We start from the raw sequence: 144179 nt of genomic DNA, 5'->3' as shown, positions 1-144179 counted from the left end.
CTGACCATTACATTTCATCAAACATGTTTACCAGAAAATCATTGAAGTGGTGGAGGAAAGTTTTTTTCTGGTTGTTAGAAACTGGTATTATGAATGCGTTTCTACTTTACAATTTGAATCAAGGCAAAAGAAATTTGCGACAACGTATATTTAGAAAAGAATTAATAAAACAAGTGATTGGTAATTTCAGAAATTTTAACAAACGAGAGCGACCATCAGATGACAATCAGACGATGAAAGGTTAGAACTTTCGACATGTAAGTTGGCACAAAAAACTACTAGCATTCAGCAAACATTTGGCATGTACTAAGCCGACTGTTAACACTGTCAACCAAAAATTTACATACGATGCTATTTAATTAAAACTAGCTAGTGTCCCAATTAATATTATTATTTTAAAGTACTTAAATAATTTTTTCTTCTCACTTTATTGTTGTAGCTCGCAAATTCCAAAGTTGCCGTCGGTAGATTATAAAGAGCTCTTGTCCGATTCTGAATTCACATTTATCACAGAATTGTCGACAAGCACATCATATAAATGTTCATCTTTTTTTCTACGTTGAGAATATGCTCGCAGACATTGGTCCACTCAGCTTCAGACACTTTATGAAATTCCTCTTCAGCTAACTTAAGAACATCCGACATGTTAAAAATTGTATTTATTTTAGCTAGTTGCCCTTTCACTTAACTGCTTCGGCAAGAAACCCCTCACACCCAGTAGTACGGGCTGCTGGGTGTCTGGTTACAGATTTTCCCTCCTCCGACGTAAAAAAAAAAAAAAGCTTAAACTAAACGCACCAGTGGCAAGATGAAGAAAAGAGTGGTGTACAGCATCCAGTATTTTAAGCACATTAAATGATCAACGAGCAGGTAATAGACTGTTTAATACATACAAACTGTGAACATGGTGAAATTTTATGCAATTGTGTGTACTGCGGGAATATCGACCAACAGTGGTGGTTTACACAATGATGTAAACCAGCCAGGTTTATATGACAAGCACATAAAGAATAATAACGCACTGAAGAGTAGGTGATACAACCATAATTCAAACGTGACCAAACTAAAGAATAATAAAAACGTAACATATATGATCGGTTGCTCTCCACTTGGTGTTGCTAAGGATTCGTAGCATATTTAGAATTTTTAACCATCTCGCGTTTAGTTGTTTTATGTGTTGAACCACGTAAGACAACTGTTGAATCTAAAAATTTAACGTCAGGAGAGATAGTAATTGGCTCTCTCAATGGAGAAGGACTGTGGAGTGAAAGGGTCTCCTAGACGAGAAAAGACTATTCATTTTGTTTTCTCGGATGAAACGCTCGTCAAGGAGATAGGTCGGTAGTCTGAAGAGCACGCTTTGTTTCTACCACGTATAAGTATTGGTACGACAATTGCTTCCGACCAGATTGATGGGGTGACTTGCACGAAGAAAAAATCATTATATATACGCAATAGATGACGAAGGGCCGAATTGTGAAGGTTTGAAATTATGCTGAAAATAATGTTATCCGGACCAGGGGAACTGTCATGGGAGTTTTTTTTAATGCGTGCGACAATTAGTTGAATGTAAAGGGTATATTTATTTCGTCGACCGACTCACCAATTTTTAACGCTAATATTTCCATTCGTATCTTATAGCTCTAAAATTCGTTAGTATATGATTAGGGACACCTACCGAAAACAATCAGCCTGGTTAGTTGCGAATGCAGATGACGTAGAGTTCTCCTTCATGAATAAGGCCGAGGATAGACTGTTTGTGAGGTCCGCAAATTTTTTTTTTTTTTTTTTGACTCTCCTCCCCTGGGCCGGTCCGACTGGTTGGTATTGCGCCACCCAGGGGAGTGCCTGTTGTACTCAAATGGGCCTTCCCACCTACCGGCTGTATGTCCGGCATGGCAGGTCGACCCACCGGTCAGTTCTTTTGAGTCTATTGATATGCCCATCTATATATATCGCCACGCCATACCGTGATTGTCTTGACGTGACGATTGGGTCTTTTCTTTGATCTTTCCAATCAAGAAAACCCTTGGAGTCCCCAGTGGCTCATCGAAACTGGCACACCTCAGCATGCCAGTCCTCACCACTGGGGCTATCCGCCCTTCCCTATACTAAGATCAGAACCCCAATCTCCTCTCATCCTCATTTTTCTGCGTTAATATTTTCTTAATAGCTGAATCAACCCTCTTCCATCTTCATTCTGCAACATGTGATTAATTAATCTGCCGTTACCATCAGATGATAGATCGATGTCTACTAATTCTTCTCTCCATTTATGGCAGTCAGTAAATGTGTGCTCAACATCATCTTCGCGATTGCAATACATACATTCCGTCGATGCTCTTCTACCGATTCTGTGCAAGTAAAAATTAAAGTTGCCATGCCCTGTAAAGTATTGTGACAGGTGAAAATTCACTTCCCCATGCTTCCTATATATCCAGCTTTTAATATCGGGGATGAGTCTCTTTGTTCTACCTCCAGGGTCATTCTCATTCCACCTGTCCTGCCACTTCACGAATCAAGGCAGCGGCTAATGGCCGCTGCCTTTCAACTCCCTGGTCTCTTTCAACTCTTAAAAGTGCCAATAAATCAATTGGTGGGACTCCAGCGAGCACACACAAATGAAATTGAACAACTGTTCACAACAATTAATCAGGATCTCTAAAAAAAATTGAAACTATTGGAACAGTGTAAGGAATATATATCACAAAATACAATCATATTTTTAAAAAAAATTATTGAGCAATAAAGATTCATAAAAAAAAAATTATGTTCATTTTAAATGAACTACTTGTCAAGTGAAGTTGAAAATGGTAAGTGGTCCTCATTGACCATATAAATGAATTTAAAAATGTTTCTGTTAACCTAATTTTGGGTAAAGCAATTGTACCTGCACGTAATAAAAATAAAATATTAAAAACAAATTAAAAATTTGCATGTGGGCACTGTAAAATTTAAGCTTAAGGAGTGCATACAAACATTATTTTTAACATAAAAAAAAATTTGTTTTGAACTCTTAAAATATGAGAGAATAATATTCAAAAATTGATAGAAATCAAAAATGGTCATTCAACTATTTAATTTTAGATGGGTGATTGATTTGGAATGACCTGAACAAAAGAAATGGTTCAAGAAGTTAATTTAGCTGCTTGTGAATATTTGCTTTTATATCCAGCTTCTAAAATATGAAAGTTAAATAAGACATCACCTCATTCAGAGTTAAACAAGAAAACAGAAACATTTATTACAATAAAATGAAAATTATAATCCTTTTTGAACTATACAAAATGAAAAAAATTAAATCGCTTAAAAAATATTATCTGTTGAATGTGAAAAAAATTGAATTCTGTTGGAAACGTGTGTGATAGCTAGCAAAGAAGAGATCAAAATCATTGTCGTTGCCTAACTCTTGATCTAAAAAGAAAATCTGTTAAGTGTTTAACAGAATACTTAGTAAAATTAACTAGAGAAGCGATGAAAACACAAAACATATTTCCAGACCTAGTAAATGATCAAACTGAATCATCAGCTTTAAATTACCTACGTGAATTTTATCATAATGTCAATTAAAAAAGTAGATTATGCCCTTGTAAAAAAGTCTGCTTATCAGTGTTTGGAAAAGTACAGATAAAAGAGACTTATTATGTTCATTTTAAATGGACTATTTGTCAACTTATAACAGAAACAACCTGACAATAAGATTGGTAGGTCAGCTTTCTGTGCTAAGACCTAATTGGTGTATGCATTCTGATACAATTAGAACTCAGTGTATCTGTTTGCAAAACTGATCAGAAAGTGAAATTAATGATTGAGGGATAAAAGCTTAATGCTGATTATTAAGAATTTACTAGATATATTTGTTTGTGACTGAAAGTAATAAATATATGTTTGATAAATGTCGGTCCTGCTTGGGAAAAGACTTCCAACCTAAAATTTTACACATTGAAAGTGACATTCCAGAAGAAATAACTTTCAAACAATGGGTTACCACTGACCAACTCATAGAGAGTTTGTACTGTGATGAATTTTTTCAGGATTTGGTTGAAAAAATTTTAATTTCATCGTCATTGATGAGTTTTTCGATCAAGTTTTAAAACTAGAAAAGAAATAAGATACTTGTAAGAAAATTACACTAATTAGGTCTTACTGATTCATCCTCATATCCCAACAGAGATTTGGTGATACATGTATTCAAAGTCTACGGTGTTAACTGATTACAGTACTTCATTTGTTCTTGTGTCTGATACATTTTCATTTCAAAACAATTAAGTCATAAACTGTATTTGTAATGGCAAATAGTGGATTGAGAAAATAAAGGATAGAAATTAAAAAAACAGAGACTTGGGATGAACTTTTTTCATCCCAAGTACCTTATTCCAGACCAATCCACTGGGTTGGTCTGGAATCTTGTAGAGCTGCATAGAACCAGTCTCCCTCTCTCTCTCTCTCACACACTCTCTCTCTCTCTCTCTATATATATATATATATAGAGAGAGAGAGAGAGAGAGAGAGATTTACAAGATTTCTTCTTTTTTTTTAATTTTTTTTTGAGAGAGACAGCTCTACAAGATTCACTATCTAGTGTAAATTGTTTCATTTTAGTAAACAGCTTACATTGTAGATCCCTAACAATTTGTTTTACATAGTCTAAAAGTGCCCTACTTGCCTAATATGTTATTTAAGTCCATTGACTGGTTCTATGCAGCTCTACAAGATTCACTATCTAGTGTCAATTGTTTCCTTTTAGTAAACAGCTGACATTGTAGATCCCTAACAATTTGTTTTACATAGTCTAAAAGCGCCCTACTTGCCTAATATGTTATTTAAGTCCATTGACTGGTTCTATGCAGCTCTACAAGATTCACTATCTACTGTCAATTGTTTCATTTTAGTAAACAGCTTACATTGTAGATCCCTAACAATTTGTTTTACATAGTCTAAAAGTGCCCTACTTGCCTAATAAGTTATTTAAGTCCATTGACTGGTTCTATGCAGCTCTTATATATATATATATATATATATATATATATAGAGAGAGAGAGAGAGAGAGAGAGTGTGAGAGAGAGAGAGAGAGAGAGAGAGAGAGGGAGACTGGTTCTATGCAGCTCTACAAGATTCACTATCTAGTGTCAATTGTTTCATTTTAGTAAACAGCTTACATTTTAGATCCCTAACAATTTGTTTTACATAGTCTAAAAGTGCCCTACTTGCCTAATATGTTATTTAAGTCCATTGACTGGTTCTATGCAGCTCTACAAGATTCACTATCTAGTGTCAATTGTTTCATTTTAGTAAACAGCTTACATTGTAGATCCCTAAGAATTTGTTTTACATAGTCTAAAAGTGCCCTACTTGCCTAATATGTTATTTAAGTCCATTGACTGGTTCTATGCAGCTCTACAAGATTCACTATCTAGCGTCAATTGTTTCATTTTAGTAAACAGCTGACATTGTTTCAAATGTTTATTGGGTGAAATAATGTTGTGTCCTGGGTCAGAAATGGAATGAAACGCCTATAAACGAAACGATTTTGACTGGCGAAAAATTTTTTTTTGGGGGGTTTTGGGTTTTCTGGATTCAGGAACAGAAGACATCGGATGCCCGGATCAGTGGAGATCCGCAGCGGTTTTACTCAAAATCGAAAAGGAGAAAAACTGTTGTTTACTGTTTAACACTGTTAGTACTTCAAGTTTGATTGTCAACTGTTGTTCAAGATGGTTAGGCGCCAGGCAGAGCGTTAGCATGTTGTCTTTCACGTGAGTTATGAACCTTTTTATGGTCCAATCTGCGGCCAGGTTGTTTACTGATTACTCTTCATGCGAGGCCATACAATATGTAGATATTTTCGTTGTAACAAGTGCTCCAAATTTGGACGCGCAGCTGAACTTGTTAAACATCTGGTGGTAATGTGCTTCCATGTTGGGGATGAAAGACATAATCTGGAGGATAATACAGTAAATTTGACTTATGTTAACTGCAGATGTCTCGAAAGGACCAAAATTTCTCTGTAAATAGTAAGTATTGAGGGTGTTTGGGCGATTCGGCGTATCGATGTCTCGAAAAAGAAAAATACACCAAGTACTGACACAGACACCTTACAGAGCAACCTCAGGTTCATCACTGATGAGCAACCTTAGCTGCAGAGGTAAATCAAATTCCTGCACTAACAATAACTGACTAACAAGTTAAATCTGTGGAATGTGTGTGTATGTGTGTATTTGTGTATGTTGATTATATTTTGCTTAATGGTATTGCATGATGTTGTGGAAATAATTGAAATAAAATATTGCCACTCAAAATGTTTTAAGATGTAAATGCTCAATATTGTGCTAGCATTCGTATTTCCATACTGCTAAGTTATAGTTTTATAACTGTAGCCTAGGAGATATAAATTATTATTACAACTTAGGAAACAGAACACAAAATAAAAGTTAAAATTAAAGGAATTTGATCCCAAAGATTGTCCTCAATAAATAAATTGTAGTTTTAAGATATCTTAATTTATCTTTTTATTATTAGCTTTTAATTTAATTTTTTTTTTTTGTAAATGTATGTACAATTTTTTATGATGTTAACCCTAAAACTGGAAACTATTATGTAATCTCAGAAACCAAGTGCCTGCTCCATAAGTGGACATGACATATTAATGTTCAATGGTTGCTTATTCATTCTCATATTTTGAACTGGTGTGTTTTTCAGTTCTTTTTTTGGCCCAATGTACCTGATATGTGGCCAAATATATGCAACCACATTTTTGGTTCACTTATGTAAGCCTGACATGGAATGCTTGTTGTACATAAACACAAAGTAATTTTTGGTAGACCCAAATCAGTAGTTACAGCACTATGTAGTGCTTCACATGTAGTGAAGTTATCAGACTAAATTTCTTCATAACACATGTATACAGAAATATCCTTTTTATTAACAAATTAATGAACTTTTTAAAATGTTATTTCTGTTTTGTTTCTGATACTATTTTATACAGGTTATCATAATAATATTTTTCCACCTCGTTCTTTGATTTTGAAACTGAAGGTAAATTTAGAAGAGACTATAGAATTAAACATGTCAAGCTTATCATGTGACTTTTTTTAATATCTTTTTATTTATAGTTGCATCAACAATAGCGGCTGGAATGTAACATTAAGTGTACCGGTAAACATGTATTCTAGAACAGACCCAGGTTGAACATACCTGAGATGTATGGTTAATTGAATCCCAACCACCAATGAACAACGGTATCAACGATATAGTATTCAAATCCTAATAAAAAGAACTACTTTTACTAGGATTTGAACCTAAGAACCCTTGACTTTGACATCAGCTGATTTACAATTTTTAGTTTTACCATTAGACCAACCCAAAGGTTTAGCATGTGTCTTATTTTATGACTTTTAACAATTTTCTTCTTGGTAAATAATGATTGCACCTACTATTTTAAAAATAAAACTGACGGTTTTTATCATAATATTCCCTTATGTTGTTAAAGAACACATCAAAGAAATCATTCAGATATATTTTTATATTGCATCAACTAAATGGCATATTTATTTATTGCACCAAATAATATGAAAAGAATTTCAAATTTACTAAAATGATCAAGCTGTATAATTAAATAACTAAATGTTATACTTATTACAACAAAAAATTCCATTTGTAAATTGTTTTCTTTTGGATTTCAGTTTAACATTTGTTAGTTGTAATAACAGAGTTATTTTAAATAAAGCAATTTACTGGAATTTTTAAAGGCAATTTTGATATGCGGTTAGGAATTTATGGAGAGTTGGTATAATAAAACTTTACAAATAGACTATCAGTTGGTGCTGCTGTCTTAACATTGAATATGAGCTTAAAATACAGTAATTATTACTGTGACAAATGTGGAAGGAGCAATACAAATTGTAGTTTACATGTACTTTGTTACAGGCCACTTGACATAAAATACATTTTACATCTGAAAATGATAATCATTTTCATGAATAACAAGATCCCATTTCAGAATGCTTAGTAAAGGAAGTGAAGAGTAAAGAGGTTATCTTTTACATCAAGTTCAATACACTGTGGCATATCATCATACTAGTCTGTCAGAAAGCTGTTGATATCCAGTCCTACAATACTCTCACTCTATTCACTATAAGAACTGACTGTGCAATAAGTATCAGTACTTGAAGGAAAAGCAACTCTGTTTATTGTCGCCTGTAGCTCAGATGATTTACAAGCATCTAATCATAAAAAAAGACTGAAACAAATACTGTAATTGGCAAATCAATGTACCTCTTTCTATAAAAAAAAAAAACAAATTATTCACACTGCTTTGACTCAGAATAGAAAATTTTTACTTCATTAAAAGGTAAATATAAAAATATATTGTGTTATAGTATATACAAACAGTCTTACCTTCATATTACCAAGCCTCTGTTCTATCGATCCTGAACTAGAAGTATTTTAATGAGATATTTAGCTACTGGGTCAAGATGTCTTGGCCATTCTATTTTACCAGCTAATATTTTTTCATAAATGTCAAATCGATTATCATCAAAAAATGGTGGATATCCAGCAAGTAGTCATATATTAACACCCCCTGCAAAGTAAATAAGAAAAAAAAACAAACAAAAATATCTATTATAAAAATAATTTTTAATTTCATGCAATTAAGGCAAAAAACAGGTACTTTTATATACCACATACTTATCATTTAAATATTACTCTGAATTCTTACTGAATAATTATTATTTGAAATAAAAGATAATTCAAGCAACAATTATTCTGACCACGCAAAAAATATTGTTTTTTAAAATCTAATTTTATTAAATAATTACAGTGAAACTTTGAATATGTTTAGTACTGGAGTCAGAAAAAAACATCCAATATTTTAAGCAGCATACGATCAATTTATTACAGCTTTAAAAAGTGAAACACCTTCGATCCTTATCATATCTATCATTAAACCACACACATCTCATTATTTTTTTATGATTAGATGCTTGTGAATCATGTGAGCTACAGGAGACAATAAACAGAGTTGCTTTCCCTCCAAATACTGATACTTATTACACAGTCAGTACCTATAGTGAATAGAGTGAGGATATTGTAGGACTGAATATCAACTGCTTTCTGACAGAATTGTATGATGATATGCCACAGTGTATTGAACTTGATATAGAAGACCTCCTTACTCAACACTTCTTTTACTAAGTTTTCTGAAATAGAATCTTGCATTCTTGAATATGGTTATCATTTTCAGAAGTAAGTTGTACTTTATGTCAAGAAGCCTCTAACAAAGTATGATGCAAAATACAATCTGTGATTGCCCCTTCAACATTTGTCACAGTAATTATTAATGTTTTTTAAGCTCGTATTCAATGTTAAGTAAGCAGCACCAACTGGTAGTCTACTTGTAAAATTTTATTATACCAACTCTCCACAAATGCCTAATTGCATATCAAAATTACCTTTTGGAGATGCGAGAATTCACCAGAAAATGCAGGAATGTCACTGTTAAATAAATCTTTTATTTCACCGAATCACACTACCTGTATGTCCGAGACAACAACCCTCCAGGATTCCCATCGATCCGAGCCTACGCTAGCTTCTGACCCAAAATCAAAAAACCCAAAATTTCCGCACCGCAAAAAATCTTCGCCAGGCCAAATCATTTCGTTTCTAGATGTTTCAAATGTTTATTGGGTGAAATAATGTTGTGTCTTGGGTCAGAAATGGAATGAAACGCCTATAAACGAAACGATTTTGACTGGCGAAAAATTTTTTTTGGGGGTTTTGGGTTTTCTGGATTCAGGAACAGAAGAAATCGGATGCCCGGATCAGTGGAGATCCGCAGCGGTTTTACTCAAAATCGAAAAGGAGAAAAACTGTTGTTTACTGTTTAACACTGTTAGTACTTCAAGTTTGATTTTCAACTGTTGTTCAAGATGGTTAGGCGCCAGGCAGAGCGTTAGCATGTTGTCTTTCACGTGAGTTATGAACCTTTTTATGGTTCCAATCTGCGGCCAGGTTGTTTACTGATTACTCTTCATGCGAGGCCATACAATATGTAGATATTTTCGTTGTAACAAGTGCTCCAAATTTGGACGCGCAGCTGAACTTGTTAAACATCTGGTGGTAATGTGCTTCCACGTTGGGGATGAAAGACATAATCGGAAGGATAATACAGTGAATTTGACTTGTGTTAACTGCAGATGTCTCGAAAGGACCAAAATTTCTCTGTAAATAGTAAGTATTGAGGGGGTTTGGGCAATTCAGCATGTCGATGTCTCGAACAAGAAAAATACACCAAGTACTGACACAGACACCTTACAGAGCAACCTCAGGTTCATCACTGATGAGCAACCTTAGCTGCAGAGGTAAATCAAATTCCTGCACTAACAATAACTGACTAACAAGTTAAATCTGTGGAATGTGTGTGTATGTGTGTATTTGTGTGTGTTGATTATATTTTGCTTAATGGTATTGCATGATGTTGTGGAAATAATTGAAATAAAATATTGCCACTCAAAATGTTTTAAGATGTAAATGCTCAATATTGTGCTAGCATTCGTATTTCCATACTGCTAAGTTATAGTTTTATAACTGTAGCCTAGGAGATATAAATTATTATTACAACTTAGGAAACAGAACACAAAATAAAAGTTAAAATTAAGGGAATTTGATCCCAAAGATTGTACTTAATAAATAATTTGTAATTTTAAGATATCTTAATTTATCTTTTTATTAGTAGCTTTTAATTTTTTTGTAAATGTATGTTTTTTGTAAATTATAATAAATGTTTATATATATATAATGCACCTGTTAATATGGGCCAAAAAATAATTGATTATAAATGATTGTTATAAACTGAAGCTGGCAGTAGTGAGATAAGGGTATACTAACATAAAAAAATCATCAGATTATTAAAAAACTACATAATAATAGATTACTCACATTAATATGTGCATACAATGGTGAAAAAAAAAAAAATGGTATGATACTTACCATATATTAAACATAATAATATAATATAATATAATAATAATGATATTAATAATAATATAATTCTAAACTATTTAAAATGTACACAAAAATATTACTTTATATTCAATGATCAAGATTTTTTAATGAAATATTGTACTTTTGAAAATGCTTTTGGGAAAATTTAAGATAATAACAAAACGTTGCTCACGCTATTTATGTTAGGTTTATTTGTTTAATTTATAGTTCATAATAAAGAATTATATATATATATATTTTAAAAACATATATAATATATATGGAGATTTATATAGGAGATTTAACTTGAGGAGGACATCGCAAGAGGTCTGAGTAAAAAAGATAAGGTAGAAAATGTAGAAGAAGAATGGGAGAATGTTAAAAAGGAAATTCTTAAATCAGCAGAAGCAAACTTAGGCGGAATAAAGAGAACTGGTAGAAAACCTTGGGTTTCAGACGATATATTGCAGCTGATAGATGAACGTAGAAAATATAAGAATGCTAGTGATGAAGAAAGTAAAAGGAACTATCGGCAATTAAGAAATGCTATAAACAGGAAGTGCAAACTGGCGAAAGAAGAGTGGATTAAAGAAAAGTGTTCAGAAGTGGAAAGAGAAATGAACATTGGTAAAATAGACGGAGCATACAGGAAAGTTAAGGAAAATTTTGAGGTACATAAATTAAAATCTAATAATGTGTTAAACAAAGATGGTACACCAATATATAATACGAAAGGTAAAGTCGATAGATGGGTGGAATATATTGAAGAGTTATACGGAGGAAATGAATTAGAAAATGGTGTTATAGAGGAAGAAGAGGAAGTTGAGGAGGATGAAATGGGAGAAACAATACTGAGATCTGAATTTAAGAGAGCATTAAAAGATTTAAATGGCAGAAAGGCTCCTGGAATAGACGGAATACCTGTAGAATTACTGCGCAGTGCAGGTGAGGAAGCGATTGATAGATTATACAAACTGGTGTGTAATATTTATGAAAATGGGGAATTTCCATCAGACTTCAAAAAAAGTGTTATAGTTATGATACCAAAGAAAGCAGGGACAGATAAATGTGAAGAATACAGAACAATTAGTTTAACTAGTCATGCATCAAAAATCTTAACTAGAATTTTATACAGAAGAATTGAGAGGAGAGTGGAAGAAGTGTTAGGAGAAGACCAATTTGGTTTCAGGAAAAGTATAGGGACAAGGGAAGCAATTTTAGGCCTCAGATTAATAGTGGAAGGAAGATTAAAGAAAAACAAACCAACATACTTGGCGTTTATAGACCTAGAAAAGGCTTTCGATAACGTAGACTGGAATAAAATGTTGAGCATTTTAAAAAAATTAGGGTTCAAATACAGAGATAGAAGAACAATTGCTAACATGTACAGGAACCAAACAGCAACAATAACAATTGAAGAACATAAGAAAGAAGCCCTAATAAGAAAGGGAGTCCGACAAGGATGTTCCCTATCGCCGTTACTTTTTAATCTTTACATAGAACTAGCAGTTAATGATGTTAAAGAACAATTTAGATTCGGAGTAACAGTACAAGGTGAAAAGATAAAGATGCTACGATTTGCTGATGATATAGTGATTCTAGCCGAGAGTAAAAAGGATTTAGAAGAAACAATGAACGGCATAGATGAAGTCCTACGCAAAAACTATCGCATGAAAATAAACAAGAACAAAACAAAAGTAATGAAATGTAGTAGAAATAACAAAGATGGACCACTGAATGTGAAAATAGGAGGAGAAAAGATTATGGGGGTAGAAGAATTTTGTTATTTGGGAAGTAAAATTACTAAAGACGGACGAAGCAGGAGCGATATAAAATGCCGAATAGCACAAGCTAAACGAGCCTTCAGTAAGAAATATAATTTGTTTACATCAAAAATGAATTTAAATGTCAGGAAAAGATTTTTGAAAGTGTATGTTTGGAGTGTCGCTTTATATGGAAGTGAAACTTGGACAATCGGAGTATCTGAGAAGAAAAGATTAGAAGCTTTTGAAATGTGGTGCTATAGGAGAATGTTAAAAATCAGATGGGTGGATAAAGTGACAAATGAAGAGGTATTGCGGCAAATAGATGAAGAAAGTAGCATTTGGAAAAATATAGTTAAAAGAAGAAACAGACTTATAGGCCACATACTAAGGCATCCTGGAATAGTCGCTTTAATATTGGAAGGACAGGTAGAAGGGAAAAATTGTGTAGGCAGGCCACGTTTGGAGTATGTAAAACAAATTGTTGGGGATGTAGGATGTAGAGGGTATACTGAAATGAAACGACTAGCACTAGATAGGGAATCTTGGAGAGCTGCATCAAACCAGTCAAATGACTGAAGACAAAAAAAAATATTTTATATATATATATATAAAAATATAGTGTTTATGTCATTATATGATCCTAACCAAGATAATACTATAAATTTTATTTTACATATTATTTTTCTTTTCATTCATTTAGATAGTTTTAACATAAATTACATAGGACTTTCAAATTTATTGCATTCCTACTCAAAAAACCTTTAGTTGAGCATTTCACCATATTTTTACATTAATTTTCAAGCAGATTTTAATGTTCCATTGACTTATAATATAAAACTTATTTCCTATAACACCTCAAGAAGCGTAATGTGTTAATTATACCTCATGACTATATTTGGGTATCCTTTTGTACCCATGAGACTTCCCTCTATAACCATTTTAATGAAAAAAATTACTTTTCTCAATCAAGTGAATGATAGCGGGTATTTATGAGACAAAATGAGATGGCAGACAGTTGACATCATTTGCTATAAGTTGAAAAATCAAAATTATTTTTAAACTCATAGAAGGTGAAACTCATCGTTATGTTATCTAATAAAATTAATCCCAAAATCCATTTCATACTTACTGCTGATTTTAAGTTTTTCACCATGGAATCTCATGAAAAAAAAAGCTACAAAGAAATTTAAATCTTCCCCTTGATTTTACAGTCCATTAAAAATAATGGGATATTTGAAATCCCTGTCAGGCATTTTCTTAAAAATAATAACCCCCAATTTTTATAGGATTTTCAGATACAGTAGCGGAAAGTCTTGCACCTTGGGTCGATTTTTATTTATTTTTTTTATCAAAATAATAATATAGAAGTAATAATACAGAGTTATCATAAAAGAATGGTGCGGTTTCAGTAATTCAGAGGAAGATTGTAGGGAAATTTCTAGATGTTATATTGGTATCCCTGAAAGCCTCCAACCCAAAAGTTTGTTTATCAGCAGTTGTAACCACAACGTCAGTTCTTGTATTGTTGCGGTGAGTTTAATGAGTTACTATGTTCTCGGATAAAGACAAAGCAAAGTGTGTTTTATTGATGGCTGAATTAAAATCCGTAATTTTTGTTCAACGTGCGTTTCGACGTGAATTCGGAAGAGATCCACCACACAAAAATAACATAACACGTTGGTTCAAACAATTCGAAGAAACTGAATCGGTTAAGAAACAGAAACAGCCGGTAGACCAAGTGTACCAGACGGAACGGTTGAACTAATTAGACAATCGGCAATTAGAAGTCCTGGGAAGTCCATACCCCGTCGAAGCGTCGAATTAGGTATTCCAAAATCAACAGTTCACAAAGTTTTACATAAAAAACTGAAATTACACGCTTATAAAATCCAGATACTGCAGGAATTGAAACCCGATGATGGTGTAAAACGTTACAATTTCGCTGTTGAAATGTTGGATAGAATAAGTGAAAACGAATCATTTTTAGACGATATCATTTTTACAGACGAAGCTACATTCCATGTGAATGGATGTGTTAACAGACACAATTCACGAATATGGGGCTCTGAAAACCCACACGCAATTATTGAGAAACAACGCGATTCGCCTAAAGTTAATATTTGGTGTGGTGTGATGAAAAATCGTGCAATAGAGCCTTTCTTCTTTGCTGAAAAAACAATTAATGGAGTTCTGTATCTTGACATGTTAACCAATTATTACTTCATTTCCAACAAGATGGTGCTCCCCCGCACTTCAATGCATTGGTCACGGACGCTTTGAACGAAAGATTTGGAGATCGATGGATAGGACGGCAAGGACCTATACTTGCCGGCCTATATTTGTCTGGACTCCAAGGAGTCCAGACCTGACACCTTGGGATTTTTTCTTGTGGGGGTACATCAAAAGCGTTGTTTATACACAAAAAATTCGCGACCTAAACCACTTAAAAAACAGGATTAATGAAGCAATGACAACTATTAAGGAAGGTTAACTAATGTTTGGAGAGAAGTTGAGTATCGTTTGGACATTTGTCGAGCGACTAAGGGCGCACATATTGAAATTTATTAATTGTGTAAAAAAATGTTTGAGACGACAAATTTGAAAAATAAAAAACACAAACTGTAAGTAATTCTGTTTTAATTTAAACCACGTTCAAAACCGCACAATTCTTTTATGATAACTCTGTATAGAATAATGTATAATAATAATAATAATAATGAAATTAAGTCAGAATTTTGGTTGTTGATTTAGTGTTGTAAAACTTTTAAGACAAAAAAAAAGATTAGTTTTTAAAAGTTAACCAAAATAATAAAACATAATATAGAACAAATTAGAATATATAATTTCATAATAAACACAATAATAAAAGAATAAAATTATAATACAGTGTATTCGGTTCAATTTATATATATAGGATACATGTTGTCGATAAGTACAACTGGTATGTAGGTATAAAACTGTTGTGATTAGGGGAAAATATTCAAGAATAAAAATGTCTTAAAATTATACAATGTTTACGAAAATCTTTCAATATTTGAAAGATTACTGTGATTCAATCATGCCAGTAAGGGTATTAAGTATTTTTAATACGCCAAAAATCGTGGGAGTTCCCTGTTTAAAGTTTCTCATATTTACTTGTGTATTAGATCCCAGTAGTAGCATACATATAATGAACATTTTTTACACACACATATATATATATATATATATATAGTCTGTGTTTGTGTATCTGTATGTTACGCAGTAAAAATGTTATATTATGCTGGAATAAATTTATAAAACTTATTATTATGAATCTAACATATTCATAATTTATTAGAAATAGTTATTAAAATTAATCAAAATTATTAGAATTAATTTCAAGATCACTAAATAATTATGCAAATATAAATAAGTAATTATTTAAAAATTTAAATTGGATTACCGGAAAGTCTTCATTTAAATAATATGAATATAATACCGCAAAACAAATAATTCATGTAAAATAATTAGAAAAATCAAACCGAATGTTATTCATTAATAAACATAGTCTGAATATTACATTTTTAACTTTCTTAACTATTTTAATTTTCATTAATAAGGTATCAAACTTTCGTCTAACTTATGATTGACAATGCAATTAAAAAATTGTAAAAATAAAAAAATCGTATAGCTTATGTAGAGAAAGGAATCCCACTATCAGAAATGTTCTTTGCTTGTCTTTTATAATAAAAAAAATATAAAACCAAAACTACCAAAAAATCAACCAAGAATATTTTGGAATATTTTTAAATTTTGTTTCAAGAAGCAACCAAAAATATTAATTAAAAAGAATTAAAAAACTCACAACAAAACTAAAAGATCCAGTAAAACACACTGCTCCAATCCAACCAAGAGCCAAGCATCGGTGGTGGAATAAAGACTGTGACATCGCAGTAGAGAAAAGGCACCAAAGTTGGACACACACCAATGTGACCAATCAGAGGGGTCTTACTTGAATCTAACAAAACAAAGAAAAGAAAACCACAAAACAATAAGATACAGTAAGAAATAATTCCAAAAAGACCTACTAAAACAAATCAAAACGATTCATATAATACAAGGGAACACTATAGAATGTTTAAAACATTAAGACAAAAATATGAACCACCAATTCTAAACCTAAGAGATGAAGATGGCAAACCCTCACATGTCTACGATCTTTTACAGTAAATGAAAAACTGCGCGTTATAGAAGAGGCTGGAAAAATTGGAAATCGGGCGGCAGGAAGAAAATTTGACGTAGATGAAAGCTTCATTCGAGACTGGCGTAAGAAGAAACAACTTCTGGTGAAAGGCACTGGCATTGGTAATAAAAGGGCTTTTCGTGGCTTAAAACCAAAATACACAGACGTAGAAAAAAAATTGTATGACTTTGTTATGGAAAAAAGGAAATGCGGTTATGCTGTCACGACAGAAATGTGTTAATCATATGCTCGTGAAATCGCTAAATCAATGAATAAAGTTGATTTTAAAGCAAGCCGTGGATGGATAACACGATTGTTTGCACGAAATTGTCAATAAGACGAAAGACGACCATTTCTCAACGACTTCCAGAACAAAAAATATTACATTTTCACAAATACATAATAAATCTTAGAAAAGATAAAGGCTATTTGCCTTCTCAAATAGGAAATGCTGATCAAACCCCCATGTATTTTGAAATGCCATTAACAAAACCGTAAACAAAAAAGGTGAAAAAAGTATTAAGATTCGCACTGGTGGTAATGAAAAACAAAGGTGTAATGTTATGCTTTTGCATTACTTCTGATGGATCAAAATTACCTCCGTACATTGTTTTTAAAAGAAAAACACTTCCTGCCGTACAGGTAAATGGAGTTTATATCAGATTGGATGGATGAAACCTTAATTTTAGATTGGATCAGGTGTGTATGGCAAAAGCGATCAGGAGATTTACTTAATAAAAAAAATACCGGTATGCTAGTAATGGATAGTTATCGGGGGCATACGACTGATAAAGTGAAAGACATTTTAAAAAAGGGTATGACAGACCAAGTAATAATTCCAGGCGGATTGACATCTCTATTGCAACCACTAGATGCCTGCATTAATAAACCGTTCAAATTTGCATTAAAACAACTGTAAAGTAAATGGATGGCTGATGAAAATTTCTTTCTCACGCCTACAGGAAGAATCAAACGCTCATATTTTAGCCATATTTGTGTTTGGATAAAAGATGCTTGGGAAGGTATTTCCACGGAATTAGTAAGGAAAAGTTTAAAAAAATGCGGAATATCTAATGAACTTGATGGTAGTGAAGACGATCACCTGTGGCAGAGCGACGTGGAGACTACCGGTAACTCTTCTACAGACATTGACAGTGACAGTGTTTAATTAAAAATAAAATCCCATATTAAAAAGTGTATTGAAATGATCCTTTTCAACATGATACTTTCTTTTCATTTTACTGGCCTACTGATTCTGAACTAAACTAGTACTTACGGAAATTAATTATTAATGTAATATTAAAACTGTAATTTAAATGAACGAATTAAATGCTTTACTTTCTGAATATTTTCGTATTTACGTATTTTTTAATCATATCTGTTGCACTTTAAAATACCGGTATATACTCGATTTTTTTTATTTTCGGTCCGGAAAATCGAGGTGCGGGGCTTATTCGGGGGCGGGGGTACTCGAATAAATACGGTAACTTATATAATGTACAACAAAATACCATACAATAAACAATATAATTATATAAAAACACTAAGAGGAATAAAACCAAAAATACAGAAATTAAATTATTTAATAAACACTGTTAGAATCACAGTCATCATTTACAGAAAAATCCTTCAAGTATCTCATTAGAATAGAAACAAAGTTACCCAAATCCTTATCAAGCATTAACAATAATCGACTAGTTGTATTATATAGACCTCTCCTAAAGAGAACTCTATTAGCAAGAATTAATTTGAAATTTAAATATTACTCATCAAAGAATGTCTAGTTATATAGGAATGATTATAATAGAATATAAATAAAGCTGCAATTTTATAAACAAATAATAACGCATTTTTAACATATAAATTTTTAAGGCTATCAACTTTAAACAAAGAGAGCCAGGTACCTCGGTGTCTAGCTCGACAGAACGAGGGGGTTCATGGCACACGTGGAAGAGGTGTGCAAGAAGGCTCGAAGGGTCACTTCGGCGGTAACTAGATTGATGACGAATTTCGGGGACCTAGAACCTTTAAGAGGAAAGTTATAGCGGCCACAGTGACCTCCGTCATGATGTACGCGGCACCGGTATGGTACGGAGCCCTTACGATTTAGCGCAACAGGCAAAGTATGTACAGTACATATCGGAGACTGGCTCTGAGGGTAATTCAAGCGTACAGGTCGGTGTCCCTCGAGGCGGTCCTGGTGATCGCAGGAATGGGGAACCTATGGATCTCCTGGTGGAAGAACGGTTAGCTATACACGAAGGCTGGGATTCCACGGAAGCTAGGAGGGACTTGGTGGATAAATGGCAAGAGAGGTGGGACGATGAGGAGATTGGAAGGTGGTCGAATCGTCTAATACCATCCATAAGGACATGGATTAACAGGTGACATGGGGAGGTAGATTTCTGGACAGTCCAGTGGTTTCGGACCATGGATCGTTTGGGGATTACCTCTATGCTAAAGGACGACGTGCATCGACGATGTGCAGGTATTGTGAGGGTACGGACGATACTGAGCATACCTTTCTGCAGTGTCCAAGATGGGAGGCAGAAAGGCCATTCGATGAGAACGTATCACCTGAGGAGGTGATAGCAATGATGATGGAGTCGAAGAATGATTGAAGTAGATGTTCAACTTGATTTTGAAGAGTACTCTCGAAGAAGTTTGAGGAGGAAGAAGAATAAAATTGGTTTGCTTGGCATTTCTCCCGCCACCAAACCATTCAGTTGCTCTAAAGCATAAGATCGAATATCTGTACAACAAACGACTACTGAGCCTCGGACAGTTTAGCGACCAGTGTCCTAAACAGCTCCTAGAGATTACCTAACAGCCTGAGCGGAATAAGCGCGGTTCCATACACCACCGGCTTACGTGTCCCAACCGCTCACTTATCATATATTTGCTAAAATGGTAGGCGCACCCCGTCAACTACTAAAAATATATATGACAAACAGAAATTAAAATTTATTTCGTCTAGAGCGAAATTTGCTGCCACGCCTAGGTCGCTGAATGCTAGCAAGTACCTATCCAACATATTAAAGCGCTTGGAGCCTTATTTGGCTTCCCATAGCAGTGCGGTAGGATTCTTTTCCCTTAGGTAAACTACTGACGTCAGTTGAACAGAGCAACCGCATCAAGAAATTCCCACACGATCCAACAATTCGGCTCTCCCGCTTATGAATGGCCAATTTTCCCCTTGACCTCTAAGTTTCAGGTGGCCCGGTGTCTGCTCCCCCCCCCCCCGAGAGCAGGGCAGACAAACATCAGGTGTTCATCTGACTGGGCCTCCCCGCAGACGCAAAGCTCATCAGCTGCCAGGCGGAACCAAAACAGATATTGGTTTAAATTAACATGGTTGATGAGCACCTGGGCATCCGTTGCCCTTAAAAACGTGTTCGAGGCATACCATCCCCCCAGACTGTACAAATAAATTTATACAAATTTAATTTATTTATTAAATTTATCCTTGTATAAATTTATACAAGGATCTTCCCTTAGTCGTGGTGTGCCATTCCAGCTTCCATGCATCCATTGCGAGGCTCTGAAGCCTCTTCCGCAAGGGGGAAATGGGAAACTGAACGGAATTTAGACCCGGTGCATTGTTATCACCGTTCCGCTCCGGTATTGGCCCAGCTCGAAACCGCATCCCAAATACCTCGGTCTTCTGACCTCTTCGCAATTTCTACATGGCTGCCCGAACTTTCACCGCTAAATCGATTGGGAGAGCCTTTCCCAATACGGTGGTAGCCTCGTAGGAGGTTGTTTTCAAAGCACCAGTGCATAGAATTAAGGGTCTGCGCTGGGCACTCCTTAAATTTTAAAGAAGTGCTCTATTCATATCCAAGCTATGCGCCCAAACGGGCACCGCGTAAGAGGTCATGCTTTCAAAGACACCTCGGTACACCATGTACAGTTGACGTCACTGAGTGCCTCTGGAGGGACGCTGGATGCCCTCATGGAAAGTGCCCGTAGACACGAGCGGTGGAGACGTATACCTGAGGATAGTACCGTTGCCACGTCGTGGGTGGGGGAGGGTTTTTAGTAGGTCCCTGTTGCGGCAGGAAACCCCGCAACCCCAGCAGTACGGACTGCTGGGCGTCTGGTTGCAGATTTTCCTTCCTTCTATGTAAAACAAAAAAAAATACATAGATTTAAGTTAGAGATACAGATGAGACAAAACCTCTCCTAGTTCAAGGCTAGGAGCTCTATAAATAATTGTTAAGTCTACGATATTACCAGGTTAATTAAAATTAATAAATACATAATTACAACCTTGAATAACGTTCGTCTGTTTGTATGAAACGATAAAACATGTAAATCGTTTCTAATATAAACACTTAACGTTTATTCATAACGTTTATATCCATAACGTTTATTCAGACTTGTCTGAAATATATCAGAATCGGACAACACAATGATTCATTCCATGTCACAACAAAAATTATAATATCAAATCTAATTTTAATATCGTCTGCAAAAAACAGAAACCGGTCTAAATGACAATCTATGCTTTTGACATTACAACAAATAAATTTCCAGATCACCCAACCCAAAGCAATTGTCCTTAATCTGGATAGTCTCAGTGTTATAATTAGGTTCGTGTGGTGTCGCTGAGACCCTCATATGGGGAAACACAGCGTGCGACTGTCCTGCTACCCCCGGGAGACGCTAAAAGTTTGCTTGGAATGGGAAGATTAAAATTTTGTTGGCATCTTGCTGGATAGAGGGACGAGGGAGGAACACAAGGTGCTTCCGGTGCTGAGAAACGGGGAATGTCGCCAACAAATGCAAAGGCCCGGACCGCAGAGGACTCTGCTTTAATGGCCGAGGAGAGGGATACAGAATAGAATGATGCACGAATGCAGAATGTCTCTTCTGCAAGGCGGTTGGACACCGGACCGGAGGCCGGAACTGCACACATCATACATGCAGTATGGAGATGCCACATCTCCATCGGCTGATGGACACCGATGGAGATGTGGCGATCGGGAATTACTCGAACCGCTTCGCGGTGACCTTCATAGCATGGAATAAAGGCCTCGTCTCACTCGTCCTAACAGACTGCGCTCTAATAGTCGGATACATCTCCACGAACTGCGACTTCGACAGATACTTAGAGACGCTGGAAGGATCGATTCGTAGAACTGATAAACCAGTCGTAGTGGCAAGGGACTTCAACGCTGAGTGCTGCGAACTAGGAGGGAACCGATCAACAAGCAGAGGATACCGTCTGGCGGCGCTACTGAACTCAAACGGGCTAATAGTACTAATAGTACACCCAAGGCGCCCACACTTTCACCGGGCGCGACCTGGGCTCCGTTCTGGATATAACAGCTATGACAGACACGCTGAAACGACACGGTCCAACATGTAAGATCCTAGAACATGAATTTCTCAGTGATCATCTTGCGATACTCTTTACACTAAACCTTTGGGCAAGTCGACAACCACCATAAAAAAAAGAGCGATCCAGACGATACGGGTCGGCCCGTATTGTCTGGATTGCTCCTTTCTGGTAAAGCTCATTGAGAGTTTTTCAACGATATATCATTTGTGGTACTTATTTTCATTGGTTCCAGAGTTACAGCCAAATAAATTTTAATTAATGAAAAATATTTGGAGCTTACAAGGGGAAGGCACATCGGTTCGAATCTGACTTCATTTCTTTTTCTTTTTTTTAATTTAAATATATATATATATATATATATATATATATATATATATATATATATATATATATATTGATTTATTAATAATTATTAACCTCGGATTTAAAAAAAATTACAATAAATAATAATTCAATAAATCTACTTCAATAGATCTACGGATCTACTTTAAAAACACGCCTCATTTTTTATGATCACTATTGTTTAGTATTGGATTATTACACTGTAATGACACTTGACGAAATTACAGTTAGATTTTCAAAATATTTTCTCTTGAAAATTTATAAAATATTAATGATATATATATATATATATATATATATATATATATATATATATATATATATATATATATATATATATATAATAGTTTATACTCAAAAGCATTTTCTTACATAAGTTTTTTATATTTATTACGATTTCCCGTCTTAAATTTCTTGAAATTCATAAAGACAGAATTTTTGTAGGCCTATCTATATTTTTAATAAAAATAAAAGTATAATAAAAATTTGTTGATCTTAAAAACCAATTACAAAAAAAAATTATTTTTCAGTTTTCTTTCGATTTTTACTTTTGTTAAAATCGGCGTCAAATTAAAGATAAGTAAATTGCAATTTATTTTTTAATTTGATATCTATCGACTTCTAATAATTAAAATTTTAATAACTGAAAAAATTAATTAATTCGGATTTATTATTTTTAAGTTAATTTTATTATCAATAACATTATTAAAAGAATGAGTTTCTAATCTTTTTTCATCAGTGTCAGTATATTCACCTTAAAATAACTTTAATCTTGGTTTATTACACGACATACGTTGTTTGTGAGAGAAAGTAAATTTAATATATTAAGAGAAAGATAATTCGGTATTACTAATTTAACAGAGCCGATGAAAGTAGTAAAATCTTGTCAGTCTTAAGTAAAAGAAGGGGGAAAATAGATTTAGTGGAGGGAGAAATAAGAGAGAAAGATGTGGGGAGTTTTATAAAGTAATAGTAATATGTTAAACAGGCCTATCTGAGCAGCCTTTTGCTTATTAGAAGACTAGTGGCAGAAAAAAAAGTTCTAGTAAAGGTGGCCTATACAGAGGAAAGGAAATAGTTTACTATATCCAACACAGGATGTTGTCGTTGTTACTACTACAACGATTGAATAAGAGAGAGTTTGTGTTTTATTATTACAGACAGCAGCAGTCACTTACTAACGCCACCTGAGATTGAACATAGCATTTCGTTACAATTCTAAAAAGAGAGAAACATAAATTTATCGCTTAGCATCATTAATTTTTTTTCATTCATAATTTTAGTGAATTGTAGTGTACGTGATTAAACCTGGATTCCGGAATATTAATGTGATAAATATCTGCTATTCTAAGGGTAAGATTTTTTTTTTTTATTAAATTATTTTATTAATTATACTTTTTATACTATTAAATAAACTGTAGATTTAGAATTTTTATTTAATACATAACATTTTATTTCATTAATTTTTATTTTTGTTATTACTTACATGAATTGGTTTTAACTCGCTTTCTATTATTTACTGTTGTATTCAAATTTTTCAATCCTCTGCATACTTTTTTCATGGCTATTATTATTTAATAAAAATAAATTAAATATACGCTAAACAAAAAATAATATAAATAAGATATTCTGCAATAAAAAAAGAATTCTTACGCAGTTCTATGCAAAAAGATAGACGATAGTTATATTTTGTTTGAAAAGGTATCAATCTTTATAATTAATTTTTTTTTTTTATATACTAAAATATACTTTCTGTTTATAACAGAATTAAATTATTATAACCGTAATTTAATGAAATAATTATTTTTTTTTTAATTTTATAAAATAAATACGATGTTTGAAACGATTTATCCAAATAATTGTTTATAAATTTGTTTTAATAAATTAACAGTAATTTGCAATTATCTATTGGAAATACTTTAACATTTATAAAAAAATTTCAATATTCGGATTTGCAGCATCATAACGAACCACGCTCTTAACTTGCACCACTCGAATTTTTTCGACATTAAATAAAGCGTAAATCAGGAATAACTCAACCAATCTTCATCAATGTTTCATATGCACAACTTGAGATACACTACCACAGCATACCTAAAGTTTTAAGAAAATTGATCTTGTAGTTTTGGAGATTTTCGAGCCACATTTTATACACAGGCATATGTGTAAATATATATATATATATATATATATATATATATATATATATATTTATTTATTATTATTATATAAAGACGAAGAGGATTTTTGTTTGTTCGGGATAAACAAAATAACTACTCGACTAATCCCAACCAAATTTTCCCATGCTTCTCGGCATAACTGAAAAGATTTTTAGATATATTTTGTCTTGAAAAATCTCGAAGAACCAACTGATTGAAATTTTATGACACATTCGTATTATACCAAGGAAGGTTTTAAGCCACTGACCGAGGCCCTAGCTTCCTTGAAGGTTAAAATATTAAAAATATTCGTTTTTTCCTCACTCCCAAGGAGGGTGAAGTTAAGTTTAAGATATTAATTAAGGAAAAAAATTAATCCGTTTACTTCATTATTATATTCCCGTCTCCATGGCAAAGAAATAAGTTATGAATTTTTTGTCGTCTAAAGTTTGTGTACTTTAGTTATCGTAGCTAATATTATTCTACCTTTTGTAATTTAGTTTCTTTTTCAGGTTTTTATAAAGCCTAAATATTTTAATTGTTATTTATCAGCATTATTCTCACAATCATGAGGATAACGAACAGTGCGGGTGTCGAGGGGCGGAGCCCTCTTGGTAGACGGGAATGGCGACCGAAGCGAGCTCTGCGGGTATCCATGGCGCCTCCCCCTACAACAGGGAATGACGAGCGAAGCAAGCTCTGTGGCCCTGGGCTAGGCCCCGAGTTGGCTGCGGGATTCGTCTGAACCGACCTGGGCCAGGTTCTGGCTAGACGAACCGGCTAGTATATATATTTAGAAATATATAGAAATTCCAGTTTAAGGGAATGGTATTTTCGTAATCCCCATCCCTCAAAACGTAAAAAAAAAATCATTTTCAACCCCCACTACCACCAGGCGACCGGAAGTAATACCGTACTTTTCTTCGAAAAGAAAGTAATACTTTCTTTTCTTAGAAAAGTCGGTAAAATTCAATATTATTTTCAATCACAAATAATATATAGTTTTACATCATTCTTTGCCTACGTGTAATGTAACAAAAAGATACAAAATGTATAAATTAAAAAAAATAATAATAATAATTTGACTTTGAAAACACCTCTTAATTAATTTATTTAAATTTTAAAGTCCTTACTTCTCATTTATAAAAAACAAATAAATGCTTAATTGCATTTTTCAGTTAAAATTAAATTTATATTATTATAAATACCCAAATAAAACAGCTATTTATTTATTGTAATTCACTAATAGTGATACTAATAATATTACTCAAGAGGAAACGAAAATAATTTCGTTACTGAAATCGTAGTTTTTTTTACTAACCTGATGGATATACGCGTTGACGACAGAAATTTGGATGTATAATTATTAATTAATAACGGATTTAAAAGTTTAAAAGACTAAGATTTAAAAAAATAACCAAATCAGTATCCAATCAATATACTCTAGATACACCTCCATCTCTTCACTAAATTATAAAAAATGTAAAGAATTTTCTTTAATATGTTTATAATGATAATTTTAGCATCCATCTGTTAATAATATACAATTGTTACAATCAAAATTAAACATTTAAACAATTAAAATCAAACAACAATTAAATAATTAAAATCGACAATACGTTTTAATTTACAACCAATAAACTACTTATTTTGCTTTATTGTAATATTTAATAATTAGGCTACTTTATATATAAATAAAAGAAAGTTCGTTTACATAGCTTGTCAAAGTTTGAAAAAAAAAAAAAGGCTGGGTACCTTGCATCGTTATCCTGTTTAAAACAGCATACACATAAATTTCAGAATAGTTGAAACAATTAGATCGATTCTTTAACCTCTACATTTATTAAAATTTAGGTGTAAATTTTATTTGGATATTTCCGTTAATGGAAGAGGTTAAATTATTTTTTATTTACTTGCAGATGGGTGCAGACGAAAAATATCTTCCACGGATATATCCGTGGCCATAATAGCCGATTTCGGTTGCGGGGTAGTGTCTCGGCCTTTAATCTGGTGGTTCCGGTTCGAATCCCAGTCAGGGATAGCATTTTTCGTACGCTACAAATTTCCATTTTCACATTCCCACGGAAAATTTTCTTTGTAAGCTTCTACGGTGAATTAATTCACAAGTAAAAGAAATAAAATTGGAAAAATTTCTGTAGAAGGCAATTTTAAAAAGGGGGGGCCCTTCTTTAAACATAATAAGTTTTTGTTGTATTTAATTTAAGCGCAGGGGATGCATTGTTTTTTTTGTTAATTTTTGAATTGAAAATTTTTTTTTAAAAGGATTTCTCACATATCATAGAGAACAATCTAGAAAAAATCTTCAAAGAATGAACATTATATAAAGTAAAATTTCAACTAAATTTCATGGGAAATATTTTGAAAATGATTCTCGATTTACGGAAACAGAATTTTCTCCGATTTACACGCTGAGAATAGATTTTTAGTAAAAAATATTTTTGCTGGCAAGAATTAAAGAATTAAAACTTTTGCTGGATATTTTTAACCTGTAGTTCCTTTTCAAATAATATATAATAACTAATGTATGATGGAGTGACTCGTACGTAATTCGACTAGTACAAAATAAATTTTTATTTTATTTCGTATTTTTCAGAATCCATTCTTCCCATATTATTTCCTAAATAAAAAATACATTAAATAAGACTGCTAAGTCACTCGTGTTTTTTTAATATTACACTTTGTAAAGGCTGAAACTTACTTTTTCAAACTTGTAGGATGAATTACTTTATACGTACGTCGTAACACTGATCAAACGCTAATCTTAATCTTCCATCGTTCACAGGATTATTGCTCAACTACTGATGAATAGTTTTTTGGCTATAATTGATCAGGATAAATTATCCAAAAAAAAATTATATATATATATAAACGGTTAAATTCCGTCATATGTCCGTACATTTAATAGTTTTTTTATACATTTATTATCATTGTAAATATTATATCTATATTTAGGATTAGATAAAAACTGCTAAATACAAGTTATTTCACATCGTTATAACTAGTTTGAACAGAAATTAACATTTTATGTAATTATTAAACCAAAAAACTTACACACATATCATTGTGGCGATCGGGTAAGTCCTGGTGTCTTAAAATATATACTTAAATGGATTGGTGTCTACCGAACCAGAAGGCTTTTCCCCTCTCATAAATTCACACAGATAACCGTCTAACATTTGTAAGTGACTCCCGTAATTTTGCCTAAAAAAAAATTTCGCAACGCCCCACGTTCTTTCAACTGTATTAATGTATGCGCCTAATACGTGATATGAACCGTTTGATATGGCTGACAGTACAATGACGTATAATTTTTATTCATGTTCCTTACACCATTGTATGATAACCATTGGTCTTAAATTATATGAGTTTCAGATGCAATGTGATTAACAGTAATAAGCAGCAAACAATCCCCTGTTCTATTTTTCTACAGCAAACAAAAAACACTCACCCGTTTCAAAGTAAATGTCTCCAAAACTCCATCGTTGTTTGGGAACCCAGCCAACATTACATTTACGTTTTGCAAACAAGGATTGATCTATTTTGACAGTTAATCTATTCCATTACTTTGGGTTTTTCTAAAATTTTAACAGCACACATTTATCGCAAATAGTTACACCAATCCACAACTGTGTTTTTGTTTAATCAAGACATAGAGGTAAAAAGCGTGCAACTGTTCACGTTTGCAATACATAATATTCACCATCTCGTAGCTCCAACTGTAAATAAACAATACTTTTCCATAAGGTAATCTTGAGTGATTTAACAAGGAATTAGATCGTAATTGAATATCTTGCCTCAACTCACTTTTATTGCAACGCCACCTTTCTCGACTTTCAGCTAAACTTAATGTCATGCTGTGGCCATTATTACATGATTTCTCCGTCTGAAATAAATAAATACACCATTCTTTACATTTATGCAAATCGTTCAAGTACCAGGAACCTCGATAGATTTAAAAAAAATCACAAACTGAACACTATAGTTCAATGAAGCTAATGAACTGACCGACGATAATAGACCCCGTTTAACTAACCAGCATACTTAAGCTGGTTATTATTATTATTATACACATTTGCATCGATATAAATGTATAGATAACATTTTAAAAGATTTCCGAGCTTATAACTGAATTTGATCTAACAAAAAAAAAACATTTTAAAGATTTAAAAAAAAATTAAGTAAGACATTTATTTTAATTTTTTTAATTTTTAATGTCTGTTCCAAATTTCTTTTCAGTAGAAATAATTTTATGAGTGAGAAAATGGAAGGAAAATAACCAGGAGAAAAATAGAGCCCTGATTTCGAAATTTAAAAGTCACTTGATTTGGATAAAAGGTGTTTAAAATGAAATTTTCTTAAAATTTATTTCTGTTAATGTTTTGATATAGCAAAATTACCAAAAAGGAGTCTTATGATTTTAAAATGAAAGAGCACCTCTCCCACAAGCGCTTTTTATACGCTACGTAACCCACCATTTTTCTGATAATCATACATTTAAACCGTGACGATTCAATTCAAATCGGAGCCATAGTTCTTAAATTATAGAGTAGTAAAACGGCTATAAAAATTTTGAAAAATAATATAATTTATTACAGTATACATTTTACATATATTACACATTGGTAATATATATGATATAATTATTTCACCTTTATTAAATAAGATTAATAGTTAAACATTTAATTTAACAGACTTATACCACTTAATTCAATTAATCGTAATTAATACGCGCACGTACACACACACATACTGAGAGAGAGAGAGAGAGAGGCACGCACGTTTGTAAAAAGGTAATGCAACTAAGTTATATTATTTACATATATACGATGACAGTTTACATCAAGGACTATTCTTCATTATTAACCATTAAATAACTGCTATAAAAGGACTAATCGCTATTTTTTTTGGAAGGGGAAATACGACTGTAGAAATTAAAATAAAAGTGCTAGGGAAAAATTAAGGAAGAGAATAACTAAAAATGTGTACTATATTAAAACTTCCATTACATATATACTAGTATTAACTGACACCAGTTTGCTCGTATATTGTATCTCTACTATACTGTATACTATATCGTATACTGTATCTTGCTCGTATCAACATTTTATCATCAATTTTTTAAATTTTCTATTATACTTGTTAAAATATTAAAATAAGAATAAGAAAAATTATGATTTATAAACTATTTTTATTTCCTTGAACGAAATAAAGGAAGTATTGTGATCACGAAAAATTTCGGTTTCCATATTTCAAAGGAAATATCCATTTTGACCATTCCTGATCCATTTTGACTAGTTTCGGCGTGACATCTGTACGTACGTTTATACGAGTATGTATGTACGTAGATATATTTCGTATATATCACACGTAACTCAAAAACGATTAGCCGTAGGTTGTTAAAATTTTGGATTTGTAACATCTAGTTGTGCACATCCCCTTTTGACTGCGATCGACTGAATAAAACGTGCCCAAAAAAACCAAAAACCCAAAAAATTTTGAACATTTCTTAACTGCAGTAATAAGCCCTCATTGAGAAATTTTCAACTATATATCATAAGTGATACTTTTCATTGTTTCCAAAGTTATAGCCAAATAAAATTTTAATTAATGAAATTTGGATCTTAGCGGAAGGCACATCGGTTCGAATCAGAGTTCGCTTTCATTTTTTTTATTTAAATATATTGATTTATTAAAAATTATTAAATTCTCATTGCAAGAAAAAAATTATGATGGATAATATTCAATAACAAAAAAAAATATCAAAAGTTTTAATGAAATAAAATTTTATGTACTTTTCATTTTAAAAAAAATAATAAATGTAATTTAATAGGCGTACAAGGAAGTCATGTGTTGTTCATATCAAATTTTTATTAATGATTTAACTTTAATTGTGATAATTAAATTTTAAAAACTTTAAAAAAAATTATTAAAAACTTTCATTATATACATAGTAATAAGCTCGCTTGCTTCGCCTAAAGATTTAAGCTTTGATTCTCAGCTGGGGTTAGGAAAACTTATAATTAATCCAAACCAACATAGTAGTCATTAATGATGCAGTAATCCATGAAATTAAGAAAAATGTCTAGTATGAACCCAATGGTTAAAAATTCCGAATGATATTTTGTATAAGAACAGGCTCAAAACATTTCTTTGCTCCTAAAATTTCACTTACCTAAATTTATTGTGCTTAATATAGAGTTTTATATTATTCAAATTTGTATCTTGCATTTCTTTAAAAGAAAGAATAAAAAATTGGAGAATAAACCAAAAAATAACTATTTTAAGAAAGGAAATGAAATCCCCGTACCAAATAAAAAATCATTTTTTGTTTAACTTAATTTGTACGACCAATCTATAAGCATGTTAATAAGTCCATAAGAATTAACAAGTCCATAAGAGATTGCGATATTTTCTATCATAAAAAACTCTTGAAAAAATAACTAATTTTAAAAAGAAAGTAACTTCAAGTGATACAAACCTTTTATGGTCTCTTTACAGAGTGTCAATGTGTATAAGAATATGTATTCATTCGTAGAGAAATTCTGTTTTAGAAATTCTGATAATCTTTCTTGAATAGGCCTACTCAGTGTTACAATATTATGAGGTCTTTACAATCAAGATTTCTAAAATGGCAGTCGACGATGAAAATTTCTTTAATCGAGAAGTGATTTTATTCAAAGCTGTGGTGGCTAGTAGCTAAAATTAGTCGAGGTGCTGCTTCAGAAAACTTTTTCTGGGCCTTTTCAAGACTATGGTTAAAGTTTTCTGTAAAATAAATGAACCGAAAAAGAAATGAATCAAGTAGAATAGCTGGAAGCAGGATAATAATTCAATTCTACATCTTATCGCATTCAAGAATATGGTACACGGTTTTTAAGCAAAAAACGGTTTATGCTTAAAAACCGTATTCGGTTTAACCGAATAAATAATAAAATGTCAATACAGATAATATTTTTTAGAATTATTAGATAGTAACTTAATAAAATGTCCGCTTAAAAACACTATAGTCCAATGGTGCTTAATTTAAATTTCTATGTAAATAGAATATCGAAAACTCAGAAACAGGGCGAAATCATTCGCATTTCGACACTCGCTAACGAAGCGTTTCTGAACCTATGTTTATTACGATTTTTCTTCTAAATTTTCCCCAGCAGAACATGTCCTGAAAGTCTGTTACATTCTTTGTGATTCATTCTGTATATAACATTAATAATCCCCACCTGCTGAGTTGAAACAGCATATAAATCAGTTAATCTGTTGTTTAGACTATTTGACTTTGTTCTTTTTATCGGTGTGGTTTATGTAGAGCGAAGTATACGCAGCACAAATCAAAGTTGCTTTCTTTAAGACTGATAATGTTCAATATATAATCAATCCCTGTTTTGAACAGAATAAAGCAATATGACTCAATAATACCTGCATTTTGTTGGACTTGGTATTCTGATACGCAACCATTGGCTCAATAAAGAAATAAATCGGAACCCACGCCGTCCTCACTTTTTTTTAGAAGTGACTCGTGATTCTTCTCAGATCACCTAAACTGTTACGGTTATGGCACTTAACAAGCATACGTAATAATATAACAATACTCAAGAAAATTACAGCATTATATATATCGTTTAGATTTACTTTAGTAATAATGTAATTCAGTAATTAATGATAGCTACATCTACGATTAAAAATTGATAAATTTGTATTAATTATTATTAAATCGTGTAAACAGTATTATAGTAAAGGAATAATAATAATTGATCATTATTCATAATAATTTTAAACTTCCTTTGAATATTTACTCCCGAATTTAATACGCAATTTGATTAGAAGACAAAGTTTTACGTGATGAGTTTCTGAGGATGTGTGCATAGGCAATGTTCATTACCGGTCCATCGCTAGAGGTCTTTAGATTTGTCTTTCACTGTAATTATCATGTCGGAGCCTATTGTTATTTTTAAAAAAAACACTATAATAAAAAAACAAATGATCAGTGACGGCTCGTAGATAAAATTAGTGAGGATGCTGCTCCAGAATTTTTTTTTCTGGGCCTTTTCAAGGCCATGGTTAAAGTTTCCTGTAAACTAAACAGTATAACTGTACACGGTATAACCGTAAACCATACGTACGGTACAACCGTATATGGTACTCGGTTTCACCGAATAAATAATAAAATTTCAATACAGATAATATTTTTTAGTATTATTACATAGCCGGCCTCCGTGGCACAAGTGGTAGCATCTCGGCCTTTCATCTAGAAATCCGGGGTCCAAACCCCGTCAGGCATGGCATTTTCACACACGCTATAAATCATTTATCTCATCCTCTGAAGCAATGCCTAACGTTGGTCCCGGAGGTTAAAAAAAAAGTATTACTAGATAATAACTTAATAAAATATCCGCTTAAAAACACTATAGTCCAATGGTGCTTAATTTATATTTCTATGTGCACAGAAACAAATCCATAATCAATTTTTACTAATTACTTTCTATTTCGCCTTTCCAGCGTGTTTTTGGACAGATTTAGCAATCAAAGAGCCCTTGCTGTCCGCCATCTTCTGATCACTACTGAAAAAACAACTAAACCACTTTCATATTCCTTCCACCGACTAAAATATAAAAGGGAACGAACAAGGAACGTTCCGTACACACGAGGAGTAAAAAAAAAACCGGAGGAGTAAATCTTCCACCGGTAAGCCAGGGTAAACACTGCGGGAGTGACAGTTCTCTCTCTCTCTCTCTCCCACGCGGCCTTGCGTGCAGCTTCCTATATGTGCATGCGCACAACAGCCAAACACCACGCCGCTGGAACTGTGAGGCGCACAGTGCCATATAAAGATTTTTGTATCTTTTCCATAAACTGGGGGATGGCTACTAACATTAAGATTAAGGATATATATTGTACAAATATAAAGAAAGAATTAAATAAAAAAAGGTTCATTATATTAAATGTTATCGATAATATTGAGTGAAAATAGGGAGTGCTGCAGTTCCATAGTGACTATACGCGAGACGCCACTGATTCAAAGTGAAAATTACTGCCAGCTACAAATGTGTACAGAAATTTAATACTCGACAAAACTTATTAAAAATGCATATTACAATTTTGAGTACGATCAAAATCGAATTCTTAATTCTTTTTTAAAAATTTGATTTTAAAATTTATAAAGAAATATTATTTTTCCAAAAATTTTCGACAAATTAGTAAAGATTCAGTTAATAAAAATTTTGAATTGATTAAAATTATTTGAACTCTAGAATTAGCAATTAAAATTCCGAAAACGTCAATTTTATTTTTCCGGTTTTGTACCACAAGGAGAACCTTAATGAATTAATTAATTGCAATTTAACAAAGAATAAATTTATTTAATATAAAACTATACGATGACAAATAAAATCAGTTGAAAAATAAAATAATATCATAATCAATACGTGACAATATTTGAATAAACTTATATTTATGGAAAATTTTTATTACACCATATTAATTATTAAAATGTTTAACAAAACATTAGCTTATAACAATATCCACTCCAACGAAATACAACATTTATTTATGTATTATTTATCAATCTTGTTTATGTTTTTCATAAAATACTGCACATTTTTATTTTCTCGAAACATACAACAACCAACAATACATTTTACTAGATTTAATTGTCATACAGATATTCAATTTTCATATTTCAAAAGTCGTTTAAAAAACATTGAATTTTTTTTAGATAAATATTTTCCAAAAATATTGACATTTATTTAACTAATTATAATATCAACACCTAAAAGATGGGAATCTATACTGTATTCATTCAGTTAGTCTGCAAAGTGATAAACAAACGTTGCGTTTGTGTGAGAGATCGTCATGATTCTGCTCGATCACGTCCCGTGTATCAGTGCCGATTCACAACGCGGCCATATCTACGTATAACATTTGTTGCTATATAATTAACCATTTAGTATTGATGTAATCAAACGTTTATGTCTTCTCAGTTCTATTAAAACCCTTGATCTTTTCATACAATCATTATTTTGTTATCGTGTTCAATTTTTGTGTTTCTGTTATTAATTCTAATGTTACTTAAAGTTAATAAAATGCAATCTTTTTAAGTTTATTGGAACGTGAGTGTATAGCATTTCTAGATTTGTGTCCGTACGATTTGAGTTATACCATTATTGACATCGTGTCTGATACCGATTCAGCTGATAAATAGTGTACAATTATTGATATCCCCATCCAAATAAAAGGCCGCGAAAAAGGCCCTTCAGTTGTACTGAAAAATAAATAATTTTAAATGCTTACAAAAGCGAATTACAGAGTAATCCAACGGCGTTGATTTCGGATGTGCTTAATAAAAATGCTAACATAAGTGGAAGTTGTGCTGCTTCATTGTACAAAGTGATTCGCGAGTATTAATCTAATGAATTGTGATTTCCCTTATCATTCAAGTAAAAAGAAAAAAATTTCAGCCTTGTCTTGCAAAAAGAAAATGATATCAAAATGTGGCTTAGTTCAAAAGAAGTGATTTTTGAAGAGGATGAACTTAAGGCACAATCATTGCAAAGGATTTCGCGTATTAAAAGTAATTTTAATCTGCGTAAAATTGATGAGCTTTGATTACCTCCCTGTGAACTCAATTCAGTTGAGTTAATTTGGGGAAAATAAAAATTTACGTAGAGTTAGAAAATACTACTTTTAAAATATCTGATGTTAAAAATTTATGCCTAAAAGCCATTAATAAAACGGGCCAACAGTAAAATAAAACATATAACGGATATTGTTGAACCAAATTATTGAGATTTGGATAACATAATAGAAAACAAAATTGAGCCTGTTATTGTATTCCTTAATACGACAGCAATACGGATTTGTCGCAAACAGATGACGATAACTGAAGTGAATTTATTATTTATTATCAAAGAAATTTTATCTAAAATATTAGCTATTAAAATATTATTATAACTCTTAAAAAACTCAAGGAAACTATGTAACAAAGAATTTTAATGAATAAAATACTCATGAGTTATCAAATTTGCCGAACAAGGTAAGAAAGACTTTACCGATCATTTAACATGTCTTAATTTATTTAAATTTAAAATGTATGTATAATTTTTATAAAATATAAAAGCGCGTGGTTACTGAATATTAACGTCGCGTAGTTTCTTTCACATGAATTTACACCAGATGTGTGTGAATCGGCCGCTTGAACACTCGTACACGCAGTTTGTTTACTTCAACTCTATAACGTAACTCAGTGGTTTCCAAACTTTTCCGAGTCGCGGGGCCCTTTTTTCAATTAAAATTGTTCTATGGCTCCCTAAACAAATAAAAGTATGACTACTCGTAAGTAACAGATAAAAAGTAAAATTCGTACAATTTCATTATTTTTTTACTTTATTAACATTAAACTAATAATTATAAATGTCTTGGTTCAATTAATTATAAGCTTTTACAATATTTCGCGGTGCCCCTGTGAAGAGGCTGTGGCTCCCGGGGGCGCCGCAGCGCACAGTTTGGGAATCACTGAGCTAACTGAATTAGGTATAGGAAAAGTGTCCCTTATTAGTAAGTGATTTTCTTACTGAAAATCGGTGAAACATTTCTTGAAGTTTATACATTATAATAAAAAAAATCTAAGAAAATAAAATTTGAAATAAATATTTTTGGTAACAACTACTGGAATTCTGATCGCAGTTCTCATGCCGATTTCTTTTTTGATCATAGTTTATATGACTAGTTTAAAGCATGTATTTATGCGATTCTATTTTCTACTAATAAATAAATAAAACATTTATTTTAAGGGATTATAAAAACACATTATAAAGATATCAGGAATGGATAGATACGTTTCACCGCAGATAAAAAAAGAAATTATCTCAGCATTTGCCCGGAAAAATCAAGGAAAACCATTGTAAAAAACCTTGATCAAATCAGCGTCACAAAATATTCAATTAATTATAAAATAAAAAAATTATGTGTTTAACTACAAAATAAATTAGAATTCAAAAGACGTGATGCAAATTATTTGAGTATATACTTATCTAAACTTTGAACTGGATGCCAGAAAATTCAGGAAAAATTGATTTTTAAAAAAAGTTTAATTAGTATTATTTAAAATTCATAACAGAATAATTATGTTTCTTTTACAAGAAGATATTTTAAGTGCATTTTAAAAACAAATTAGTGGAAAGATTTACCTTAAATTTTACTACCGAATTAACTAATGTTGGATTCGATAATATGTGATCCAGAAAACTTCTTTTTATAAGATTTTTCCTCAAAACATCTTGTACTATAATTCGTCTTCAGATTTTTTTTATCAATCCGCCTAATTTTCAATACTATTCTCCTGTAATATTATAATTTTAAACCCTGCTTTCTCTTTTGTTTTCTTATTATTTATTTTCACTGCCATAAAGCACAGTAATACATAAAAAGATAGAAAGGGATAATATATTAAAGATAGAAAGGGATTACAGAATTAAAGATACAGATTAAAAAGAAAGGGATATTATATTTTGTAACACAAATAATTTAATTGATTATAATAAAAATAGAATGAAGAAAAACGTTTCAAGTTATTAACTATGTGAAAAAAATCTGCCGTTTTCCGTAGCACAGTGGTAACGTATCGGCCATTCATCTAGATATTCCCGGGTTCGATATCCCGGTCAAACAAGACATTTTTTAAACGCTTCAAAATTTCCATTTTCATATTCCCACGTACAAGCTTCATTTTATAAAAGTTAGATGAAACCATAATTCATGATTACATCAAAACAAGACAAGCAAAAATGTCTTAGCTTATAAATGTGGCTGTAAATGTTAACGAACGCCAGTAACCTACATCAAGTTGCCAACGCCATCTATTAAATTATTTACTGAAATCAGCATTACGAGTACAAGTTAGCTCATATTAACACATATCAGCTTTTTTTTGCATTCTCAGATGTTTTGGAACTATTAGACTATAATTAAATATTTTACAATCTAACCCAGAATCAAAATGTTTTTAAAATTAAGAAAATAAAAATTAAACAGAAAATAACTGATTTAAAAAAACTAATACGAATTGCCATTGATTTTACTAAACATTTTTCAATCTAAAATATAATAATTATTTTGCTGAATAATAAAAAACAAATATTATATATTAATTATAATTATATAATAAAATTTCTATATATATATAAATGGTAAGTTCGTTTGTGTACGGCTTCAAAAACTCAAAATGTTCTGCACCGATTGAGTTCAAATTTTAGCACGATATATAACCCGCATCAAAGATTTCATCTATTTTTAATTTGGAAATTAAAAATTAATCCAAGTTTAGGAAAACCAATCAGATCAATGCAAGATGGCCGCTATCAAACACAACGACCAAATTTCTTTGAATTATATTTAACAGCTAAAACATCTGTATTTTATTAAAAAAAATAAAACACCAAAACAAAAAGAAAAGCCACCAAGAAGGATGACTTACAGTAAATAAATTAAAACACCCAACTTTCTTATAGCCCAGATAGACTTAAGACTATGCAAACAAAAAAAGTCGAAATAACCAAATACACAGAAAATAATATCCCTACATAATGACCAAAAAATCCCTTATTTTTTACGTATATATGACCAAACAATCGTTTTTTGGTCATTTAGCGTTCTTTGCTATGTAAAAGCAAAGAAAAAAATTCACAAATAGTAACACTGAAACCACACAACTAAGTATTCGTTTTTTTTTTGTTTTTTCTAACCTCCGAAACCACCGTTATGCATTGCTTCAGATGATGATATGAATGATTTATAGCGTATGAAAATGCCATGCCTGACCGGGATTCCAACTCGGAACCACCGGATTAAAGTCCGAGACGTTACCACTCGCGCCACGGAGGCCGGCAAACATATTCGTTAGGAGCCGAATAAAAACACGACTTACCAATATGGCGTTGTGTGTCAAACCAATTTTATACGGACTATAATTACTTTTAATACGCGAAACCCTTTGCAATGATTGAACATTAACTTAAACCTCTTCAAAAATTATTCCTTTTGAACTAAAATACATTTTGATATCATTGTTTTTCTATAACACGGCTGGAATTCTTTTCGTTTAATGATAAGAAGCGTTGTCGAAGACAATAACCGAATTCTCTTCCAAAGGACATAATACACCGCTTAACTATTTCTAAAGAATTCAAATTCGTGTAATTTTTTTACGAATCGTGTTTTTATCAAAATCTCACCTTTTTCTCAATTGACCTGCGGGGTTTTGTTTTCTTTGGAGACCGTAATTCATTAGTAGATTCATACTCGAGAATCACGTTGTACACTGAAGCAGCACAACTTCTACTTACGTTAGCAGTTTATTAACATCTGAAATCAACGCCGTTTGATTATTCTGTAATTTGTAAGCATTACTCTCCTTTTGTAAGCATTTAGAATGATGTGTTTTTTCGCAGCACACAAATCTTTATATATAAAAATGTTAAGTTCGTTTGTGTACGCTTCAAAAACCCAAAATTTTCTGCTCCGATTCTTTATATATAAAAATGTTAAGTTCGTTTGTGTACGCTTCAAAAACTCAAAATGTTTTGCACCGATTGAGCTCAAATTTTAGCACGTTATATAAACCGCATCAAAGATTGTTTTCATCTATTTTTCGCATCAGTCACATACCTGCGACCGCGAGAAAACAGTTTTTTTAACGGTCAGCTGTGTACCAGTGACCGCGCTATCTACCGGAAGCGAGGGGAACACTCGCCGATAAAACGCCCGCTTGCAGAACATGTCCGGAGATATAATGCTCCAACTATAGACGAAGTAGCAATTGTCATAGTCGGAGATCAGTTCCAACCTAGAGATATTGTTCTCCATCGAAGAAACGATCAATTGATAAACGTCGCAGAAACTTCGCTGTGCCACAGCGAAGCGTGGCAGGGCAGTTAGTATATATATACTAACTAGTATATTTATATAAAATTCATATTTTTATTTTGTAACATACTGAGTACACAAATAATTTTTGTTTTAAAAGAATAAATAAAATTTTGATAAAGAGAGAAACATTATAAAATATCTTAAAAACTAATTAGTTAGTACTTTTGATTTTAAAAAATCATCAGTAGATAGATATAAAATATATAGATATAGATATATTACAAAATAACAGAAAAAAGGTGATTTTTTTTTTTTTTTTAATTGGAAATTGAAAAGTATAAACCAGTCCACATATGAACAATTCCGGGTTTAAACTTAATTTTATAAATTCAAGTAGATATTGTTTTCTAGTATCCTGTAAGTGTGTTGTTTAATTTATTTATGACCTGTTTTTTTATTTATTTATCTGTATTAATTATTACGCCACATAATCGTAGAAAAGTGGTAGCATCTCAGTTCATCATCCGGTTTCGGGTTCGTGTCTCGGTCAAGCATGGAGAATTTCACACATTGCAAAATTCGCTAACATCCTTCATAATAACTATTATTTGGCATCAGATTGTTGTGTTTTTATAAAAAACTATCTAGCTATTAAACAAAATATCATTTTTTTACAAGATCCTTGAGTTTTTTCTTTGCCAATTATTTCAATAATTGTTTAGTATTCCTTATCCTTTTTATGTGTGAAAGAATAAAACCATATGATTACTGACGTTAATATGTGAACAGGAAAAACTTAAGAAGTACTAAATAACGTTTTAATTGGTTTTTTTAAATTTATACAATAAAATACGTAACTATAATCTGTTCCCTCGAAACAATGAATAGATGGGTTGAATGTTTATAATTGAACTGAAATGAAGAACGCCCAACAGCAATTAAGTTCTGTATGTTCTGTTTTATTCTGGTTCTAACCTTAACGCTATCAATGTTGATAGTGAAATTAATTTTTATGTAGCGTGTAAAAGAATGCAATGCCTGATCGGAACTTGAACTCAGAACCTTCAGATGATAGGCAGAGACGCTACCATTCTACCACAGAGATCGGCAATTTTAAAAGTCATTTTGTTTTGATTTTTTTCACTTATATTAATTTAAATAACTTATTAGGATATAATTAAATAAAAAAGCAACTTTCAATAATTTTTTTTTTTTATAAAAATAAGGATAATTCTTAGCTAATTGTAAAATATTACATAGTAAAAAAAAAAAATGATATATTCTATGGAATGAAATTTTATTTGATAAAGAACAATACTTTTTTATTATACATCAGCGATTTAGCAGTAGATGTAATAACGATAGCAAATCCCGATAAAAATAAATTTTTTTTTTTAATCGGTTGAAAAATAAACATTTCTTTAAGACTTTTAAGAATCATTTACGAATAAATATAGCTACTATTTTCCTTTCTTCTCTACTACTGGACAAATCTTCACAAGCTTTATTACTGGATCCTCTAAATACTGTAACCGAATAGAGAACCGGCGTCTGCAGCATTAGGATCGGAGACAGCTCCAGCAACAAAACTTCCATCAACAATGCCGCCACGTTTGATTAGCACACATAAAAATAAGATAAAGTCAAAAAAAAAAAATAATTGAAACTATATTAATTACATAAAATAATTAGGCAATAAATTTTTTTATGTGTCCCTGAGCAAAATATTTTTTCTCTTTTAATCCTTCGGTGTATTTTAAAGTATAAAAGTTTCTAGAAAAAATATATGTACGCATAATTGGTTACATTAAAGCAAGAATGCAAAGATTAAAAATAACGTAAATTAAACGAACATATTTATTGAAGAATGGTTATGAGTCCATTGAAATAAGTTTTTTTTGGGAGGGGGAGGGTCATAAGTTACTATTTGAGTGGATTGATGCAATTCTCTGTCCTGTTTTTATCTTTTAATTTCAGCATATTTTCATATTATTTTCTATTATTACGTGGATTAGCCCTATGTATTTCATTTTTTGTCTTCCAGTAATCTACAATTTTTAATCATCTACACACTCCTCAATTATCAAAATAAATAAGTTTGGGGGTCTTAATAAACGGCTAATTAACACAGTTCATCGCTATAAAATTCTGCCACTAATTTCTACACTTTCCCATTTGTCTTCTTTGTTACCACTTAATCAATCCATCTAATTTTCAACATTGTCCTGTTACATCTCATTTAAAGAGATTAATCTTTTTATTTTTGCTTTTCTTACTGTTTATTATTCGTTAGTATTTAGGACTATATTTCACATAAATATTTTCAAGAATTTCTTGAAATTTCCCTTGTTTGTTCCAATCTGCTTTTGAAGTTTTCCTTGCTTCCGCCCGAATAAAATAAATCTATAACTTCTGCTATGTTAAAAAAATCTGTTAGATAAAATAGACCAAACCTCATAAGTATCTCGTTTTATCTATTGCGCTGAGGAAAAGTTTTATTGATAGTTATGAGTGACCTTTTTCTTTTCGTTCATTTATTTTTGCTATGACAACTGTAATAGCTTTTATTTAGTTATCCTAAAAGTATAATAATTTATTCTTTTCGTTGTTATTCAAGTATAAAACAAAGGAAAAACGATATCTCCGGATAGCTTCATTGATCAGATCAATGAAAATGAAAATTTACAATCACGTGCGTGTGTACCTCTTAAGTTTCAAATTTCCATATCCATATCCAGTAAGCGTTTAATCAAAATCCTAATTTATCTCCGGGAAGGAAGCGCTCAAAGTAAAAGAAATGAATAAGAAAGGGACAATTAGCTGCAAAAAGGCCGTGGTCGAGATACGTCTAAGAAATGTTTTGAGGCACTGTTCATGCAGTGACATTCATTCAACATACATAATCCATTATTAACCGATTAATGCTGGATGTTACCTTTACATACTAATACGGTAGTTTGCATATAACTTATAACAGTTCAAATATACGCCGAAAAAAACTACTTTTTCTCTAGATATATAAAGAGCCAGGTGAAAACAGGTTCAGGTTTCCTTAATGAAAGTCTTGTCCATCTTCACAATTATGGTACCAATGTTAATCTAGTTGATCAACAAATCGTTAATCATAGGATCCTATACCTGAAGAATTTGAGCAATAATAAAATAAGTCGCTTTGCAAACCTGGTGAAATTGGAAGATTAAATTTAAGAAATCTTTTTATCTTTCAGAATATCTCAAAATCAAAATTGTATGGTAATCCAAGACTTAAAAGAATGAACTTAAATGGAGATAAAAATAAAAACGACGCTAAGTTGAAGAATGCAACAAAGCATTTTCTCTGTTACGGATTACCAATTCCGTCTTTACAAAGTGTTCCCTTTTATTTTAATATGAATCAAGGCAATTAATATTAAAATTGAATCGGTGACTACAAATTGAAAAGAAAGGATGCAATAAATATTAAAAATTTATCTTTAAATGGTTTTTTCTCAATATTTCAGTAAATAAATGAATTTTAAACATTGTTATTTTTATTCACATCGATTTGCACAAGGATGAATTGCAATTTTTTTCCCATTTGTTATGGTTGTAAATTAAAGAAAATTACGTATAAGCTTCTCATGATCAAAAAACTTACCTTATTAACGCATGTAAGAAATACATATTACAGGGTTACGTAACAATATTATCAATGAAAAACGTTGTAAAACCTAGTTATTAACAAAAATAATTAAAATAAATTAAAAAATCGTTAAAAATAAAGTTAAATATAGCCAAAATCATTTAAAAATAACAGAAGGCAAAAGAACGGAAGACTTCAGTAATAATTTGGATAAAGTAACTATTTTTCGTTTATTTTTCTCAACATTTAAATTCGTTATAATCGAACAAACAATCAAACTAATTTAATAATTTGTTACTATTTTGTGGTAACTATGCTGAGAGCATAATTCCAGTATAATATATCTAACACCGTTACACAACGGTTAATATACATGCCTAAGAATTAAAAAAAAAGAAAATTTTCCGATACATGAATATTGATTAATTTAGCACAAAGCTATTTTGATAGGCTTTTTCATGGACTTCTTTTAATTTTCAATGTTTTCGTATCAAAACATTTATATATTCAGGGTGATCAACTCAAGATGGCACGACATCTCAGGAACTAAAAGTATTATGAGATTTAAATAGGGAACGTTCCCTAGATTTTCCCTACATTAAAAATACAGCATTACCATTCTTGAAATCTTCCTTTTTCCAATAAGACAGCTTTATTATATCAGATGGGATCTTCATTTTTGGCTAGAAAATAATATTTTAACACATTTTTATTACTGGATATTTTTCTCTAAACTCAGCCGTTACAGACCTCTAGTTTTATTTATTTGGAAGGGAAAATTACTACAGAATTCCAGTGTCAATTATAACAAATTTTCAAAACGGCCAACATAATTTAAAATGCAGGAAGTTGCTCTCCTGCAAAAAAAACAATAACAGCTTTTGGCAATGTGTTGTGGTGATTTTTGTACAAACTTTTGACTACCTCAACTGTTATTTCTTCCACAGAAGCACACCGAAATGTGTACAACCGGTTTTTCACGTATCCCCACATCCCAACCCCGTAGGGGGAAGACACCCACCTTGTGACGTTACCGGTCGCCACATTACCCCCTCCGTTACAAGCTCTGAGGAGCTTTACCGGAGGTCGTCTTTAGATCCTCTAACTTATTACATCTCACAGTCATCAGCCAGGCCTCGGTCAGGATGCCATCGATATAAATGCCTCGGCAGACATTTGATCAGTAAAATACACATCAAATTTCGCCATCACGTAGGTCTCAAACGGACATCTTCACATCTAACCTAACATGACGTATCCCTACAAAAAGTAATCTTAGGGGCAAAGGTCTGGGATTTCTCGCTACTCTATTAATAATTCTTTAGTTAGCAATCCATCTGCTTTGGAAATGAGTATTTAAAAATTCTTTTATCTCGCCATAGTTGCGTGCTGGAGCACCGTCTTAGGGAAATACATTTGCATTTGCAAATATAAAGGTAAGTTATCAATAGATGGCAGTAAAACATCTACCAGCAATTGACGGTATCGAACTCCCATGAGTAGATTTCCCTCGTAGAAATGTACAGCCAAAATTTGATTTCTGATGAAGGCGCACCAGAAATTTATGGAAAATCTAACTTGATTATGCTTTCTTTGACGATGAATGAATTTTCTTTTGACCAGTATGGTATTTTTTTGATTGTGCACTCCCATTATTAGAGAAATTCAACATACCAAATAATATTAGACAAAAAAAATTAGGACAATTTACAACCTGTTCTGCAATCTAGCTCCTGAATTCAAGCCTTCCTCTTTCATCTCCACGCATTATAGTGTGAAGAACCATACATCTATATGCATATTCGGAAGCAACTATGCTTCCGAAACACACTTTTTATTAAGCCATAAGATACAGATAATAATTGCCCTACTTCCCTTATAGAAGATATATAATATGCTTCAAAGAAGGCAAGAATATCGGTCTCAAGATTTTCAGTAACAACTTTGACAATGTTGTTTTTATTTTTTTTTAAATGTCCGATTACTTCGTAGATTTCCAACTAAACTTTCAAATATTTTACAGGTGGATGTCTTATCATGATATTCTGTACGTATGTTTTTTTCGCTAATGTTGAATTCCTGTTGATTAAAAAATAAATTTCCAGCATGTCAACTTTTTCGTTTATATTAAAATATAACTGCATTATTAAAATAAAAATTATACCGAGAACTGATAAATAAACATTTGAAAGAAATAACTAACTCAAAGAGTATTAGTAACTATTTAAATATTAACAAGTATTAAAAACTAAGAGTACTTTGTTAAAAACTTTGCTATCACAAAATAAAGAGTATTGAACTTGAGAATTCAAACAACTAATAAAGACAACACTTTAACCATCAATGAGTGTACTGTTAAATTTGAAAAATGTTTCAACAATGTAAAAAAATCTGATGTGGACACCACATGATTTCCTTGTATGTCTATTAAATTACATATATTTTTTATGTTATTACTGAAATATTATCCATCGTAAATTTTTTTAACAATGAGAGGTTAATAATTATTAAAAAATCAATATATTTAAATAAAAAAAAGTTAAAAAAAAAAAGAGATGAAGTCTGATTTGGAGCCGATGTGCCTTCCCTTAAGATCCAAATATTTCATTAATTAAAATTTTATTTGGCTATAACTTTGGAACCAATTAAAATAAGTACCTATTATGAGATATATCGTTGAAAAGCTGTCAATGAAGGCTTATTACTGCAGTGTCCTAAATCCAACATTTTTGGATTTGGGTTTTTTTTGGATACATTTGGTTCAGTCGATTGCAATCAAAAGGGAAGGTGCACAACTAGATGTTACAACAGTTCTAAATCAAAAATTTCAACATTCTACGGCAAATCGTTTTTGAGTTGTGCGAGATACATACGTACGTACAGACGTCACGCTGAAACTAGTCAAAATGGATTTAAGGATGGTCAAAATGGATATTTCCGTTGAAATCTAAAAATCGAAACTTTTCGCGATAACAATATTTCCTTGTATTTAAAAACAACTCATAATTATTTACTACTAAAATTATATTATTTTTGCTAGTTTACAATAGTCATCGCCAGCATCTCCGTAACGGTTGCATTTAGAGAAAAATACCCAAGAATAAAAACGTATTAAAATACTATTTTCTAGCCAAAAATGAAATAAAGCCATGAAGTTTTTACATTTGAAATAATGAAGCTACCATGCTGAAAAAAAGGCGAAGATTTCATAAATGGTAATACTGTATTTTTAATGTAGGGAGAAATCTGGGAAAGCTTCGCATTCAAAGTTTCTCATAAAAGTGAAATGTTGTTTCTAAGATACCAATGGTGGCCATCTTGAGTTGATCACCACACTGTATATAATATAGTAAAATAAATGTATTAATATTTTGACAGCAGTTACAAGATGATAACCTATAAAAATAATTCAAAATCACAGAAAAAAAAAACAAAAAAATCAATCACTAGAAGAAAAAAAAAAAAAACAAATTCAAAATCAAGCACTGGTTTTATTTATTAACGAGATCGTTTGATTGAATTCTGTATATTTGACTAACCATCAAACAACAACGTAAACTCATTGTGTATGTTTGCATTGTATAATTAATCAAATGTGCCTTCAATTACTTTAAAGATAAATTGTAACATAATTCTATTACAAGAAAGACTTACTAAATCGATAAAATATTCCAATACATTGTAAGTTTATTATAGAAGTACAAGTAAATAGCTATTGCATTGTTTCATTCATTTACAGCGCAAGATTTTGACACCGCTACTGAATAATTCACATCTTACATAATGCGACTACCTTCGCATATAAAATGATATATTTTAATAACAGGATAGTTAAATCACACGTAGTCCATTTTAGTATATATATATATACACTCATACGAATCCTGGAGAGTGCGATTATCGATATCTATTAACTAATTTGTAAACTGTTTATAAGACTAATTTTATTTGAAAAACCATTATTTTGTGTAATTTTAGTCAATAAAAAATTTAAAAAAATAATAATACAAAAAATAAAACGTTTTACTAAATAATTAAATAAAAACAAGTCAGAGATCAACTAATTCCGCTGAAAAAAACCTTTCAAAAGTAAACGGAATGTTTCTTGGGGAGGTAGGAACCCTCCCCAAAATAAATTCCTGGGGGATTATTGGTTATACGGTTATTATTTTTAAATACTGATAATTTTTTTTTAAATTTAAGTTAAGAATTTTTCTTATTTTATTATCAACAAAGTGTAAAAAGTTGTATAAATTTTCACAACTCTAGTAAAAAAATATATTTTATATATTACAATCGTGAAACACAATTGACCCCTTTACTAAATTAAGTAAAGATTGGAAGATAGAGTTTCAGTATTTTGAAAGTGAATCGGGAAAAGTTTATTTTTATGTTTTTAATACGAAAGAGGAATACTAAGAAAAATCATTTAATTCCTCATGATCGTAAATCTAGGCAAAGGATTTCACAAATGCTGAATAAACTTAAAATCAATAATTATTTTATAATTTATTAGTTCCAAATGTATTTGGAAGCTAAGTGACAAATAAATTTGACAAGAAAAGAAACCGGGATTCAAAGTATTCCATCATATAATAATATGAATTAAATTATGAATATGAATTATTAATAATTGTTGAATTCTCTCCAAGTTTTATACGAGATTACGATGACTTTTACTGTTTATTACCTCAAAAGATATCTAGTCTATCTTTTCATAATTTTCATTACAGGAAAGTATGTTAGGATGTTTAATGAATGTAAAAGTCTAACGAAACAGTTTCTATGACGTCCTGTTTGCAGTGAAATCGTTTGTAATAACATTTGATTATGTTGATTACGTGCGGTATTTGTAAGGCGTGTGCAGTATATCGTTGCGTATTCACTACCGTAAACTAGTAAGGCAATACTAACAATCTTAGAATGACTCGCCTGCGATGAGCTACGTTACAAAGTTTTTGCCGAATCATATTAAAAATTATAATAGCTAGTTTGAGCATTTAAGTCTTTTACGAAAAATAAATATAGAAATTTACAACCTCATAAAAACTGTTTAAATTAAACAATTTTTAAATTTAATTTCGGAATAAAATTATAATTATTAATTTTCAATTAATGATCTTTTCAATACTTTCAACACAGATTTAATTTTTCATATGAATTTCCAATTAGATTTACATAGAAAATTCAAATTAAATTTAAATTATCAGTTCACATTTAATAGTTTATTATTATGTAATTTTTTCTCTCTATCAAACATGATTATTTCTGATAAATTATGGATGTATGTTAAGTGGAATATGCAAATATTTGTAAGCAATGGTACACCTGAAATCGATGTTACGTTTGTAGAAATAAAAAACATTTTTTAAAATGTCAGGGAAAGTGAGGTGTGAAATGGTTTTTCATTATCTTCTATAATCAGCCGAATATACTGTTGCATAGTAACATGGAAAGCCTACTGAAATGTAGCTGTTAACAAGTAATTCAGCTCTAAATATAACGGACCGGAATAAAAGGATAACGGATCTCTAATCATTGCAGAACCTGGACTACAATTCCTTGCTGTTGGATCTTTGTTACTACTGGGCGAGCGGTTATTTGATTATTTAGTGTCGGTTATAAATCTATTTTCTTTATATAAGGAATTGTGGTTTGCATTCCGATCCTTGCAAATCATTTTGAGATATTATTACTTGGGCTATCCTTGGGAGCAATGTAATTGCGTCTATCTCCCAGCGCAGTTTCTTTTCAGCCCGTCCACTTAAGACCTGTCGGTGCGAGTTCCTTTCGTTCTAGCAGGAATGCACCTAATGGGGCCCTAGTTATTGGAGGATGTAATGCATTTTCTTTGCTGGAGAGAGTCGCATGTGCTAACGAAAGACCAAAGTTATAACTTGGAGGAAAGAAGTATGGTTGGTGAATTTAGGTTTTGTAGATGCGTCTTCGTTTTCGCCGTCTTCTTTAACTTGTATCGGTCGAATCAGGGCTGGGTCGGGTTCGATATCGCGGTGTGCAGTTCCTTCTTCTTTAGTTTGCCGTATCTTCGGTTGTATATTATTATAGACAGTAACCTTAGAAAGATCTCTGACACCTGAAAAGGCCAACACTGGAGAAAATGTAGGATTCTTCGCTCTTCCGTCGGGCGACTGATTGGCTACTTCTTCCATCGTCTTCTCCATCTTCTAACGGTTCTTCATCATCTTTACTAAATACGATAAAGAATTTTTTAGTGACTTACAATTCATAAAGCAGGACATTCGTGAAAGTGAGGGTGGATCGATCACCTTGCGTGCGGTATATATAACGAGAAGCAAGAAACAACAATCACTCATTTTCTTCTAGACACACCTAGGTTAAATATGATACGTTAATTCTAAAATCGTAGGAATTGACTCTATAAATAAATAAAATTAGTCTCACGAAAAGAAAAGTACTACTTGAATCTCATTTTATATGAGTAACAGTCATTAAATGGCTGTTTTTGTCCGAGACAAATAGTTTGAAGTTACAAATTATCGCCTTTCTAAGAAAGGGAGGCAATTTATACTTCCTTATCAACACTACAATATGTATAACTTCTTTCAAATTCACTTATTATTTACACTTTTATTAATGTTGTCATATAATAAATCATCACAAAGTGAGAAAAATTGTTTTATAAAAATCACTGGGCCAAAATTAGTTTAAAAAAAACTGATTTAACTGGTTAAAAAAAATTATGGATTAAAATACTATTTAGGAAATAATATTGATTTGCTTTAAGATATATGTTTTAAATTTTGAATTATTTTACTTAGAATTGTTAATTAATTAAAAAACTAAAGAAAATTAAAATTAGGACACTCATAATTAAGTAATAAAGATTGATTTTTTTTTAAACCGATAATATTATAACAGTTAACAGTGTTATTACAAATATTAAACTGGCAAATAGATTAATCTATAACTGTATTCTTTTAATGAATAGGATGAATAATTCAATTGATGATTGATAACATTGTTATAACTATACTGAGAAACAAAAATTAAATAGTGAAGCATCAAAACACTTGTAAGTAAGTGAGCATGATAAACTACAAACTTAATATTTTGCAATTGTACAAATCCCAATCTATCTTTTCACTTTCCAAATGTTTAATAAAGAACTGAAAATTTGAATAGTTTTGTACAAAAATTTTACATTTATAATTTATTTGCTTAAATTACTTTATGATATAGATTAAAATTAATTTCTCTTACTGGGTAACAAAAGTACTGAATTATCAAAATACACTATTTTTATACTTGCTAAAATTTATTTTGTATTCAAGATCCCTTTAAAATCCTTTTTGTATAATTTTTGACAACAATTATAATTTTTATGTTAAAAACTTTTAAACAAGAAAATCTTTGTGATCTTTATTGATCCTGGGCATAATTTGTCAAGAAATCTAAATTGAACCAAAAGAGAAATGTAGAAATTTTTTTATATACAAGATCATTACAATGTCTGCACAACAGTATTATTACCAAACAAACTGCACAATAGTAGTACCAAACAAACATGCACTGATACACCTGTATGATGTGTTAACCTACAGTAGATTAATAATTATTTCCGTTAACCTTCTTTTTATTCTACTTAAACATTTTAAAAATCTTTTCTTTTACTGTTCATATTTCCTAAGGAATTTGTAAAAAATGTCATAATTAAGTGAACATAAATAAATTTTATTGAAATTTTTAACTATCAGATCTGGAGTTCCATAAACTAAGCAAGCAATAAATTATTGTAGAAAAGATGTATAATCTATTATTATTTTAAACTGTTTACATGTCGTATTTTATTTACAGTAATAATAGGTCTACTTTTATAATCAGATATTTACCTTAATCTTTTCCTCAAAAGACAGATTGATAACAGTCTTCACTTCATAAATGTTCAAACAAGTCTTATCTCTCTACTTTTCTGAACACACTCGCAAAACACATTTCATAATCCAAAATACTTCTTCAAAAGTTTGGTGAATCAGTCAACTATTGAAATCAAAATCTCTAGTGACATATCTTTTTGAGTTTGGACATGCCTACACCATTTCAATTGAGTTGAATACAAAATAATTTGGTAAAAACATAAAACAGAATGATTGCTTTCAATACAGAGTCTACTTTTTAATGGGAAAGTAGATTGGTGTTGTAATTTTATGAGTGGATCAGCCTTCTTTGGAACATAGGGTGAGGAAGTAATAATGCAATATTATTTTCTTACATCATTTTTCATTAACTACTGTAGCTGAAGGTGCAAGTGATAAAATTTGATGTCAAGTAAAACAACATGCTTAACCTACTGAATTTCTTGCTAATATTTAAGAGACGCCAATATTTAAATAGCCACTTGTCAAAAAGATCAATGTTCGTGCCATGATAAGTGGCCAAAGAATTTTGATGACCTTCGCAAAAATAAAAAGTCAATCAGTCAGTCAGTTTTAGCTGGAAGTTGATTATGAATCACTCACGATATATTGTCTTCAGCAGTCTTCTCAACCATAGAACATTATAATTTGTATTTTGTGAGCAACAGGTGAAATTTAAGCAGGTCCTTCTCCATGATCACGATTATTAATGTCATGCTTTGTTAAGATAACAACTTAGATATTAAGCCTACACTTACGAATTGCTCATTTATGTAGATACAGTATTGTTGGTGGATTCGTGATATTTCACTGACCCTACAAAAGCATAATACAGCAATTTCAGAACTCTAACAGGGCAATATTTTTTAAATAATAGAATTTATTTATACAAACACGTAATTGCTTTTTGAAATGGTAATATGGACATTCCAGGACAGTCTACTGTCCAAAGTAATGCCAGGTATATCACAGATATAGCATGTGAAATGTTCTCACATGATCAACCAGAATTCACATTACATCCCCACAAGTGATATTTAATACTTCCAACATTTTCTGTCATACTTTGCAAACTGATGTTCAAGTAATTTGTCTTATTTACATTTATTCAAAGAAATTAAATTACATTCATCACAAGCCAACATCTTATGACCCTTAGGTCAGCCTCCATGTCATTTTTAATTCCAGACTGAGAGGATGACACATAACAAAGTGCTGTACCATCTGCAAAGGTGGTCATGTGTCCTTGAAAGAAGCCTCAACATAAATCTTTAATATATACAAGAAACAGCACCGGCCCAAGTACAGAACCTTGGAGAACCCCATAAATTGCCTCGCCCACTTCACTAAGTACATTATTGATTCTAATTTTCTGGTATCGACCAACAAAAATAGGAAAGAAAATAAGAATTTACAAAATGAAAAATTTTAAAACCAACAAAAAAGGCTTAATAGTTTGAAAAATAACTTATGTCCCAAGCAGTTCAAATGGACTACTTTTAGTTTCTATACAAATTATAAATAATATCTTCAAACATATAAGATATAAGTGAATGAGGAGGAAGTACAAACAAAAACCATTTTTATTAAATCAGGTGTGTTGTATACAATTCAAATATTAAACACTGTTACATAAATTTAATATTACAACTGTAACAATTGTAAGCAACCTGAAATGAATCATTAGTTACTAACAGAAAATTATGATTACTTTTAAGAACAAAAAAAGAACATGATTACTAGGAGTAAAATGGTTTGCCTTCTTCTGCTGTGGTATTATTATAACGTCATATATCAGCAAGCCAAGCCCATACAAACATGTGATATTCGGGTCTACAGTTAAGTAGCTGCTTTATTCTATCCATCAGAACATGGATATATTTTTACTGTTGAAATTAAGGAATTATAACAGAAAAAAAGTAAAAACTTGAAAAATGAAGAAGAAATTACGAAATCATTATACTTGAATTTTCATTAAAAAAAAAAAACTAAATAATATTAAACAAAAGCTGTTTTTAGTCTCCATATACTTTAAATAATTTTAGAAAAAATAAAATATTTATATATTCTTTTATATACATTTACAGAATTAAATAAGTAAAGACAACTGATCACAGTTTTTGAGGAAGTATTATGTAAAATATTATAACAGTAAAAAAAGGTGAATTTCAAGTTTTGTTTTTTGGTTGAATAATACTAAATAATTAAAAGCAGATATGTAATCAGGCGAAAGTTGTAGTTTAAAATGTTTTCAATTTAGTTTTTTTAATTTTAAAATTTTAGTTGTTGATTTGTTTTAATAGAATTACAATATAATGAATTACATTTTAAATTTAATTATGTAATTATTTTTTAATCTTATTTTAAATGTAAGTTTTTTTATCTAGTCAGATTTATCATATAATACAATCATTACTTACATAACTTTTATTGGTGTTACAGTATACAATTACATCAGGTTAAATGAGATTAAGTGTCTTCGTTATTATAAACTAGTAAGATCAGTATATTAGGCAATATTCTATTCTGTAATAATTAGGTAAAAGGAAGGATTTTCAAGAAACAACTTGTACTTGAGAAAATAAAACTAACCTTTATGTTGTAGTCCTAATTACATTACTTAGATGGAAATTACCTCACTTGTATAATAATTTACCCACTCTGAAGAAAAAAAAGAGTAAAGCAATAGACAACTGCTAATCCAGAACTCCTTTTGGAGGTAATTCATCAAAGATTTCAGGGAAAGGGGTTCTGTAGTGCCATCTTTTTACAGAAATGATTTTATCATTTGCTTGCCTAATTGTAACAGACATCAGCCACCATCTTTATAAATCTATTTTTTTGAGATTTTCAAATTTTGGCAAGGACTTTGACAAAAGCATTCAAAAGTCAAAAGATAATTTTCGGTTAAAAATATAATATTCTTGGTTTTATTTTTATATCAACAAAATATTTCACAAAAACTCAGTATTTAACTGATCTTTATTGAATTACACTGATTAAATTATAATTTTTTAACTTTTAAAATTATTCCACATACTTATGATTTTACATTATACATGAAGACGTAATATATAATAGTAAGTAGATGTAGAATCCATCAGTAATGGCCTCTGCCTTATGTAACATTCCTCCTGAACAAGTATTAAGTTTTAAATTCTTGGGATGATGATTGTGATTACTCCTAAAAAATAACGAGAATAGAAAAAGTTAAAAGTCAGAAATCTTGAGATATGAATCTATCTCAAGAGATGAGATTTTTCATGAAGTTGTACTCGAATAGCTGGATACAGGGCTAGTTACGAGGATATAGCAATACTAGGAATGACTAATGTAATAAGAGTTCCAAGAAGTATCAAGTTCCACAACTGTATTAATATTTCAAGGGAAAATCATGGGAAACTAAGATCTAGGTAAATGGAAAATTTTTTTGTCTAAGAATTTAAGGGAATGTTTACAGAGACAATGAGTTTTTTCTTTATTCTAGTTATTCGTAAACAAATTCTTCAGGCATTGGCTTCTACATCCTCAGATGTTTGCCAATATTCAGTAATACATGAGGTAAATGAAGAATATTTTGCAAAATGCTATTGTAGGCTGTAAAAATAAATGAAATACATTCAACTTAGAAAATATGTGGGCAGTGTAAATGAAATATTAATAATATTAAATGGGAGATTTCCAGTATATCTGATATTTGCAAACAGACAGATTCAAGAAACAGCCATAATCTTATAAGAATCTTATAAATCTAAAAGAAGCCTTTATTGAATATCTCATGAATGCTAATGGAATAACCATAATATTTACGATGCTGACATATGGTAAAATGATTTTATCAATTAGTTAAAAACATTTTTTCATTCATGTGAGATTAGATCACCTAGTGATATAAGGATAGTTTTGTAAAATTTATGTCAAACAACCTTTGCTGCAATTTCTTTGTGTATAAAAAATAGAAGTCAATTTTGTTTGTTCAACATTAAATAAAATATTAAATTTTATTTTATATATATGTTTATAATAAAGGTTCTGGTGAGCAATGATTAATCCTTTGAATCTGCTAGTGGGTGTATTTTTGTAGAAGAGCATCAAGCATTGTAAATCTTTTACCAATGAGAAACTAAAATTACCAAGTCCAAAATTGCTAATCATTCACTTTCTTTGAAACTGCAGGACTTAGTTCAGATCCAGTTATAAGTAACATTATTTTTAATCAGGTTTAAATATCCAGCTCACCAGGTTGGTCTAGTGGTGAACGCATCTTCCCAAATCAGCTGATTTGGAAGTTGAGAGTTTCAGCATTCAAGTCCTAGTAAAGTCAGTTATTTTTGCACAAATTTGAATACTAGATTGTGGATACCGGTGTTCTTTGGTAGTTGGATTTCAATTAACCACACATCACAGGAATGGTCGAACTGAGACTGTACAAGGCTACACTTCATTTACACTCATACATATCATCCTCATTCATCCTCTGAAGTATTATCTGAATGGTAATTACCAGAGGCTAAACAGGAAAAGAAAGTAAGATTTGAATATCTGCTGGCCTCTGTGGCGCAAGTGGTAGCGTCCCAGCCTTTCATCTGGAGGTCCCGAGTTTGAATCCCAGTCAGGCATAACACATGCTACAAATCATTCCTCTCATCCTCTGAAGCAATACCTAACAGTGGTCCTGGAAGTTAAAAAAAAAATAATGGTTTAAATATTTACATCATTAGTGCATAGGCATAGGATTATAATAATAACACTATATTAGGAAATATCAGTATGAAATTACAAAAACCAAGCTAATAAAAATACAAAACTGTGTAGACACATTTGCGTATATGCAGTTAATTAAAAAAAATTATACCTTATATATCTATAAAAAATAAAGAACAATGATTCATGAAAAATTTAAAAGGAAATTTTATCATTTAAAGACTATTAACTAAAGTAATCTTTAGTTAAGTGTAATGAACAGTTTTTAATTAACTTACAGGAGTTAACACAGTAATGTTATTGCATTATTTTTTATATATAATGTTAATGTTTATTATTAGAGAAATTATTTACAAATTACTTCCTATTAGGGAATGATCTCTAATTTATAACAAAATAATTAGTAATAAAAAGAAACAATGATAAAAAAAATTATTAATTATTAAAAAACTAATCTGTTTTATTATAACGATAATTAATTATTCATTATAATGAAAATTTCCTTTATTTCATAAAATGCAGAAATTCTAAAAAAATGTATAAGTATTTTTTACTATATGCTAATGACTTTAAATTTTTATCCTTCTGTAAATTATTTAAAAAAAATTCTTAGTATTAAATTTTGAATTTAATTCACAGAAGTTCAGGAAGATGGTTAACTGATAACAAAACCAAATGGTTTGGTTCATAACATCAAGAAGATAGAATGTTTAAGAAATTAGTACAATAAGGCTAGGCTCTATCAGTTTTCTCAACTGGTCAATCATAAAATAAATTCTGTAAAATATAGAGATAAAATATTAGGATTAATTACAAAATTTCAATGGATCAATGTATGTAAAAGCAATGTAATTAAAACATCCCAAACCAGCATTAGAGAGCTGGTAATACCCAAAAATGCTACATACACAAGAAACGGTGTATTGGAGAGCTTGCTTATCTGTACTGTTAAGCATCTCAGCTTAGGTCTTTTGTTCAGTCATCAGATAGGAAACAACCCTTGGGCAATCCCATAGATATATTCATCTTCGAAAGTCATTGAAATCCAAAGACACAGTAATACCACATACATACCATTAATCCAGTCAGTTAGCCAAAGGATCAAGATAATAGTGTGTGTAAGAAGTGTGATTATTTAAATAGAATCCTTGAAATGAAACATGCAGTCCATCAAAAGGAATTTTCAAGGCAATGAGTTTCCATCTTATCCACATCTCTCAGATGAAAACTTGTTCTATATTTCTCAGTAAAGTTACATCAGTCGCTCAGAAGATTGATGTAACTTTACTTGGGATAATAGCAGGAGATTCATTACTGACTAATGATTTTGCATTAATCAAGTCAAATGAAAAATAGCTTTTATGGAATTTTAAAATTGCTGCAGAAAGGTTCAAGTTTCCTTATGAAAAACCCTTTCCTTGGAATATGGGGCATATGAACAACTAAAAGTAATAAAAACATAAAATTCTTACCAAAATTAAATGAAATATATTTGAATTTATATTTATATTTTCAAATTTTATTTGAATTTATATATATATATATATATTTTTTTTTTAATATAAGCTTGTGCATGGGATATGGAAATGGAATTTTGTAGTGTACAAAAAGAAAAATTGCATGCTTGACCTGGATGGATCCTGGGTCCTCTGGATAAAAGCCGAGATGCTACCTTAAGCCTTGGAGATGGGCAAATCAGCCCAACTTGACTTCTCTCTTTTGGATATCATTTGTGACCAGCTTTGGATATTAATCATAAAACGTTTATGGTTGTGATAAATTCAGATAACAAATATGAATATTTTTGCATCTTCAATTTTCAAAATATAAAAGAATTACTATGGAATTTTTTCAAAATATTGCAGCATTTTTTTGTTGAGTGATTTTGGGTTACAATCTACCTCGGGTTTTTGAATTTTGTAGTAGCCCTACTTAACACATTTTATATCATTATTTGGCTTTTATGTTTTGTTTCATATGAAATAATGTGGAGAAATGTAATAAACATACTTGCCCACTGAGCTGGTCTAGAAGTAAACTCCTCATCGAAAATCAGTTGTTTAACAGTTGCTTTCTGAATTCAAAGATTCTGAGGTTCAAATCCGGGTAAAAGTTAATTGCTTTTTTCGGGATTTGAATCCCAGTGTGTGGTTCAATTAACCAAACGTAGTTGAACAGATTACAATGCACACTTTAGGAAATAAAAAATGTACAATTAGCCATTCAACATCAATTTTGGGCAGGGTGTTTCTGATTCTCATTTTATGTTAATTTTTTGGTGATACGGGAATAATTAACTGACATAATAATGACATAGACTAATTTTGCAGGAAAACCATCATTATGATTTTTTTTAAATTAAATTTTTCAGGATTTTAAGGAACTATATAAACTCAAAAATAAGTAATAATAAACTTAAAAATAAATAATGTCCTTTGAATAAACTTTGATTGACAAAATAAGTAAGACGCAAATCAATTAAAGCAATGTAATTTCATTTAGTTATATAATTTTTAACTAATTTCTTTAAATGTATTGTTGAACTGGTTTTAGTTATCATTATGAGCAACCTTTATGAATAATTTCTTTTATTATAATGTCAACTAATCAAAAGCAAGAGATATTATTAAGATAATTATAAAGGTAAAAAAATGCCTGCCAGTTGAGAACTGAAGTAAACTAGTTGGTCTTCTATTGTTAATTTTGTTTCATATAGATTTACCAAGATATTACAATAGCATAAATAGTTTGTTTGTACAAAGACACAACATTAACAAGAATATTTTTCAAGAGCATTTATTTTTAGATGCTGGCAGATACCCAATTTAATTATAATTTTTTATGATAATATTAACGATTAAGAATAAGTTTTACTTGATCCATTTTAGCATCTAACACAAAATGTGTTTATAAGAATTACTGAGTGATCAGTTCATATAATAATAATAATGGAGGTAAGATAATTGATGCACTTAATTCTGCCGGGTATCAATAGGATCTCATTAGTGAATTAATCTTTGAAAAGTTAATTTCTAACCATTTGATGGAAAAAAAAAACACTTTTTTATTAAACCCTATACCTTTCTTTGTTATTCTTGAGTTTATAATTTATTTAAAGAAAACCTATAGGAAATACAGCAAATTATCCACAAAGAATATTGTTTACTTGGTTTTCATTTATGTAGTAAAATTTCAACATTCCATAACTTTAAGAGATTAAATAAAAATTAACATGATGGTCAGGTTCAAAAACATATCATTAAAAAAGATGCTATTTTGGCTTTCATGGTAATTCTTTTCAATTAACTGAGTGATTAACAAAACCATTATAGGGTATAAAAATTATCAAAAAGAAGAGAATTATATTAAGATTTCAGTTTATTGTTAGAGAAATATATATTTTACCACCTTAATATTTATTTAATGTTTTGTTTTATTTTATTCTTAATTTCAAATTTAATCATAAACCCAAAACTACTGTAAATTGTATAACGTCATTTATTAATAGATTTCTGTCAAATTATAGTTATTATAGGACAAGCTTAAATAATAGCAATTAAATGAAAGCTATTTAATATTACAACTGAGAATGTAGATGAAGACAACGTATTATATTAATGTTGAATAACCATTATTATAAAGCAAGCTATTACATTTTAAATAGCAAGTAAATAAAACCCATCAATTTAAAAACGTAAGAACCTGGCTAGTGAATGAGATGTAATTTTTTGTAGAGAAATTGTTATGAGTGTTAAATAAATTGATGTTATTATAAAAATATTCTAACATTAGATTCATTATGACTGGTTCTTCAAGTTAACAGTGTATAAATTAACATCAAGAAGTAATAAAACTATCAAGATCTAATAAGAAATGAGGTATTTAACAATGCTTCCTTATCAGATGATTTCTTCATGACAAATCATTTTTTTAAAAGTTCTTGACTTCTTGAATTCAAGAACATTATAGTAATACCACAGTATGGCAATGACAATGAATTGCAATATTATAAAAGGTTAATGACTGAAGTATAAAGGAAGAAATTCATATACAGTGACCTTGAAGGTTTTACCGATTTTAAAGCAGTAATACCGTGTTGGCTATTTTATAAATTAATTAATAAATTCACTAAATAATTCAAATTTTAAGTAAAAGAAAGAAAAAAGTAAAAACTTAAAAATTAGTTTTTACATCAACTTTATTTTTATACATTTGTAAACAAAAAACAGACAATAAATTTGTTTTATGTTTTAATCCAGTAGCAAGCAGTTTTTTAAAAAAAAACCTTATAATAATATTAAAAATTAATGTACACAAAGAAAAATGTTTTAAAATCCTTATGGTGAGGTATTAATTTTTAATATAATTTTTTACTGGTTCATGGAATTGGCCAATATCTCTTAAATTATTTCTAACACCTCTATAATGTTGCCTAGGCTTTTTTTTTTATTGTAGCTGATATTACCATCAGAAATCTAAAACCAGCCTTCAATGTATGAATGTATCAATACAAAAACAACAAATTAACAGTAACAGTAAATAGATAAAATTGAATAATTATAAAAAAAAGTATGCAGAATGGTTGCAGTTCCTAATTAAAGTCTAGCATACACTTCACCATGCCTGTCTGATGGGAGGGGGAACCTCCCCCACTTTAAATGGAGCTCAACACTAAGAGAAAGGTATTTTATCAGCAGGAGACCCGTACAAGACTCACAAATGGTTAATGAAAAGGCCAAACTCTATCCCAGTGGAACCCAATCCCCCACTGTGTGAGTCAGAGTTACTCCGTCGATTATTGTCAACCAACCACACAACTCTGACCCAACCCCATGCTACCCACATGGCATATTACCCAGTCCTGGCTTGTAAAGGCATAAAACAAAGACCAAAAATCACAGTCAGGTTGAAATATTAAACAATAAAATGGTGCAAAGCCCACCACAATTTAAAAGTGCAACCTTCCTACCTTTTGTAAATGATACGAGCCACTAGTATCTCCCAGGATCAAAACCTCAATCAGCTGATACAATGAACATTCTGACACTAATACTATGTCACTAAGGAACCAACAGCCAATAATGGTACCAATACTTACGGGCATGGCTTCACTTACTCTCTGTAAAGTAGAATAACATCAAAGGCCAACAGAAGATGTAAATTATAAAAAATTAAATGCATATCAGTTAAATTACAAATTTAAAACATTCATTCAATAGTTGATAAATAGTTTTAGTAAAAAAAATAATTTTATAACACATAAATGTATAAATGTTTATAGTAGTTTACTGCATGAAATATTTACTAGACTGAAAGGGAATGTATTTTTTATTCTTAATGAAAGGATTAACCACATATAACAGAGAAAGCCCTTGAATTTTGCGTAAAATTTCAACATATAAAAATGATGCAATATTACAACCGGCTTTCTCTTCTATATCTAGATTTAAAAAATTGGTTAGTTGAATCACAACAACATAATAACAGTAATGTAGCTGTTTTATTATTACTACATAATAATAATATGCTGTGCTCATAAAGTGTACTCTTATTCTTTATCTCTATTTTTCTGTGTTAAGTTTTAGATTTATCAATTTATTTTTTTACCAATATCTTAATGTTACATACAAAATTGTGAATTGAATTTGTTTTTTGTGGTTGACTTATCTGTACATTCTCACAACATACAAGAATAACTGAACATTCATGTTAATGAAAGTATGATGAGTTTACACTAACCATAACTGAAAATATGCAGCTATATCACAATAGGTTTTTCTATATTTAACTTGCTGAAGGTGCATTTTCACAAAAATATCAATAAAATTTTCAAAATTTAAAAAAAATATATATATTTTTAAATTTTCTGCATGAGTTCTCACATTCCTCTGGCTAAAAATTGTGTGCCAATTATTTATTCAAGTTGATTTTGGATAATATGTTTATTTTTTTTATTGTAGAACTGGAAATTCAACTAGACATATTTAAGAAGGATATTTTGAGGAGGGGGAATTATTTATTTTAAAATAACTGCTGCAGAGAGGGAAATACAGTAAAAACCAAGAGAAAAGAAGTAGAAAGTTTATACTTAGTTTTATAATTTATTTTTATTTATACGAACTATGATGCTAATTTCACTTGCAGTATTATATAATATTTTTTATAAAAAAATTACCAAATATAGAATGCGTTTTTTAAACAATAAATAAAGAATTTTAAAGAATTTAACAGGATTATATTCCAAATAATCTAGGTATGAGATTTTGTAATATTTAACAATTTATTTCCATATTTATAATTAAATAATGAGATATTAAAATATATCTTGTGATGATAGGATACACAAAATATATTTTGAAAAGATTTTTGGTAATTCCTAAAATCAAAATGTACACTTATTTTATATTCATGCTTAGTTTAACACAGCTACTAGTTAGGATAACCATTTGTTTTGTGAAAAGTTTAACTATTTTTCAATTACTTTTTTATATCACTACACTATTTTATTTTTATATTATTACACACTATTTTTCAACCTGTTTTATTTTATTTATAGATTCTTAAAAACAATAATGAAAACGATCGATGTACTGGTTTGTATGTATTTTACAGCCAATACCTCTATGCGTTCATTGGTGGACCATCCGCAAACTAAAACAACAATTATGGTGAAACACCCGTTACAGCACACAGTAAAAAGTATCGTAACCTTAAAAATAGTAACATCAAAGAGGCGCAAGTAGTGGCAGAAATATGAACTAATGGAGATGGCCAAACCTGGCCATCAATTAAAGTCAATCTCAATTGTCAAACGTTATTTTTATATGAAAAAGACCGCTTTTGGAACAAATGAACAATTTCTAGGATGCACATTAGTAAAGACTTTGTGATTAAATAATAAAACAAGATTATGAAAGATATAAATGAAGATTAGATGACAGCCGGTTTTGGAACTATACAAGTCATCTAAGGAAAAAAATTTACTCGTATAATGCTTTATTATAATTAGCACCATATATCTCTTTGCCGATGAGTTTAAAACTGTCTTCATAATAATACAAATTTGAGGATGGCCTTATTTTATTTCCGTACTAGCAGACCAGGCAATGCTTCGCTATTGCTAGATTTTAAATGAACACAATTGAAAGTTTGATAAAACATTAACAAAGTGAACATAACGGAACTGCACAAAATTTAACCTTTCCTTTTCCCCTTTACCCATTTTTCATTTTTAACATATTTCCGTCCCTTCCCATTTATCATTCCCTTATTTCCCTTTCCATTCCCTTTTCCCCTTCTTTCCTTTTAACTTTTTCGATTTTTCCCCAATTTCCTTTTAAGATTTTTCCCTTTCTCCCTTTTTCCCCGCGCGTAAATCGGTCCAGTAGTTTTTCAGTCTACAGCGGACACACATCTCGGAAACATTGAAATGGAATCGTAAAATATTTAGTATAGCGTGTGTTGCTTTTACGTCCAACAAGTAGCGGCGCGTTTTTTAAAAAAAAAAGCATGTGTCACATCTTAGGTATATAAAAACACGCGTATTCGAATGCAACGTTGTGTCAAAATTTCAAATTAATCGGTGAAGAAGATTTAAGATTTTGAACAAACAAACATTTGTTTGTTTGTTTACTTGTTTATTTATATAGATTATTTTTATTTATTTATAATTAATTTATACTTTTATTTATTTATACTTATATTTAAAACGAAGAAAAACGATTAAAAAAATAAACCTTTAATCTTTTATTATTTTTCAATCTAACTCGAATTTATTCCCGTGTGAAACGCACGAAAAAAATTCTGTAAATATAATTAATATTTTTATGTAATTAGTATTCCTTTCTTACACTATACGCCCATATTAATTGCTGCATAATAACTAAATTTTCTCAATGAGAAAATAAGACCATATTTGGATTAACGATTTTCCAGTTGGCCATTTTTTTCAGTAAATAGCGTTTTTTAATCAGGAATGGATTTTTTTAAAGTATCACACTAGGAATTTAGATTTAAAAATTTAATGGAGTAGGGAATAGTTTTTGAAAAAAAAAAATTGTCCTATGCTATATCAAAGACCACAACTAACTAATCATTATCGTAAATATTACTGAATGTCAATAAAAATAGAGCACTCCAAGTGCAATTCAAATGGAATGGATGCTATTATTTGTATTGTTTTTCCTTTTTAACAAGTGGTAAGTTTTTGTAAATTGCAAAGGAAGCATCATATTTTACCACAGAGTACTAATGGATCAAGCGTTGAGAAGAGAATAATAGTTTACTCAACTGGGATCATACGTCAAATACATGAACAAAATATTATAAATCTTAGCGATATATAAAGGACACAAGAAAAGTTTTGCGATACAATTTTTTATAATTTTTCAAAATAATTTTCACCACACATTATACCTTCATTCTTCGAAAGCAGTCTTAAAAGAAACTGTCACGTGTGTTGGAGATCTGGACACAATCGTCGTCCCAAGCCCCTTAGTTTTACATCATCGCTCGTAAAATGCCTCCCTTTCAGTCAGCGCGAAGTCACATGGGGTGAGGTCAGAATTGGAGACAGGGTGCTCTAACAGTTTTATTTCAGTGCTGGCCAAATACTCAAAATAAACTTTGGAGCGGTGCGCTGGAACGTTATCATGGTAAAGAAGCCATATGTCCATCCTTGAGTTTAGGCGCAGCTTCTTGAGAGCTTCAACAACTTCAGGCAGGCATTCCTCAGTATACCACTTCCCTGTCTTCTGGGTTTCCTACAAAACTTGCTCTAAAACTTCTATCACACTGAAAAATACGGCCACCATTCTATACTTCACTGATCTGGATTTTCGAACAACCACGGGGTATCCTCAACTTCGAACATCCATGCTTTGTTCTGAGCCTTGGTCGGGATACACCATAAAAGTAGAGCCAAGTTTCGTCACTTGTCACAATACTGTTATTGTAACAAGTGACGAAACTTGTGACCATCGTAAACAGTTACGATGGTATTTCATACCACCAAGAAACACGATGTACCACCTAAATGACGTTTAAGTTAAATTTGTACCCTTAGTGTACAAATTTTTCTAACTGGAAGGTGATCTCGCAGAAGAGCAGACCCTCGATGCATTCGTATCCTCATGTTTGCAAGAATATAAAGTATTTTACGTAATATTTAGTATTACGTTTCTAATATTTAATATTAGTATTCATTAAAGAAAAAAATATTACTAATTTTACTTCATAACGTTTTTGCCACCATGGCAAAAAAAATTAAGTAAAAGGATTAAAAGATTAATAATATATATGTATATATATATATATATAATCTAGCATCCCCGTTGCGGCTTCGCTCGCTATATATGTTTGCTTGCCTTTCCCGTCGCAGTCAATTGTTTTTTTATTTTATGTTTTTTAGTTAAGTAACCCAGAGGTTGGTGCAGCCAGTCGTGTCACATATACAGTAATATATGGTAGGGGCTGTATAATATAATATATGGTAGGGGCTGTGTTGGTAGAGTCATTGTCGCACTTCTTAAAAAATTAAAACCCAGTAAAACCCGAACACGGTTTTTTAGATATTTTGTCGCAGAGGTTCATCACGCTGTTCTCGAAATTCTTGTCTACGGATTTCTGCTGTTCTGATTCGCTGAGCTGCGTTTCTTGCTGCAATTTGTTCTTCCGATTCATGAGCTCTCTTAACGCGCATGCGTTGTGCATCTTTGCTACACGCATTGTTAAGGTTAGATTTTTCCGCGGCATTATACTGAATTTGAAAAAAATTCATAATATTTATTATTTAAATAAATAAATTAGATCAAAATTAATTAACAATTAAGAAATAAAAAAATCAAAATAAAATATAAAAAAAAATAAAAAGCAAGCACACGTTTTTGAGGAGGTATTTAGATTAATAGACAAAAAAAGTTATCTATTAAGTTTTATGTTATTATTATTTTTCTGTTAAAAATTATAATAATATCCAAACGATACACTGCACAATTATAACACAATACACAGTACACTTATAAAAATCATTCACGAAAAATTAAAATAGTACAGTTACGTCGTGAACATAAACAAATATGACGTGGAATAGAATGTATTACCTAGAAATCAAAACAATGCCACCTATCGGATGTCTACGCAACCTAGTTGTCAAACGATGTTAGAGAGTTGTATCGATGAATTAATTTACACCGCCATCCATTAGGAATTCTTAGAACTAACCAATAAATACACACTATTGTCGTATAATAAACATTTAATTTGCAATAACAAATATTGAGGTCAATAATTGAGATAAAAATTATACTATCTTTTAAGTTAGACCAAATTACAGGTAGTTACGAAATTTGATCACAATCGGTTCAGTAGTTTCGGAGTTTATCCCGAACATACATCGTGACACGAGATTTTTTATATACCAAAGATCTTATACACACACATATATATATATAATCACGAAGCTTGATGCTTCTATACTTATTTATTATTATAAAAGATTTTTTTTTTTTTTAACTTATGTTTACAATAGATTTTTTTAACAAAATGTAAGTAATTAGTATAATAAATGTTAATGTAAACAACGTACTGTTTATAGAATACAATGCAATTTTATTATATAGTTGTTAGTTTAATTTTTCCCGCTGGATGGTAGCGCTCGACAACGGCTGTGCGTAGCCGCCCGGCGCACTACGTGGTCCGCTTTGCGCCAATAGAAGCTTAAATAAAACTGTGATTACATACTACAAACAAACAAATCAACGCACTACCTGTTTTTATTGCAAACAACTGATGTTTAAAACTAAGAAAAAAGCGGGCCTACAGCCCGCCGCGAAAATGTTACATGATTTATGTTTCACTACACATGATTTTGTTAAATGTTTCTGCCAACTGGAATTAAAGTCCATGAATTTAGCGTACTAACAACAACAAAAGGTTCAAAAGTTCTGAACATTTTTAGCTGTTTTTTGAGTTATGATTTTTTTTAACACAGTTCTAACCTCAACGTTTTCCTTTTTTACCACCAAAATGCAAGTATAATTTTAGATAAATCATTTGTATAAAGAAGTAAAAATCGTTCGAATGAATGAATCGTTCGTGCGCTACGCGCAGCTGCCCGGCGTACCACGTGGTCCGCTCTGCGCCAATAGCAGCTAATATAAAAATGTGAGCACATACATCAGACAAACAAGCAAAGTCATGCACCATCCATTTTTGCAGAGTTATAAGACGCTCTTCTAATGTGAAAAGTTTATCTTACTTTTAAAATGAGTTAAAATTTTATCTTACTTTTGATTGGATGTTAAATATCGTTCAGCTTTTAATAAAATTTTCTTTAAGAAAAATAATTAGTAAAATTAATTTTAAATCAATCAATAACACAATAAATAAAGTACCTGTTTTCACAGAGCAGGAGATGAAATCTGGCAGAAAATTGTCATACATTTTCATTCATAAGTTTATAATTTGTTAACCGATTTTCAAAATTAAAATGTCATTTTGTTCACAATAAAATACTTAACGTTTTGGCAAAAAAATTGATAAAACTGAGGATTATCAAGATATAAAGGAAAAATTTATATGGCCGTAATTTTTAATTTTTTGAACGGGTTTATACTACAATTTTTTATTTATTAGACAACGTTGATATAAATGTGTACGTATTACTGTGATTTATAAACAGAAGGAAAACAAAATGGAAAATCAACACTTTTCATAGGACATTTTTTGTTATTTTGATACGTAGTATCCGAAAATGTTGAGCTGGCTGTACAGCCAGCTCAACATTTACGTACATTCTATTTATATTCGTACGTCACCAGGTTTCTACAAATGGTATATATTACTTAGCAAATCTCATAATTAAGTTACTCATTTGAAATTTTTTTTCATCCTTGAAAATATCAAATTATTAAAATGTACGATTTAAAGAAAAGAAAAAAAAAATGAGTAGAGAAAAGTAAAAAACGAATTTTATAAGGCTGTTTTTAACGACTTTTATTTTTTTGCATCTAATCTTGAATTAAACTATTGCAACTTCTGTATTCGAAAGCAAGCTCTGTATTAAGAGTTATTAATACTCAGTTATTGGTAACTCAGCGCACCAATGTCTAAATAGATTATTTAGGTTATAGTTTTTTTTTTATCGAGATAATGTTGTTTACTTATTATAACAATGCACTACTTCTAACCTAGTTAAAAAAGCACCTTAAACGAATTTTGTCGTAAATTCATAGTTAATTTTATATACCATAAAAGAAAAAAAAAAAGAAAAAGAAATACGTTTCGCTTATTATTTTACACGCATTCATTATTCTATCTGTATTATGCAAATGTACCTTCTTTAATACAAATTCAATGACAAGTTACAACATTAAAAAACATACATAGCATTGCATGTATATACATAAAGTACCAATTTATCTTTTCTACCGCCTTCATCACTCCTTTCACTTAGTTTATATTTCATTCATAATCTTTTAATATATGCATACTTAGCATACAACAAATTACCTATGTACAAATATTTTTACTCGTACAAGAAAAACTGTTATTTCTTTGTAAATTTAAATTCACAATTACAGTCTCTGTTTTATGTTTTTTATGTTTACTCTTAACTAATTTTATTTTATAAAAAGACCTTCATTGATGATAGCTGATATGCAATAGCATCACACTTCATTATTATCGAATTATAATCACGACGATTTGTGATTTGAATATAAATAAATGTTTAACGTTAATAAATAGTTTTTAAACTTTCATTTTAAAGATAATTTAAAATATGAATTTATCTATATTAAGCTTTTAAAGAATATTTTTAATGAATTTTCTGGTGCAAAGGCGCTAAACATAAAGAAAAAAAAACAGTATAGAAATAAAAATATCAATTTTGATCAAGGTATGTTGAAATTCTGTATCGAAATTTTCTTAAAAAAGAAAACAAGCTGACACAACACAGTAGTTGTAAGACTTTCCCGTCACGCGGCTTTTTTCTTATGAACAGCTTACAGACAATTTAATTTAAAATATTTTTTAAAAAACTTAATTCAATGATTCTAACTAAAGCGCCCGCGTATAACGAATTTTACTCGCCCGGGTGTGCGGTATTAGCGGCCACTTTAAATTTTTACGGTTAAAATATTACTCAATTATTTAATTCTACCGCCCACCTGTAACGTCACAACATAGCAGATACTACAGTAGCTGTACGACAGTGCTACACAAGCGCTTTTTGTGGTGAGAGGGGGTACTAATGACGCAGTGTGCCCACTTAGCCAGTAGTTTATTCAGAACATTTTTTTGTGGTGGAGGGGTTGCGATTTTGCAAAACTTTTTCGCAAAATAGTACTATCCATATATATATAAAAACTATCCATATATAAAACTGTGCCAAACAAAAATAAGACCTTATTAAGCGAAATGTCAAGATAATGAGGGTGACCTTGCTCTACAGCCTCACCTCCTTGACTGTTTAAATTGAAAATTTAATGGCATCAATGACCCATATGTAGAAGTAATCTGATCAATTTTGGTCAAAATCGGTCGAGTGGTTCTAGAAATGTAAGGTGATTTCGAGAACAACACCGAACATACATACGTACATCCGGAGAATTTCCATGAGTTTTGGGTTCCTTAGATGGTAAAACGTAACGATCTGATGAAAACTGCGTATGCCCAAATTGGAACAATACTTTCCCTTCTAAAGATATAGCTCTGCTATAGCGCTAGACGGGAAAAATACAAATATGGCATATATTGATCCATATTAAAATAAATAATCGGTGCAGTGTCATTCTATATCATATTTAATATCGTAAGTACATTACAGTATTTACTTTAATACTTTTTCATATGTTTATATTTTTAAGTAATTAACATATACTTTAATTACATGTAGATTTTACTTTACCGGGTAATTGAATATAGCTAGAGTAGCTATATTAAACAGGAAAGTAACCTGGTGATCATGTCAAAAATGGGGTATCGGTTTTTTTTGTGCAAATCTTTACATTTTAGAATCCACTAGTCCATTGAGAATAATATAACATATGTACTATTATGGATACGTGCATATATTACGTATGTGTAACAACCTGGTTTTGCCCTTGTATCTCAGGACTGACAAAACTGACTTTCTTTAAATTTAATTCAAATATTTCTATACATGGGCCACTGATCATATTAAGTTTTTTTTTAATTCGTTAAGGAGGAGTGAGGATATCACGAAAAACCCAATTTTGATTTTGATCAGAGGCATTTTAAAGAAAACTTTATTAAAGCAAATTTGTTACCTAAAATTTATATTATAAATAACACAAAAAACGAGTGCGTCAGTGCGTGGACATGAATACGGAAGCGAGCTTCTTACGCAGTCAGTCACGTAGCTAGGATTTTTTCCGGGGGGGGGGGGTTAAGGGGGCTGATGATGATAAAATAATAACGAAAATCATCTTATAATGAAACAGTTTTTAAAATTTTATTGCGTTTGAAAAATATAAAACATATGGTTAGATTTAGTAAATAATTTACGCAAATAAGAATTATAATGTTAGTATATAATTTTTTTCATAATCCACATTTATACTTCACCCTCACACATTTCTGCAATAAAAGTTATGAATTATTAGAAAGCTAGTCGTCGATTTTTCTTTCTCACTATAATATCTAAAATTTCATCAGGATAAACAGTAATATCTCTATGCACTGACAAAGAAACTAACGAACTTAATCTTCCATCCCCTGACTTGTTATACGCAATCGTTTTCACTCATTTCATTGTGGAGAATGAGTGTTCATTAGCATATATTGTTACCGGAAGAGTCGCTAAAACTTGCAAGAGATAATGGATATTCGAAAAATATTCTTTATTGGAGCGATCCAATACTACTCCGCTTGGAGGACAGTTTCAGAACATTTATTATCATAATACATCGCTAAGATTTTTAGTTCATCCACTTTAACAGGATAACTGAAACTGGCAAAAGAACTTGAACATTTTTTAAGAAAATAGCATTGTCATTGAATTTACTTTCCAAATGCTATTTCAATGAATCGATGCCCGAATAAAACAAGATACTCGGTGGTACAGCTACTTCTGTCGACGTTTTCTCCTACAAGTCGTTTTTACTTCCTTGTATGTAGTAAAGAAAGTATTGTGATAGCGAAAAATTTCGGTTTTCAGATTTCAACGGAAATATCCATTTTGACCATCCCTGAATCCATTTTCATAATTGTGCACCTTCCCTTTTGATTACAATCGCTGGACCAAGTGTCCAAAAAAATCCAAAAAAAATATATTTTGGACTTTTTGTTAACTGCAGTAATAAGCCCTAATTGAAAGCTTTTCGACGATAAATCATAAGTGGTACTTATTTTCTATGGTTCCAGAGCTATAAACAAATAAAATTTTAATTAATGAAATATTTGGATCATACAAGGGGAAGGCACATCGATTCAAATCTTACTTCATCTCCTTTTTTTGTTAATTTAAATATATTGATTTATTAATAATTATTAACCTCTGATTGTAAAAAAAAATTTACGATAAATAATAATTCAATAACAATAAAAAAAGAAAATATGAAAATATATCAGAAGTTATCAATAAAATAAAATTTTATGTACTTTCCATTTTAAAAAAAATGTGTATATGTAATTTAATAGGCGTACAAGGAAGTCATGTGGTGTCCACTCAGATTTTTTTTATTCTCATATGGTCCATACACTCTCACTCTTTTTAGCACATCAATTGCATGAGATTACTGCGAAAAAAGTTATTTTATCAACAAATCTCATACTGTTTATGTTAAACTGTTTTAATGATAAAGTCCAATAATTGTCAGACGATGGGGGCTATAGCCCCCCTGCTCGCTACGTGCGTGACAATATTATATGAATACTAATGGTGCAAAATAACGTATACGCAATATACACAAATAATACATTTCTTTATTAACAAGAAATAGGAACAACAACGAAATACACGTTATAAAAAATATTTATTTACATAAAACATAGAAAAATTTTAACATAACATTGAAGTTTAATCATCGCATTGTATCATAATAATTATTGGTTTGTTTATTATACGCAAAAGCTGTGTATAAGAGTGAGAGAAACAGTGTGTACCTACCGAACACGCGTGTTGGTATCTATATATATATATATAAAACACGCGGTAAGCATAGTGGGGGAAACAGCTAGCGAGAGACGGTGTTACGTGACGCTCGTTTTTCTCAGTTGCCTCCTCATCCCGAAGCCTTCATTAAAACGCTTCGCTTCAGAAATTAACCCTCACCTTTTAAAACTGAAACATACGTTTTCTTGTTACTTTACCCTGTCACCGTTCCATTTAGATATTTTCCAAACATTTTTTGAAAGTTTATACTTAATATATAGACATATCAAGAAGAATCACAATTTTTTTTTACAATTATGGACCTCGGACCTAAAATGCAGCAAAACGTTTTTAAAGCTTTTCGAAAATGTTCTTTTTTTATTTTAGCTTTTATTGTTTAGAGAAAACTCTACTCAAGCAAATTTGATTAAGGTTATCTTATAAAATGTTTTTCTTAAAGTTTACTCTTCACTTCTAAAAAAAAAGCTGACAACACAATTGTAGGACTTTCACGCCACGTGGCTTTTTTTCTGATGCAGGGCTAGGACAAACATAAACATAAAACTTAATTTAAAATGTTTATCATTTATTTAAATGTTATAGTTTTTGTTAATTTAATTCAATGATTCCAACTAAAGCGGGTGTGCCACTCACCTGTGACGTTACAACATGGAAGACGACTACAGCAGCTGTATGTCAGTGCTATACTAGCGCTCCTTGTGGTGAGAGCGGTTACTAATTACACACTATACCCACTACTTTATTTAGAACATTTTTTGGGGTAGGTGCGATTTTGCAAAATCTTTTTTTTGGAAATATAATTTTTTTAATTGTTTACAAATGTGCCTAAAAAAATAAGACCTTAATTAGGAGAAATCTGGAGGTCCTGATGGTGATCTTGCTCTTCAGCCTCACCAACCTGACCTTTCAAGTTGAAAATTTAATGGCATCAATGCCCCACATATGCATATTCTGCTAAGTTTGGTGAAAAGCGATCGAGTAGTTTTGGAGATTTGAGATGATTTAGGGTGCGACATCTAACACCAAACACTCACAGATACATACGAAATTCCATCCGGTTTTTTAGGTTCCTTAGATTACAAAACGTAAAGTTCTGGTAAAATCCACATATGCCCAAATTAGGCTGATTACCATACTCTCCTTAACTAATGTTAGGCAGCAAAGTAAATATATATATATTTTTAGCAAATTTTATTAAGCTTAAACTACATATGAATATTTGTGGAAAAGTTTTCTTAAAATATTCTTCACCTCACAAAAAATATAAATTTTGATTTTTGGCTCTACATCTTAATCATAGCCAGGAAAGTTATGCAATACTTTGCCAGCTTTTTTTAATTCTATAATTAATTGTACCCACTCCTGAGGTGATTTATATAATTTATTATTATTGTATGCCGATCAGAAAAAAAAAAATTTATTTATTTATTCTATAACATAATTGTATGTTGTATAAATGTCGAGTTTTTTTTTTTGAGAACTGATAAAGAAACCGTATAAAATCAAAAAGGATGCAAATATATTAACCACAAAATAACAATTTCATACATAAAATATAATAATAGTTATTGAATTCAACACACTTTAATAATGTTAAATTTACAAAACTTTAAACAGAAAAAAAAGAGGTGCCATAAGTAACAGTGCCACTTTGATCATCACTAACAATGGAGCTAGAAGTTGTATACTTGTAGTTCTTTTAAAAGCAAATTTTCTATAGGATAAATACTTAGAAAGCGAGCAGTTTTCTTCACACTTTTTCTTCATTTATCTATAACCATTTTTCATACAATTTTTATCAATAAATGGTGCAACAATGATGCCTGACACAGGTTTGTAGCCTATATAACAAAAGACTTTAGAAATTACATCTCATCAGATGAAATTTAAAAAAATTTCCTGTGTGACTAATTTTAATCAAACTGTATAAAATACTATTTATAAAAAATGTCTACGGCATTTTACAGTTATTAATAAAGAAAAGAAAAATAACCAATAAAAATCACTCTTCTTAACAGTTAGAGACATATATAGCAGAAGAAATTTAAATAAAAATAATAATTTTCATTTTAGAGGTCACATTTATTTTTCAGTATAGCAACACAGACGGGTATATGCTACATAACCCCATAAAACTTTTTAATTAAACCTATGCGAGGTTTTACTACCCAAAATGTATTGAAAAAATGCTTTATGCTATTAGTTTCCTTTAATTACGATGTAAGATGAAATTGGGCAGTAATTACCTAAATTTTAATTATTTCTATTTTAATATTCTGTCAGCCAAAGCTGCTTTATCTCATTCAAAAACTGAATGGATTGATATTTTCCTGCCTTTTTTGTCAAATAAATGCATATAAAGTAAGTTTCTGTTTGTATTATGTTCTTTCTGATTGCTTAATTTTATTGAGCCCACAAAAACTCAACAATCATAGAAGAATAGCAGCTATTTTATCGATTACTGCTTATAAAAAACATTCTCTTTTCAACAAATCGGCTCAAAAACCTGTTGGATATAAAAGCCCTACATTTTAAAAAGTTTTTGAAAACCCACGATTCTAAATTTCAACTGTTTTGTTTACTCATTTCCTATTATTTTCCTTGAAATTTTAATAAAGGATCACTGAAAACCAATTTCACATACTAACTTAATGAACAACATGACATACACAGCAAAACAAATGTTATTAATAAGAAAAGCAGCAATGCACAAAAGTTTGTAGAAATAAAATTCAATTTATTAACAATTTAAATAAAAAAAAGATAATGAAATTCTAATGAGATAAAAGTAATATTTTATTTTGATATAAAATATTTTTAAAACTTCTCCATTCATATATCAGAAGTTAGAGATTGCATAATGCAAACAAGCAAATAAAACTGTCATAAATAAAAACAAGAATAAATTAAAAAAATATTTCTTTCAACATTTCAATTTTTTTATATTGCAGCTTAAACTTAGGTAAGAGAAAAACCCCCAACTTTTTAATTCAAGGGGTTCAGAAACTCAGCATAAAAAAATAAAATTTCTGTTCCCTATATATAAAAAAAAATAAATTCAAAAGCTTGTAATATTTAATTGCGATAACATTATTTATTGCTGAAAATTAATACATTTATACATCAAGTGTGTCCCAACATTTTTTTTTTTCAATAGGGCTAAAATTTTTTCCTTGTGTCTTGTGTTCTAAATAAATTATTACCAAGTACCCTTTATCAAGCAGAGTGTTTAGATAAGATGGGAAATTTCAGAGATGGAAACCCTCTGACCAACCATTTTCACTGAATTTCCAAACTTTTAACTATCTATTTAAATGAAATGACACAAAACTGAAAAAAAAAAATCTAAAGAACAAGAGAAAAAATTTGATTTGATCATAACATTATTTTTGATTTAACATTATAGTAGTTTTCAAAAAGTAAAAACAAAAATTAATTTTTGGCAGGCAAAACCAAACAATTCCCAATTTCTTCTTGAGTGTAAGAGATCAGTTAGCGAGGTGTTAAAAATGCTGATTCTATTTATTATCAATAAATATGAAAAATATCCATCAACTGCATCCATATTCCTTTATCACACAAATTTTTTTCCAATGATTCTCAAAAGGAGGATAAAATAATCAGGAGATTTAAATGAACATGATCCAAAACAAACAAAAAATTGAATAAAGTAAAAAAAAAAATTATAATACAGAAGTTAAAAATAGAGAATGGTTTAATTTTATCTAATTAAAATTTATTGATAAGATGTAAACAAAGATTAACTATCTTGTAAAACCTATTATAAACTTCATATTTAGTAGTACATTATGTAAATAAAAGCATAAATACAGGTGTGTAAAATGGACTCTTGCTGTGTTTTATTTGTAATTTCTAACAGGTACAGTCTTTCATTTTTATTTAATCAATTATTTTTAACTAGCAATAAAACCTGTTGTAAAAAAAGCTAAAGGGTACTAGATTACACAGTACATTATAGTTTGGCCAATATATACTATTTTCTTTGATAGAAAATGCATAACCTACAAGTGGCATACATAATTTCTAGTATCATTACTTAAATTTAATTTTCAGATAATTAACCTAATAATCCAGTATATGAGAGGAGTTTTTAGTTTTATAATTAAGTTTTAGAAACTGATTTTATCACAATACTAGTGAAGATAATTAAAAAGTCATTTTGCACGGTGAACCAACAGAATTCCAAGTATTGAATTTTAATATCTTAGAATACAACTGACTGAATATGATTCATACGATATGATTCCTGTATATAACTGGAAAGTCATACTTTTAAATTCTTTCTCTCTCTCTCTTTCTCTGTGTGTGTATGTGTATATAATATAAAAATTAGTAATCACAAAAACTAAATCAATAAGTAAATCAAAGAAACTAAGAGTTGATAATTTTTGCTAGCAAATTAATCAGAAGATATTTCTTCCATGTAAAGCCCTGTCTCTTGGTCAAAAAGTAATATTAATTTATTTTTCTAAATTAGAGATTCATGTAAAGGGAAACAAGAAATACAACAGCCACTAACTGAATAGCATTCTTAGAGAGAAAATATGTTCACAATTAAATCAACCAGTCTGTGTGATAAAAAAATTGGAAATGTCACATGTAGGTCTTAATTACCTGAGTTTCAGTGGTATTGACATGCCAATGTGCTATGTTGTGTTTGAAAAGAAATGGCAAACCGTTTCAATCCTTATTTTTTAAAGTAATTGTGGCATGAGATTCTAGTATTCATGATGACTATTTCAATTTTGACAGCAACTTGTGTCTCACCAGCGTTTATAATGTTTTTAGTTATAATAATATATACACATGTACATATTGAAGTTAAGTGACTGGGACAAAATAATAAGAAATGTGGATCTACAAGAAACCAATTAAACAATTGATAATGATAAAAAAAGAAATTCAAGTCTTTGCAAGGATCTGGTATGTTACTTACTGTAAGAAAATATATTTTTTTCATAAATTACTGTTAACATTTCTTAACATTAATTTTCTCATATTACCTTGTGTAGTTTATTTTGATCAACAAATACAAATCAAATTCAAAAGTTTTAACCAAAATGAATAATTTATTCACATCACGTTACAGACAGTGTGTTACTACACAAATATAGAAAGGAACTGTCCCTCTATTTTACTGAAGAAATCAAAGAAAATTGTGGTGAAGATTACATATTACAGTATTATCATAAATATATATTGACTATAAAAATAAAATTCGGTAGCTAAAGTACATACTGAAAAATAAAAATAATAAATGTATAAAATAATTATAAAAAAAGTATTTAATTATTTAAATTTAAAATAAAATTAATTAAAGTAACAAAATTATTTCATTTGTATTAATTTAAAAAAAAATCTGATGTGGACACCACATGACTTCCTTGTACGTCTATTAAATTACATACACACATTTTTGTTGCACTTCATTTAAGCTAATTTTATTTGAAAGTGAGATACAATCCTGTTAATAACAGTAGACAGTTACACAATTGCTAAAATATTAGTTTTTATTAACATCAAATATTTATACAATTATTAATTCAACAATATTATCTGAAATATTGTGTTAAGAGTGAAAGTCCCCTGACTACTCTTTAAATAAATTATTTACCAAATTATCCAATAATAAAAACAGATTATTCTACATCATAAGGTCAAAATTAATTTTTGTAACTAATATACAGGAGTTCACTATACGGATTTAATTATTATTAACTTTTATTTATGACACACCAGAAATCTTTTGCATATTATACACTTAAAATTGAATACAATTGAAAAATGTATTTTATTTTTCTGTCAAATAATTAAATAAAATGATTTTTTAAAAATAAATATAGAATTTTTATAAGAATTTGCTAAGAAAATCCAAAAACAATACGATTCTAAATTATAATTTTCAATTAATATTAAATAATCAGATAATTCACCAAATCGATTTCATATACACATACGTAATGCCTATTAAATTACATTTACACATTTTTTTAAAATACATAAAATTTTATTTCACTAATCATTTTTTTCATTTTTTTTATTACTGAATTATTATTTATTTTAAAAACTTTTTACAATCACGGGTTAATAATTTTTATTAAATCAATATATTTAAATTTAAAAAAAAATAACAAAAGGAGATGAAGTCTGATTCGAACTGATGTGCCTTCCCTTTAAGATCAGAATATTTCATTAATTAAAATTTTTATTTTTGTTTCGATTGCAATCAAAAAGGGAGGTCCACAACTAGATGTTACAACAGTGCTAAATCCAAAATTTCAACAACCTACAGCTAATCGTTTTTGAGTTATGCAAGATACATACGCACATACATACATACAAAAAGTACATACAGACATACTAATTTACCTTTTTATTAAATAAGTGACATTTAGTATACCTCTACCCATTCCTAACATAATCTGTATGATTTTTAATTATGTACAGTTCTAACTGAAATATTTACTTAGTATAAGATGTTAGCTAAATCTAGAACAAAAAAATAAAATTTGTCCTTTAAATCTCATTGATTCTCTTCAGTAAATTTTCCAAGTAAATTATAATCCACTGTTGGTGATACTAATACATTCAGTATTTCTGACCTTGTGCCTTTGATTACTAAAGATTAAATAAAATAAATTAAAATATTTAATTTGAAATTTAAATAAAATCAACTCACACTGTCATGATGTGAATATAGAATTAATTTAATTTTAAAAATAATAATCAACTGAGTAATTATCTAGCTGCATGTACTGAATTTGGCTCTGCATAAGATGGTGTATTACATTTCTCACAAACTGAGATTCTATACCATAATAATAGGATGATTCATCAGATGGAATCTTGAAAATTAAAAGTAAATGAAATAAGAATAAAAAATACTGATAACATTTAGTTAACACATTTATAGAATGGTTCTTCCATGTACCACCAATATAGAATAAATTACATAATGTTTTATTTCAGTTGCTCTTTGGACGGATAAATACAAACCCAAACAGTGTTAAAGAATATTCACTGTAAAATAGAATTAAAAAGTTGTTTTGGCAATGAACACCGACTACTATTAATCATTTTAAAATAAAAGCTTCACATAAAATTTATAAAACATACCTCCAGGTAGAATGAAACTGGTTACCATTTTGGATGTGTTCATAAGAATACACATTTTTTATACTGATAACTACTTTTATGTAAAAAAGTTTCAATTTGCAAGCTTTCAGGACATCAATCCATTTATTTATTTTGGTTAAAATCATTATACCAATTTTGATAACCCTGAGAATGCTTTTCCTAGAAGAAGGGCAGGCACAAGGACTTATTAAGCTAATAATACTTCAGTAAATACCATATATTCAATTGTATGAACAACAAATTATGAGTAACAATTAAATAATTATCAACAATTACAAATATACACATATTTTCTTTGGAAATTTTAAAAAACTTGATGCTTCCTTGTGCCCTGATGACGAGGGTCTCAGGATCTCATACAGATGATAATTGGTTGTTTGATTTTTATAATATTTATCAGCTCATATATTGGAAGAGTAAATAAATTATTCCTATTGTGACTGATTGAAGGAGAAAACTATATGGTTTCTCTTAATAGATCTGCAGCTCAGAACTGAACTATTTTATAAATACTGAGTAATATTTTTAAAAATTGTTTTTTTTTTGTTGAAAATTGGCATGTACCTTTATGCTACTCATATAACATAAACAAATAGTTTATAATCTTGTATAACAAATATACTCTCTCATTAACAAAAATTAAGACCCTCTTAAATAATATTCTAAGATATAAAATTAACAGCTATGAAATGTGACTAAATTTATTCCAATTAGATGGGCATATAAAACATACATTGTAAACTTAAATTTATAATAATGGAAAATGGCTAGAATAAAGAAAAAATGTAATAAAAATAAGTACAGAATAGAAAAACTGGAAATATTTCACATATTCATTTGTAATTAATAGGGATAACATTCATAAATGAATGGACAGTTTAAAAAATTATATTTTAATTGTAGCTGTCATTTACAATGATATCTTTTTAACAATAATTATCAGTTTTAACTCATGTAGCTAAAGAGAAACACTGTTCTCTATTACATTTTTAATTTTTTGTCTGTTCTGAAATTTTATCCTTAGGTGAAAATAGAATCACCCAAAAAAACACATAAGGTATCATTAATATAACATTTTATCATTTTAATAAAGTTGAATTTTATATTTTTAATTAATGCCAATTAATAGAGCAAAAATAATTTGTAGGATGCACTACAAAGATTTATCAGTGAACATTTTCATTGATAACCCTCATAAATATCAGTTAGTAAACAAATAAATTAAATTTATTAGCAAGGTCTTTTTATTTTATTTTCCAGTTATTTATTTCCAATTTTGACTTATCTTTCTCTTTTCTGAAACTAGCACAAAACCATTTTCAAGGTTTGCTTTTGCTAGTACAAAAATGAGGGAACTGGGTTCTCAATGTCCTCTTTGGAGAGCCAAACACATTGCTGAATATTATCATACTAATTAATATTTATTATACGATTTTAAAATTTATTTTTAATAACTTTTGTTGCCATTTTAGTTATACCTAATATATAATTAACATTGTTATGATCTACGATACACATATATTTGAAATCTGCCTTTCAAGCTCTTTTTTTTATACCCCACTTGATAAGTTTCAAATAATTTTAGTTTTATCGACTTAAAAAATCTGACACCTAAAAAACCCCAAAAAATTGGCAAAATTTTTCCCCACCTTTTGTATTTGTCTATTGCTTTTTTCAAATTATCATGAACCCAACGTAAATAACACAATTTTGATAACGATCTTATTTCATGAAACTGTAGTCATTCTTGAATTACTGGGAGACATCACTAAAAAATTTCACCCTTAATTTGCAGTCAGGTAAGAATTAAATAAATAAAATTATCTAGGCAAAATTATTTATCCATGTAGGATCACAATATCTAAAAACTATTTTAATAATACCATATTTAATATTGGTTCACTATAGACAATAACAATCAGGGCAACTTTTTTACAATTGAAAATAGTTGGCAATTAGGAGCATAAAATGATTGTAGCAGATGATTCCATTAAAAAAAAAAAAAAAAAATACGATAATTTCTACACACAAAAATTATATGAAAATATTATCTAAAGGAAAAGAAAAATTATTTTAACCGTACACAAAATATGAATGGTTAAATACGAAAATATAATAATCAGATGCATTAGTTTCTAGATATGTAAGAATCTAAGCAAGAAGTATAAATGAGAAAGGAGAAAGTCAAAGAGAGACCTATATATCTTGATTGCACAGTCTTACTCTGTTGCTAATGCCTCCATGGGTTTTAATTGAATAGTATTATATACAAAGCACACACACACACACAAATATACCTGTTGCTGTTTATGGTTGAATATTTCTAAAGTAATAAAACTTGTTTTAATTCAAGTTAAAATAATCACTTTTATTCTCCTTTTCGTTTCTTTACCAACCATCCTTCGTTTGCAATTAAATTTCAGGTCGTTGACATGACATAACTGTGACACAAGATTCAAATAAGTGAAATCACATGATAAATCGTGTCTTAAATTTATTTTTTCTTTAGTTTCACTTCCTTACAAATTTTTACAAACTTTAACCTAAATTTAAAAATATTATTTTTTTTATACAGAATATGTCTAAATATTAGCTGATGTTAGATGTTAATGTAACTGGATTTGTGATTAATAGATTTTACTTTTTAGTAAAATTTAATTTACTAAATATAAGGAAAAAAAACTTATGTGGCATGGGATATCTTTTTTCTAAAAATCTAATAATTATAAGATTCTGAGTCTTTATTCAGTTTGAACAAAACTGATAATAATGCATTATTATGCTATGGATTAAGCAGCAGATAATCAGCTTTGAAAAATATCACCTAAACACTATTTATTTCATCACTGAGAAAACTTATTGAATATTTAGCATAATAATAAGTATAATAATCATTACTAGCACAAATACTCAAATTTGATAGGCCTTCAAGTAATAGATTTTACAAGGTTAAGAATGAGGAAGAATGTAAATGAGTAGCTGATGGGAAGAAATTAAAATATGTTACTAAAACTTTACATATATGTTATTTGGATTAAATCATAAAATTTGAAAATAAAACAACACAAGAAATTTTCAATTTCTGTCATCTCAATATAATGTTACACAAACACTGCAATTGTCATCATAATGTTACTTTTACTCAATCAAATAAATGACAAATGAATAGAATTTGTTTGTTGAATAAGTTATTGGTTTATGTTTTGCTATGTTTAGATATTACAGACTGTTCTAACTACTGAAATAATGTAATTAAGTCTCTTTTGCAGTCTATCTAAATCCATATAGATCTGATAAAAAATTATCTATATGGAGTGTAATTTTTTACACTCCATAAAAAAAAATACGATTAAGAAATATAATTTAAGAAATATAATTATCTTAATTTTTTTATATATATATTTTTTATTATAGTTTATCTATTTCTGTTTTCTTTTACTGTCAGAAGCTTCTGCATGGAAATAGTATTTGATGCAGGTTCATTAATATTTAAGAAAAAAGATGTAAAAAATGGAAAAAAAAACTAAAACATAATTTTAGAAAGTGCCAAAATAAAATTGCAGTAAAATAAAATAATAAAAATAGTAAATTATTAACACTATGTCAGCAATAAATCATAAATTGATCTTTACTTAACAGGTGAAATGAACTGATACAAAAATGGCTTACCCAGGAAGTGTAAATATGGAACCTGTCAGTGAGAATGCATTGGTTGTTGACAGTGCATACAAGCGTTACAGTGTTAACAATGTTGTACTCAAAGGTCTTAATATGAATGTACCTAAAGGAGCAATGTAAGTAGCAATCACTATCCTAAGTTAGTGCATATTTTATAATGCTTATTATAAGAAAGTTTATAATTTTGTTATAATTACTTGTGTCTTGTTAGGAAGAGGTTAAGTATTATAATTTAATTTTGGGTATAGTAATCTAAAACAAAATAAAAACTAACATATAATTGTAAGGATAGGACAGGATGATGATGCCATCTGTATCCAATTATATGTAAACAAATTGGTTTAAGTCAAAATGAGGGTCAGAAGATGATAAACAAACAAAGAGAAAAAAATTATAATCAGCTCAATATTTGTACCTACTTTACTTTTTTCTGTATTTCAGCACCTTTGAAACCAGGAAAATGTTTATTTTACACTAATCATAAAAATTTACTATTTTAGCCATTTCAGCACTGTCTTTTTTAACTTCTTGGTTTGCTGAAATTGATGAGAATATAACTTCTTCTTAAGATGAACAAGGTATAAAAATCATTACATTTAAGATCCAGAGTAAAAAATGGAGTGATAAAAAACTCTTATCCAAAACACTACTGAACATTATAGACAACATTGTTTTAGTTTATACTGTTGTAAATGAGAAACATTTATGGTGACAGCAATGTGTTTATAAATTCTAAATGGCACATCTCAGTTATGAAAGCATTTTATAGTACATCTTCATGCTGATTAATGATGTCTAGTTTTTCAGTAATAACTTCAAATTCACGGTGAATTTGAGTAAATGTTAAAAACCTTATTCACTGTGAAATCAAATCATAGATTAGACTAGTAGAGTTGTCTATCACACAGGCCTTCATTATTTATTGTCTTACAAACTGACTATCGATAAAGTTTTGACAAAATGACTTCTCTTGTTTTTTAATCAGTAAGTTTGATGCTATTCTCCAATTTTTCTGTTTTGTGCTAATCTTTTGATTTGAAATAATTACTTCATCTTATATTTTAGTAATCTGGTTTTAATGCAATCTTTTTTTTTTCTAGAAGTTTTATCTTTTACACATACCTCTATGACTAATTAGTAGATCTGGATGTCTTAATATATAACCTACCAACCTAGTTTATTTCTATAAAAAATATACCATAAATTTCTTTCCTCACCTATTCCTTTATTTTTTATTAATGGCACACATACATCTCAATTAATTATATATTAAACCAATATTCTGTAAAAAGTAGGTCAAATTTTTTTACTGGAAATCAATAAATACTATGTATTTTTTATAAATTTCACATTTAGACAAACCAATCAGCAGCTATTTCTATCAGAGTATATTTTTTAGGTTTCAAATTATCACTGCATGAAAGAATGAACCTCAAATCTTTAACATAGCTTGTTGGAAATTCTGCAAGGCTTTTATAGATCTGCAAGTGAAATAAATATAGTTTAACAATTTCAATGATTGGGACTAAAGAATTATAAATTATGTATGTTTAAGAAATATTATAACGAAAAAATGTTTAAGTTGAGATAGTTGCGCACTTATAAGTCTGGGTGTAATAAACAATTTACAATGTATGTGTATGTGTGTGTTTTAACCTCACAACATGTAACATAGTATGTATTGTCTCTTTATGCAATAGCTGTTTAGTATGGTTTAGTTATACATATAATCGACCTTAGATAATTTTAATTCATGGAATACACTTCATTCTTTCGTATCAATATCTGTGGTATTCAAATTAAGAAAATATAAAAAAAGTTTGGTATAAGCAAAATGTTGGAATAAAATTTAGGTGTGAATAAATTTAGATGTTCCTTGAATAGGTTACAAGTATTATCACCAAATTGACCTAGTTCACTTGTTTCCATCAGAATGTACACATTTATGAGTGCAACTTTCACAGAGACCTAGTTATCTTACCAATTTATTACGAAATAAATGTGTTTCATAATTAGAATAACATTAAGTACTGAACAGATTTTGAAAAAAGGTTAAAACATTGGCAGGTAATAAAATAAATATTTATTCTTGAGAAAAAGGGATGTAGCTACAAAATGTTTACCTCCTTATACCTTATCAGTAGAACTACTACTCAGTATGTCTCTCCAATAAATATTTATCAATTAAATCTGTCTGTTGTAATACTATTACATCCCTTCCACAGATTTGTAGATTTTTTGCTTTTCTGTCTTTTTTCAGTCAGTTCAGCAAGTAAAACATCAAACACTATTTTTTGTAGCATTTTTGTAACTATTATTTTTTACATTATAAAATAAATTGATTTATTTTTTATACTTACTCATAACTAACCTTTTATACTTTGTCAATCTGTTCAGCTCAACAGAGACACAAGCTAGAATACAGTGTCGTAAAAATAAAATGAAGTAAAGAACATAAAAAATCACCTACAATTTTAGGTACTGACCATTCTGTATAAATATCTAATTGCAAGATGAGTTCCACAGAATCCAATGAGTCATTTTTTAGCAATTAAACTAAACAGAAAATTATTAATTATTTTAGCTTCTAATTAATAAAACAAATAATTAAAAATTTTAATAATTAAGTTGCTTTAGTCCATAGTTTCTCATATTTCAGCCAAATACAGATATAAAGGAAGATTTTTTTTTTAGAATATATATATATATATATATATATATAATAAGAATGAATAAGGAATATTTAATTAAAAAAATAAAAATAACGTTGAATAGTAGATTTTAAATGTGACATAATTAAATCTTTCAATTTCATTTTTTCCCAAGTAACTCTTCTAAAAACAATAATTAATTGTATTATTAATTTAAGTCATTAACCCATCAAGAATTTTAAGGACTTCAAATCAGTTTGGCTTTTTATACAACCTTGGATAGGAAAAGATTTCCAGAAAAACCCAGTTATTGCAAAGTTCAGGTGTTAAGAGTGCTGATCAACTTAATAGATCTTCAAGATGATACTTCTCCTGAGAAGAAAGTATCAAAAATAAAAAATGGAGGATGGGATTAATCAATCTGCAGAGGAACTGCAATAGCTTACAATATATTTCTCAAGATTCTTGAAAATGAACATCTTGCTGATGTTCTTAGAGTTTTCTTACAACTTCAATATAATCTTAAGAAATATTGTACATCTATGCTGAGAACAAATCAGAACAAAAAAAAACAAAGTGGTCACAGTATGCAAGATGTATACAAAAACTCCCTAGATATTTAGATCAGGTATTTATATGTAAAATCAGATGATTTCCTGTTTACTTTTTTTTATCTAATGATATCATCTGGTTATGAAGTCATAACTATTAAGGTTAATTAAAAGTTAGATAATGTTATATTTTTAACAATGAACATTATATATATATATATAAAATTAACGAGATGTCTACTGATTAACAATTTCTTTTTTAATATTACAGATATGGATTGCTTGGTCCCAGTGGCTGTGGTAAAACAACACTTTTGAACTGCATAATGGGTAGAATAAGCCTAGATTCTGGTCAAATACGTATGAAGGCCAAAAAGAAGAGTGATGTTGGCTATATGCCACAGGTATGAAGTGACAGTTATAAACACTGATGAATAATAATTTCTCATTTCCACCTCTATTCACTTATTAATATTAATAAACACAGTTGTCTCTATTATTATTATTTTTTTTAATTTTAATTATTAAAAGAATTCAGTATATTTAAACTCTATGTATGTTTGTTAAAAATTATTCTACACTGCTTGCAGCATTTAAATTTTTTTATAAGTTTAAGAAAAAATTATAATAATTTTTTTATGAAAAAAACAATTAAAACTTTTACAAGCTCTACCAGTGCAAGCATTTTAACAATAGACAAGTGTAGGCTAACAAAAACTGCTTTAAACAGAGATAACAGATTAACTATACTAATAAAAAAGTTATAAATTTTAAAATGAAATTTGTGAAGTTTTCTTATTAGCTTGAAAATTAATCCAAACACAGGGAATTTTTTGTTTGGTTATTTAACAGTTTTCATGTTATTGTGTTTTGTGAAAGTTTATTTCATTTTTTATTATAAAATCATATTTCTGTATTTTTTGTTCTGTATGTCTTGAATATATAATAATGGACATAACTTCAAGAAAGCATTTGAAAATTTCTTCTCTTTACAAGCATACCAGTAAGACACAACAACAAATAGCTTCTGAGTCTGATGTTGGACGATGGACAGGGAATGCTATTTTAAAACAATTTAAAGAGATTGGTTACTTTTCACTTCAAAGGAAAATCAAATGTGGTTGTAAAAGAAAAAAAAATTCTCCAATACAGGATTGATTATTAATGAGAAAAAGTAAACTTTATCCAAAATTATCTGCCGAGGTCGAGAATTAGCATCCAATGGAACAACTTCATAAGTTAAACGCTGGCTTCTTGCAGCAGGCTGGAAAGCTTGTTGGTCAGCTAAAGCGAGCTTTTAATACCAGAAGTGTACAAAAAAAGGTTCTTGTGAACCAACACACAGGACTAAATGTCCTGTGCTAACAGGAGTAAAGAAGACTGGAAAAATTTTATGTTTTCCAACTAGTCAAATTTTTATGTTCAGCAGCAAGGGTTTCATACTTTAGAAAAGCGTCAGATGAAAATAAATTATATCCAACAATCAGTTAAACATCCCCAGAAAATATGTTTTGGAATTGTTTCACATTTGAAGGCCTGTATTCATTACTTCCAGTAGATAGTATGTTGAAAAGTGATGGGTGTATCAAGATTCTGAAGGAAGGGTTGACAGACAAAAAAAAATTCCCACACCATAATCAAGTATTCCAACAAGATTTGGTGTCATGCCATACTGCCAAAATAGTGGAAAATTAAAAAAAAAAAATGAAATATTAAAGTGCTCCTGTGTCAATGTAACTCCCCAGACTTAATCCCAATTGAAAATCTTTGGGCGACAGACAATAAATGATTCTCAAAAATGAATTTTACCACAAAAATTTACCTCTTTAAAGCAATATCAGTATGATATTTGAATATGGCATATAGTATGATATGAATCAATGGCAAATCGTATATGTGAAGTGATTAATAATAGAGGAGGACACATTAATTACTAGGTGTTCTCAAATAGTACAGATATGATCTTTCTTATAAAGTTAATTTTTATTAAATAACATCACATTAATTTGCTTGCTACTGTATCTTGAAAAAGAAAGCTTAATGATAACAAAATTGATCTATAGACCTGCTATTTTTCATAAAACAGTATTTAAAAATGTTATATTTCTGTCAAAATCATTTTGTGTGATTATATTTTAGATCCTGAAAAATTTAGATTTTTAGCCAATTTTAACAAATGTAGAAATTTTTTTAGCTTTAAATTAATACTATTCCTAGAATAATCACAATGAAATAAAGAGGTCAAAATCATTTTAAAAGAAAAACTCCTATTATTTAGTTCAAAATCTACAGGTAGTTACATCTATCCTCCCTCCCTTTTTTTAAATAATGAGAAATTTTTGTTTAGGATATATAAGAAGCAAAGCATGTTTAGGATTAAATCCTACACTTTCTGGATGAAAGGCAAACACACTATCACTCCATCATGTAGGTTTAATATATTATAGAACCTCTGTATAGATATTAGAGTTACAGCATAATAAATATTATTTTTTATGTTTTCCTAAGAGTAAAATAAAATAATAAAAGCTTTTGAAATGTGTTATAGGAAGAATTTTTGAAATTATGAGACAATTTGTTCAAGTTAAAAATTTGTTTGAGAGAATAGGTTGTTAGGAAATAAAGATATCCAGGATTAGTTAATTTAGCATTGAGGGTACAAATATTTATACTGGTTAAAGTTTTACTATGCTCAAATTTCATAAAATGGGTAGTTTAATTTTATAATTTTTAATGTTAGAAATTGCTTGATAAAACAAAAATTTTAATAAAAATTAATTAATTTTAACATTGAAGGAAATAATTTAAGTCCAATGAAAAATTTGTTCTTTATCTTTATTTACCTAAAAGGGTTGACGAGATTATTTCAGTATCCAACACAATATCAATTAAACAAGCAGTAGACCTATTTTTGGGATCAGATAATAAGACTGCTAAAGATAGTTAATATATGCTTTTTTCTCAAATCTTTATGCTTTTATAAAGCTGACCATTTGATTATAAATTACTTAATTTTTTTTATATATTTATTCTAGGTTGACACATTTACAAACTTAGGTAGAAGTAAAACTTTAGGTAAAATCAGGTTTAAAACTAAAAAATTTGAGATTAACACTAAATCATTTATATTATGTTATATATAAGTTATTAATTAACAATAATTAATAAACAGTTCTTTTATAAGGGGATCTGTTTCATTTTATAAGGGGATCATGACTGTATTTAAATCCCAAATTCTTAGATTAGAGTAATGTTTGTTAACAGATACAGACATACCATTAATTTCTTTTAATTAATTATTAAAAGAAATATAGAATAATTTCTTTTTCAGCATCAGCAACCAAGACTACTATTTACTAAATGAAATAAAAGAAAAAAAATGGAGTTGTATATTAGTGTATAATTTATTATTTTTTGTTTTGTTTTTAGGATGTTGCTCTCTATTCAACATTAAGTATTAGAGAAACATTTCTTTATTATGGAGGTATGTATGGAATGACAAGAAGTCAAGTTGATGAGCGTTCTGATGTAGTGATCAAACTTCTAGACTTACCATCAGAAAGTAGTATTGTAGAATGCTTAAGGTAATTAATATTTAATTATTTTGTCAATCTTTCTTTAATAAAATAATTTATAAACTTTTTTTACAAGTTCAAATACTGTTTAAACCTAGCTAGTTCTACCTATTACAGAAAGCCTAGGATATGATGGAAAAGTATATATTCAGTACATGTACTGGAAAAAGTCATGGAATTAATAAACAGTATTTAGTTTTTTGTTTCTTTTCGCTTGTCATAATGAGAAAAATAACTATTGAAACATATAACTTGTAAACTACAAACAAAATTGATACATAACTTCATGAACTGAAAATCAATTTACTTTTTAATATAAACACAACTAAACTAAAAGAATATTTATTAACTTCTACTTTTTTAAAAAAAATAAAATTTATAAGACAAATCAAGTATAATAACAAAATATAAATTTTTTATTTATTTTCTAATGTACATTGCAATCTGTTTAACATATAAATAATAAGCAACACTTCCATGGTGCAATGAGATGAGGATAATATGCATGACATGTAAATGAGGTTTAGTCTTTTATAGACTAAGGTCAATGAGACGGGTGGTTAGTCAATGAGACGTGAACCCCAACCAGCAAAGTACACCAGTATCCACTGTCTAGTATTCAGACCCGTATAAAAACAACTAACTTTTACTTCGATTTGAACCTCAGAACCTTCAAATTCAAAAATTAACTTTAAATAACCAATTTGCAATGACCTGATTGCGATATTAGATTATCACTACTTAGGATTAGTACTACTACTACTAGGACAACTACTAACTACAATAACTATTACTTGGATACTAGACCATCGTGGATACCAGTGTTCTTTGGTGGTTGGGTTTCAATTAACCACACATCTCAGGAATGGTCGAACTGAGAATGTACAAGACCACACTTCATTTACACTCATACATATCATCCTCATTCATCCTCTGAAGAATTATCTAAACGGTAGTTACCGGAGGCTAAACAGGAAAAGGAAAGGATACTAGACCAGCCGGGCTGGTCTGTTATCCTAGAAAAGTTAGTTGCTTTTATAAGGATTTGAGTACTGGACAATGGGATGCTGTTGTCTACTATTCACTGTTACTCTAGTAGTTGTGTTATTCGTTGTTTTAGTAGTATTCTTAGGTGGCTGGCGATCAATTAACCACACGTTTCAGGGATGGTCATATGTTGTCAGTTGAAGATGTGTCTGGTGATTATGGATCGAAAGATAAAATAAAAAATGCAAAAAAATCTATAAGGTTTTTTGTAGTCACTTATAACGAAGAAGGGAAATAATTTGTTAAGGTTTCACCTTTCCTTATTAACACAAGTGCATTGTTACAGTGTGTGGTTCTTCGGTATCAAAAAAAAACTTAGACATGGCTCCCTCTGAATTGAAGTGAAAAATGACGATCAGGGTCAGAAGTTACTGGCCCTTAGGTTGATAGGGAAGGACAAGGTGATGGTTGAATCACATTAAACCCTAAATGCCAGCAAGGGGATTATCTTCTGCTGTGACCTAGCTAATATTGAACCATCAGAGATATCAGAACTGTCCCTGGAATCCGTCACTTCTGTTCAGAGGATAATGAGGAAGGAGAACAATGCTGATGTACCTACATCTTCACTGATTTCAATGTTCTCTACTCCTACAGTCCTTGAACAAATAAAAATAGACTACCTGTCCGTCCGTGTGTGACCATACATACCAAACCCCAGAAGCTGCTTCCAGTGTTAGGGTTTTGGCTACACTAAAATCAATTACACTAAGGAACAGGTGTACATGGTGCACATTGCAGTTGTGCAGGACATGACGACAGTGTATGTACTGAAACTGAAAAATGTATTAATTGTAAGGGTTCTCATTCGGCAAGGTCTAGAGAATGTCCCATGTATAAGGAAGAACAGGTGATAAGAATTATTACTGAACAAAAAGTGTCATTTCTTGTGGCTCATTGGGAAAACAGAAAATCCCTGAACATGAACAATCCTGTGCAGCTCGGTGTTAGTTTTCTTCAGGCTCTTTCCAACAATGTACAAAAGGAAAACAAGTGCACATCATGTAAAGAACTGACCAAATTGGTCCAAGTTTTGTCAGAACAAGTAAAGACCCTCACACCTATAATTACAGCAGTGAGCTCTAGCAAGAAGGTAACTTCTGCTAGTAAAACTGATGATGGTATATCTACCTCCTCGTCAGTCATTATACTATTACCAAAGATAGTTCCTGCTGCACCAATTACACGGCAAACAACCAAGATTCTTGTGAAGGGATCTAATAAAACATCATCATCTGGAACAGCATCACCATCCTCCCAAGCTTCCAAATCCCCACCACCATCTCTAGATTTCTACAAACATATGGTGGCAGATGAAGTGCCCGAAGAAGCAAAGCACTTCTTAAAGATCATAAAAACAAAACAGAAAAACCAGATTGTAATCGAGAAATAGTTTGCATGCAGAATTTCTTCATATAAAAAGAAAAGTTTTTTCCTTTGGCTACAAACATTATTCAGAGGAATGTTTGCGGTATCCTTTCCTGCTGTGAGGATGTTGAAATCCTCATAAAGGAACAAAATCCTTTAATAACATGTCTGCAAGAGACTCATCTCCGTCCCCAGGATGATGTGTTATTTCGCGGATACGTCTGCAAAAGATGTACTATCAAACTAAGGGCGGAGGATGTGAGGGTGTCACTTTTTTCGTGAAGCAAATCGTAATAGCCACCAGTATTCCGCTAGCAACAAACATCCCTGCAGTCAGAGTAAAGATAATGGCACCATTCCAAATGAATATCTTGTTCAAATGAATATTCTTGAAAAACTTGTATCTTCCTCCAAATTCTGATATCAATGAGGGTGATCTAACCAGTCTGTTTCCAAATTCCCATACCCTGCCTAACAATTGGTGATTTCAATGACCATATCCATTTTTGGGGCTCACCATCATGGCAATATAGTTGATCGACTGAGGCAGAACATAGAACTCTGCTTATTGAATGATAGATCGTAGATATTTGTAGATGATTTTTCAATTTATGTAGCATGTAGAATGTTAACTACAGGTGACAGGCTGCTTCAAAACACAATCTTCGCTTAGAATCGTGGTGTAAATCTACTGGATTTACTTTTCTCCCGAAAAAACCAAGTGCATTTGCCTTTTCTCGGTTGAGGGAGCATGTTGACCCTCAACTGTATTTACATGGTGAACCAGCTGAACCATGCCCATGGGATTTCTAGGTATGTCGTTTGACCAACTATTAGTAGTTGGTCAAATGTTAGCATTGGTACCACATTTGAAGGAGTAGAAGATAAAATGCCTAACTTTTAAAAAAGTTACAAATGCTGAGAGCTCTGTCTAATACCCATTGAGGTGCTGATCGTCTATGCATGTTGCGCTTCTACTGAGCTTTGGTACATTTCCGCTTGGAATACGGCTGTGTAGCTTATTCATCGGCACAGGCCAACGCAGCAAATATGATCGATGTAGTCGATCGTTCAATCATCCATCTTGCCACAGGTTCCCCATGGTAAGTCTGCTGGTGAACAGTGGTGAGCCATCTCTTTGTAACAGACGGAAGCAAACGATATGCTCCTATATGGCTCGCATTAAGACGTAACCAACTCGTCCAACCTTTAGTGTGATATTTACGAATCAGCATATTAATCAATACCAAGAACAGCAAAGATCTACTGCTCCACTAGGCAACTGAGCTCAACCCTTTCTTCCACCTCTAAACGTACAATTACCTTCAGTCCTCACTGTTGCTTCATGTTATTATCCCCCTTTGCAGCCTTTTCTCATTAATTACTGTTTTGATCTTTGTCAGTATAATAAAAAGAACACAAATTCGGTTATTTTGCAAAACAAATTTCACAGTATTATAAATAGCATGAATCCTGATATTACAGTTTATACGGACGGTTTTAGAAACGTTAATTCTGTTTGTTGTGGTTGACAGCAGAACATACATGTTTAGCCTTCCCAGTATCACCAGTATTTTCGTTGCGGAACTGTAGGCCATTAACAAGATCTTACATTTTTTCAGCTACTTATGCTATTTGTCATAAAGCAGGTGGTAATTTTATTATCTTGTTATCTTTAGCATAAGCTACAGGTTTTTTCATTTTAAGATGGATTTTAATTGTTTTTAAAGATGTTTTTGTTGTTAATCAATTTTTAACATATATATATTTTTTTAAAGCAAATACATCGTGTCCAGGTAATAACATGAAAGTGTTTTTCGCCCTGAAAAATCAAAAAAAAAATAGGCATGAATCTGTCCAACATTACTCCTCATTTACATGTCATACGCATCATTCTCATCGCACTGGTAATTGTGGTGGGGGGGGGGGGAGTTGCATATTGTTAACAGATTGCAATGTACACATTAGTAAAATAAATAAGAATAAAACATAAATTAAGTAATTAAATGGATATATTGAGGTTTCCTGAATGTGACATGAATAAAAAATCATGATACAGAGCCTCAAAATTACTTCGGTTTTGATTACAGGTGGTACAGAAATAAATATTTCAATTGAAAAAAACAGTTACGTACAGGTATGTATATTACCTTAAACAACACTACTGTAAGGTTGTGCAGAATACTATTGGGCAATAACAAGAAGTTGATTAACATTGAGAGCATCAATGAGTAGTGTTCAGCTCCTTTAGAATTTATCTCTACCTCTCTAGTTATATACATAAACAGAATGATAGTTTTATATATATATATATATATATATATATATATATATATATATAAAACAAAAAGCTATGAACAGATGCTTTAAGAATAAATTACAGAGCAGAAATCTGGACAACAATAATATAAAACAAAAAATATCTTTTTCTTCAAAAATCTATCACTAGAAAATATTAGAGTACAAGAAAAAATAAAAAAATATATAAGCAGAAAAATGAATGTTTATGAAATCATACTAAACAAAGAATAGAGTACATAAAAAACAATAAAGTAGACACAAAAGAAGAACAGCAAATATGTTTTACCAGAGGTCAAAAGTGTAATACATAAACTGATATTATAAGTACAGAAGATAGGATTCATAGGTAGAGAAGAATAATTAAAATCAAAGATAACAGAAATTTGTCTTTAATATTTTGTACTTTTGTCAGATGAAAAAAGTCTATTTTATGAGAACTTCTTAAGAACTATAACAATAAAATGGTGCTAATTTTAACTTTTTTCTTCTGTGTAGTGGTGGCCAACAAAGGAGAGTGTCATTTGCAGTAGCTTTACTGCATGATCCACAATTATTAATTCTTGATGAACCTACAGTTGGACTTGATCCTCTTCTCAGTCAAAGGTAATTATGTTATTAATGTTTCAATTTGTTTTACAATTATTAAAAAAAATTACTATAACTAAATTGTAAATTGGAATGCAATTTATGTCTACGTATTGGAGTTAACTAAAGTTAATCAATTAAATACTAATTAGCTAAAATTAGTTAATATAATTTAATGTAAGTGTTACTTTCACTTTAAATTAAAATGAAAGTACAAGCTGAGATTGATTCATCCAACTCCACCTTGGTTCATCTGAACAAGTTTTGTTCAGCACAAGATTCAACTTCAGACCCAACAGACTGTGTCGCAGGCACAATATAAGAAGGTTTATATATTTTTTACAAAATTTTTAAAATATAAACATAACTTCAAGTATTATCCGTGGATTCTACAAAAAAATCAATTCAATCCATATATTTTGATTTTAACATATGAGCATTACAGTAACAATATAACATGTTATGTTATTGTAACAAAAACATTATATTTTCTAATTTAGCAAAACATGTACAAAAAATGTTAAAAATTAAAAAAAATATAAATAAACAAGAAAGGGATATAGGAAAAGTACCTCCTTGATAGTAATCAGCCAGAACTGTCTAGTGAATATGAAAATAAAACTTAGAATATTGTTAATATAATAGGATAATTTTTTGTACTGGCTAAATCTTACATAAATGATACAAATATCACAGTTCCATTCTATACTTTATTCAATTTCATTGCAAAGTTCAATTTTTAAAATTCAGTAAAAAATGAGTGAGAGACTACTGTTCTCAGAATGACAACCTTTACAATATAAAAAAATCTGATGTGGGCACCACATGACTTCCTTATACGACTATTAAATTACATACACACATTTTTTTAAATGAAAGTTAAAAAAATATTTTCATTAATAACTTCTGATATTTTTTCATATCTTTTTAATTTTTTTATTGTTATTGAATTATAATTTATTGCAAATCTCTTTTTACATTCATAGGTTAATAATGATTAATAAATCAATATATTTAAAATAAAAATAAAAACGTAGTCGGATTTGGACTGACATGCCTTCCCCTCGTAAGATCCAAATATTTCATCAACTAAAATTTTATTTGGCTATAACTCTGGAACCAATGAAAATAAGTACTACTTATGATACATCATTGAAAAGCTCTCAATGAGGGCTTATTAACATATATATATATATATATATGTGTGTGTGTGTGTATATATATATATATATATATATATATATATATATATACATATATATTTGCAGTTAAGAAAAAGTCCAAAATCCAAATTTTTCGGATTTTAGGTTTTTTTTGGGCACTTTTGGTCCAGTCGACTGCAATCAAAAGGGAAGGTGCACAAGTAGATATTACAACAGTCCTAAATCCAATTCAACATCCTACGGTTAATCGTCTTTGAGTTATGCAAAATACATGCGTATGTACAAGCATCACAGTGAAACGAGTCAAAATGAATTCAGGAATGTTGTCAAAATAGATATTTCCGCTGAAATCTGAAAACCGAAATTTTTCATGATCACAGTACTTTCTTTACTTTGTACAAGAAAGCAAAAATTTATTTCATCTTTATGATGTAACTTTACTTCTAAGTAATAAAATCCTCATAACTTTTAGTATATTATGTTCTTCTTGCATAAAATCATCAGCCACCTTTAGTGGCAGAATGATAAAATCTTGGCCAGTCATCTGGAAAGTTCTGGGCTCAAATTTCAGTCAGCCTTGAAAACTTTCATATGCTAAAATATACATATTCCTATGCTCAAGCTTATGTTTGTTAATAAAAACAAATAATTTTCTTACAATTTTTTTATTTTAATTGAACATCTCTCCAAGCAATAATCAGATTATTCAGTAGTTCTAACTTTTAATTTCATCTAAAATAACAATATTTTTTATTTGTGGACACAAATATTTTACAATTTTGTTCTTTGGATAAATAAAAAAGCAAATACTTGATTCAGATTAGAAGATAATTTAAATTTAAGATTATTCATATCATGCAAAGAATAGTAGAGTTGCTGCATGGGTTACAAAAAGACAATACTCAAACTTTTACCAGGAAGGATCAAGGAAAGTCTTCTCCAGAACAACATTAGAAAGAGGTAAAACTTAATGAATAAGAAAGAGAAGTGGTTGTAAGCTTCAGTAATGCAGAAAAATAATAAATTTCTGAAATAATAGTGATAAAGCAATATAAAGGTAATAAAGAAATAAAATTAATACATAATCAAATAAATATTGAAGTGTGTTCTTTTTTATAAATATTTAAGTACTATTAATTGAGTAAACAGCATGTACATGTTCATTTAACTGAACTTGATTGTACAACCTAGACTGCAACTTTCTTGATTGATTAATCTGTAACTGAGTTTTTCCGTTTTATTTATGTCACAAGTTTTTCTGTTGGTTAATTTATTTCTTCTTATATTTAAAAATAAAAAAGGAATAATTTAAGACAGCTACGAGTATATGCTTGGCCAAATATTATTTTAAAAATAATATAATTTCTTTCTTAACTGCATGCATATGATTCATTCGAGTGAAACTAAAAAAAAGTAATAGAACCAGTAATAATAGTAATAATAAAAACCTCTTTTAACTATATAATATAAGATATGCAATATGAAGAAAGCAAATAGAAAAAGAGATGGTAAGGAAAAAGAGAGTGAGTGGCAGTTAAGGCTAGTTGAACAGATACATAAAACTTTCTAATTATATAATCACCAACTGTAGGTCAGCAACCTTGAAATACTACTTTCACTTAAGTGGTGTTCTTACTTACATCTGGTTTAGATATATTATTATATTCAACTTTTAACATTAATCTGTGAATATGAATGATTAGACAAATACAGTAAACAAATAGCTGTGGTAGAAACATTTTTCACTTCCTCACTTTCATCTCGTACATATAAATACATCTAGTACAAAATACAAATATCATTCATATTTCTACAAAATAATAAATTTTCCCAAAAAATGAAACATTGTTGTTATTGAAAATGATAACTAATTTTCCTTTATAAGAATTTTTAAATAGTTTTAGATTGACAAAGTTCAATAAATTAATAGAAAATGTATGATTTTAATGGTTTTAAAAAATATCATTACAAAGTTTTATTACAAATCTGAGGTGTCTCTCGTTAGACTTATTGAACATTTTTAAATCCTTCCACTTGCCTTACTCACAATTCCTTTTTCCTAAATAGCTGCTATGAGGATTACTTCACTGGCACCAACTATGATACCAATACTATATGATAACAGATTTCTTAGTGGGATGGCATTTCTGCTTGTGAATTTGGCTAGGAACAGTTATTTCTTATTCAGGACTATAAAAAATCTTCAACTATGAAAAACGTATTTCAGTACAAAAAATACCATAATAGCATTAATAAATTTCTATTCTTCAGATATTAAATGAATGTGTTTGTGCACATCCCCCTTACATACAAATATACAAACTCGGAGGCTAAACTTATATACCCTTAGGCAATTTTTTTTTTACAAAGTTTTTGTTTCATGATCTCATGATTTCAAACTTAAATTGTAAGTTAGCAAGTTTCTCTCCCTCTTATGGGAGAGAGATTTCAATTTATTAAACAATGCAACAATCTACAATCTATTTATCTATTAAAATTAGTATAAATTTATGAATTATAAAAATTTACCAAGTAAATGCCAACCTTCGTGCCATAGTGGTACCATCTTTCCTTTTATTTGGAAGGGGTTCTGGGTTCAAATCCCAGTCAGGCTTGGCATTTTTCATACATAACAAAAATTCATTTATCATACAAAATCAACTGTAATTGATTGTGACAATCAAGGCTGTAAATAAGATTAAGTAAAAATCAATTATTTGATTTCTAATTAAATTATTTAGTTAATCTCGGATTAGTATCTTATAATAGGTTGTACATTAAATTACACAGTTCTACAGATGTAATTATTCATTTTCAGATTGATGATCTCTGAGAAAGTAGAATTTAGTGAATCCTGATAACCAAAATTTACTGGTAACAAGGGTTCAAATTAAAATAAAAGAACTTGTAATTATATCATTAACTTGTTTTAAAATTGTTTCTAGCAACATCACAGAATTTTGTTATAATATCTGTTTGCTAGTAATAATGCCTGTCATAAATTATCAGCAATATAATAAGCAAATTCATGTTTAATAAACTAGATTTCCATAGTAGATAACCAAAGTGAAGCAAAGTTATGAGCCGTTTTTGCTACATGCTATAAATATTTGTTATGGCTAACGACAAAACTTCAATGGCAAAGAAAAGATTTTATTAGTAGGATTTTAGTTTGGAGTAATTAATCATTATAAACCAGGATACATAAATACTGTATTTGCTCAAATACATGTTGTCCCCCACTTTTGAATTTAATTTTCAGGATTAAAGTAAGTAAATATCTTTTTTCCACCATAAAATTTTACCCCAATCAGAAATTAATGATTATACATAATTACATAATACAAGAAATACTTTTTATTATACTATTATATTTGTATTTTATTTTACTACTTTATAATATTATACGTACATGCTTAAATTTTATATCCAAACAGCATCACAAAAAAAAAAGAAGTAAAACTGTAAAAGTAAAAAAAAATAAAGCAAAAAGTAACAAATGGAAAATGCCAAGCCTGACTGGCATTTTAACGTAGAACCTTCCAAATAAAAGTAAAGAAGCTACTAACTACTATGGAACGAAGGTTGGTGTCTACTGGGTACATTTTTGTAAAATTCATAAATGTATACTAATTTTAATAGATAAATCCATTTATATCAAAGATCACAAGATTATTGTACAATAACATCTCTATTCTGTAAAAGTGATATTTTATTTAAACCTGCTAAAATTAAAAGTTTTATTTAAAGTAAAAGTTTGTAAAAGTAAAACGAAAAATAAAGAAAAAAGTAATAGTTAAAAACTCATCCATACAACCTTTTTCATTAATTAGATACTTTTATTAATAATAATAACAACTGAAGATAGTTATTACTATAAATATAAACTGTAATAAGTCTACCATCACAAATATAAAAACAAAAATAAACAATGAAACAACTTAAAAGGCTGGTTGGATCCAAATGTAAGTCGGCCCATCATTTACCTAGATCACCGATTATAGGTCAACCCCTCAATTTACAGGAGAAATTGTAGGAAAAATTTCAACCTATATTTAAGCAAATATATTGTAAATAACTTAGTACAAAAATAACAATACTAAATTTTACATTTTTTTAATCAACATATACCCAGTCATTACAATTTTGGTAAGAAGAATCAATTCCTAATTCATAATTGGTGAAGCCATTTTTGAATTACAGAGTCAAAACCATGCATCTAGAATAAGATTTTCATTACTATCTATTAATATATATCATGACAAAACGTAATACACTACATTTGTTTTAGTATCTGGGAGCATTTGTTAAAACTTGCATCTGGTCATCAAAAGAGCATTATTATAACCACACATTACATTGAAGAAGCTAGACAAGCTCATGTTGTAAGTAACAATACTAATAATTAAAAAAATATGTTGTTGTTAATATCAATACTGAACAGTAGTTTCATATATATATATATAGTTAATCATTTTTAACTACGAGTAGCAAAAGTACATTGTAATGTTAACAGTATTCCCTTACAAACACCTACATAAAACTTGTAAGAGATAAGTGTCCATAGAGTAGTGAAGCAAGAATGAAATGCTAATGGTCAAAGCCATGTTAAATAAACTGGTTTCTACAAACCTACTGCTGAGTGATCACAGTATGTACATAACATGTTATTTTTTGTAGAGAGTAATACATTATAGTTTTTTCTTTACAATGTCTCTCTGTCTTTCTTGTGATTATGTACATGAAGCATAATTTTCATTGCAGCTGATTACATTAAATAACTGTAACACATATCATTAAATAACTGATATCATTAAATAGCTGGTATCATTAAATAACTGTAACTGGCTGGTGAGAAAAGAAGCTGTCGATTAGAAGTTTGTAATTTTGATTACTGAGTGGTGGATTGAGGCATAACAATAAGTAATAATTATTATTACTCCGACTGATACTGTTTGCCATAACAGATAATTAGTAGTTTCCAATATTTCAGTCTAACAACTACAAAGGAACACATTTGTAAGAACCCATTACAGAAAGCTGAGGAAGAAGAAAAAGACGCTTAGTTTACACGAGCTCAACTACTTTACCACTTCAAAGTGAAATCACTTATCCTGGTCAGGCTTCTGACGCTGGGTGCTATATTTTGGATCAAAACAATTCTTTTAAGAACTACTTTAAAGGTAAGACTCATACATTGGAAAAGCAATCACTGTTGTCAAAATCTGGAAGCTCACAAAGTTAACAGTTTTTTTTAAAGTCAAATAACAGTGGGTCAATTTGCTGCCCCCTGGCTGCTGACTTATTAAACAGTAATTATTAAATACTGGTGGCCCTGAAGATATCCAACATGCCACATTACAGTCTCTCATGAAAATTTGACAGTGTCATTCTTTTCATTTAATGATTTTAAATTTTAAGTTTTTCTGTATTTTATGAGGCAACTGCTTGGTTCATTTGCTCCAACAAATTAAGTTACTGTATCTCCCATCTTGTATTCAGTTTAAAATAATTCTAATTTAACAGTTCCCACAGGGCTTTGTCTTCACCAGCAATAATTATAGACCAATTAGCAAGTGAGATATTCTTTAGCTTGTCTAAAGGAAAGGAAATGATGGTCTACAGAAAATAACAAACAATAAAATATATCAGAAAAAGACTTATAGCATATTATGTGTATTTGGCAAATAATGATCTCCAGAAAAAAACATTTTATATTGCCATATTTCATTTGTAAAATCTCTGTAGGTCTTAGAATATACAAATAAAACAAAAAAAGTTACTTAGAAACACTTGAGTATCATGACTTTATAATTGATAAATACAACACAAAATATAATTTAAAAATATTATTATAACCAGATAACAGTAATGTACATATTACTTTTTCCTAACTTCACCATTGACTTCAGTGTGCTTTTCATATTACTTCACTCGCTTATTTTATTCAGAATTTTACAATTTCTCCCATCAGTAATTTTAACCAATCATTGATACCTTTTTCAGTTTCCAATGTGATCTGAGACATACTTTAAAAAGAAAAAAAGATGAAACAGAAATTAAAACAACACAAATTCATGTTCTTAGACAACAAAAAATATGAGACAATTCCAACCACTTAGTGTGAGGTCAGGGGTCGTCCACATAATTATCTTCGGTAAAACAAAATTTTGTTGTCCCTCCCCTGTGAAACTGGGTGTAATTTTATGAAAACTTAAGGCTCTCTTTGTTTAACTATAGGCTGCTTGTTATTACCCATGCATTTCATCATATCCACTCTTATTTTTTATTTATGCCTTTTATTTTAATTAACTTTATTCTTTATTCAGAATGCTTTATTTTTTCAATTTCCTTTTGGATACTGAAAAAATAAGCTAAGGGGCATCCCAGGTAGTTACCCAGCTTGCCTACCTCTGGGCCAGCCTTGTGATAACACAAGATCAAAGATTTCTAAATAAGATCACTGCACCTCTTTCAATTCTTCAAATTTGGTGTTGAAGCCAAGCATATCATGAAAATAAAATTCTAATGAACAGTACCTTATATTCTGAATAATTTGCATTAAAAGTTTTCACATTACATCTACACTGATGACGATTTCATACAAAGAAATTTTTCAAGCAAAGTACTTTTGACAATATGTCATGATATTTATTCATCCTATTCAGTATGATACCACAGCGAATGTCATTTGCACTGAAAAACATTAACTTATATTATTAAGTATTGTGTCAAATTTATGGCTGCTCATACATTTAGGTAACAAATCTAATGAACTTACCTGTGAATTTCACAGAAATATTGTATTTCACCATCAAAACCAAATTACAGCTTGAACTTCACAGGTGATCCAGAAAATAGAATATGGTATGCATCATACTGACCCTGAAAATAAGACAGTAAATTTAAAATGAATAATACTTTACACTTCCTCCTTAAAAACCTTTAACATTATTTAAAAACTTTTGTTTTTATTTTTAAAAAAAGAAGAAACTTAAAAAAGAAGAAAGTATAAAAACATATTTTTTTTATGGAATGTTGAAAACAAATAGAAATAACAGATACGGTTATGATGAATGAAGAACTAGAATGCTTCTAAAGATGTAACAAATTCTTACATCAGAATACAACATGTTTAACAGTATGATAATTTTGTCTTTATTATAAATGTTATATAATATTATGTAACAAATTAGCCTTTTAAAGTAATATTTCATAATCACATTTTAAATGATTGGACCTAATTATTATCATTAATTTTATTTTATTTTTACACAGGTTGGTATGATGAGAGGTGGCAGTATATTGGCAGAATCTCCTCCGTTACAGTTAATGTCAGCTCACAGCTCATCAACACTTGAACAAGCATTCCTTCATTTATGTCAAAAACAATCTTCTTCTGAAGATGATCTAAGAGTCAGTATTACAGTTATACAGTAACATATTTATCAGCTTAGTTCAGATATACATATACATACAATAGTGGAAAAAAGTAGCAATGTTATAAAAAAAATTGCAATAATGTTTTAAAATTGTCTTAGCATTTGAATAAGAATTTAACTCCTTCCCCAATGATGAAATAGAAAATATTTATTAACTTGATTGTTATTTCTTATTCGATTAATGAGATTTACTTTTTTTTTAATTTCACACTAAAAAAATTTATCTACTTGATTTTTAGTGTTTAATCTTCATGTAAATATCTAAAAACCAGTTTCTAAATTTTTTGAAATTTGACCTTGAAAGGGATGACGAAAGGTCAAACAATTTTGAACAATGATTGCAAATTTTCCACATTTCTAACTATACTAAACAAGATATTCACTTGATTGGGGCTTTCAAATACTCTTCAGATAAATATCTAAAAATTATTGTGGGGTTTTTTGAATTCAGATTTGTTAAGGGATGCAATGGTATACGACATGGCAGCTCAACCAACACAGTCACTGCCACTTGTTACTGTATGTGTGCGACACGACTGGCTGGACCTACACCCAGTTACTTAATTAAAACACATAAAAAAAATAGATTGTGACAGGAAACACGAGTAACCATAGAACGGGCAAAGCTGTAACAGGAATGCTAGTATATACAATATATAAAGTTACTTAGAATACACAAATACAGATATCTATATTAAATACAGATATATATATTTTATATATATATAAAATTTCATTTAAAGAAAAATAATAACAAAAAAAACTTCAAATTAATTAATTAAATATTATAAAAGACAATTTATAGAAACCTAATCATAGGGCTTCATAACTTTTCGTATACTAAAACTGACTTATTAAAAAAAATAATAAAAATTTTCAATCTAAAATTTCAATTTAAAAGTTAGAAAATTTTTAGGAGAGGTAATGTGTACTAACCAGTCATCAGCAAAAATGTCTATTCATATCCAATTCTCTTTGCAATATAACACTCCATAATAAAATTTTAAAAATTTGATAGAATAAATCTCCTCTAATACATACTCGTATACTGTTAAATGATTTCATAAATGTATATTAAACTGTTCCAGATATAGACCTAAAGATAGGTCATTAGGTAGAAAAATGTACATACATAAAGAATTTAATTAGTTATTAAAAATTTTAGGATTTTAGTCATTTTTAACTCAGGGGACCTTGAGTTGTTTAGAAATATAAAATAGTGTGGGGATTTTCTTGTTGAAACCAAAGGTTATTAATTTCAATGTCAGTAACCTAAGCTATAAATGAGTAAAGATAAGAAGTCAAAGATGATGATGATGTGAGTTCTACTGTTTGGCAGGTTTCAGCACAGAATCAGCTCCCATACCAGTTGATCTTTAGGCAAACATTTTGTTTCACCACATTTCCTTCAACGTTTTTATGAACAGTTAGGGTACACTTCCTCTTCCTTTCCTCCCGTCCACCATATCTTTTAGAGCCTTCATTGTTTTACTTTTTTTTACCAATAACTTATACAGTTTCTTTTCTGTCAATATTATTTAATAACACTTCCCTCTTCTCCAACTATGTTCAGCTCTTCATTTCTCACTTTATCCTTTACATTCTTTCCCATATTCACATTTCTTGGGTTCTATTCTTTCTCTTCATTAAACAGGAACTTCATTGGGATTTTAGAAAGTCCACAAAAATATGTTATTAGTTCACAAAAACTGGTATGTGAAGCTAATGCCTGATATGAACAGAATACATATTCCAAAATATTACCATTACAGCAGAATTGGACATTTAGAACCAGTTAAAGTAGGACTCTAGATTTTGGTGATCAGTTACTATATTTAACTGTTATAACATTATCACAATATAAAGGAAAAGATCACTGTCATATTCCAAAATATCACCATTACAGCAGAATTGGACATTTAGAACCAGTTAAAGTAGCACTCTAGATTTTGGTGATCAGTTACTATATTTAACTGTTATAACATTATCACAATATAAAGGAAAAGATCACTGTACCTTTTTTTACTATTACTGACCACTAATTCTTTCAGATATTATACCAAATCTAATATTCTTCTTCTGGACCAGTTTTCATAAAGCAACCTAATAAATCAGCTCCATACAACAACAACAAATGTAATGTTATAATAATATGAAACTAAAATAATCTCAGTACTTCTTTGGTGTACATTTACTATAAAAAAACACAATGTATATAGTTACTGCTCTTACTGTCTGTAAAATTAACATCAACTAAGAAAAAAAAATGTAATTTTAAAATATGAAAGAAACTAGTAAAAATTATTTTATGTAGTAAAGTTATAATATTTATACTGAAATGGCACCAGAAAAACTGATGAAAATATTAGAAAAATTGGTAAAATTACATACAATAGAAAGATGGAAGAATATATTTAATCATATAATTATATTTATACACTTTTGTGTCACTAGACTTATCCTAAAGCCCATATACACTTTAATAACAGCATTTATGTATTGGGCATTTGATTAATGAATGCTGTTTTAGATTATAAAAAGGGAAGAAAAATTTGACTAATGCATTTATTATAACTGCTATGTTTGGTGACTTTTCTGGAGAATATTGGATTGTGTATAGTGGTGTAAGTGAGCACAAGTCATATATGAAAACTATTGGAAGTTATACAAAAATTGAAATACCAAAATATGTAATAATAGGAGATGGGTCAAAGATAAAATTTACGTGTATTGGAAAAATAAATTTAGAGAGTTGCAAAGGTCATGAATGGGTTTCAACATCATAAATTAATGTTCTCTATGGACTGGATTTAAAAGTAAATTTATTTTCAGGGAATTGTGCTTTGAAAATGGTGTAAAATATGATTCTGGAATAAAATTAATGGAAATTTTCGAAGAGTAATAATGTTGGTGCTACTGCCAATCATCAAAATAAAATATTTACCATGGTTTTTTGATTAATTTCATCTAAATCTTTGATAGCTAATATTACTGCAGAACCTAATTTTTTAATAACGCTAGGCAATATGGCACTCAAAATAGGACTCAAAATTTTAAACACCTTAAAAAAATTTTGATAAAGAATAACATAAACTTACTGACATCTTATGAAGAAGATGGGCATATTATTTGTATGTTTTCATTCAGTCCAAGCAGCACAAAATCAATTACACATGTGAAATTGTACATGTTGGTCTATGTCGCCCTACGGAGGTTACGTCCCTTGGAGGTTTAAATATTTCATCTTGAACTAAGATGATTATTCTCTTTACAGAATAGTGAATTTTGTTAAAGAATTAAGTATATAAAAAATTAAAATTATATTTAATATCAAATAAAACCACAGGTAATGAGATTAAACTTTTATGATCAGACAATGGTAAGGAATTTGTAAATGAAAAAGTAGTTCAACTATTATTGAAAGAAGGAATAGCTTATAAAAAGATTGTTACATATACTCCTAAACAGAATGGTAAAGTCGAGAGCGAGATGAGAATCACAGTAGAGGCAGCTAAAACTATGTTACTCGTACAAGCAAAATCACTGCAAAAACATTTTTAAGGTTTAAGTGGTAATTTTCTTGAAAGAATCTGTCACATCGGAGATTTAAGCTAAAATCTGCATATGCACATAAAGACAAACATCCATATGTTTCTGTTATTTAAATACTAATACACACGGATACTATTGCTTTGGAATGGAAAACCAATAATACACCCTTTTATAATACATTTATCCTTTTACATGGGTTTGGATTGGTTAACAAATAGTTTTTTATGCTTATCGGATACCATAACGGTGATTATATTTTCCTCTCTTGTGTTTGGTCAAATTACTGTTGTTTAGATAGTTCTCAGCCTTTGTGCGAGATAAAATGTAAAGGGTTGTGATTGCATATAATATAGTGAAAACAGCTATAAGAGACGGTACATATTTTATCGGTAAAACATTTTTATATTACAACTGGTAAGTTGTATTAACACCTTATGACTGTTTAATAAAACGGAATATTATTGGTTAGAATTTACTGCCTCATAATTGGTCAGATCCTTTGACAATTGTGATTGGTGTAAATTAGTGATTTCTTGATTATAAAATCATATTCGTACATGTGACTGGTTATAAAATTACAGGATTCTGATTGGTTAGTCATGTAAGTAATCTGTTCCGGGCGGTGAAATATTAGTGTTATCTGCAATATGCTGGATAAATGTGTACTGACATTGGTTTCTTTTTTATCAGGTTTGTTTTGGGTGGATTAAATACGTGTTTGGGTAATATTTCATATTTTTCACAAATTATAGGCGATTGATATGAGGGCCAAATCTTAATATATTATTATTACATTACACTAATATTAAACCGTATTAATATATAAATAGAATAATCATTTTTATCATCCTTTAAGTGCATAAAGTGAGGTAGGTTTAAGTATTCCATGATGTATCTAATTCATTTATGAAAATCATCACTGAAAACTTTCTGAGCCATTAAATTAATCCGATTTAAGTTATAATTAGGATGGAGTACAACATATCCAGAGAATGAATGTTACTTACTTATGATATTTTCACATGATATTTTTCATGATATTTTCACAGTTAAAAAAAAGAGAAATTGGCTAAGAAAACAAGAATATTAATAAAATCTATAATATAAGAAATTAATATTAAACATAAATTTTTTATCGAATAAAATACAAATTCATTAAACTTTTATTTGCCACTATGTCAACAATTTACCTACCAAAGTTACATTATTAATTCCTATAAGTTTCTAAACAAAGCTAAAATAACTAATAATCGATTGCCATACACATATTTTTGATGAAATCATTACTTAAAATTTAATATACTGGGAAACTGAAATTCGAAAACTAATTCAAACTGGTAATAAGGTTTTCTAATAAAGTAATTAGTTTCGCAATAATATTTCAATTGGTACATACCGACCACCAAACGATGCTATACATCTTAAATCATCTTAACATCTTAAATGTACTGAGACTAGAGATCAATAGACCACTGTATTTGCGGATTAAATGTAAATTTTCCATGTTCCATTTTCTATTTATCCCGATTTTGTCTAAATATCTAAATTCTCCGCCTCTACCAACTTCCCTTTCTCGTGGACAATAGAATTTAAATACAGCTATATGCCATTACAATTTTCCCTCGTAGAATAATTATGTGTACCCACAGGGTTGGTCTAGTAGTGAACGCGTCTTCCTTAGTCAGCTGATTTGGAAGTCGAGAGTTCCAGCGTTCAAGTCCTAGTACAGGCAGTTACTTTATACTAGATTTGAATACTAGATCGTGGATACCGGTGTTCTTTGGTGGTTGGGTTTCAATTAACCACACATCTCAGGAATGGTCGAACTGAGACTGTACAAGACTACACTTCATTTACATTCATACATATCATCATCTGAAGTAATATCTGAAAGGTAATTACTGGAGGCTAAACAGGAGAAAGAAAGAATCCTTATGTGAAAAAATAAATACATTTTTAAGTGTAGTTCTCTTTTACTAGAAAATTATTTTCTTATTCGCTGGAATGCTAAAGATATACCTTTTTCTTTTAAAATACATAATAAATAAGCTCCTAATATGTAAATATATCGCCTACAAACAGTTTCATGTTTGAACCTGTCCAAAAGAACAATATCTCTAGAAATACATCGTTTTACATTTTATATCTTATTTACATAAGATAAAACTCAGATGGGTGTATAAAGTGACAAATGAAGAGATGTTGCGGCAAATCGATGAAGAAAGAAGAATTTGGAAAAATAAAGTTAAAAGAAGAGACAAACTTATAGGCCACATATTAAGGCATCCAGGAAATGTCGCTTTAATATTGGAGGGACAGGTAGAAGGAAAAAAATTATGCAGGCAGGCAACGTTTGGAATATGTAAAACAAATTGTTAGGGATGTAGGATGTAGAGGGTGTACTGAAATGAAACGACTAGCACTAGATAGGGAATCTTGGAAAGCTGCATCAAAACAGTCAAATGACTGAAGACAAAAAAAAAAAATATTTACATAAATAAGACATCTTAAATTATAAGTATATTAATTAAAATCTATTATTATAGATTCTTAAATTATAAATATACAATGGCGGTTTTATAGAAGGATATATATATACATATTTTTTTGAATCATAAGTGGATTAGAATTTAACAAATATCTTTTTGTCCTTACTGCACATCAGAATGGTCATTATAATTAACATTTTTTTTTTGTTTGATCAAAACTAACCGTTATCTAGATAATTCTGTTTTTTTGACTGTTATGATAAAATGTAAAGTAGTATTTTCATCAAATTTATTACCTTAATGCCCTGGTACTTTAAATTTCTGTTAATCTTTATATATCGTTTGTTAACGCCTCTCTCTATATTTGACGTCATGCCTTATCTGACGTTAAATATAGAGGGGCGTTGACTAAAATGCTATATAAAGTTCAACAAAATTTTAAAAGTACCACTACCATAAGTTTTGACAATGGATTGGTTCCGAAACTCGTCAACGGTTTTTTTTTTGAGTTACGGCTAGCGAAAGATTTCGGCCGAATTTCAGCTTTTCTAATAAAAAGAGGCCCTACTGTAATCTTTGGAACTCAAAATGTGTTTTAATTTTTGTTTTTAAAACTGTCTCACTAAAATCAATATAGTTCAGTGAACAAAAAAAAAATTAACTAAGAGTACACACTATTTATGTTAAGCAGTACTTAATATTCTTTTGTTAAAATCATTTATTTTTATTACTTTTCATCAATCCTGACTAAGGTAAAAAAATCTAAATAAGTGGGTGTTGCTTCTTCTAAATACTATTAAGACATGCAATAACATTAACACAAGTTTTAATTTTAAAAAAATGTTTTGGATGACATATTTATGTGTGAAGAGATGTACAAAGTAGATGTATAATTGGATAATCTGCTTTACATCAAAGAGGAAAAACAGGTCATGAAATACGGATGTCAACATTCTGTCCAATATGGCCAGCCTGGTATCTATGTATTAAACAATACATAATTATCAGATGCACAGACTAGTATTTATATTAGTCTGTTTAGTTAAATGATATTAATTAATAAAAACTATGTTTCAGGATAATACAAACTACCCTACAGATGGCCCTGTTTCATCTCCACTTACTGAAGGAAGTTTATTCTCCGTTTCCCGTTTCAGAGCTCAACTTATAAAAAATCTACTCTTCATGTTAAGAAATAAACCGTAAGTTAGAATTTTGGATTAGTTTTACCATTTCATTTTCTTTTTTGTTTTACTATCTAGTATATGCCCTCCAAATACCAGTGGTGTGCCATGTAAATTATATTGATCTACAAGAATTTGGTTATACATGATAATTTTGGCTTATTAATATTTTTTTGACGCTGAATCCAAATATGAACTCAAAATTTGTCCTAAGGGCTTCATTATCTTTGTAATTGTCACTCATAAAAAATGAAACTTGTTAATACGATATATTTTCTCTATTAAGAGAATTACTCAAACAAAACTTAATGATCTGGTTGGTACATGATCTCAGTTGTAACACTTATAAACATTCGTTGAATCAATGTTTTTATTAACAATGAAAAATTAATATTTATTAATGGCTCAGGGTGGAATAATTTGTAGTGCCTAGCATGACATTCTACATTATACCGTAGGATGACATTAGTACTATTTTCATTCCTTCTAGAAAAAATAAAAACCATCACTATTTTGATGGTAGAATTATCCAGACCACAGAATTGCTTCCTGTAAATACTATCGTGAGTTTGGTCTTTTGTTTTGTTCCTACTTTTTTAATACAGACATGTATTTTTTCATACATATTGTTTTTGGTGAATTGTATGTAATTTATATAAAAAATGTCTCATAGTTGTAAAAAAAATCCTAACAATTTTTTCTATGTTTGTGATGAATTAGCTTTTAATTAAAAAATAATTACAGCGGTTATGAGAGGCCTAAGACTTTATTCTGATTCTCTATTTTACACCCTAAGTAGAGTTTATATTATTTTTTAACCAAGTGAGTAAGGTCATATCATATGCCTTTTGCAGTTCCTATGGTATGAAGATAGTCCAAGGACCACTACACAAACTGGTTTTTTATATCACAAAAATCAAAAGCATCACAAATAAATTCAAGAAATCTGTTGCATATTCTAGTTTTCTTTCATCTGTAAGGTCTATTCTACACAGCAAAGAGTTAAGTGGAAATTCTTCCAGTTCCACCAGAAACATAGGTTTTGAAGAAAATAACAAAGCTATAGTGATTTAGAAAGTAATGCAGAAGAGAATCAAGATTTCCAAGGTGAGAGCACTGAACCTCACAAAATTACTCAAATGAAAATTAATGATCTGGTTCATCATCTTATTAAGTCTAAAATGCAGTCAGAATTACTGGTTTCATAATTTAAAGGCTAGAACCTCTTTGAAAGTGGCACTAAAATACATTTTCTCCTTGTTAGGCAGCAAAAAAGTAAGCAACTGTACTCCTTGCACTACATTATGGAATTGTCATTTCATAATGTAGTGAACTGCAATGATGTAAATTCTTTATTGAATTCTATGGAATGGAGATTGTTTATAGATTCCTTTAAAACAAGTTTGAAAATCATTCACAATGAAAATGAGAAACCATCATTTACTCTTATGAAACACAAATGGAAAGACATATGACAATATAAATCTGCTGATGATAATACAAAATGAAAGGTATTCTTGGTGTGTGTGTGTGTGTGTGTGTGTGTATATATATTTTCAATAGAATACACAGCGGTGCAATCCAAAAACGTTTCTTAACAAAACTGTCCCTGCTGCAAGTTTTTATGCCTATGGTATCATGAAGAAGGAAAGCAAAGAAAACTATTTGCAGTGATATGGCATGTTATTTAACCAATACTTGGTTTATATGCATGCAAAAATAAAATTAATTAGATTTCATAAGCACCTGAGGGCAGATAACTACAACCATCAGAAAGATTCGAGAGGAAGACAGGATTTCAAGCTGATGAACAGGAAGGAATAGTTGTACTATCATCATCTTTCATTGATATGTGTACAATCGAGCTCAAAATGGAATGACATACATCCATTATTATGGTAGTTCTGATTGGTTTATAACATTCATATGTAATCCTAATTGGAAGGAAATTTAAGAAACATCACTACCTGGACAGAAATCTATCACCACCCTATTATAATTGCAAGAGTATTTCACCATAAAGTAAAGGAATTTATGATTCTATATTAAAGGTCCACTGTTTGGAAAATTGGAGTGTAATATTTATTCAGTTGAGTGTTATATGTACTCAGTGGAATGGCAAAAAAAGGATTACCTCATGTGCATATCTTGGTAGAAAAACTGCATCTCTCCCAAGATGAAACATTTATGTGTGTTGAAATACACATAAAAAGATCCTGAATGAGATCTGCTTCTCTACAACATTGTCAAGGCCAACATGATCCATGGTCCGTACAAACTCAAAAAGGTGATGATGGCTATCCGAAGTATAGACAGCGATCTTACAGATGATAGTAGTCTTATAGTGAACATAACCGAAATGGAATTAAACAGATGGTTAGCGATATATAATCATATATTATTACATACTTTCAATGTCCATATAAATGTAGAAATAACCAGTTCTATAAAGTTCATCAAGTGTGTTTGAAAATACAAAAGGTGATGACAGAGTAACCTTTATACAGGATAATAGAGATCAGATCGATGAGGTAAAGATTTAGGAAAGTGCATCAGCAGTTCTGAGGCAGTCTGGAGAATCTTGCCTTCCCAGTTCAAGAAAGATATCCCACTATCATTCATCTCAAAAATGGCCGAGTTTACATCACTGCAAATAACTTGACTGAAAAATCTTTCTAATCCATCAAAGACAATGCATTTGACATTTAATTATTTCAATTTGATGAGTTTGCAAAAACACTACTTTAGTCAGAAATTTCTTCATACTATGTACGGCAGAACGAAATATTTGTTCAATGTATGCTGAATAGTGTTGATTGTTGACCAGAAATTAAAAAGAATTCTACTTTAGGTAATTTTACTTTATATGCTGTACACCCAAATAACACCAGTATTACCATCTTAGTCTACTTCTTCAATATATCAGAGGCCTGCCCAACTTCTTATTTTGAACTGAAAATAGGTGGATGATATTATACATCTAACATTCCAACCTGCTTGCAGAGCTCTTGGTCTGCTTTAAGATAAGCAGCGAGATTCAATTCTAGAATAAACTTCTTTCAGTCAATCTCCTCTCAAAATTTGAAAACTGTTTAGTGTTATGTTAATATTTAGCCATCTTTCTGATTCATCCTCTCTTTGGGAAAAATACAAAGACAACCTTTTGGAGGACATCAAAGACAGATCGGCCAGCAATTACATAACTGCACTAATCCAGCAGTGGACAAGGTGCCTAATAGGTACTTAGTGTTGATTGAAGATGCCATGCTGATTTTAGCTGGAAAGGACTTGCCAGAGTACAATTTGCCTCAGCCTGAAAAATCTGCAGGGGTTTTAAGAGAATAATATGAGAATATTTAAGAGAGAATAATTATGATGGGAGAATATCTTTGGGCATTTTCCCCACAATTTGAACACAAGATTTAAAAGGTGGAAGGAGAAATTATTAAAGAGAATTTCCCACATTTCAAGACAGTTCCTCGAATCAAGACAACAAATTCTTGAGAACACCAACCCAAAGAGGTCAAACCTTCTAAACATAACAATGCTAGGAGACAGCAATACAAATTATCTACTTCAAATACTAAACCTTTTTAAGAAAAATAATTTTAATGGTTATTCAAAATTTAAATTACAACAATATTCCTCACAGTTAAATCAATTCAAATGCATGGTTTTTCCAATGGTTCCAAAAAGGCCTACAACTGTTGTATTTATATATGAACATTTATTGGCAATTAAATTTCATCTAATGTACTGCATACTTGACTATGTGGCTGTTTGTTACTAACTTGCTTATTAGTAAAGATAATGAATGCATTAAAGATACATTCTGACACGTGTTCAGAAATCCAACACTACTGCAAATGATATTTGGCATTACATAAGTCATTTTGATGGCATGGTCAATGGACAATTTTGGTGGTATGGTCCAAATTGGCTTTCATGATCTTTCGACTGGCCAAATAATAATTTTACTTTTAATAACTGTAATACGAATCCAGAATGCTTAGCAGAAAAACAAAACCATGTTTATTGTCTTGTGTATCTACAGTTATACCTGATTATACTAAGAAATACACAAATTACACAAGCTATTCTGCATATTTAGCTTCTGTTTATTATACTACCATGTAAAACATCCTATTATAATACATCCAGATGCTAACATCACAAGAAATGCTAACATTTACAGCTGTAAATGCTAGAAAGAAGTACTGCAGGACACAACACAAATTAAAAAATGATTCAGGTAAATTTATGCTATCGATTCAGAAATAATCTGATCATTTTTTTTCTGGAATTGTTCCTTATGATTTAATAATTTATTACAATGTTTCTTATGTAAAGAAATTGTATTTTTATTTTTGAAACAGTAGCGTATTTAGTACTGCTGTCAACAAGATTGTTTGTGGATGTGTACCATACACATCCACAAATGCAAGTAACTAACTGTTCATCATAATTTCATTAATCCTTTCTTCTCTATAAGTCATTTTTAATGCCTTACTAGAACATTGGAATCAGTAGCCTTTATCGAATGATTTACTAGTTGATTCATCAATTATTTCATCGATTTGTTCAACATGTTTATCCTCGTACATCAGGTCATCATTCATTAACATTACCCAAAGTTTCAGAATTAATTTAATTTCAGATGGCATTGCTGGGTTTAATTTTTTTCTACAATCATTCCATTAGCTGGATTGAATGAATGAAAAATTAAATTTACTTCTGATACCTTTAAAAGCACTTGATATTCATGGAAACTATTCTTTTCATTAAATTCTGAATTATTTAAATTGTTGTTTTTAAATTATTTAAGAATGTTCAAATTTTTATTGTTAGTGTTTTTATTTTATATGGATTTTCATTTTTACTGTAACTGTCAGCAACAGTATTTGAAATAAATAAAAAATTGTCAATAAAAAAAATTTTCTAATTGTTATTAAATCATCAATTTTTATTTCTAACAGTGATTTAATAATATTTTCATCTGGAAAGAACACTGGACTATTGCCTACATGATAGTTTTCATCTGTTTTTCTATTAATCATGTTTTACATATTGAAAATTTGAAGAATTGTAACTTCGTGAATAATTAGCAATTTGAAGAATATCACAGCTCTTCATATTTGGCCCGGAGGACCAAAAATAATATATGATAATCACAGCCTCGGTGCAGCACCTAAGTAATGTTAACTAACTTAATTAATAATTTTGCCAGTAATTCAAATGTTCATTAAATACACTTGTTATTCACTTAAATGTCATATTTTTATAAACTTTATTACATTTACTTTTATATTATTTCATACTGATTTAAGTTTAAAATTACATGGGTTAGAAGTTTGTCTAGCTAAATGTATTTATACATGTAGATTAGTAACAAAAGTAATATTGAACAGTACATTTAAGTTAAATTAGAATAATATCTAAGAACAGCTAGTTTAATAAGCTAACATAATATAATATCTTTATTTAGTGAATAAGAGGAATATGACAGTCGTTTATTTACATAAATTAAAAAGAAAAAAGTGAATCTTAACATATATAGTTATAATAAAAATATGTTTTTTGCTCAAACAGAATATTAAAAGTATGGATTGTAAACAATGAAGGACATGCAAAGTCATTCAAAACCTAATAATAACCTACTGAGTATCTGTTTACATTGATAGATTCACTGATGTAATGAGAGAATAGGATCTGATCCAAGTTTAAGTTGCAATTATTTATAATTTATTGATTCTACCTTTACATGCAAGTTAGTCTTTTATTTATTAAGCAACCGATTGGTCAGGGCTTAGTTTGCTCACCCGACCGTTTAGTCAAAAAAAAACCCTGTGGCCGTGGTCAGCACTGCCTACTCTGGAGCTAACTCAAGAGCTCCCCGGGGCTGATCCCAGGGCCACAAAGCTCGCTTCACTAGCCATTCCCATCTAGCCAGTACCCTTGCATTGTTCATTACCATCACTGGTTTTGAGAATAATAACAGGTTTAATAATAGCACCAAGTAGCAGGTTTCAGAATTTTACTTAGTTCTTAACATTACACCAGGAGGAGATGACTACTTCATTTCTCATTTTTTGATTTTATGTTTTTGTATTTTTTGTGGAACAGTTTGTGAACAACATAATCTAAAGAATGTTATTGTATGCAACTGCATTTCTTCTAGAGCGTATATATGTACAGATCTCCCACAGGAGACTCTGGAGCAAGCCATACAGTTGTCCATGCGAGAAGCATTGACACTCTAAGTGAGGCCGCTTGAAATCACAACAGCCGCTTGAAGCAGCAGCTGTTGTGATTTATTTATATTCATAAAAAAACAACTTTAAGTAGAAGCTAGAGACACTTGAAAGTGAAGGGTAAATAAAAAGTAATGTTGAATCTATATTCAACATTACATTATGTTCCTTGCCTATGCAAGGAACATAATCTGGTTATTACCGCAGGCCGCTATAACAGCCACTTTCGTAAAATAGTGAAACATTTCATAACGCCAATAGTCATAAGAACAGAGATTTTTTCCAGGTATAAAAACTACATTCAGGCAAAATTTCAACTTAATTGGTTGGGTAGTTTATGAATGAAAGAGTAACAGACTCACAGAAACCAAGACATTTTTATATGCATAATAGATGTTATAAAATAACTTAATTATTTCTTTAATTTGGTTTCAGGATGATGATGTTTTTATTTGGATTACCATTATTACAATGTACTCTTTATAATCTGGCAATTGGTCGTGACCCTGAAGGACTGAAAATAGCAGTAGTTAACAGAGAATTAGAACATGGTTTATCAGATTGTTTAATGCACACATTAACTGGTTGTAATCTAAATATACCTCTCAGCTGTAGATATATAAAACAACTTCGGACAAAAACAGTAAATCTGGTATGTATTTAAAAATGTTTGACATGCTGAAATATGTAAAAATGCTGATTAAAATTTCAATTATTTTTAGGATAGTCATATCGATACGTGATGAAATTGAATCCCTGAAAAATGTTGTTAACTTTTTTGTGTTAAGTTGGAAAAGGAGATAAGATTTTTAAAAAATATATAGTCTATATATATGTTTTTGGTACCTTAGCAAAAATAGCTCTTGATGTTATTTCTTAAAATAATTTGATGAATAATAAATATGTAGACATTTTTTCAGTTTATTAAATAAAAAAATTGAAGTAATTATGAAAAATTAATATATAGTAGAGAACTCTTTCTTATTTTGCAAGATGGATTTCAGTAAAAAATATTTCCAATTTTTTGACTCATTGATGATGAGCATCTACCAGAGTAGTTGTTTCGCAGTTGATATTATTGTCAACAGTCTTCATGATAAAAGTGGTGGAATATAATTTTTGTAAGCACTGAAGTGGCTGCAAGTAATGATTATTTAATTTAAATACAAGAATATAAAGTCAAAATTGGAATTTACAGTTGTAACTTATATTTTTAAATCTTTTTTTCATCTGTCTTTGATAATTTTTAATAACTTAAACTCACTTAAGATACATTTTAAATAAGATTATAAAAAAAAATATTATTTATGTTGTATACAATCAATGAAATTTACTGATAATACTTATTTAATGAAAATTAAATTAGCAATTTTAATAATGAATACAAAGCAGTTTATAGAAAATACTTTTAAATAATAATTTCTGTATATAAACTTTACAGTACTTGTTTATTTGTTTTATTGTGCGACTACATCATACATTTTTGGTAACTTTTTGAATAATAAAGTTCATGAAACTGTGTATATTCATTAAAAGTAAAAATTTTTGTTAAATCTTTATTTAAACAAATTGTGGTTAAATTTCTTTAATTCTGATTGCTATCAACTGAATAAAAAAAGTGATAATTTGTATATATTTTCTTTAAATCCACCTTAAATGATTTTAAACTGATGGGAAAAATCACCTATTTCGTCTGTAACAATTACATAAATTTTAAAATTAATATAGTTAATTTCAATTAGAATACGATAAATATTTTCAAAAGTACTATATAATAAAAGGCAATTACTTATATAAACTGAATTATGTTAGGTAGAATTCAGAGAATTATCGGAAGCAAGGCATATAGTTGAACGGAATGAAGCTTGGGGATTGCTACATTTTGCTTCAAATTACAGTGAAGCTTTAATAGAGAGAATGAATTCTACTATAGATGGATCAGACGGTTCGCTTGAAAACAGCGATGTAGATGTATGGATGGATATGTCTAGTAAGTAAAATTTTAAACAATCATTTTATACTATGACTGTAGCTATTTTGTTGATTTTTAATTGCTTACAATCAGTGCTCTGTAATTTGTTTTCCATAAGCATTATCTGAAAAGCTTGATAGTCAAAAACAGTGTTAAATATTTTTCTTTAATTAAAAGGAAAAATTAAAATTTTTTAAATCAGTTCTAATACTTTAATGACCATATGATCAAACTTATAAATACATATGTTCTCATATAATCATTTTATAAAAATATAATTAAAGATCCTTTTAATAAAATACTTAAAAAATTATTTACACATAAATTTCTGTTAGAAATGCAAGTGTTATAATACCATATATATTAATAAATTTATATTCAAAAGAATTTTTAATACTGTATTTCATCATGTAATTAAAATTTAGAATATCGAATCACATGTTTTGTATTTTATCAATATGATTTCCAAACTTTAAGTACTGTAGTTTTTTTCATTTGATTGAATTAAAAAAAATTCTTTTCTTCCAGTATTTTGTTTTCTATGAAGGTGGTTTTTACCCCCAACTCACACACACAAATACTCTCTTTGCGGGTTTTTTATTATTATAATTTATATATGTATATAAATCCTCCTCTATGAATCATGAGACCTTGCCGTTGGTGAGGGGGCTTGAGTGCTCAGGGATACAGAGTAGCTGGACCGAAGGTGCAACCATATCGGAGAGGTATCTGTTGAGAGCCAGACTAAGGAATGATTCCTGAAAGAGGGCAGCAGCTCTTTCAGTAGTAGTTAGGGGCGTGAGTCAGGACGACTTAAACGGCCGTATCAACATCACTCAGTCCTCTGAGTACTGCGCAGCTGAAAGCAATGGAAAACTACAGCTGCTTTTTTTTCCAAGAAAATGTGGTTCTCTGCATTTTCACATAGCAATAATGGAGGCGCCTTCCTTGGTAAAATATTCCGGAGGTAAAATAGTCCCCCGTTCGGATCTCCGGGTGGGAACTACTAAGGAAGGGGTCACCAGAAAATTAAAAAATAACATTCTACGAGTCGGAGCGTGGAATGTTAGAAGCTTGAAAAAGGTTGGTAGGCTAGAAAATTTAAAAAGGGAAATGGGTAGGAGAAATGTGGATATAGTAGGAATTAGTGAGGTTCGGTGGGAAGAGGAAGGCGACTTTTGGTCAGGTGATTTTAGAGTAATTAACTCAGCGTCAAATAATGGGCAGGCAGGAGTAGGTTTCGTGATGAACAAGAAGATAGGGAGGAAAGTGGAGTATTTCAAAACGCATGGCGATAGAATCATTGTAATAAGGATAAAATCAAAACCTAAACCGACAACGATTGTTAACGTCTATATGCCTACAAGCGCCCATGATGATGATGAGGTAGAGTGTGTATACGAAGAGATTGATGAAGCAATTAAACACGTAAAAGGAGATGAAAATTTAATAATAGTTGGAGATTGGAATGCAAGCATTGGAAAAGGCAAGGAAGAAAATATAGTGGGTGAATACAGGCTGGGCAAAAGGAATGAAAGAGGGGACCGACTTATAGAATTTTGCACGAAGTATAATTTAGTAATTGCCAACACCCAATTTAAAAATCATAATAGAAGAATATACACTTGGAAAAAGCCAGGCGATACTGCAAGGTATCAGATAGATTATATCATGGTTAAGCAAAGATTTAGAAATCAACTCGTTGACTGCAAAACTTACCCTGGAGCAGACATTGATAGCGACCATAATTTGGTGATAATGAAATGTAGATTGGGGTTTAAAAACCTGAAGAAAAGGTGTCAGATGAATCGGTGGAATTTAGAGAAGCTTGAGGAAGAGGAGGTAAAGAAGATTTTTGAGGAGGACATCGCAAGAGGTCTGAGTAAAAAAGATAAGGTAGAAAATGTAGAAGAAGAATGGGAGAATGTTAAAAAGGAAATTCTTAAATCAGCAGAAGCAAACTTAGGCGGAATAAAGAGAACCGGTAGAAAACCTTGGGTTTCAGACGATATATTGCAGCTGATGGATGAACGTAGAAAATATAAGAATGCTAGTGATGAAGAAAGTAAAAGGAACTATCGGAAATTAAGAAATGCTATAAACAGGAAGTGCAAACTGGTGAAAGAAGAGTGGATTAAAGAAAAGTGTTCAGAAGTGGAAAGAGAAATGAACATTGGTAAAATAGACGGAGCATACAGGAAAGTTAAGGAAAATTTTGGGGTACATAAATTAAAATCTAATAATGTGTTAAACAAAGATGGTACACCAATATATAATACGAAAGGTAAAGTCGATAGATGGGTGGAATATATTGAAGAGTTATACGGAGGAAATGAATTAGAAAATGGTGTTATAGAGGAAGAAGAGGAAGTTGAGGAGGATGAAATGGGAGAAACAATACTGAGATCTGAATTTAAGAGAGCATTAAAAGATTTAAATGGCAGAAAGGCTCCTGGAATAGACGGAATACCTGTAGAATTACTGCGCAGTGCAGGTGAGGAAGCGATTGATAGATTATACAAACTGGTGTGTAATATTTATGAAAATGGGGAATTTCCATCAGACTTCAAAAAAAGTGTTATAGTTATGATACCAAAGAAAGCAGGGGCAGATAAATGTGAAGAATACAGAACAATTAGTTTAACTAGTCATGCATCAAAAATCTTAACTAGAATTTTATACAGAAGAATTGAGAGGAGAGTGGAAGAAGTGTTAGGAGAAGACCAATTTGGTTTCAGGAAAAGTATAGGGACAAGGGAAGCAATTTTAGGCCTCAGATTAATAGTAGAAGGAAGATTAAAGAAAAACAAACCAACATACTTGGCGTTTATAGACCTAGAAAAGGCTTTCGATAACGTAGACTGGAATAAAATGTTCAGCATTTTAAAAAAATTAGGGTTCAAATACAGAGATAGAAGAACAATTGCTAACATGTACAGGAACCAAACAGCAACAATAACAATTGAAGAACATAAGAAAGAAGCCCTAATAAGAAAGGGAGACCGACAAGGATGTTCCCTATCTCCGTTACTTTTTAATCTTTACATGGAACTAGCAGTTAATGATGTTAAAGAACAATTTAGATTTGGAGTAACAGTACAAGGTGAAAAGATAAAGATGCTACGATTTGCTGATGATATAGTAATTCTAGTCGAGAGTAAAAAGGATTTAGAAGAAACAATGAACGGCATAGATGAAGTCCTACGCAAGAACTATCGCATGAAAATAAACAAGAACAAAACAAAAGTAATGAAATGTAGTAGAAATAACAAAGATGGACCGCTGAATGTGAAAATAGGAGGAGAAAAGATTATGGAGGTAGAAGAATTTTGTTATTTGGGAAGTAAAATTACTAAAGATGGACGAAGCAAAAGCGAAATAAAATGCCGAATAGCACAAGCTAAACGAGCCTTCAGTAAGAAATATAATTTGTTTACATCAAAAATTAATTTAAATGTCAGGAAAAGATTTTTGAAAGTGTATGTTTGGAGTGTCGCTTTATATGGAAGTGAAACTTGGACAATCGGAGTATCTGAGAAGAAAAGATTAGAAGCTTTTGAAATGTGGTGCTATAGGAGAATGTTAAAAATCAGATGGGTGGATAAAGTGACAAATGAAGAGGTATTGCGGCAAATAGATGAAGAAAGTAGCATTTGGAAAAATATAGTTAAAAGAAGAGACAGACTTATAGGCCACATACTAAGGCATCCTGGAATAATCGCTTTAATATTGGAAGGACAGGTAGAAGGGAAAAATTGTGTAGGCAGGCCACGTTTGGAGTATGTAAAACAAATTGTTGGGGATGTAGGATGTAGAGGGTATACTGAAATGAAACGACTAGCACTAGATAGGGAATCTTGGAGAGCTGCATCAAACCAGTCAAATGACTGAAGACAAAAAAAAAATGTATATAAATATACAATAATAAACAACCTCAAATAAAATAACCTACAAACACAGTAATAGAACCAAAAAACTAATACCTAAAGTCGACTTTCGCAGGATCCCGCATAATTAGTCGGTACAAAATTACATCAAACAACACAAGTCAATATCATACCGCATAATTAGTCGGTACAAAATTCAAAAATTACATCAATCTCAACCCGAACGATAACAAAATTAAAACATCACTACGTTCGTATACACTGTTGCCAACATTTACAACTATGTCTTAAACCATTATCTTCAAAAACGATTTGTTGATTAATTATTTCATAATTGTTTAAATTTTGAAATATAATATTTTTAAAGTATACCCATTCTTTTACTGTTATTACAGATTTCCAAAATTTCTAAACTATTTTTTTATAATCAGCAATACTTTTATTTTTTCTGTTTAACCTCCGGTAATTACCTTTCAGATAATACTTCAGAGGATGACTATGGATGATATGTATGAATGTAAATGAAGTGTAGTCTTGTACAGTCTCAGTTCGACCTTTCTTGAGATGTGTGGTTAATTGAAACCCAACCACCAAAGACAACCGGTATCACGATCTAGTATTCAAATCCGTGTAAAAATAACTGGCTTTACAAGGACTTGAACGCTGGAACTTTCGTATTCCAAATCAGCTGATGAAGGAAGACGCGTTCGCCAAAAGACCAACCCCCGGTGGTTTTATAAACAACTATACTATGCCTACCCAACAACACAAGGTTGCCCAATTAGTCACATTCCTCTTTCCGTTTTTGTAAGCATCTTAATATTCCGTAAATCTCTTTTTAAAAGATCTGTTTACCAATATAAATTTTATTACACTCATTGCATTTAATTTTATACATTCCTCTTAAATCCTCCTCATCACTTTTGTTATTATTATTCCTTAAATATTTTATAATATTATTTGGTATTTAAGACTTTTTTACATTTACTTTTATCATAAACATTAGTTATACTATTTTATTTGTATAACTGTATTCTAAGAAAACACTATTAATAATTCTTTGTTATTTTGTTGTTGCAATTATGTAAAACAATCATGGTACTTAATTCTCTCCTTTTTGTATCCTTTCTCCAACTCCAACATCAAAACCATTAAATACTGCTATTTGTTTTATTACAACTATTTTCTTCTTAAGTTTGTTATTGCTGTTCCTTATAGTAAAGCTTTAAAGATCAAGTTTTTATGTGTACCAATTTTTTGTGTGACCATGGGTGATTACAATTTACATGCACTGTAATGCCATTCATTGTGGGTTTTCTATAAACTGATGTTTCTATAATATTGTTTTCATTTATTTTCTGTTCTTTTCTGTTTCTTTCCTTTTTTGTTCGCATATTGGTAATAATTTTGGAGACAACTATTCCTCACAATGATGATCAAAGCATTCATATACTATTGGGTTTCCTTATTTTTAATCATAATTATTGATATCCATTTTTAATAAAATTAGATCATTATCCCAAAGCTTATTTTTTAATTTGATAACCTCAAATTTTGTTATCATTCGTTTATTAACTATGTTATGTTCTTTTAAACATAAACATAAAACATATATGTTTTATATATACATAATATTTTTAATTTGTTTTCATAGTAATAAAGTTTATTTATAGCTGTATAAGTAACCTAAAAATTAATTCAAAGTGTAATTTCCCTTTTTTTCAGATCAATATATAGGTAATCAACTAAGAAAGGATATAGTTACAAGTTTTGTGGATTTCTTACAAGGTATATACAGAGACTGTAGTTGGCCTGAACAAATAGCAGATATTCCAATAAAGGTGATTTATTTTCTTTTATTGTTGTTTTTTGAAGTAATTATCAATTATACATTTTTATAATCTCAAGGAATGATAAAAGCATATATTCAACTTAAGAATTGATGTGGTATAATCATACATTTACTAATCGGAGAGTAGATATTGCTGTTCACTAGGCCGTTGTTATTTCATTAGGTATTATTTAAAAATATAGTTTCACTTTCTCTGAATTCATATTTTTATGATCAAAATAAAATAGTAGCCCTACAATATAAAAAATCTACTAAGCATACAGTCCATATTATTGGCTTTTTTTTGACTGAGAAATTATATTTAAAGTCAATAAATGTTACAAAGCTCTAAATTATAAACTAACCACACAAAGCTCTGAGGAAACTTAGACATGGAAAGAAAAAGTATGTTTTAAATGATAAATTGACACCTGCAAACTATTCAACTGTTGCTAAACTTTTTCTATTAAAGGGTATTGTATGTCAAAAATGGGATACAAGGTTTTTTCAAATCTTTAAATTTTATGGTCCTACCAGTTCATCTAGCCAAAAAGAACATATGAATACTCGTATTTCATAAGTTGTGTCAGTCTGCTTTTGGCCTTATATCTCAGGATTGACAAAACCGATTTTCTTAAAATTTGGCTCAAATTTATGTTATTGCATAACATAAATCAAGAAATGATTTATACAAATGAATTTTTATACAAATAAAAAAATATTGTTTTTCAAAAAATCAACCCCTACCTCTTAAAACTGAAATACATGTTTTTTTGTTTTATTCCTCTTTCTCCCTTCAGTTTAAATATTTTTCAAAGGGTTTTTGGACGTTTTTACTTAATATAGAGCAATCAAAAAATGTCTACAATATTTTTTAAATTATACTCCAGATGTATAATGAAGAAATGTTTTTGAAAAATTTATTTTTCTTATTTTAGCCTTTATTGATTTAGAGAAAACTTACCTAAAAAAAAATTGTTAAAATTAACCTATATATGAATAATTTAGAAAAAATCGATTCTCCACCACTAAAAAATATATATCGTTTTTTTTTTTGTTCTAATTATTTTATTTGTATTATTAACAGCCAGGAAAGTCATGCAACACTTAGCCAGATGACAGATCTGTTTTTTAGTATTATTTAAAAATTCAGAAAATAATTTTTTTGGCAGAATAATATTTTTTGTATCAAAGATAAACCTTTATTTATTTTGTAATGAATTGATGGGAATATCTTTTAAATAGGTACATTTTTTTTTAATGTCAATGGAAACAAGGTTTCTTTCTCATAAACTAAGAATTGTGTTTAAATATATGAAAACAGCTCTTTTGTCTAGTTTGAAAGAGAGGGATATTGTTATTTTATTTGAATAAGTGACTACTGTACTGAGCAAAGATTGTAGATCTTTATACTCTGTCATACAAAGTGACAGAAAAACTTTCAGGACATATTCTACTGGGGAAAATAATGAAAAAAGTCTACATAAACATGATCTGGAAATGGTTTGTTTTCGAGTTACGGATAGTGAAAGATTTAGCCTGGATTTCAGCTCTTCTAACAAAAAGAAGCGCTATTGTAATTTTTGGAACCTAAATAAAGAAGTAAAGTTGGTTGTTTCCTATGTAATTTCATCTGGGAAATAGGATAAAACAGGTCCCAAAACTGTAATATTAGCAGATTTTTAAGATATACGATGTAAGACACAAAATTCGGTGTCAAAAAATAAGTTTTTTTAGGTTTGTCGTGCAATAGCTTTGTTAAATGACTAATAAATGGGAAGATTTAGTAACATAAAATGTAAAAAACTTAATTCTGAGAAAATTAATGTAAACACTGGCAATAAAATGTAAATAAAAACTTTTAAAAATCGTAGCTAATAAACATTCAAACTATAGCAAAACAAAAAATAAAATACATGAAATGATAAATAGTAATAGAAAAACAAACCTCAGTTACAGTAGTTGTTCAAAATTCCCACTTTAATTTGCACTTTACAATATTCACAGCACTCTGACTGACGAAAAATATTTCCGGTGGCTTTTCGTAACATCTAAGGATTGTTTGCATCTCCCGTAAGATTTTCATTGAAAACAAATGGTCCCAGAATTTTCTCATAAATAATGCCACACCAAACATTAATGTGAAATTTGTGTTGGAAACTAGTTTCTGCAGTATCATGTTTTCGATCCATAAATTATTATTTTTAGAATTGAAGACTCTGTCTCATAAAAGTTCTTCATCAGTAAATAAAATTGAATTTATCTTATCAGCGTTGTCTAGAAGCCAATGACAGAAGTTTAACTGCTGGCAGTAATCTGTTTGCTGCAAATTTTGAATCTTCTACAGGCGGAAAGAATAATGATTTTCTTTCTGTAGGATACGCACCACACTTTGTTTTTTGATAAACCAGTGCTACACGAAATTTGTCTTATACTAGTGCTTGGGCTACACTGAATATGCTGAATCACACGATGTTCGTCATTAACAAGATGATTTATACTAGAAAATGAATATGTTGGAAATGACCCTTTCGTTCATAAATGCTGATACACTGAAGAATATTTAAAAAGAATGCTTAAAAGAATTCTTTAAAAAGAATGTTTATTAGGTATACAAAGAATAATATGATTTTCTGTCTATTTTTCAACTGTTTTCCTTCAACAAAATACCAATTTTTAAAAGTTTTTATACTTTTTATCTGCTGTGTTTACATTCATTTTCTCAGCATTAGATTCTCTACAAGTTTTGTTCCTAAACCTTTCTCGCATTTATTAGTCATTTAACAAAGCAATTGTACTACAAAGTTAAAAAAAAAATCTTTTTGACACAGAATTTCATGTTTTACGTCAGATAGCTTAAAAACTAATGGAGTTACAGTTCTGGGACTTGTCTTGTTCTTTTCCCAGCTCAAATTACATAAGAAATCACCAACTTTACTCCTTAATTTAGGTCCCAAAAATTACAGTAGGCTTCTTTTTATTAAAAGAGCTGAAATCTGGGCAAAATCTTTCTCTAGCCATAACTAGAAAACAATGCGTTTCCAGACCTATGTTTATATGAACTTTTTTCATTATTTTCACTAGTGAAACATGTTCTGAAATTTTTTTTTGTTTCTTCGTGGGACACTTTGTACATAAACACCTGATTAAAAATTCACATGTAAGGACACCAAGCATTGATCTTACAGCCCATTTCTGTGTCTTAAAAACTCTTTCTCAAATTTTTTTGAGAGCCGCAACAGATCATATAATATTTCAGCTGTAATAAATAAACAGATGTGTAAGGATTGCAGATGACATGATGTTTATAGGAGCATAGGATATTCAGCAGTTGTTTCAACATCAGAAGACAGAATACAGAAGAAAAATTAATGTTAAGGAACAAAATAATGATAGGAGATGATGAGCTAAAAAATGCTCAAACAGAGAAATAAAATGGATAAAGTACTTAGATATAATAATAACAGAAAAATACTTAAGTGAAAATTAAATAATGCTAAATGTAAAAGTACTTAACAGAAAGAATTATTTTGTAACAAGTTGGGTTGGACTTGAATTGGCTAGCAAAGCATTACATTTCGAGCTTACTTCTGAATAGATGCAAAACATGAACACTAACTAAAATTTTTTGAAATTTAGGAGCCCAAAAGTGTATTTGTAGTTTACAAATTCACTTATGGGCTCAAATACACTTATTCAAATATTATTGTTGTTATATATATATATATATATATATACTGTTAAAGACAAAGGCTGATGACGTCACTAGCCTATAATTACCAAAATAAGATTTAAGCATCAAAATTTACAAATTTCAAATAACAAATTTTTTATTCTTAGAGGTTCTCTGCAGAGAAGATTTAGGAAAAAACATTTTTAATTAGGTGATAACAAAAATAATTAATTTAAAAGAAAACTCTTTAAAAATATTGAATAAAGAATAAATTTTATGAAAGCGATGAAAAAGATTGCTTCTCATTTTCGGTCTGGAATGTAATATAGGTGCTGATTAATACTCCTTTAAGTGGTGGAAAAAAATACAAAGAATCTTTTTTTAATAATAAAAATTAGAAGAGCTGGAACCAAAAAACAATATATATATATATATATATATATATATGTGTATTTTTAGAGGTGGGGAATCATTTTTAAGAACAATTTTCTAAAAGTAATTATAAGTAGATTAAGTTTAACAAATTTTCTCATATAAAGTTTCTATAAAGAAAAAGAGAATTTTCAAAAACCTTTTCTGCATTTTAGATCCAGGAGTCTACCTATAATTAAAAAAAAACAAAACTATAGACATCTCTTGATAGATAAATGACATATAAACTACCAAAAAAAAAAAATAATAAAAATAAAAAACAAATCAGTTTTAAGAGGGGAGAGTTGATTTAAAAAAAAAATATATATATTTTTGGATTATTTATATATGCATTGTAGATAAAATTTGTTTTAATAAAACTTTCTCTAAAATCTCTTTGAATAAAATTGAAATTGGTTTTTTACAATATCCCCCACCCTTTTAACAAATTTTGAAAAAAAAATTAATATGATCAATGATGTAGAATTTAAGCCAAATTTGATGAAAATCAGTTCAGTCCATCCTGATATATAAGGCCAAAAGTAGTGCGACATACACACATATGCGTACATACAGACACACATACATACATGAATATTGTTTTTTTTTTTTGTCTGGATAAACCAGAAGGATCATAGAACGTAAAGATTTGTAAAATCCTGATATCCCATTTTTGAAATTATTGTTTATTTTTAGTTTAGTATACAGCCTATTTTTAATAACCTACATGTGTATTTAAGAACTTTTTTCATTTGCAGACTGAAGACCCAATCTATGGAACACGGAATCCAAGCTTTATTCATTTTGCTTCCCCAGCAGTTATAATAGTGTAAGTAAATATACTGGATTAGACATGCAGAATATGAATATTATTAAATTATCACAATAAACTCTAACTGCAAATTAAAAAGATAATTACATCATAATTATGTAACTTATCATTGCGGTATTAAATGTTTAGGATTGATTAATTATTACTGAAATTTTACTAGTATTAGGCTACATAAAATAATTTACAAACATAATATTCAGAATAAAGTACTAAATAGATAATGAAATCTTGATTTCATTTGTAGAAGGGTGAACATCATGTTAGGAAATAGTTTCAAAAACCAAATTCTCTTAAAAATAGACATTTTCTACAAATATCCTAAATAACTTTTTATATGGTCCAGTACTGAATTCTCCAACTATCTTATTTCATATTCAATTTCATAAACCTTAATACAGTTCCCGACTAAATTTTGCTAAGATTTAACTTTTTTCTGTTTACAACTGTTTTTATTTTACAACCTAACTTTTTTTTTTTTTTTAATAACATATTTCACATTTTTCACACTGATAATACTTATTGCCCTAGACTAATGCACAAAGTAGTTGCATGGTAACAATAATTTTACATTACTTTGAGTTTCTTAACAAACTCATAATTTGTGTACATTTCATTTAATAATCAAATTACCAGTAATAATTGTTTATAGACAATATTTATAAAGTTATTATTTACTTCTAATATTGTTTTGAAACATGTAGGAAACATATTTGCAACATCTGGAATAATTCTGTGATAGTGTAACTGCAGCAAAAAAAGTGACAGAATTCTATTTCAGAAAAAGATGATGTTAATTAATCCATAATAACTATTAAAAAATTAATGTATCCAAATAGATAAATTGTGATATTTCCAATTTTATCGAGCTTTTTATATCATTTGATTAAATTGTAATTATTCTGCATCAAAATACACTCCTAACAAATATTAAAACAATTTATAAATTAGTTTTTAATCTCTCCAATACGGGATTAATTTTTTACATATCTATTTAACCTATAAAAATTGTTTTCAGATTTGAATTTTACCTGCCAATGATGTTTACAGTAGGAGTAATAATTCAGGAAAAAGTAGCTGGAATTTTAGAGAGAAGCATGGCTGCAGGTGATTATTAACATTTTTTTATATGGTGTAAAGTATAAATCAACAGAGTGGCAACAGAAATAATTAAAAATTAACGTAGAGTTGATCCATTTAGAAATATATTTATTAAAATGAAAAATCTCACAGCAGACAACCCATGTTGTTTGCTGTAAGTTAGATTTGACAGTCAGCTTCTTTATGTGACAATTGCCTCGCGTTGATGATATTTCATGTTATACTATCTTTATTATGTTACATTTGATTGTCAATAACTGCCAGCCACTAACTTGGCCGGAATGTTAGAATTCAATTATAGGCATAATACTGAATTTAAATTTCTGTTTTTAAATTAAAAGGATTTAAATCTAGTGAGACTTGGTGGAATTAAGGGTTCAGTAAACAGCAATTCATTAATTAAATTTTATTTGCAAAAATCCAAATAACAAACTGCTTAGGCTTAAATCCTGCTGTAAAGGAATATGATAATCAAATAATAATAACTTGACAGTTTTACACATCTAGAACTTCATGGAGTCTAACAGTCTGGTAAATAAAGATTATTAATACATAAAAATAAAATTCCTATGATTGAAAAATATCTTCATAAACTGGATCATAATATGATTTACTTATAATTATAAATGGCAAATTATCATAGCAGGTGTTGCTACATAAAATTTATATTATATAATGTATAAAATTTCGGGTACTGAAAAAGAATTAATGAGTAATTAATCCACAAAATATGGATAATTAAGATAATCATATTAAAAACTAACATAAGTATTTTTAAATAGCAAATATTATTTTTTGTTTACAGGCTTAACAGCATTAGAGATAGTAGCAGCACATTCAGTTGTCCAGGCTGTTGTATTATGTGTACAAACAGCTGTTATGATAGTAGTTATGTATCATATATTTGACAGTCCTTTTGTTGGTGATTTTTATTGGACAACTGGTTTACTTCTTCTACAAGGAGTATGTGGAATGTGCTATGGTATGTACATGTATTTGTTTTTTTAAAATAGCTTCTAACATATCCTCTTTCAGTACAAACATACCATCAAAACACAAGGTGATTTATTTGTACAGTCCTTGAATGACTCTTATTAAAAAAAAAAAAAATGTGATAGTTTTTATATTAAAAATATCAGTTATTGAATAATCAGTTTTTAATGGTTATTTCATGCTGTATGTAAATTTTAATTATAGTACACACAGTAAGCAGGTGTTTCTAAAATATTAAATTCATTTAACAGGTAGGCAACACATTTTAAATTAAATAAATTATAAAACTTAAATTTTATATTTTAGTAATTTTTCTGTTATTCTTATAGATTACAAAACTGTAAATAAAGCGTATAAAAATTTTAATTATAAAACATAAATTTATGAAAAATATTTGAATTTTTCTACATAAACATGAAGAGAAATTAGAAAAGTAATCTTATAACATGAAAAAATAATAATATTATGTAACTATTTTTACAGGTTTTCTAGTGTCAGTGGCTTCTGATTCTATGACAACGGCTTCTATGTTAGGACTAGGAAGTTTTTTCCCACTTAGCTTGACAAGTGGTAAGTAATAAATGTTTTAAAGAAAAGATTAGAAAAAATTATTCAGTAAGTTTTAACTGAGAATCCCCATTAATAGATGTCATTTGAAAAATGAAAAATGCCATATTCAACTGGGACTGAACCCAGGAATTTCTGGATGAAAAATACAGATTTTATCATTGCACCTAGTTGGGTGTGAAAGCCTTTTCCAGCTCCCTTTGCCTTGATGAAAAGATTCATTAGATTAGATTTAAAGGTAATAGCCTAATGATTACAATACCTTTAAGTTTAACTCATACTTGATTGAGTCAAGACTTACTTGCTTCTCCATGAAAATATGATGAGTTGATCAACATTCTGATGATACTTTTTTGGCATTACTAACAGGCTGCTGTGTCCTTGCGGTCTTCTAGATGAATGAATCTGAGATTCCTCAGCACAAGAATGGCATTATTGACCTCTGGGGGTTTCCGACTGCCTCTGTACCAAGGCTGTCCCTTCCTCATCCATCTGCGCAAACAGTTATTGCTGTCACCCATCTTCTGTCATCTTTCTTCTAAGTATGTTCTAACACATTCACATTAAAGAATGTGCTTTCTGCAGTAGATGCACCTCAGATTAAGCCTCCTCATCATTCTACATCCTCTCCATTAGATCTTCCTATCCTTTCTGCCAGCTGTAGCTCAACCGTGCCACAACGAACACCACCACCTCCATGGACACAGTGATCCTCAATGCCATCTTCCTTTGGAACCTGTTAAGACTAGCCTTGCATCTCTCATACTTGATGGCGTGTTGCCAGACGGGTGCCGAATACATAATTATAGAAGACACTGTCATGGCAAGCAACCGCCTCTTGAAGGCCAGAGCACCTCTCACATTGCTCATGAGTAAGGTGAGGGCCCGCACCGCTCAATCAGCCTTGTCAGACAATCTTCCACATGCCTGGTGAACGACCAACCAGACACCCAGATATTTGGCCTGCCAGACAGGGTAGAGCACCCACCATGATCCGGATTGGGGGTATCCTTCTTTTCCTAGCAGGTATTATTAACTTTGTTTTATCGGCCACCAGGAATAACCCATTGTTCTCCAGCCAGCCTTAGTCAAATGGCAAGGTATGTTTTCTTTTTTTCCATGGAGGTTATTTCCATGGAGATATAGGGAAAAGTCGTTTTCATGGAAATTAGATAAGTCCTACTATGTTCAAGTGAAACTTGTGCCAGCTGAACACTGCCAAATCTGGTGGACATTTTTGTTATATTAAAAATACACTTAAAAACTACCAAATATTATTATTAGCCTAAAATTATCACTAAAATTTAGATTAATGTACACAGCACCAATATATTTAAGTACCCAGTTAAATTATTTCATTGAATTAGCTCTATAAGTAAGATTAGTATAAGTACGACTATTAACACTAAGTACAAGCAAGAAGCCAGAGCTAACATTCTCATACTAGCTGTTGTCTGTTCTGATGATGTCTAACTAAAATGGGTGTGATGAAACAATACTGTGTATAGATGTACACAGAGGCTTCATTTTATCAGGATACATTTGGGTTGGCTCATCAAACACATTTAATTTTTTTTTTTGGTAGGTATGGTATGGCCACAAGAAGGAATGCATGCAATCTTAAAAGCTGTGGGATGGTTACTACCATTATCGTTATCAACAGAAGCAATACGTGCATTAACTGCTAGAGGTTGGACAATTGATCATCCAACTGTGTATTATGGTTACATATCTACAATTGTTTGGATATTGATATTTATTTTAGCAGTAAGGTGTATTATAAAAGTTAGAGGTCTAAGGGGTAAGTAATAAATGGACTGTATGTATTTGTTTTTATTTAATCATGTTGTAAAAAAAAATTGTACAACATATTACATTTTTAAAGAAAATTAAGAATGTCATTAAAAATGACAAATGTATGTGAATGAATTCACAAAGATTGGAGATTAAACCAATCTGTATTTAATAATTCTAAATTAACTGATTAATAAAAAGCAGATCAGTTAGTTATTGGTTAGTTGATAAAGTGTATACGATTTCATTAACTGCGATTCTGCATACAAAAGTTTAGGTAATATAATAAAGCCTGTCGAACAGAATTTCATGGAAGTAGAATGCTTTGCCAAGTAAATGTTTTGAATAGTATACAGACCTCTAAAAAGGCAAATGTGTAAATATTTCTTCAGCAATGAAAACTCCCAGTTTATAAATTGTAAAGTGTTCCAAATCTACATTGTATCAGAGATTAATAACCATACTGCAAAATGCATTTATTATATTTATTTCAGAACATAGCATTTTTTGTAAAAATATTATATTACAGTAAAAATGCCAATTTTATCATCAGCATATTTAATTTGTGATGGTTAAAAACTATGTTTAATCATGGAAAAAAAAAATAAATCTTGTAACCTGATTGGGACATAATAATATATTATATAAACATAAATTATAAGATAAAAAATAGATGTGATTAATGTCCATATTAATTATTTAAATATAAATACATAAAAAAATTACTACATAATAATTCTCAATTCAGAAGGCACTATTGAAAATTATTTTGAGCACATATTTACATACACAATGAAAAGTTTGCAGAAAAATCAGTTTTTTTAAACAAATAATGATTTTATGAAACAAATCTTTTAATTTTATTTTAAATAAATTGGTAGGAAAGCAAGGTAATAAAATCACATAACACTTTCTTGTAAACCAAAGTATGTGTTGAATTGTACAAAAATTATTCTATTTTCTGGTTTAGTAAGGATGTACAATTTTTTCCTGGAAAATTCTACAAACAATAAAAACATCTAGAAAGGCTCTATTCAATGCAAGTTCTGTTTGTGAAAGGTTTTATTATATAATAAAACAAAATTTCTATCAACTATGATAAAGATTTGTTAACTAGTAATAAGAAAAACATGTTCTTAAATATAATTAAATACCATTAAAAAATTGATACATAATTACATATATATAAATAGTTGTAGAAATATTGTTTACAAACAATTTAATTTAATTTAATTTATAGCAAAGTTATAAAATTAATAAAAATAAGATAAAAATTTCAGACTATGCCTTTATTTTAATTTCTAAATCTGTGACATGAGTTTTGCTGAAATTATCATTAAATATGTTTATTTAATTTGCACAATACTAGTACAATACCTAACACAAATGGTAATATTCTTGTAGTGCAGTAGCGTAAGAAGAACTAATATGCTCAAATTGTATAAATAATTTTATATTAAGAAAATAGATTAGAGAAAATGTATACAGATAACTACTTCAATAGTGCAAAAACTAATATCAAAAGATTGCTAATTATTATCAGTCTGTCCAATTTGATTTCATTAGAATTTAAAAACTAATAATGGTAATGGTTCTGTAGGTCACTTCAAAGTGCAAAATGTAGATTAAGTGCAAAATGGAAATTTGCCATATACTGATGTATTTACACATATTAACTGACAGAAGAAATCTATTGTAGAACCTAGTAGTTTGTTGTAAAAATACCTTTTGATTATCAATCATCATTAATTATTTGTAGACTAAGAAAGTTTATTTTAATATTATTGTTTTATGATCATAAAAATTCTTTCAAGAATATATTATTTAAAAGATGGATCAGATTTTTTTAATGATACAGTAGATTTTAACCATTTGATTTTGAACTACCCAGTAATCAATCAAGTGAGAAAGTTAATTAGGCCAAGAATAACTTTAATAGTAAAAAATAATCAATGATTAAATAAGTTGACTGTATGTTTTAACAGGTAACATTTTACTGACACTTGTCAACTCCTGAGGCCTTCACGTTAAGAAACAAAACAAAAAAACATTTCATTTAAATGATAGGAATTTAACCTTAATAATTTAAAACAATGAACGTATTAATAGCTTAATTATTAACTTTCTCTTACATAATAACCGATATTTAAAATATACTTTAATTACATTGGTACTGCAGCACTTTCCTTTGATTCATATTTTGATCAATTCTTCTTTAATTATTGTTTCAAACATATTTTTTTTTGTCATTTTTTACTGTTCTTTAATATCTCCTAACCATTCCGCATTGTTATTCTCTATTCTTCCCTTCTCTGCTGACCTCAATGGCAGTGGTTCTCTTAATTTCATGGACCCTAATCTTGATTAGGCTTGATATTTTCCATGTGCTATAAATTTCATCACTAATATGTCATTATAATTAGATGAAAACCAGCTATTACTTTGGACAAATCACAGCTTCAATAATTTCCTTTTTTGAAGAAACCAAAAATCATAATGCCTAAATAAGAATTTCAGAATTTTCTAGCAAAGTATGACACAAGTGATGTATGACTATCTATCTGGAGGGAGATGAAGAAGAAGGATGACCAGAAGGTATAATAGGGGATAATATTAGTTGTAACCAATTCACCTTACCAAATATAATGATCATAATGACTGACATATTTCTATCCTGAAATCTCCATTTCCTACTTACAACCTTAAAACTTTCATAAATGAATTCAATGTGCTTGTGAAAACCAGCTCTAAATAATATTTAATGTCAATTCTTTATTCAAAGTTTCACCCAACCACTGTGGTTAAATATATTTATTATTCATATAATAAATTCACTGTAACAAGATTATAATTTTGGCAATAATAAAACTTAATCTTGTATAATAAGCGCCATTCCTGTATAATTCTGCAGGACTTTACCAAGAATTATTCCCAGTAACATATCAACCAAATCATCATACCAACAGAGGGATAATAAAAAAAATTACTTCCTTATGGAAATTCCTTAGCTAAGTATTTAAGTTCAGTGAAACGTCTATTTTTTCCTCTATTTAAAGCCACAGTAATTCACTGTTTTATTATTACCTAAAGCTAAAGCCACTAATTTTATTGATTTATTATTATTTGGAATATGAGCTGTATGTAAATGTGAATATTTAAAACATTCAAATTTCATGAAAATATTAGAGTAAGAATATATACATTTTTAAAAATAAAATAGTGAACTTTTGACAGGTAAAATATTATTGTTAATAAGTTATATTATTGTTATTAGAATTGTTTATTTTTTTTTTTTATTATTATTATTATTTGCCAAGAATCAAATTTTTACTTTTCTTTTTATAATTTTTAATAAATATTTTTTTTTTTAATTTTGTGTTACCTTACTTTTTTCCCTTTAAGCCAATTTAAGTAGTTTAAAACATAATTATAACTATCTCTGACTATTATAACTATCTCTGACCTTAAAAAAAAACAATTATTACAATATCAAGTAAAACAACTTTAAGTAGACATCTTTAAAGATGTTATTCATTTATGTTTTTCTATTCATCACAACATGTCAGCTTCATGATACCAGGAATATTGTTCTATGAGTATCAGTCTAGCCAGGAGTTTCTCTTTTTTGTTATTAAATACTATTAACATAAAGAAATAATATAAATAGAACAAAGTGTACTTGCTGATAAAATGACAATGAACATACTATGTTGTTAAATTAAATAAATGGTAAAAAAATAAACAATTTCTTTAAAACCATTGAATATTATTGGAAATTGGAAACATAATTGAAGAGTTATGTAATAAGGTAGTCTAGGAAACAAGCTAGCAGGATAAATATGTGTAATATTGATTATATATGCTTCAGGAATGCTGAAAATGTACATATATAAAAATGTTTGAGAAAGTGTAATATTAAACGTCATTTCTTACTACTGCACACATTTTCTAAATTGATTTAGACTTTAGGCCAATTTAAATGCAGCTTTTCTAAATTTCTTTACTGATGGATCTACACATTTTTAAAAAGAAATGTACATGTAAACCTGGTTACTTTTTTGAATCTCAATCAATAAAGTAAAAAATATATTCATCTACAGAATAGATAAAAATCAGTACAACTTCTGTTTGCTTAATATCAGCATATCATTTCTACTGACAGACACTGAAATATACTATACTAAAATCATTATCATGGATACTACATTTAATACAAGTGTATGACAAAGCCTTAATTTTTTTACTTTTCTGGCTACAGCAATATAAGCTGCTATATCTATAATGGGAAAGTGTATACATAAGAAAAAATATCTAAAAAGATTGGTTGGCATCTTTTTTTAGGTTTTGTGCCTTATGAACAGATTAAAAAAAATATTTAACAAAAAAGTAAATTTAGGTAAATTGTAAATATGTGAAAAATCTTTCCAATGCTCCCAAACTAAAATAAAAAAAAAATTATTAGATTATGTTTGTGCATATGTATATATATATATATATATATATATATATATATATATATATATGTGTGTGTGTGTGTGTGTGTGTGTGTGTGGGGAGTGTATGTGTGTATTTGGTTTTATAACTGTGGACTCAATTGACCTGATTTTCTTCAAACTTGGTGGACAAGTACTATCAAGTTACTATCTTCAGGGGAAAGAATTTATAGTTTCACAAAAATTGGAAACGATAAAGAGTTTTTCTTACAAAAGTTGAAGTATTTTTTTATTAAGATCACAAATTACCAAACATTTTTATTTAACATGCACCTCCTCCCCAAAACTTATGGTATATGTTTCAGAAAAGGAGTTGTTAATAGGAGTTATTTGCATCTATACTATCTACATTAATACATTTTCATATTTTAAACCACCACACAAATTTTTCCCATTCCACTCCACTGATCTGTAGTAATAAAAAATATTTTTTTAATTTTATAATTTATTTTAAATTTAAATTTATCTCGCAAGTTACCCCAATGCATTTAAAATGTAACAATCCTGATCTTCTGAGAGCTCTTACTATTCAGAATTTCATGAAAAAAATTAGCGTTAATCCTACAATCAAAAAAGAATTCCAAAAACGTTTATAGTACACATAAATTACATTTTAGATGTTATATTACAAGAGAAAGTAAAAATGCAAAGGGGAATTTTTATTTCCCTCCTCAATTTCTTATCTTGCAACTCATATGCTATAACATATATAATACATACATATATATATATATAAAACATATGTTATGCATCATAATCTTTTATTATCTGTTCATTAAAATCATTGTTTTATGGTTAGCTGTTTGTGAAGTCATTTTAAAATGAGTGGCTTCTTTGCTCAATCACACCAACAAAGAAATCTAAGCAGTGTTATGTTTTCCCATTTTAAAAGGGATGAAATCAGCAAAGATTATTTGTAGAACATAGCAGCAACAATATGGAGAGAACTGTTTGAGTAGAAGCAAGATCTAAGAGTTGACTCGTCAATTTTTAAGAGCACAGTGGATCCCTATCTAACACAATTTTTATGTTGGTACACTTTTCTCATTAACCATATAAATATACATTTTTGGTTTGTTTATTTTTAAAGGTTGATATTTTTTACATATTTTGCATGTACAACTTCACATTTTTAAAAAAAAAATTCTGTATTGAACAATGGAAGGCAGGCCTTCTTTGTTAGACAAAGACTTCAAAGACAGTGTTTAAATAGTTAAATGATTTACAATGATTGATCAATTAAAGTTGATGAAATTTGCAAGTTAATTGAGGCCATAGCTTAGCATTTTTAATTTTTCACTTTTCTTTTAATTTTCAAAATGCCTGTATTAGCTAGGTTTCAGATCACCATTTTGAACCTGAGAGTAAATGACAAATTTTATTCAGTATTTCATTGGTAAATAATAAAAAATAATGCGAACAATGTAGTAAATTGTTAAAAAATATGGCTTCTACTCAATTTTATTTATATTATAAATTATAAGAAATATTTTAACTACTAAGTTATATTCTACATTTTATATCTTGATTCATATGTCCTCGCTTAAGCTTTTTCCCTGTTCTATGACCTTCTCTTTATTTTAATAACGAATGATGATCATAAATAAATAAATAAACGATGAATATATATTCCTGGTCTTACCAGGAAAAGTCAGTGCATTATTGCAGAAGATTTAATGGTAACTAGTATGAAATGATGAAACATGCATTTATCAAAAGTTTAATAACTGTCTGATATCATCCACCTGAATGTTTTAATATCATCCTGTTCTGAAAACAGGTATTGCAAACTTATGTCGTAGAAAATGTGATTTTTTTACGTTACTTAACTCCTCTTTATTTGATGTAATTTTTCTTGGCTTGAACACAGTACATGTACAATTGTTTATGCTTAAAACAATATGTAATACAATAAATTGAAAGAAATGAATCAATGAGATATTTTTGCCAAAAAAAAATAAAAGACAGTATCTTAAGCTGTGCTAATAACAACAGTAAATGATATGCGAATGTAGAGTGAAATTTTTTACATGATTTGGGTAGAAGAATATCCATAACTTGTTAGGTGAGCACTTTTGAAATATTTATGTCTTAGAAATAGTTTATTTTTCTTCCTTTTTGGACAAGAAAAGATTTTTAATAATTACAATTACAACATTATGTACATATCATTCTTTTCTAATTACATGAGCATTCCTACTTTAATTCTTTTCAACTACCAAATATTTCTTCTTTTAGTTTTTAGTATGACTTATAAACTGCTTAACGGTGGGAACATTTTTTTTTTCCAATACATCATTAGTGGTATTTTATATATTCAATTTCTAGGATACTATCCACTAATATGTTCCAAGTGCTATGCAAAACTAACAGGTTAAACGAGATATATTGTCTTTTATTCTCATAGAAAATAAGAGGATGTTAAATAAAGTTATTGTCAATACCCAATGGTATTGAAAAAAAAGCATGGTGATATGGTTTGTTCGCTGTATGTGCTCACATTTTTATTTTCAATGAAGTGCTACCATCTAGAGGAAAAAAAATTGAACTTACAACTATATAATAAATTGTATTGTGTACTACAAACAGAACGTTATCTACATTAACATTTATTATACTTATTATTTTTTAATATTCTGTTAAAAAAATATTGTAGACATAAGATTTTGAAATTTTATAAAAATAAATAAGTAGTATAGAAAGCACCATGCTATATAATGTGTAGATGTATTAATCCTTTAACTTCATTATATTTTTGTCACCATGGCAACAGAAAGGAAGTATTATGATCGCGAAAAATTCCGGTTTTCAAATTTCAACGGAAATATCCATTTTGACTAATTTCTGAGTTGACGTCTGTACGTATGTGCGTATCTATCTCGCATAACTCAAAAATGATTAGCTGTAGGATGTTGAAATTTTGGATTTAGGACTGTTATAACACCTAGTTGGGCACTTTCCCTTTTGACTGCAATCGACTGGACCAAAAGTGTCCAAAAAAGGCCAGAATTCAAAAAATTTGGATTTTGGACTTTTTCTTAACTGCAGTTAAGCCCTTATTACAACTGGTACGAAATATCACAACTGGTACGTATTTCCATTGGTTTCAGAGTTATAGCCAAATAAAATTTTAATTAATGAAATGTTTGGATCTTAAATGGGTAAGGCACATCCGTTCAAATCCGACTTTTTTTTAACTTTTTTAAAATCTTTTTTTTTAACTTTTTTTAAAAAATTTAAATATGTTGATTTATTAATAATTATTAACCTCCGATTGTAAAATAGATTTACGATAATTAATAATAAAAAAAAAATATCATAAGATATTATGAGATTAAGATCTATGAATGAAATAAAATGTTAAGCACTTTTCATTTTCTACAAATGTGTATGTGTAATTTTATAGGTGTATATGTAATTTGATAGACGCCTATCATAGTCATGTGGTAACCACATAAGATTTTTTTTCTTTAATGAATATCTGTAAAATACTTAATATTGTTACAAACATGAGGATACGAACGCTTCGAGGGTCCAAGGGGCAGATTTCCCTGACGGTCTATTTTTTATAGATTACCATAGATTAGGGAAGTTCAGTAATTACGGAAGTATACTAATGGGAAGTGCAAATTTAATTAAAAGAAAAAGTACAATTATCTTTCACACACACATGAACAGATTAAATTATTCACACTAACAAAAAATGAATATATTTTTTTAAATCAATAAAAAATGATGTAGTGCCTACTAAATTGTGTAAAGACAACGACGTCAATTGATTAGATTAACATTTTACATAATTGATATCAATTAATTATTACATTAACAATTTATATAAAGATTTCTAATGAAAATATGAAGATAATTTATAATCCACTGATTAGTTATAGGTTACAGTTGCCAGTTTGATGCAACTGAACCTAATTTAAGAGGATTAACAATACTATTAAATATCTAATTCCACATATTACTTGTGCATTTTGACAGTCGGATGTTCAAAATTATTTGGGAGTGGTAATCCTAATGTGTTAAAATGGCCATCAGTCAATAGTGTAACCATGGCAATAAGAAAATGGAAATAAAACGTTATAATGCTTTTGTAACAGTTAATAAAATTTAATGGTTTTTAATACTCTTTGTAGTAGTACAGTGAACAATTTAAACTATTTGGTGAAAGGTATCTGAATCAAATTAATTGTTCTTCTTCAAAATAAAAAATTACAGTTTCTAAATAAACAGTACAATCATTACAAAGAACTGAGAATTAACTAGCAAATTTAATATTTTTAATTACGTATGACTAAAAAAATAAGAAGTTAAATTTTAAAAATAATAATTTTATAATATACCGGTCTGCTTATAATTATTTGAGTCGTTTAGTTTCATAACCAGACACATCACAATAGGAAAATTTTGCAGGAAACAAAAAAACATTTTTTTCCATTATCTTGCGAACTCAAAATTTGGAATTATGTTACCTTATTGAGTCTTGTGATCACTATTATTTGGATAAATTTTAAGGAAAGAATTATAATTATTTTTCCAGAAAATTGAAATTTTTTGTTTGACGGGTCTGGTTTTGAACCTAAATAATTGATGTGTCTGGTTATGAAACTTAATACGTGGACTTGTCTGGTTATGAAAGTAAAACATTGTTCACAAAAAGAAAATTTTGTAATATTATTACCATTGAAAAAAACATTACAGAAAAGTGAAAAATTTTAACTGAAATATCTTAAATATATTATCATGAATTAGTCGTTTTTGAAAAGCTTAAAAAATTCAATATAAGTATTATAAAAGAAAGTGTTTTTCACTAGATTCCAATTATTATAAAAAAAAGTTAAACAATTAATTCATCTACCTCGCAATTAAAATTATCACATGAATAAATAATTTCGTCCTCGACATAATCTTCCTGCAAATTATTTTGATTTTCTATAATATTCTTATAATACTTTAAAGAATTTAAATCAACCCAGGATTCACCGAAGTGTTTTGCTAGCAATTTCTTAACATCATCTAATTTTACTTGTGGTACGGTCTTACCAGCTGGTATTATCTTTGGAAATACAATGTCTTTAAATGTTTTTGAACGTTTACACACACTTTTGTACACTCCTTCTTCTGTTCTATAATGAACTTCACCTTTTATGAGGACATTATCTCTTTTATGATTAAGTTTGAAAAAAAACCGTTTCGAAGGATTAAATTTAAAAAGCCACTGACCAGGAGTGCGGATTATTTCAGAGACGGACAGCTTCCAATCAAAAACCTTATTGTGTAAAGGTATTACAGTTCCAAAGAGTGAAAAAATATTTGTGTACTCGATTGAGTCTAAAATAATGCTGAATTTTTTAATTACCTTTTCAATTCATCCGAAAATTCTATTCGGGGGTAGGAACGAATGTCCAACCATAGGAAAGATATATTCAATTAATTTAATATTTTTTGAGCATTATTTAATAACCAGGCACTAAGCATTCCCATCATAAAATGATTTTTATTTTGGCCGCTACACCCATCTGACGCAAGGCGAACAACTTTGATGTGCTCCGGAATTTCAATGAGTGAAAGACAATGGCATAAGCTG

General features: G+C 29.6%; 1 protein-coding gene and 1 long non-coding RNA gene across 2 annotated transcripts; one reads left to right on the top strand and one right to left on the bottom strand.

The window, feature by feature from the left end:
* Nucleotides 1-23654: 23654 nt before the first annotated feature.
* Nucleotides 23655-137462, top strand: LOC142328840 (ABC transporter G family member 23-like). The gene is made up of 16 exons (XM_075372935.1): nt 23655-23995; nt 82838-82992; nt 86350-86482; nt 89508-89662; nt 94865-94972; nt 100409-100502; nt 103396-103533; nt 110678-110802; nt 117471-117687; nt 118848-119025; nt 124620-124735; nt 129568-129638; nt 130657-130745; nt 131545-131721; nt 132216-132302; nt 133885-137462. Exons 2-16 carry the CDS (start codon nt 82859-82861, stop codon nt 134106-134108), a joined length of 2046 nt encoding a protein of 681 aa, XP_075229050.1. The 5' UTR covers nt 23655-23995; nt 82838-82858; the 3' UTR covers nt 134109-137462.
* Nucleotides 54196-123143, bottom strand: LOC142328841 (uncharacterized). The gene is made up of 4 exons (XR_012757370.1): nt 122991-123143; nt 102899-103002; nt 55703-55873; nt 54196-54382 (listed from the first exon to the last, which is right to left on the bottom strand). It is a non-coding gene; the product is annotated as an uncharacterized LOC142328841 (long non-coding RNA).
* Nucleotides 137463-144179: the final 6717 nt, after the last annotated feature.

This window comes from Lycorma delicatula, chromosome 8, assembly GCF_047948215.1.
Source record: "Lycorma delicatula isolate Av1 chromosome 8, ASM4794821v1, whole genome shotgun sequence".
NCBI lineage: Eukaryota > Metazoa > Arthropoda > Insecta > Hemiptera > Fulgoridae > Lycorma > Lycorma delicatula.
Note: the sequence above shows the minus strand (reverse complement) of the source record. Positions and strands in the feature narration are given on the sequence as shown.

What these genes read in the sequence shown, in the direction of transcription:
- LOC142328840 (XM_075372935.1), top strand. Translation starts at nt 82,859, where the DNA reads ATGGCTTACCCAGGAAGTGTAAATATGGAACCTGTCAGTGAGAATGCA. An exon ending in CTTCTGAAGATGATCTAAGA is followed by an intron (nt 103,534 to 110,677) that starts GTCAGTATTACA and finishes ACTATGTTTCAG; the next exon opens with GATAATACAAACTACCCTAC. An exon ending in TCCCCAGCAGTTATAATAGT is followed by an intron (nt 129,639 to 130,656) that starts GTAAGTAAATAT and finishes AATTGTTTTCAG; the next exon opens with ATTTGAATTTTACCTGCCAA.